Source organism: Canis lupus, chromosome 24, assembly GCF_011100685.1.
Source record: "Canis lupus familiaris isolate Mischka breed German Shepherd chromosome 24, alternate assembly UU_Cfam_GSD_1.0, whole genome shotgun sequence".
NCBI lineage: Eukaryota > Metazoa > Chordata > Mammalia > Carnivora > Canidae > Canis > Canis lupus.
Window position 1 is genome coordinate 34,404,593 of NC_049245.1, and position 121,523 is coordinate 34,526,115.

Genomic DNA, 121,523 nt, shown 5'->3' on the forward strand with positions numbered 1-121,523 from the left:
GTACATAGATCACGGAGTTATTAGAAAAACTCAATATGCTAACTTTTGTAAAAGACTTGGGCCAGTGCCTGGCACATAGAAAATCCCCAATAATTGTTAACTATTATTAGTAGCAGTAATATTCTCTACCTTGCTCTCCTAGACATGCGGCTTTCATTCAATGCCTCTTCCCTGTTGCTGTTGTACACGGCATTCTGCAAGGGCTCTCTTGGACATCAAAGAATGCTTAGTCCTTAGACTGCCCACTGTCAAAAAGACACTGATGCTCCAACAAAACAGTAATAATAGGTACCCTATACTGAACACTTACTATGTGCCAGATTCATAATATTCACTATCATCCACTGAGGTAGAGGGCACTATAGTTATAATGACTTTACTGAGTTGAAAATCAAGGTTCAGAGAGGTGAGGTGACCTACCCAAGGCCACACAGCAAGACATTAACAAAGCTGGAGGCTGGATAGATCCAGGTCTGGAATACAATTTTCACCAGCAGAAGTTGCACCCAAAACATAGGCCAGGTGGGAGCTTGAACCCAGCCCTTTTAGACTGAGCAGGAAAGTGGTAAACAGAGAAGTAAATAAGTAGTGGTTGGGAAGGAGGGACATTTGTCTGGAGCCTAAGGTGGTGTGGGGCCTACAGCCAGAGTTAATGCTCCGCACCTGCTCAGCCTACGTCCTGCCCCCTTTCCTCTAAGAACCATTCTTGAGCTAACATGCCTGCAAGCAGGGGCTGTTTGAGGCGGCTGGAAGGGCCCCCCAACAGTGCACCCACCCCGGGAGGCAGGGAGATGGCACAGATGGTCCTCACGCCCAGGGCTCAGGAGTGACTCAGCAGGGGCTAGGTGTCCTCCCCCCTCCCCCGCCAGCTGAGGGTGTGGGTGGAAGGCTGAAGATAAAGACCAGTTGGGTTTGGGGAGCTCTCCTCCCACCTGTATTCCTTGAATACCCTTGGGAAGCCACACTGCCTGCTGGAGTGTGGGTGGAGGATATAAGGAGTCTGGACACTTGGGTTCTCGTCCCACTTCCCTCCATGTGTCACCTTCTCACTCCCTTTGTCCACTCTGAGCCTATTTCTTTATCCATGAAAATAGGTGTTCAACCTCCCAAATGAGTAATGTCAGGAATGTCAGGCACACAGTAAGTGCTCTGTAAGTGCTGGGTCTCTCCTGACCTCACCACAACCCATCCCCCCCTAGGCTGACTGGCTCTGGAGTCCATGCTGGCAGCTTTAGTGTCAGATGTGGTAAGGACTTGAGAAAGTCACTTCTCCTCTCTGGGTCTTAGTCTCCCCATCATTAGGAGAATACCACCATGGGTGTAGCACTGGTTGGGAAAGTTTAATAATAACCAATCTTAGGGGACCTGGATGGCTCAGTGGTTGAGCACCTCCCTTCTACAGGTGGTGATCCTGGGATCCTGGGATGGAGTTCTGCATCAGGCTCCCTACAGGGAACCTGCTTCTCCCTCTGCCTATGTTTTTGCCTCTCTCTCTCTCTCTCTCTCTCTCCCTCTCTCTCTGTGTCTCTCATTAATAGATAAATAATCTTTAAAAAATAACCAATCTTAATTGAATATTTAGTTTGTGACATGCTTCACATGGGCTAAAGGCTTCCCATGGGTAATCCCATTTCTCAGGACACTCCAATGTGGTAGGCGCTGTCATTATCCCATATGACAGAAGAGGAAACTGAGGCTCAGAAAGACAGAAGTGATAGCTCCAAAATCAAGCCTACTAAATGGCACGACAGGGCTTGACACTGAGGAGTTTGACTCCAAAAGGGCCCAAGCTTCCATCCATCCATCTGCTGGCTCTGCACAGGGATCCCAAGGAAGACCGAGGTCCCCACCTGCTTCCGGGAGCTGAGGGCACCTCTCTTGCCTCTGGAGGAGAAGCGCTGGTGGCCAGCAAGGTGGCCCTGGGGCGCAGAGCCGGAGTGCCCTGGGTCCTCAGGAGACAGCGGCCCCACAAAGAGGACGCGCGCTATGAGCACGTAGAACACGGTGGCCAGGCCCAGGGGCAGCGCATAGAAGAGCGCGAAGTCCAGGAAATAGATGGGCAGGTAGAGGGAGCGCGACACGCGGTAGCCGCACTGCACCTGCACGCCGTCGGCGTACGCGGTCTCGCGTGTGTCCACCAGGAAGAGCCAGAGCACGCAGTAGGCGCCGGTGCCCAGCCACACGGATGCCGCGATGCGCTTGGCCCGCGCCACGGTGCACAGAGTTTGGGCGCGCAGCGGGTGGCAGATGGCGAGGTAGCGCTCCACCGTGAACGCGGTGATGGAGCCCGTGGACGCGTTGATGCCCACGTACTGCAGGTAGGTGATGCCCAGGCAGCCCGCGTGGCCGAAGACCCAAACCCGGGCGGACGCCGCCTCGGCCACGGTGGGGACTCCGGCCGCCAGGAGCACCAGCAGGTCCGCGGCGGCCAGGCTCACCAGGTAACAGTTGGTGGGTGTGACCATGTGGCGGCTCCGGAGCACCACCAGCACCACCATGGCGTTGCCCGCCACGCCCATGGCGCAGACGAAGGGCACGAGGGTCAAGGTCACCGCTTGTACAGCCAGCGGGGACCGCGGCATGGTGCCCAGGCCCGACGCGTTGGCGCGCTGGGGGTGCTCGGTGTGGTTCTCCATGCGCTCGGGGCCGCACTGCACGGCGAAGGCGAGCTGGGGCGAGCTGGGGCGATTACCCGGCCGGGCGGCCGCACCAGTGCCCTCGGGGGTCTGGAGACGCTCGCTCTCGCTCTCGGGGCGGGAGGTGGGGTGCCGGCCGCTGCCTCCTGCGGAACAGGTTTCTCCAGCTCCGGGCAGGGTCCCACTGTCCCCCGCAGAGCGCTGGGGACTCCCAGGAATCGGGACCAGGAGCCGGTTTCCAAGACGCCTCTGAAGCGCGCAATCTTCCCGGGGCCGCGGTTCCCCGCAGGGGCGCGTTGCGGGCTGCTGGCGGGGCGCTCCCGGAGCGCACTGGGCGCCCAGAGGCCGCCCCCGACAGACCTGCTGCTGGAGCCGGCGTCAGGTCTTACCTCCGCTCCGTAGGCTCGGGGCGCTCGGGACTCCGATCTGGGGTGTCCGCTGCAGGAGGCACGGGGCGTGGGGCCGGGTCTCCGCCTCGCTAGTCTCCTTGCTCCGCTTTCCGCGACCAGAGTTCGTTTCCTCGGCCGGAGTTCGCGTGGTCTCTCCTCTGATACCGCTTGGCTGATTCTGGTTGACCCGGTGCAGCGCGCGTTCTTTGCCACGGGCTCCTGGCACCGCACCCCGGGCCCTTGGGGTCGAGTGGGGGATGCAGGGTGCGGGGTGGGGGGAACGCATGCCAAGGGCGGCCGTGGTATGGGGCGCCCTGCTCGCAGGCCTCTTTCCCCAGTCTATGGGGGCGGCTCCGCGGGGCCGTGGGGGAGGAGTCGGCCCCTCGCAGGCTCCTGGACTCAATCCAGAAATCCTATCTTGTTTTACTGGCAGAAACCTCAGCCCTGCTGTTGGCGAGGCCCAGAGCTGCGGAGAAAGGGAGGGTATTTGCCCATCTAGACTTGGGTCGGTCCTGTCTCCTAAACTCGCACCTCCTTGTTACTTTTTCCCTTTCTCCTGCTAACCTTTCCCAGTTTTCCTTTCTTCCTCCTGCAGAAGATCTGGAAATTCTTGGCAGGTGTGCCCCGCCTCCAGAAGGATCTCTCCCATCTCAAAGACCCTGCCGTTCACAGGGCACAAGCCAGTTAGGCATCTTTAGCTTTGTGTTTGCCTCGGAGAAGGAGAAGACGCATCATGGTAGTTGAAGAAAGGAAAAAACTTTTTTCTCCACTTAGAGAAAGCTTCCTGAAGGTGGGACCCACTGAGCTTCATAAAAAGCATAAAGGCTGCTTTCCAGGGACTCCAACTCTGTACCTGCATAGAGTAGAAGCTGTACAATCGTTTGCTGCTTGCGGTCAGTTATGCTCTCTAAAAATTATTTCTTCATCTGTGAGATGGGATAATAATGATGGAACTCATCTCGGAGTGTCCTTGGAAGGCTTACACGAGGGACATAGGAAAAATCCATGCAAAGTGCTTAGCTATGCTCGGCCTTGGCAAGGGGTTAATGTTTATCCCTCCCTCCCCTCATGTATGACCCCAAACTCTGATAAATGGATAAGAAATGCATGATGAGGAACTTGGTAGGGTAGTATCTTGGGGGCACAGCCAGGGTTCAGGACATCCCCCGTTGTCAGCCTTTGTAATGAATGATGACAGCGTATATGAAGCACCTGCTATTGCCTGGTGATATTCTGAGTGCTTTACATGTATTTATTCATTCTGTGCTCACAACATCCAAAGGGGAAGTTATTTCCAGATCCCCCGCTTTACAGACAAAGAAACTGAGGTCTAGAGCAGTTAAATTTCTCGCTCAAAGATACATGGGTTAGTAAGGTGGGGAGGGGGACTACTAGCATTTTAGCTCAGTATTGTGTCCATGGAGTCCTCATTCGTATACCCCACACACACATACTATGCTACTTCTCTGCCCTATACTCTTCTCTGGGATCTTCAGCAATAACAATAGCAAAGCATCCTACTCAGAGCCAAACACCATGCTGTGTTCATTATCTTTATTTCCCCCAGCCCTGGCGAGGCAGGTACTGTCAGTCCCATTTTATAGGTGAGGAAACAGAGGTCCAGAGAGGAATGATTTCCAATGTCATGAGTCAGGGGCCAGGCAGGAAGCAGAACCCCAACACTCTCTGTGTCCCCACCCCAACCCCAGCCATCCCTTACTCAGCTCTTTCCAAGGTATCAAATGCCAGTTAAGCCCAGGGTTCCTCCTCCCCAGTCCAGAGGGTGGCAGTCCTCCCTGAGTGTGGTCCAGAGCAATCCTTTTAGCCATATTAAATGCAAGTGGCTCCTTGGGCTTCTTTCCCTCTAAGCTTGCCGGCTCAGCTCTCTCTCCTGCCTAATTGAGCTGTTCAGTTGCCAGCAGCAAAGGGCAGTACTTGGCAATGAGCTAAGTACATCTCAAGTGGCATTCTCTATTTTCCCAGGCCCTCACTCATCTCGTCTTCCTCATTTAGCAAAGACATCTTAGTAATGGCACTGGTTGCTAAAACCTCCACCCTGTTGTTAAAACCAAACATTTGGGAATTATTTATCTCTCCCTCACTGCTGACATCCAATACTTAAGGAAGTCCCTCAATTCTACCTCCAAAATATACATCAAATTAATGCACCTTTCACCACCATGTCCTGAACTAGCACTTTCCTCCATCCAGATCCTCTTGATAGGACAACTGTGATTGTTTCCCAGTGGGTCTTTAGCTATGTTCTTGCTCCTAACTCAACAGCTCATTCTTCATGCAGTACCAAGTAATCTCTTTTAAAAAAGTAAGCCACTCAATGGCATCCTTTTGCACTTAAAAGGAATCCAAACCCTTTCCACAAGGGCATTCCCTAGAATGCCCTGCATGATGTGGCCCCTCCCCACCTCTCCCTCTTACTCATGATGCCTCAGCCAGAGCCTCCATCTATCTGGCTTACACGGTGCGATGGTTGGATAGTGTCCCCCCAGAGTTCACATCTACCCCAAACCCCAGAAAGTGACCTTATTTGGAAATAGGGTCTTCGCATGTATAATTAATTAAGATGAGGTCATCCTGGATTAGAGTGGCCGAAAATTCAATGTCTGGTGTCTTCATAAGAGAAAGGAGAGGGAGATTCAGACAGAGGAGACATTCACGTGGAAAAAGCCATGCAAAGACAGAGGCAGAGGTTGGAATGCTACAGTTATAAGCCAATGAAGAAGTTGGGAGAGGCGAGGCCTTGAGCCTTCCCTTGAGCCTCAGAAGAGCATGGCCTTGCTGACACCTAGGCTGTAAACTTCCAGCCTCCAGAAACTGTGAGAGAATAAACTTGTGTAAAGCTATTGCACATGGCAAGCACCTGCCTGCTTTGGAGCCTTTGTACTTTGTACACAATTTCCTTATCTCAGTGCCCAGCCCAGGTGACCCCAATTGTGGGCATGTGATTCCTGAAACACTCGTTCTTGGATGCTTGTTTTGGGGATGCTTCTTCTCGGTACCAGACACTACAAGAAGTCCAAGCCACATAAGCAGCCACATAGAGGCACTTCGATCAACAGTCCAGATGCGATGTCCCAGCTCAGACATCACACAGGGGCAGTGAGGAAGCTCCCAGATTCCAGCCCCCAATCATTTGAATCACTCCCAGCTGGAATCCCAAGACATCACAGAGGAAGGCAAGCCATCTCCACTGTCCCATTCAACGTCCTAACACAATCCATGAGCATTAAGACATGGGTTGTTGCTTTATGTCACCAAGTTCAGGGTAGTCATTACATAACAATAGATAATAGCGGACTCATGTGAATCAGACTGTCAGCAATTGTCAGGAAGCAAAGTCTATCAAAGTGGGAAGCGAAACCCATTCAATAATTTAACCCATGTTCACCGATTTTGTTGTAGGGACTGATTTGGGTCGTCAGAATGAATAGCCAGGTCTGTGAATTAGGCAGAGGGAGCATGACGATTCCCATTTGACAGGTGAATAAACTGAGGTAGAGTGACAAAGAGAGCTGAAGTGATCTACGGTGCCCCATGGACAGCAAGGGATAAAGTAGGCGTGGGAACCATATCTGTGCAGTACTAAGCCCTCCGCCAGACCCTGTCCCATGGAAGGCATTTCAGCTAGGAGGCAGCTGTGAACACAGAAGACTTGGTGCCTCGCCTCCCAGCACTTACGGTCCAGTAAGGGCAGCGAACAAATAGATCATTATACGTGCCGTAAGAGTTTTGGAGGTGTTACAGCAGTGTGTATTGGAGAGCCGTACGTCGTCTGCGGTGAGGGCGGGGTAGAGAATTCAGGGGATGCCTCCCCAAGAAAGTGATATGTCAGCAGAGCTGCTGGAATGGTCATCCTGTTGGCTCATTATGAATTCCCAAACAATTGACTTAAGCTACCGGTTTTCTTTTTTGCCCAGTACCCACAAAAAATACATTTCAGATAGCACCCCTGGACACACACACAGGCCAAAACAAGGTCTACAAAATTATGCTTATGCTCACTAAGAGCGAATGTATGCTGGTTTTTTTTTCTCTATTCTATTGTTTTTTTTGTTTTTTGTTTTTAAAGAAATACTGGTTACAATCTGTTAATTTGGTTCCTGATCTACAGTGGTGGCTCACCGTTTGAAAAACATCTTGCCCAGCATTCACAATCCCAACCCCTTTACCCGTGATATGGCTGGAATAGGCAAGTGACTAATTCTAGTTAATGAGTCATGAATGGCTGTTGCCGGGGGGCTTCTGGGAAGGTTATATTCTTATATAACCAGTCCTAGAGGGAGAGGAAGAGAGGGAAAGAGACAGAGAGATCCTACATGCACATGACCCTGAATGAGTGCCTCCTGAAAGTTTGTGCTCTAGCTGCTTTCTTGCCTCATCTGCCCCGCGACCTAGGGTGGAAGAGGTGGGGAGCACAGATCCATGCCACTCTCAGGGAAGGGCTTCCAGGTGAAGTCTGCTCCCCACACCTCAGGTGAAGCTCCAGAGGGAGCAGGTTGGGTGACTTGGGCCCCAGGTGCCTGGGACCTGGTGCTGGATGCCCACCTCCATAGCTGCCTCCTGAGGTGTCATTCAGGGGTACACAGAAGCCCTCTGTAGCCAGATGGTAGCAATGCTGTCCCCAGGAGGACACTCTTTCCCTCTCCTGGTTCTCACTGCATGAGGAAGCCCCCCTGAGGACTGGCCATGGGTCCATGGGCATTCAGTTTCACAGACGGCTTCCACCCCCTTGACTTCCTTCAGATGGAGAGTGAAGAGACCAAGTCTCAGAGAGGTGATAAGAGGTGCCACCAAGCCACCCAGTCCTCAGTGAGAGAGCTGAGATTTGAATGCAGCTCTGGATGGCTCAAAGTAACATTGGCATGCTATAGAGATTATTCCCATTTCTCCTTCCCCTTCTTCCTGGAGTAGCATCTGGAGAATGCAAGTGTATAGACAGCGTCTTCTACAAGGTTCTTCCCAGCTGAAGTCAGAATGTCTCTTGCTCTTTGAAAGTCAAAGGCTTCACCTGGCTTCTCCTGCTTCACAGCAGCAGATTGTGTTTTCCAAGGGTATTCCAGGGATATGTCCCAAGTGATCTTTGGAAACATGACCTTAAAAGAGAAAGAAAGAAAGAAAGAAAGAAAGAAAGAAAGAAAGAAAGAAAGAAAGAAAGAAAGAAAGACAGACCTTGCCACTCCCAGTCAAGAGGTGGGCTCCCTTGAGTCTGGGTGGGTTCTGTGATTCTTTTGGTGGAAGTGATGCTGCCCAGTTCCAGGGACAGCCCCTAACTGTCCTGGCAGCTTCTGCTTCCCACCTCTCAGAATCCCAAGGTGCTGGTAAGATGGGCTGTTCTGTCCAGACCACATAATGAGCACTGTGGCCACAGACACTGAGTGGAGGGGCCAGTCAAGCCTTCAAACGACCCCAGCCCGTCCCTCTCCACCTGTACCAGTACAAGAGACTGCATGCAAGAACCACCCGGCTGAGCCCAGTCAACTCACAGAACTGTGTGAGATAGTAGTAAATCTTTGTTTCCAGGTCCCTAAATTTGGGGGCGGTTTCCTCCCCAGCAATAGATAATCAAGAACACCCACCCTACAAGGTGAGTGTAATAGAAGAGATTAGAACTCAGGGACTCTCGTCTTGCAATTTAGACATATTTTGTTTTGGAGCCAGCAAGTGCTAGAGTGGGGATTGGAACTCAGGACTTGAACTCCTTTCCAGGGTCATATTGGCATTTCCAGGTGGGCAGCAGGGAATGTGGCCTTTTCCATACTTGGAAGCTTCCTCTTCCGGCGCTCATCCCCCAGGCTGGGCCTGTGGCAGCCAGCAGAGGGCGTTCGATACCGCCAAGTTTCCAAGGCCTTTGACAGCCCTGACCCCGGGGTCAAGGGAAGTTAGCACTCCTCTTTCCCCATCTCTCTTCTTTGAAGTTGTGGAATCTTCCTTGGGTAGGAGAAAGGCCAACATTAATATTTATGACTCAGGGAAAATCCGATAATCCTCTCTGAACTTCAGGTTTCTCATCTGTAAAATGGCCATAATAATGATCCTTTTGCCTGCCTCAGAGAGCTCTTGGGATAGAAGGGGGGAGCAGCACCACCACACAGAGGTTCCAGCCATGTGTTTTTCAATCTCTAGACCAAAGAGTAAAAGGATCCCAAGGCCAAATGTGGGATTGTCAACAGGGTTGGAATTAATCTTCAGTTTTTTCTGTCCTTTTAGACCTGGCACCCAACAGGTAATCTGGTGATGGATTCCAGAAAAGAGCCACGGCCTCAGAGAAATGGTCTAACGACCTCTCCATCCTCTTTTCTGTCCCTCAAAAATATCAAATTTGTCCCTTCCTCAGTGCCTTTGCACTTGTAATTTCTCTGGCCTGGAATGTTCCTTCTCTTTCTCTTTGTATGCTTGGCTCCTGCTCATCCTTCAGGTCTCAAATCAAATCACATCTCCTCAGAGAGATCTCCAGTGACCACCCCATCTCTACATGAAATTATCTTGTTTATTCATTAACTCATTTTTAGAATGTCAGCTCCATGAGCAGCTCATATGTCCCTTTCACCACTGTACAGACCAGAGCCTAGCACAGGGCTTGGCATGTAGTACGTGCTCAATAAATACTGGTTGAGTACGTGAATGAAATGTTGAAAACCAAGTACGTGTAAAAATGGAGCTAGATGCTTCTTACCATGCTTCTCTCACATGGAAAGTTCTGTTATCCCCATTGAAAGGCAAAGAAAAATGAGGTTGAGGGAGGCTTAGTAATTTGTTTAGTGTCACACAGCTACAAAGTGGTGGAATCAGAATGGAAACCTAGATTTTTCTGACCTCCAGTTGTCTGTTCTTTCCAGTATATCTGGAGGAAGAAGATGCTGTCCCCCCACTTGTATCCCCTCCACACTAGGACTTCCCATACAGGTGGCTGGTGTCTCACTGTGAACACCTGTGACAGTTCCTGAAGGAGTTTCCCCTCAGCCCAAGAAGAAGGCAGGCTGGAGGCGCCGAGGCAAGGAGCAGCCCTCAGCCCGTGGGAGCTGACAGCAGAGGATAAATACCCAGACTTCCTCAGGGTGAGGGTGGAGGGGACTCTGAGGCACCTTCTTCACCAACTTCCAGAAGTTCCACAGCAACGATAATCTGTTTACTGATGCACCCGAATCAGCTTCTTTCCCTGTCTTCTCTAGCTTCTCCACATCCCTACTGGTGCTCCCTAGGATCACCTCCCAAGTAAATCATACTTAAAACCCTATCTCAGGCTTGGCTTCTTCCCAGCAGGATTGCTGTGTAACAAATTGCCACAAATGAAGTGGCTTAAAACTACACACATTTCTTATCTCACAGTTTTTGTGGAGCAGGAGTCTGGATATGGAGCCTCTGGGTCCTCTGCTTCAGTGTCTCTGAAGTTCAGGGCTGCAGTCAAGGTATGGGCCGTGGTTGTAGCCTCACCTGAAGACCCAAGGCTCTTCTCACTTAGAAGGCTGTTGTCAGAATTGAGGCCCTTGGGCTGAAGACCTCAGTTCCAAGCTGGCTATTGCCAGAGGGGACCTTCAGATCCTTCTCTGTGGGCCTCTCCAGCATGGCAGCTTGCTTTATCAAAGCATGCAAGCCGAGAAGATGGCAAGATAGTGAGCCCACTAGCAAGATGGATGTCGCAGTCTTGGGAAACCTGATCACAGAAATGATACCCCACCATTTGTACCATATTCTCTTAGCTGGAAGCAAGTTCAAGGGGAAGAATCACACAAGGGTATGAATTCCACAATGTGAGGTCATTGGGGGACCATCTTGGATGTCTGTCTGTCATACCAGCTAACATGCACCTAAAAAGCTACAACCTCATAGATAAGTTAATAAGTAAGTTTCCATGTAATTTAGAAAGTTCTACATCTAGTCAAGGAAGCTCTCTGATGTACACAAGGAGGGACAGCCAAGGATGTCCATTGCAGCGTTGTTTACAATAACAAAAGTTGGAAACTACCTAAACATCAACCAAAGGGAAATGCTAAACAACTCATGACATATCAATGCCATCCAATAATTAGAAAGAATGAGGTAGGGCGGAGACGTACTGCTGAGTGAAAAGACAGGCTGTAGAACTACACATATCACATCGTGCCATCGAGAACGACACACAATGGTATGCATTCCTATGTTCTATCTGCATATACCTACACGTGTAGAAAAATATCCGAATGGTACCCACCCAACTGGTAATGGCGGTTGTGCCTGTGGGGTAGGGAGGCAGAAATGTGTGTGGTGGTCAAAGGAGACGTCGTCACTCTTATTTGTTAAGGTCATAGGTTCTGAAAGCCAGACCACCTGGATTAAAGTTCTGACTCTGTAGCTTATTAGCTGTATGACTTTGGGCAAAACACTTAACCTCTCTGAACCTCAATTTATTCGCCTCTAAAAGGAGAAGAATAATACCACCATCTATTTAGTTTTAAGATGGTATACATAAAGCTTTTTACAGAGTTTTGGACATATCTAATGGTGTGCTAGAGCCAGCCCCCACCAGCTCCCGAGACCAATTGTGGGCATCTCAGTCCCACTCCCAGCACACCCCCAGTGCATCATAAGCACCCAACAAACACCAGCTATTATTATCTGTACTGCTCTAATTTTCATAAGGACAAGGATTCACGTGTTACTTGTGCAATTTAAAAAAACGTGTGGGTGAGTCACTGCCTATACAACCCACAAGGCAGCTTTGTGGGAAAGGAAGCTGGGATGGAACTGGGTTTCGGGTGAGGTCAAAGATGGCCCTCAGGGATGAGCACAAACACCTTCTAGGAGGGGGTGAAGTGCCTGGAGTGTGGCTCAGGTCTGAGCAGCTGGTGACTCACACTGCACTGGCTGTGTAAGTTGAAACACTTGACTGGGAATATATCTCTTCCTGCTTTGTATCTTTCCCTTTGGCCACTTATTTGGCCCAAAGCAAGCTGCTTCCAGTACCTAACCATTCCTTTCTGCAAGCCCCAAATCTTCAGGAAGGAGCAGAGAAAGGAGAGCGCACAATCCTACCTCCAGATACCTGGCCATTGAACTGATTTTTACTGAGTGTTTATTCTGTACCAGGCACTGCCTCAGGAACTGGAAATAGCAGGGAGGACCAGACACATAGTCTGGAGTTTACATTCTTGCGAGGATGATATGAAACACACGGCAGGTAACAAAGAGCTAAATCTATGAATACATACGCAAGCTAATATCAAATAAAGGATACTGATAAGGGTGTTTATAGAGGTGAGAAAACAATTTGATATGATAGATCAGGGGTCAGCAAACATTTTAGTTAAAGATCCAGAAGGTCAATATTTCAGATTTTTGTGGGCCACGCAGTCCCTGTCTCCACTACTCAAATCTGCCATGAGAACAGAAGCAGCCAGAAACAATACTTAAACTAATGGGTGTGGCAGTGTTCCAGTACAATCCTGTTCACAAAACCAGCCAGCAGGCCAGATTTGGCTCACAGATTGTAGCTTGTCCACTCCTGTGATGGAGTGAAACTGGCTGGGATGGGACAATATTAGGTGGAGTGGTCAGGGAAGGCTTCTCTGAGAAGGTGACGTTTGAGCTAATCCCCGAAGGATGCAAAGAAGCTTCTCCATGCCAAGACTTGAAGGAAGTGTGTTCCAGGATGTGGGAACAGCAAGCGCATTGCCCCGAGGTGCAAACCACCCTAGTGTGTCTGAGGAGTTTGAGCCCATGCAGCCGGGTAGAGTAAGAGAGGGAGAGGTTGGCTTGAGCAGGGCTTTGCGACCCAGGCCACATCATCAGTCAGGGTCCTGGCAGGAAAGAGATGATAGTCTTAAATGGGAAAGGAAAGAGAGTTTAATGAAGGGACAGAGGTGGGAACTTGGTAAAAGGAAGGATGGTGAGGCTCTCAGAGACCAGCACCTGTGGAAGCCGTACCCTTCCAGAACCCAGGGGCATCTACGCCACCATGAGGGGCCGCCCAGCCAGAGAGGAGCTGTGGCTGCCAGTGATGGAATCTGGCATCTGCCAAGTAGCCCAGAGGGCCGCAGGAACACCAAACCCAACATCTCTCTCCTCTCCTGCTTTGGATCACCTGCTAGCATCTCCCACTGGCCAAGCCCAATTAGAAGTCATCGGCCAGAGGGGCCAGGGTGATTCAATGCACGGAGGTACAAATTTCTGGAATAGAAAAGGGCAGAGAATGATCTAGAGGGAACAGAGAATACCAAGCCCACAGAGGAGAGAACTGGGGTTTTCCTAGAATTTTTTTTTTTAAGATTTTATTTATTTATTCATGAGAGACACAGAGAGAGAGGTAGAGACACAGGCAGAGGGAGAAGCAGGCACCTTGCAGGGAGCCCGATGAAAGGGGGTCCCAGGACCCTCTTACCAGGGTCCTTACCTCTTACCCAGGCTGGCAGGCCCAGGCGTTGGGAGCAGGAAGGAGTCCCCGGGGGCAGCCGCTGGCCTCCGTGCCTGTCGATCCCAGGACTCCAGGATCACGCCCTGGACCAAAGGGAGGCACTAAACCACTTAGCCACCCAGGGATCCCCCTTTTCCTAGAATTTCAATGAGGATGCAGTTGCCAGATAAAATATGGGTTACTCAGTCCCATTTGAATTTCAGATAAGCTACAAATACAGGTTTGGTATCAGTATGTTTAGGAATAAGAATGCCCCAAGAAGGTACTTATACTAAAGCCATATTTGTTATTTATCTGAAATTCAAATGGAACCGGGTGTCGTGTATTTATATTTGCTCAACCCTGGCAACCCCGGATGAAATCCCCAAAGGAATTTGAAACAAAAAGTGTTAACATACCTTAATTTAGGATTTAATAAATACCTTGTTTATAAAATCAAGAAAATTTTAGATCGCTAAATCTAAGGAGGATTCGGGGGACATATAAATAAGTTGTAGGAGCGTTTAGAGGCATTCGCCATGTGAAGTTTCCGTCTACCAGGGAAAGCAGTGGATACAGAGGAGAGCCTTGGTTGACCCCCCAACTGGCTGGGAGGAACCTCGAGCTGTCTCCACACTTTCTGGTCTTCACTGTGCCAAGGGTTTTACTGCTTCTTGAAGTCTTTTATGCCCAATATCGAATTCCTTCTCTCCCACATCCCCAGGTGGAAAGTAGGTCACATGGGTTATTATTATGCAGTCGTGGAAACTGAGGCTCAGAGAGGTGAAGCAATCTACCCAAGGTCACACAGCAGGGCAGCAGGAGGACCAAGGTCTGTGCGGCTCCCAGGCGCCTCCCCTCGGCCCTCGCACCCTCTGTTCTTCGCAGCATCCAGCACGCGTAGGCCTGGCTATCCGTGCTGGGTGGGTGCTGGCAGGCCTGGCAGGCCCGGGGGTCGGGAGCAGGAGGGGGGCCCCGGGGGCGGCCGCTGGCCTCCATGCCCGTCGTATCTGCGCTGGAGCCGGGCATGAAGGTGGCGGACCCTCCTGGCCTCCTGGGCCGAGAAGAAGGAAGCGGCGATGGTGTGCCGCAGGCGCCGGGCGTAGGTCTCCAGCAGGACCGTGGCACAAGCCGCCAGCTGCAGGGCCCCGGCCACCAGGGGGGCGGCGGTGCGGGGGCGCTGGGCGGGCAGCAGCGGGCAGCCCGGGGAGGTGAAGCGGAGCTCCCACTGCAAGGAGTTGTGAGTGGAGAGGAAGGGGCTCTCCGGAGGGGGCTGGTTGAAGAGGAAGGGGACGAAGCCCAGGACCGTGTACGTGGCCTTCAAAGAGGAATAAAAAGCGCATCAACAGACACCCAGCCATTCCTGGACACCCACCACTTGGCGGCGGCTTGCCCTCCTCTGCAAGATGGGCCCAGAAGTAACACAGCCTCCTGCCTGGGGACTGAGGAGCATCAGATGATGAGATCAGGAGTCTGAAGCAGGCTTTCTGACCAACAAAAAGCGCTGTACAAATGCTATCTTTATTACTAGGTTCTGAAGGGAATGCTTTAGAGAAAACAAATGGGTACTATGGGCATTTATTCTTTGCTAAGCCCTTCGTGAATACTTTAGATGTCTTTTCCAACAAATACTCATGATCCTATGAGGTTGAGTCCAGAATGAGCCTCTCTGAAGAGATGGGAAGCCTGAGGTCACATAATGAGGTTGCCAACCCAGGGGGTCAGTCCCAGCCAAGGCGGGTCCCAACATCCTAAGAATTAGGCTCTACATTTCCCTTGCGGTATGTTGGAGCAGGTGTAGGGAGGCAGTGAGGTCAGAGGTTAACCATTTGACTCTGGAGTCAGACTTTTTGAATTGGATCCTGGTTCTGCCCAGGGCTGACTTCTCTGCTGGGCTCAGTGCAGGGGGCTAACGGAGGTATTTTATTCTCATTCTCTCTCTCTCTTTTTTTTTTTTTTTTAAGATTTTATTGATTTATTTATGAGAGACACACAGAGAGAGAGAGAGGCAGAGACAAAGGCAGAGGGAGAAGCAGGCTCCATGCAGGGAGCCCGACGTGGGACTTGATCCGGAGACTCCAGGATCAGGCCCTGGGCCGAAGGTAGGCGCTAAATCGCTAAGCCACCCAGGGATCTCCTTATTCTCTTTTAACATCAGAATAATTCACCAGGTACTTATACAGATGACCACATGTTAAGACTCACAATAACCAAGCAGGGTGAGGAGGATTGATCCAGCTTGTACAAGTGAGGAAAATGAAGCTTGGACACCTTGCCACTCAGGAAAAGAGTAACTTGCAGGGGGGGGGGGGTCCAATTATTTTCAAGTCGTTGGGTATCTATATCCTCATCTGCCCCAGGAGTGAGGATTGAACCCACTGTTTTGGGCTGGGGTGGAAATCAAAGGAGTCTCTCTGCAAATGCCCCAGGGTCCCATAGCTTTTCTAAGGGCTGGGACCTGAAAGCTAATGAAATTCAATTGCAAATCAAGTGGTTAACACACCCCGCCTCTTCCTACCAGGAAGCCACTCCAGTCCCCTCTTCCCGTCACCGCACTTACATCGTACTTGACCGTGAGCGTGATGGGCACTGTGGGCAGCTTCTGGGCCCAGTCCACGGCGGCCTGAGCCAGGAGAAAGGCCACGTGGTCTGTGGCCACCGTCACAGCTGTGGCCATCAGGAGCAGGGTGAGCAGCCCCAGCCTCAGGAGACAACACAGCAGCTCCCCCGGGGACAGCTTCGGCCGGGCTGCCCAGAGCAGCCAGGCTGGTGGGGAGGCCACCAGGTGCATGGCCTGGGCCTCTTGCAGCTGCCAAAGCAGCTGCCGTGTGGCGTAGATATTGTCAAACTGCAGGTCAGTCAGGTAGCGATGGAGGTACCGGCCCGAGTCCACCAGGAGGCCCAGCGTAAAGAGCCCTGTGACCACCTGCTGGGCCCCGAGCACTGCCCCCTGGGCCAGGGACTCCAGGCCAGAGAAGTCCTCCAGCACCTGCTGAGTGGCCCTGAGCACGTGGAGCCGGAACGCAGAACCGTTGCCCGGGGCCTGCAGCGTCAAGGCCCGGCTGCCCGCTTGGCCGGTGGGGCCCAGGGCCCTGGACGCCGCGTGCAGCTGCTGAGTGGTGTTGAGCAGACTTTCCAGGGAGCCCTCTGTGACACATCTCAGCACCTGCCCGGCCGCGCCCACGTTGGCCAAGACGTTGGGCACCACGGCGGCACCCAGGGTGGCAGCACTCCAGGACAGGAGCAGGCGGCGGCCCTGCTCCGTGCCCAGGCTGGGGACGCTGAGTGCGAACAGACAGCGGGCGGGGGGCACCGAGCCCAGCACCAGGAAGACCAGGAGGCCACACACAGTGGCCACCGTGGCTGAGGGTCCCGGGGGATAAAGCAGCGAGGACACCAGCCAGTGGCGCGTCAGACCGGCAGCGGCGACAGCCAGGGAACCGCACAGGAGGAGCTGGGTCAGCAGCTGGCTGCAGCTGGTTGGGACAGGCTGAGAGAAGGCGACCCAGGCAGCTTGCAGTGGGCCAAGGGCCTTGGAGAGCCCTAGCTGCCAGAAACTCCACCTGCACCAAGGACACAGGGGAGGGGGGCACTCTCAGGAGGATGAGGGGTTGGATGTCAACCCAATGCCCCTGATCCTTGAAACCTTCCATTGCTGACAGGCTCCCCCCCTTTGGCCACAGTGTTGGGCAGTCTTCCCCTGTGGGCCAATTCCAGCAACTCACCCCAAACCCACAGGACCCCAGCTGACCCCTAGTCAGAGCTGCCCTAGGATTATCCTCACTGGACTTGTCGGGGAAGAGTCCAGATCCTGGGGATGTGAGGATGGATGCCTGGGCTGCCTGCGTCCATACTTCCAGTTTTGCCGGGACACCTCGCCCTGGGGAATGAAAGAGTCGTGGAGAGAGAAGCACAGATGAGAGAGAAGAAGAAAGAGACAAAAATGGGGAGAGAGAGAGAGATACAGTTTCACTTGAATTCACCATCTTGGTTAGCTTGGACCAACCAAGGACAACTCTTGGACATTCCTTCGGGGTCTCTTCTACTATTCAGTAGCTTTTCTACTCTGTTATCCTTGTATTTATGAAACAACCACTTTAGGCTCAGCACTGGAGAAACAGGGATGAATGGAACAGACAAGAGTCCCTGCCCTCCTAGAGCCTGTATTAAAGAATGATGGCAGAGGAATTAGTGAGAAGAGGTTGGGTTCTGGGTATGTTCTATTGGAGAAGCCAACACAACTGGCAGTCTGATTGGCTGTGGGAGTGAGAGGAAGAGGGAGGTTAGGGATGACAATGGGGTTTGGTGCCTGAGGAACTGAGAACACCCAGGTGTCGTCCAAGATGGGAAATAAGTGACCTGTAAAGTCATTGATTTACACATGATACTTAAAGCCATGTGGCAGGAGGAGACTCCTCAGGAGCATGTGTTGGCAGCTGGGGGGTCAAGAAAGAGGCTGAGGAACTAGGTGATGTGGTGCTGGGGAACCAAGCGAGTCAAGTGTTCCAAGAAGAGGGGAGTGACCACATATGTCAAGTGCTGCGGATCAGTCAGTAAGGCTGAGCACTGAGCAATGGCCTTTGGATTTAGCCACGTGGAGGTCCCTGGTGAGTGCCCAAAAGGGTAGTAGCTTGGTGGCATCTTGGGCCAAAACCTGACTAACTAGAGGGAGCCCAGAAGAGACCAGAAGAAGTAGGACGTGAGACACGAGCACGCCGAGGCCTGTTTGCAGGAAAGGTGTGCAGAAAGGTGCCAAAGCTGATGGTGGGAATGGGACCAAGATGTGAGAGACTCTAACAGGTTTGCAGATGGCCGAGCCAATCAAGAGGGGGGTGTGGATGAAGCGGAGGCCCTCTGGAGCGATCTTTTCTGCAGTGATGGTGGTGGGGACAGCCCTGGGTAAGGTTGACAGCACAAAGGCTGGGATGGGTGACAGGTAGAGGATGGGCGCCGATCTCTCAGTTCCTCTGACACACAACAGAGCAGTGGTTAAGGGCCTGGGTTCAAATCCCCACTTCACCATCCACCACCATCCGTGTGACTTTGGTTGAGTTTCTTTTCTCCTCCTTCTCCTCCTCCTCCTCCTCCTCCTCCTCCTCCTCCTCCTTCCTCCTCCTCCTCCTCTTCTTCTTCTTTCTTCTTCTTCTTCTTCTTCTTCTTCTTCTTCTTCCTCCTTCTTCTTCTTTTTAGATTATTTATTTGTGAGAGACACAGAGGGGGGGGGAAACATAGGCAGAGGGATAACCTGTTTGGATCCTGATGTGGGACTCGATCCTAGGACCCCAGGATCACACCCTGAGCCAAAGGCAGAGGCTCAATCACTGAGCCACCCAAGTGCCCTTGGTCCAAGGGCCTAGAATACTGTCTGGCATAGAGCCGGTGCTCCCTAAATATTTGTCGTATGATTGCTTCTATCTGCCCAGGGTGGCAGGAAAGCCAGGTCAGCGTTGATGGAAGGCACGCTGGAGGAGGCAGCAGGAGCTCGAAGAGGAAGGAGAGGGTGGAAGAGTCAACGAATCAGAGAAATGCTACACAAGCCGGCAGCACTAAGGACCCACTTGCAGTGCTCACCAGTGGAAGATGATGAATTATGGCCTTTCTGGCCCCTCCCGCCAGGGCATTTTAATTTAGGACTAAGCCTCCTCCTATTGTGTGATGAGTATTCAGAACGTGGTAACTGTTGAAAAAATAGCGAATAATGCAGATGGTATGGGAAGGGAAGCCAGCTCTAAGTCGTTCTGGAGGCCAAGGCCCGAGGGAGTGTTGGGAATGAGGAGGAAAGCACTTGCCATCTGTCCAGAGCCCCACCCCACCCCCCAGCCCAGCAGGACGGCAGGCCCTGGGCGTGCATTTTCTCATTTATTTCTTACAGCTCCCTGTAGACATTGTTACTATGCTCCTTGACAGATATGGAAACTGAGGCTCAAAGAGGTGGAGTTCACCCAAGGTCCCACAGCCAGGGAATGCCAGAGCTTGAGACCTAAGCTCATACCCATCGTGCCTGAGCACTGACTGTTTCCTCACCTGTAGTCCCAGTGTCCAGGGTCCCCAGACCTACCCGGTCCTGGCAAGGTACTCAGCTGTCTCCCAGAGGGCCCTCATGCTTCCTGAATAGCCGTGGGTCCAGATCAGGGCAGGCAAGGCTGAGGCGGTGGCAGCAGGTGGAGAGGAAGCGGGAGGAATTATATTCTCTAGAACTCAGAACTCGGGAACTCCTGTTGCTTCTGCTTTTTGGTTTTTAATTAAGCCCTCCTGGTCGCTTGGGCCCACCTCCCAGGGGGTTGGGCAAGCTTCCTCCTCCTCTTCCTGGAGGCAGGGGTGGGTGGAAGGTGTGGGAGGAAGGAGCCTATTCCCAGCAGTTATCTGTGATCCTTATAGCAGGAAGGTAAAACTGCTCCCATTTCACAGAGGAAGGAACTGAGGCTCATTAGTGGTAGTGCCAGGACTAGAAGTCGTCTGGGCTTCCCCTTGCTCGGAGAGGAGCCTGATTCCCAGCTCCGAGTGGGGGGAACCCGCTTTCCTGCTACTCTGGGAGACAACTGGACCTCTGCCGAGACTCTTTCAAGCATAGTGGCTCTGGTCTCCTCTCCAGCTGGCTTTCTGTCTTTAGCCTGATGCGGACCTGGCTTCTAATCACAGCTCTGTCCCTCCTTCTCTGTGTGACCTTGAGCAGATGAGCCCATCAGTTTCCTCCTCTTAAAAGAGAGGAAGGATGAAAAAAAATAAAATAAAAGAGGAAGGATGATAACAATTAACATTTATTGATCACGGGCTAAGTATCAGGCACTTCTCAAGAGTTCTATTTGAATTCCCTAAATCCTGGGGGCACCCCGGGGGGCTCAGTGGTTGAGCATCTGCCTTGGGCTCAGGCCATGATCCCAGGATCTTGGGATTAGGTCCTGTATTGGGCTCCCTGCAGGGAGCCTGCTTCTCCCTCTGCCTGTCTCTGTCTCGCTCTGTGTCTCTCATGAATAAATAAATAAAATCTTAAAAAAAAAAAAAAGAATTCCCGGGAAGCCTGCGTGGTTCAGCAGCTGGGTGGCTGTCTTAGGCTCAGGTAGTGATTCCGGGATCCGGGATTAAGTCCTGCATTGGGCTCCTGCGAAGAGTCTGCTTCTCCCTCTGCCTATGTCTCTGTCTCTGTCTCTCTCTGTCTCTCATGAATAAGTAAATAAATCTTTTAAAAAATTAAGAAATAAAAGAAAAAATGAATCCCCTGAATCCTTATTTCCAACAACCCTTTGTGGTAGGTATTGTTATTTCCATTCCTCAGTTCAGAAAACCGAGACCCAGAGAACTAAGTCCTTTAACCAAGCCACTCAGCTAGTAAGAGGTACAGCCATCATTTATAGCCAATGGTCCTGCTCCAGAGTCTACTGTCAGCCACTGTGCTCTACTGGTGTGGAGGGAAGTGTTCACAAGACTCCTGCTACCTTCAGATGCATCTAGCACTGAAAACAGTAGTCACTTAATAAGTGCGAGGTCCCTGCGTGCGCACTCAGGTGCAGTCATTGCCTGGCAGGTACACTTCTGGGCTGGTTGGAAAGCCAACCCCCATCTGGAAGCAGACACCTTGCCCCCCGCATGTCTGTGCTCTATCACTGCCAGTAGGCTGCCTCGTTGGGAAGCCTTCCTCTGTGCCCCCAGGTCTCCACCCTGTAGGATGTGCCAGTAAGGAAGGACACACCTAGGTGGTGTTCCAGACTCCCCATCCTTTTCCCTTGTAAGGACGTGTTGCTTGGGTCACTTGCTCAGGCCTGAAGGAGGGTATTCTATGGCCCAGTTAGAGGAAGTGACATTCTCATGGTCACACAATTGAATGGGACACCTGTGGCCCTTGGAGGGCCTGACCCCCTACCCAGATCACAAGCCCCTCCAGGAAACCAGGCCAGGTACCAAGTCTGCAGAGAACTGAGGACCCCATGTAGATGGGGAGCAGGAAACCCCAGCACCAGCAGGGGCAAGCCAGCCAAGGTAAGAAGCAAAGCAGACCAGATGGAAACAGTGTGAACTGCCGGGAGGGCATAGGCCCTTTCAGAAAGAACAGCTTCAACTCTGCTCCAGTTGAGGGGTGAAGTCCTTTGAAAAGAGGTCCAATATTATTAGATTTTCCAATTTTTCCAAAGATGCCAGTCATTCTCATTTTTATGTAAAAGTCTCCAAGTTTTTAAAGTCAGCATTAAAAAAAAAAAAAAAAAAAAAAAAGGACTATTGTTTAGGCCCATCTTAACAGGTCTGTGGGCCAAAGCCAGCATGAGGGCCGCCTACTAACAACCCCTGCAGGAAGCCTCAGAAGGGCTGGTGCAGGGAGCTGTCTTTGTCTAGCTGTCCCTCTGAACTGCAGGGGCTCTGGGCTGGGGATAGTAGATCTGTATTTGAACGCCAACTTTGTCACTTACTGTGCTGTGTGACCTTGGACAAGACACTGTCCTGAGAACTTGTACGGACTCTGCTCTCATGGGAATGCTAGTACCTACTTCTCAGGATTGTTTGATTCTATGGAGTAACGTATGTAGAGTTCCCAGTAAATAGATAAATGCTCCTGCCCTACTTTCTCCAACCTGGGCTGACAGCTCTGCCTAAGTGAGCCCCATGTCTCTCGGACCTGATTATACAGGCTTTTGTGATGCCCGCTGGGCCAGAATCCCTGGCCAGGGTCCCCAACGCATGGGGAACTTCAGGGCTTTGTGCCCGTCAGAGGGGAGTGCTCCTGGCAGACACCAGCATTTGCCCGGTTTCTGGACTGACACCAGGTAGCTATTGTTTAAGGACCATTTTGGTTATTTCCTGAAGGCCTCGGTGAATGTGTAAGACTTAGGGGTTTGGTGGCAGAGGGAAGGAAGGGGCAAAAGATATTTTTGACTTCTCTCAGCACATGTAGGCAGTCACTTCTGCCTACATAAAGCTGGCCTGGCTCCAAATCCCACAGCATCCGGAAGGGTCTTCTGAATCATCCAAAATAGAATCAGCGTTGTTGAGGGGAATTTCTGGGTGAAGGATTCAGAACCATAAGACAGAATAGGAAGAGGAAGTGGTAAGCCTTCAGATCTAGAATCAGCATCAGAGATCCATAGAACATTGGAGTCACTGCATTGTTGGGACACCTGTGGGCATGGAATATTGCCACCACCCACTCAGCCTGAGAATACGGACAGGTGGCTAAAATCTTACCTAATAGCCAATGCTATCCAATAGAAACAGAGTGTGAGCCGCGTGTATAATTAAACATTTTCTAGTAGCCGCATAAAAAAGTGAAATTTATTTTAATAACATTTTTATTCAACTTTTATTTTAATTTTTTAAAATTTTATTTATTTATTCACGAGAGCCAGAGAGAGCCAGAGACATAGGCAGAGGGAGAAGCAGGCTCCCTGTGGGGAACCTGATGTGGGCCTCAATCCCAGGACCCTGGGATTACAATCTGACCCGAAGGCAGACGTTCAACCACTGAGCCACTCGAGTGCCCCGCAAATCTAGGTTTTAAGGTGAGGTTTTCTGAATTTAAAAATATTAGCAGTCAGTTAATAATTTAAAACTCATGAAAGGCGGCCAAAAAAACCTGACTGTGGGCTGGATGCAGACCTGGGGACCACTAAATTATAAATTCTGATTTGGTCTAAACCTTCCCTGCCGTGTTTTCTCAGTTTGCCCCTCCAGACCAGTCTCCACTCTTCTCCTCCCCACCCTAAGCCCAGGGGTTAGACCTGGATGGGCTGCATCAAGGGACTCTCCTGCATTTTGGCTTCTGTGGGTGCAACAGTTAGTTAGCTTTCTGTGTCAACATGGCTGGGCCGCAGCATCCAGCTCTTTGGTCAAACATTATTCTGGATGTTCCTGTGAAGGTGTCTTTGGATGAGATGTACATTTAGATTAATGGAGTTTGAGTAAATCAGATTGCCGCCTCATAATGTGGTGGGCCTCATCCAATCAGGTGAAGGTCTGAATAGACCAAAAGACTGACTTCCCCTGAGCAAGAGGGAGCTCTGCTAACAGATTGCCTTTGGACTCTTTCCTGGGAATACATATATTCTCTATCCTGTTGGTTCTGTTTCTCTGGAGAACCCTGACCCATACAGTTGGGTTTGGTCGTGGGGAGTGCCAGCAGGCCTGCAGAGGGAAGGTGTAGAGAAATATCCAGGGCAGCGCCCCCCTTTCAGAGTCATCAAGTGTTGAATGTGTCCCAGGAATAGAGGTGCCAGCCCCACTTAGGCCTCTGTCCCTCAGAACTTTTGCTGGGAGGTTCACCCTCCCACTATTGAGGACTTTCACTTTCCCTCCTGGTTTTCCTCACCCTCTGCCCACACCTTGGAACTAGGTTCCAAGCTTCGTTACTAGGCTGTCCTCAAATTAGTTAGTCCCTGTGCTTACTATTTCCTTTGGAGACCGTGCCTATGACATCTTACCTCTCAGATCAAGAAACCAAAGTCCAAAACATAAAGGACCTGCTTAACGTCACACGGCATGGGAAGACCAGGAGTCCCAAGTGGCCACTGAACCCCCACTCAGTGGCTTTTATTCATCTTGGTTTTCATTTACCATCACTGGTTCCATTCCTGTCCACCTGCCTGTACTTTCTTGATATATGCGCCAGAATATGTATGTGTGTGTCCGAACCTTCCACCGACCTGTTGCTCATCACTTCTGTGTATTGTGGTGTTTTCCAGAGTGTGTTCCCGTGTTTCACTTAAATGCCACCCCCCCTGGAGGTCACCTAGGTGGCATCCAGCTCCTGGGTACCCCTGGCAACAGTGGCCTGAATATCTTCCTACATCGTCTCCATAGTGACTGTGGGACAATTTTGCTGGGATGTGAACCCAGAAGTTGGAAAAGTGGGCCACCGGGCATGCAGGTTATAAATTCCCCTAATTACTTCCATGCTGCTTGCCAGCCTGGCTGTAGAAGGTCGTAGTCTCCCCAGGAGTACAGGAGGGGGTCAGTTCTCTCCTGTTCCACCATCACTTATTGTCCTCTTGCCTCACTGCTGCTGGTCAGATCAGCGTGTTGTTGGTGGAACTTGCATTTAGCTGAGTTCCCCTTGAACCAGGCCAACTTTGGACTTGAGTTGACCAATAGAATGTGGCGGAGTTGAATTCCCAGACTCCCAAGGCCAGTCCTTAAGGGGCCACATAGCTTTTGCTTTTGCCTTCTGAGAAGCCCACTGTCAGGTTCAGAGGTCTGGCCTAGACTCCTCAGAGGCTTCACAGTCATCGTGTTCATTCAAGCTCCAGCTAAGCTCCCAGCTGCGTGGCCCTGGCCACATCACGTAGAGCAGAGATAAAACCATCCCTGCAGAGCTCGGTCTATATGCAGAAACATGGGATGCCTGGGTGGTTCAGTGGATAAAATGTCTGATTTCAGCTCAGGTCATGATCTCAAGGTCATGAGATGGAGATCCGTGTTGGGCTCTGCGCTGGATGTGGAGTCTGCTTCAGACTCTCTCTCTCCCTCTCCCTCTGCACCCCTCCCCCTCCAGCTCATAGTCTCTCTCTCAAAAAAAAAAAAAAAAAAAAAAAAAGGCAGAAACTAAAGCCAATAAGTTGCTAGCCTTTTGGGGTGGTTTGTTATGTAGCCACAGACTGAAATAGGTATTTTGCCTTGTGTTTGTTCTTTCAGACTTCTGGATGTTCCTCTTGTATTCCAGAGATGAGTCTCACGTATGTTTCCAATGATCCTGTGCCACCCCTGCCACCCACCTCTCTCCCATGCTGCCATAAGCACATGGCTGACTCCTCTGGGTCTCAGTCCAGTGCCACCTCCTCAGAAAAGTCCTCCCTGACCACCCTGGCTGAAGTCTCTGCTGAGTCAGTTTCATTGTCCAGTTTCATCTTCTTCTTAGCCCATATCCTGACCCAGAGTCATTTATTGATTAGTTTACCGGCTCACTGCCTGTCTCCTCAGCTAGAAGGTAAGTTCCACGTGGATGGAGACAGTGAATGGGCACATAACCAGGTTTTAAGTAAATGTTGTTGACTGAATAAGTGGAAGAAGGCATGAGCAAAGAAATTAATAGGACAGACCCCAGATCAGAGGGCAACATTACTTTCTCATAAATTCTGGTATAGATCCACTGGTCAAATATTTACCGAGCACCTGCTATGTATCAGAAACCATTCCAGGTACCAGAGTTAGGGCCCTCGACAAAATAAAGTTCGTGTTCTGGTAAGTTGGTATTCTAGAGGGAGACAAAGTTAATAAACAAGAAAATACATAATACAGTGGCCTGACTAAATACTAAGAAGAAAAATACAGGCAGCCCCGGTGGTGCAGCTGTTTAGTGCCATCTGCAGCCCAGGGCCTGATCCTGGAGACCCGGGATCGAGTCCCATGTCAGGCTCCTGCATGGAGCCTGCTTCTCCCTCCTCCAGTGTCTCTGCCTCTCTCTCTCTCTCTCTCTCTCTCTCTCTGTCTATCATAAATAAATAAATAAATCTTAAAAAAAAAAAAAAAGAAGAAGAAGAAAAATACAGCAGAGTGAGTAGATGGAGAGTGAGGAGGGCAAGATTTTACACCACATGGTCCGGGAAGCTTCTCTGGGGAGGTAACATCTGAGCAGAGACCTGAATAAAGTGAGGAAACAAGCACATATTTGGAAGTGAAGTATTCTTGCCAATGGGAACAGCATGTGCAAAGGCCCAGAGGCAGGACAGTATAGGCACGTGGCTAGAGCGGAGAGGAGAGAGCGGTAAGGAAGTGAAGTCGGGGAAGTCAATTCCATGGAATCTCTAGCTCAGGCATTCAGGGCTTTAAAGTTCTCTTATGTTCAGAAAGCAAATAAGCTGTAGGCCCAGTGTTGATTACCATTCTTTATTTTATAGTGTTTTCAATCAGAAGGATTTGAAATCACGATTCATCTGGTTACAAGTCCCTCAGGTTTCTCTGTGAATGGACTTCTTTGTCCCCTGTTTTCCAGAAGGACAACTCCCAACCCCCACGGGCTGTAACTGTGACTGAATACTAAGGTAGTCATATGGGAAGAGGTGGAGCCCAGCCTCCATCTCGGGGGACCTCTCCTGTCTCTTCCCTGCTGCTCCCAGGGAAGCATCCATGACTCACTTGTGCCGTACCGGGGACCAAGGATGAGTTCAGTCTCTGGGTGCCACCGTCCCAGCCCATGCTGCTCGGGGAACTTCATCCCTCAGAGATGTAGGAAGGGGGTGGGGCGACAGGAGGCTTCCGGACCTCCTGCTGGCACCTTTTCTGGTGCCAGGCTAATGGTGGGCCGTTCATTGCACTTCTGGGAGTGCCCGCTGGGCCTCATACTGTGCTGTTCACTGGGGCTGCCCAGATGCTTCTGCTGAAAACAGGGAGGGATCAAATCTTCTAGCACAGCCCCCTACCAGCCACTAGCTCAGGGGAAGTCTCAGTTGGCCCCCTCTGTAGAAGGTGGCTATGATATTTTCCCTGCCTGAGAAATTTTATCCTGGCCTTTTATGAGGCCCCAATTTATCTTCCGACTTTTTTTTCCCCTTATTCCTGAAAAATGGTGGCCTTTGCTAATTAAACATGCTTACCCCGTGGGGATGGGTAGGGAGGTAAAGACTGGCTTCTGGAACAGGTAGCAGCTGGCAGCCACAACGGCCCCTGTGGGCCACATGTAGGAGAGTCCTCCCTGTTGGGACCTTGGGTCACTTGTAAGACAGTGGGGCCGGGGCTTGGCCTGACCCCAGAATTATGGTCAAACTAAATCAGATTAAACAGGAAAATCTTAAAGGGCTCGGGTAGAGATGTTGGCTGGGGTTTCTAGAACTCCCCTGGTGTGCTCAGCACCCAGAAGAGCAGCAAGGAGGATTTGCACAGCCTCCATGTCCTCAGGAAGTCATCGATCCCTTCCCTGTTTCCAGGGATTGAAAATAACCCTGGCTGCTGGGTATCAGCAGGGGTAATATTCAAACAACGGGCACAGAATGGGCATCAACCAAGCAAAACCTACACTGGCTGTGAACAGCTGGAAAAACCATACTGGAACATTGCAGCCCCAAAAGCCTCTCTGAGGAAGGTGGTATCTAAGGGCACGATGATCTCTCCAGAGTGTAACCTCAAGTAGGCCATGGGGGATGTTAGCTGTGCCCAAAGGAATTGATAGCCCCCCCATTCCAACCGTTTAAGACAAATGCCATTCTGGATTAGCTTCCTATTGATGAAATTGGGTTCTCTTGCATCCTAGCCATAAAACAGCTCAGAGACAAAGGAGCTTGTTTCCCTGGCAGCAGATCTGGGAGATATCTGGGCCCTGACCTCCATGAAAGAGAAGGAGAGGATGTCCTAGATGATGAGCCTGTGGACCCAAGTGGACCACGGGAGGTCACCCTTGCTTCCTGCATACTGGATCACAGAAAAGAACTGCTTGATCGTCCCGTAGAGTCCTAGCAGCAGGTGATGGCAAAAGCCTTCTGGGAGGGCCCAGCCCAAAGAGAGTCCCGGGAGTGGGACTCAAAGGGTCCGAAAGGTGTTGTTGGCCAAGGCGGATGGCAGAGCTGTGATGTTGGCTGAGTGGATGTCGGCCCAGTCCGGGAAGGTGCCCAGCTGGAAGATGCTCTGTGCCCAAGTGTTCATGGCTAAGCTGAGCAGCAGGACGCCCATCAGGTTCATTGGGAGGCCTGTCCGCACCTGAAAGGGAGCCCAGACGAAGGGAGGGGTCAGCTCAGGGCCCATCCTACAGATGGGAAAACGCATGCCCAGAGTCAGGAAAGCATTCATTCAAGATCTCCGTGCCAGGACACGAATCCAGGCTGGCGGAGGCTCAAGACCCTTCCATCTTTACACTACCCTAGGCTGCCTCTCAAAGACCTGCAAATGCCTCTCTGCTCGCTCCCAACCCTGTCCACCAGGTGGTTTCTAGGTGCCAGGGTCTGTGCCATGGAGTTGTCATGGGGATGTGTCATTCAACCCATCCCTAGGACACCCTCGAAGGGTCATTATTACTTACTTCCACTTTACGGAAGATGAAAACGAGGCTCAGAGCAGTTGCTTACCCCCATCACACAGCTTGAACATAATCTGGTTTGATCAATAACACATGCACACTCACACTCACACACACGCTCATACACACACCTATCCACGCTACTTGTCTACTTAAGGTTATATGTATTTGTTGTGAAGAATTGGTCTCATGGAAATTTCAACCTTTTTAAGTAGCTAGAATAGGTCTGTCCGTTTGCTTCCTGCCCCCCCCCCCCCACCTCCGGCTAACCAATTGTGCCATTCAGTCCAACCTTGGGCTGAAAATCCCAGTTTTGCATCTGGGTTTCCCCATTGGTCTACTTTAGCATCGCAAACTGCACAGTGAGAAAAGTCACTCTCTTTTCAATCCCTTTTTTGGATCACTCACAGAGACAGTCTCCCTTAGGTGCTATCATGCCCTTAACACTTATCTCTCTTCCTTGCCGATTTCCCTCTGAACCTCTTGAACAGGGGTCCAGAACCTTCTCCAGGCCACCGTTATCAGGGCGAAGGTAATCATTTTGCCTTTTTTTTTTTGGTCTTTGCATTAATTTTTCGACTTACCTCCTATGGCGTACAATACCAGTTTTCCTTGTACAGATACGTCAGAAACTCATCTCTTTAAATACTCTTATTTAAGTACTTTTAAAATGTCAGTAGATGTAGGAAAATTGTTAAGTCCAAATGGCCACGGATGGCTCATGGAAAGGGCATCAGTCGTGGAAGGGAGCATGCCGTCCTGCCTCTGCTCTGGGGTGGGGATGGGGGTTCTCCAAGGCCTGGTAACTTTGGAGGATTGGAAGGGGACTGGCCAAAGCTTTGGGGTGGCTGGGAGGAGGGCTGGGCTCCCGGGGGCCTGGCTCCGAATGCCTGGTGAGTCCCACATTGGTCACTTCAGTTACCAATGTCATCGCTCTCAGGAGCGGGCCCGCAGGTGGGCACGCGGGCTCCGGACTGGCTGGCAGCGGGCGACTCTGAAACACCTGCCCCTGCTCCCCGCCCGCCCCCCTGCCCCGTGACCTCCAGCTTCCTCCTGTTCTCAGGACAGGCGTTATGTCTGCATCTCCGGCCTCTTGCTTCCTCCCTAAGCGGCCACCCTGCCCCACACCCACCACCAGCCCCCAACAATCCAATCCACCCCGCCTCTGCTGTTTTTCTGCTCTGCCCCATTTACTCATGTTCCCTACTTTGCCTCTGAATAAGCCCAAGATGTTCCCACTTCAAGGGGGAAGCATGAAGTTAATCATTCTCAGAGTTCTGTCCTCAGCCCCAAACACCTGACCACCCCTAAGATGAGCCAGATCCTAACATGTTCCAGGACATCGGCTTCGAATGAACCCCGGCTGACGCTGGCATCAGTCCCCCCACCTTCAGTGATTTATGCAAGAGCATCTAGTGTTCACCTGGCTCCTTTGAACGGACCCTGCCGTGGATTGCTAAAGGAACACGGACGTTCCCTTTTCCAATGTAAACCCCGCCTTCCCTTCCCAGTTTATCCTGGCCGGAGTCTCTGCACCTGGAGATTCTGGACCAGGAATTGGTTTAAGCACATCCTCCTCTGTGATGCCAGCTTAGGATTTGCATTCCCTGAGTGCCCCGGGCAGCCAGTGGAGGGGGAGTGGCAGCGAGGCAGGAGGAGGGAGGGAGAGGTGGGTTCAGCAGGGGATGGAGGGGAGAGAGAAGACACTGGTGGGTCTCCCCCCGCTGCAGCTGCCACCCTGGTTTCTGCCTCGCCCCCAGGGTGCAGCCTGCTGCCTGCCTCTCCTGAAGATTCCAGGCACGGAGCAGTTGGCTGACCCAGTAAGAAAAAGAAAGCAGTGCCCGGTGAGAGGAGGAAGTCCCTGTTCCCTGAGGCAGACTCTGGAAAGTCATCACTAAGGCAGTGTTTCCTGAAATTGTCTGAGCATAAGAATCGTCCCAGAGTATTTACTAAAACTAAAATGGATATTCCTGGTCCCATTCCAATTCTCTCTCTCTTTTAAGATTTTTTAAAATTTATTTATTCATGAGGGACACAGAGAGAGGTAGAGATATAGGCAGATGGATAAGCAGACTCCCTATGGGGAGCCTGACGTGGGACTTGATCCCAGGACCCCAGGATCATGACCTGAGCCAAAGGCAGACAGTCAACCACGAAGCCACCCAGGTGCCCCTCCAATTGATTTAGTTAGAAACTGGGTGGGGGGGTGGTGAAGCAGGAGCAGGGGTCCTGCCCAGATGTCTGGCCCAGCACCTGCTGTCCACCCCACCCACGGCCTCTGCTAGGACGTGCCCCCACTCACCATGTCTTTTACCAGCAAGTGTCCAGAGGCGAAGGCAATGGAGTTGGGGGGCGTCGAGACCGGGAGCATGAAGGCATAGGAGCAGCCGACTGTGCCAGGAACCATTAAGTAGAGTGGGTGCACTCTCAGGCGGATGGCCTGGTCCGGACGCCACGACAGGGAAACAGAGAGAGGCCACAGTGACAGATGGAGGTGGTTGCAGGCCACAACAACAGACAGAGACAGAAAGAGACGCGATGACAGAGACGTGTAGACAGAGATTGGCAGAGGGGCGGAGAACAACCGCAGCCGACCAGAAGACAGGTTTAGAGGCACAGAGAGACATGCAGATCCACAGGCGAAAGCAGAGACAGACAAGAAGAGAACCAAAATCAAGGGACACACAGAGAAGACATTCCCAAGGTTAGTGACATTCCCCAGGGCCACATTGCATGTTCACCTGCAAGGATGGGCTGGGGAGATTCATCTAGGACACACCTTCTCCAGCCTGCGAGAGCATCTTCATACCTGGAGGACTTGCTAAAACACAGCCTGCCGGCCCCGCTTCACCCAGGGTTCTGACCCAGCAGGTCTGGGGCGGCCCCGAGAGCCCGCCTTCCTAACAAGCTCCCAGCTGATGCTGGTGCAGAGAGCCACGGCCCCGAAAACCAAGTCACCTTCCTGGTCCTTCCCTCACCAAACGGTCCCCACAGCCCGTCCCTGGGCACCTTTCGTTGGGGCCTCACTAGATTTTGGAGACACAGAGAGCTCGAGGTAGCATCTCTTAATAAACATTTCCGAATTTTTAAGACTGCGTGAATCAAACGTGTCTGTGTGTTGGCCTTGGGTTCGTCACCTCTCCCAAATAACGGCTTCATCTACAATTCATGTTGGCCTCCACTCTACTAGTGTGTTTAAGATAGGATATTTTTGGCTCCTCTAGGGAATTTTTATGACCTAAAGCATATACATCTTCTCAGAAAGTGCTAAATTCACCCCCTTACATCTAAAACGTTTTAGTGTTGGTGATAAGCAACATTTAGAACCCTGTGTCATTCCCTAGTGTCCTCTCCAGTAAGAGTTGCCTCAACAGACCCGGCTGGGTCCACACTTCCCCTACCCCGTCACCCCTCAGGGACCCCATCTTGCTCAATCGTCGGCTCCCTCAGATCCCCGGAGAAGGGTGTGATTAAGTCATATCATAGTTGGCAAGGTTTGGGGACCCCCCACCCCAGACTACTGGTGGGGATGTAAAATGGTGTGCCCACTTTGGAGGACTATTTTCCTACATGGAGCAAAATTATAAATGCACGTGCTCTTCAGTTCTGGGATCTCAGCTGGGCATGTATGTAGATGGAATCAAAGGTGCACAGCCACGGAAAGGTGCAGGCAGCGTTGCTGGATCACAGCAAAGGCTGGACGCAGCCTACGTGTCCCTCGTAGAGATCTTAAATAGACCCACTGCTATCCACTCATAACAATATCCTCTAGTCCCTGGAAAAGGGTAAATTCATCTCTGTGTGCTAACACAGTGTGATCTCCATTACAAATTCATGCAAAAATAAGCCAGCTAAAACCCAAACCAAAGTGGCTCAGATAAGTGTGCCCGCCATATCACCGTTGGCATACAAAGCACGTAGTTGCAACACTGGCTTAATGTGACCAATTCTGGATTCTACTGAGATGATCATGTGGCTTGGTCTTCTTTAATCTATTTAAATATAGGACAATGCTGATCGGTCCCAGTGTTGATCTGTTTTGAAATTCCTCCTACAACCTCTATTTGAGCGTGATATATTCGTGATCCTGGATTTATTTTGCTATTTGCATCTTTGTTTACCTGTGAGATTGAGTTGTGACTTTTTCTCCCCTCCCTTTGCTGTCCTTCTTTGCTTTTGGTTTCTGGGTTCTGCTAACCTTATTCCTGGATTGAATGGCTTTCTCCATCTTTCTCTGAAATCGTGTGAGTGAGGTGGGAGCTAGCTGTTATTTGAAGGTTTGCTAGTTCTCACCTCACCGACCCTCTGAGGACTGGCTGGTGATTTTTAGGGTGGTGGTTCTCAACTGCGGATGATTTTGTCCCCCTCCCTGCCCAGGGAATATTTGGCAATGTCTGCAGACATTTTTGAATTAGGGTAGTGCTACTGGCATCTAGTGGATATTGGCCAGGGATGCTGATGACTGTCCTGCAATGTACAGGACAGCCCCTCCACACAACAGACAATTGTCCCAAAATGCCAACAGTGCTGAGAAACTCTTCTTTAGAGGGAACTTAGAACTTTGCCCACCATTATAATTTCTTCTGTGGCTATTTGTCTACTCAAATTTTCTACTTTGTCTTAATCTGCATTTGAAAATTTATATTTTCCTAGAAAAGTCTCCAAAGGAAGGAAATTTGGTACACTTTGAAAATGTTTACTCTGCATTCTTTCATAAAGAAAAAAAAAATAGTATTTTTTTTTTTTTTTAAATTGGGGTCTGACACTTTCACGCCTTTCAGAAGAGGGCAAAGGCACCTGTAGCCCCTGGTGCTCCTTGGGGTAAGGGAGAGATTTCTGAAGTACCCTTCACCTCCTGCCCCAGGACTCTCACCAGCTCTGCCAGGACAGGCAGGAAGATGATGATAGTGGCTGTGTTGCTGGCAAACTCGGTGAAGAAGGCGATGACAACAGTGATGAGCAGCACAGCCAGCACGGGTGGCACGTTCTCCAGGGGGTGCAGTTGGCCACCGATCCAGGCGGACAGCCCCGACTCCTACGGGGGTGAGGGGGGCATCTGGTCATACCCCCCACCCAGCGCCAGCCATGCTCCACAAGGGCTGGGGCTAGGAAGGAGGTTAGGATGGATCACATGATGACAGCAGTGACAACTATGCTTCTTCACAGACAGGGAGACTGGGGTTCAGAGAGGGTAAGTGACAGGTCCAAGGCCACACATTTGAGCTGACTGGCATCAGCTTCTCTGCTTGTTGAACTACAGTCTACTCCAACTCTGTAGGCCCAGGACCCAAACCCCTGGATCCCCAGATAATCCATTTGCTCTAAGAGCACCCCTAAGCTCCAACTTGACTGGGAGAGGGTAACTGGACCCTCTGTGGATCATGATTAATTGTAAAATATTAACACAATTTTGTATACAAAATATTCATTGTTAATCTTATCATTACATAATAATATATACAAGATATACTATATATCATCTGTAAAACAAATATCAAGGAGCACCTGGGTGGCTCAGTGGTGGAGCGTCTGCTTTCGGCTCAGGGCATGATCCCAGAGTCCTGGGATCGAGTCCCACATCGGGGTCCCTGCAGGGAGCCTGCTTCTCCCTCTCCCTATGTCTCTGCCTCTCTCTCTCTGTGTGTCTCTCATGAACAAATGAATAAAATCTTTAAAAAACAAAACAAAACAACATGTATCAGATATACATTAAATACAACACTATCAACATGATTATCAATAATAAAGATATTTGTGAGTAATGCTAAGGTTGATTATTACAATGATAACACAATATTGTATTATAAGAATCATCATTGCTGAGGCTTTACAGGTTGCTTGGCACTTGCATGAATTACCTCCTCAAGCTCTCTCAGCCTTCCCTATGTTACAGAGGAAGACACTGAGCCTGGCAAAGTTTTCTGACTTGCCTGCAATCCCCAAAAGTAATAACTTGAGATGTATTTCACACTCAGGGCCACATGCTTCCTTTTCTTCTTCTTTTTTTAAGATTGTATTTATTTATTTGAGAGAGGATGAGCAAGCATGGGCAGGGGAGAGGCAGAGGGAGAAGCAGACTCCCTGCTGAGTGCAGAGCCTGCTGTGGGGCTCCAGCCCAGGACTCCGGGATCGGGATCGTGACCTGAACTGAAGACAGACGCTTAACTGACTGAGCCACCCAGGCGCTGCCCCGGTGCCATGTACTTCTGTAAGCAAACACAGTCCTGCAAAGTTCCCTGTCACTTGGGCACCGTCCTCTGGACACAGCAGTTTGCCCCCCTTAATGTAGGGCAATGCCCAGAGGTGCTGACAGCCCTCCAGGACAGAGAAAGGACAGGTTAGATGGTCCCCTCTCTGGCTCCAGACTCCACCCCCACATCAGTGGTGAATTATCTCTCTGCTCTCTCTACTGACTTCTCCAGGAGTTACTCTACCGAGGAGTATTTAAATAATCACCTGTATCCTTATTATCTTATTTAATCCCCGTAAGAACTCTGTGAGGTTATATAATTACCTCCATTTTGTGGCTGAAGAAACTGAGGCACAAACTAGTGATGATTCACCTAAGTGAAAAGTGAAATGACTTGCCCTAGGATTGCAATCTTGAATTTAGAATCCGGCTCTTACTTCATTAGGCTGCCTCTCCAAAAAGATGATAATACTGATCACCACCACCATCATCATCACCATCATCGCCACCACCATCACCACCATCATCAACACCACCATCATCACCTCCATCCTCATTGAGGTGACTCTCCAGCAGGAAATGAGGGATGGGAAGGATATAAGTGTTTCTACTTGCTACAGCATTTGCTCCCTTCTCACTTACTCTCAAGTTCCTATAACCCCAATGTATTTGTAGGTAAGTTTATTTTGTTGGAGATTAAATGAGATACACATGAAGGTGCCAGAAGAAGACCAACTTTTTAATTCATGAGATAATAAAACTATAATAATAATGAAAGTAAGGGGGTTGAAGGTGGTCCTGGTTTTAGCACCTGGTATGTATCAGCTCTGTGCTGGGCACTTTCCACACCTCATGTCATCAACCCTCAAAACAGCCAATCTCATGGGTCATGGCCAACAAATATTTATAGAGCATGTTATGTACCAGGACTCTTCTAGATGCCAGAATAGCAGTGAGTAAGACAAATATGACCCTTGCCCTTGTGGATCTTACATTCCAGTAAGAGAGACATCAATAAGCAAACAAATGAGCAGGATAATCTGGGGGAATGAAACAGGAAGGAAATAGTAGGGTGGCTATAGGGAAAGTGGCTGCAGGGTAGGTTGCTTTAGATCTGCCAGGAAGGGCCCCTGAGTCCCCGTGGGACTGACCAGAAGGGCCAGGACTCAAGATCTTGGGGAAGAGCATTAGGCAGAAAGAAAGCAGATGCCAAGGCCCAGGGGTGCAAATAAGTCTAGTGTGGCTGACATTAAGAGGCCAGTGGGATTGGAAGGGAGCCAACAAGGAGAGAGAGGTAAGAGCTAACACCAGGGAAGCAGGCAGGGGCCAGGCCATGCTGGGCCCTGTGTGTAGACCAAGGAAGACTTCAGACTAGAGTCTAAATATATGGGGCATCAGGGGCAGTTTTACAGCAAGAGAAAGTGTACCGAGGACACTAAGCAGGTTTAAGTGAGTTGCCCAAGCTCGGAGCAAGCACTGGGATCTCCTTCCAGCCCTTCCGAGTCCACGCAGCCAGGCTCACCCTGGACCCCATCCAAGGACCTGGCCTGGTGAGGGCACTGGGCAGGGGCCAGGAAGCAGGATGTGCCATGAGTGCTCTGGTCCCTCCTGGGGCCGGCTGTGCTGGCCTGGGCAGGGGACGGTACCAGCAGGGGTGGGGGAAGGGGGCAGCTGAGACACAAAGCCCTTGTTGAACAAAACCCCAGTGGCTGCCCAGGGCTGGGCCAGAAGCCAACCTGGCCTCCCAGCGTGCTCAGTGGTCCTGCAGCCCAGCCCCCACTGAGAGTTCCCACCACATCCTGAACTCTCCGAGAAGCCTCTGGGGTACTGGACCATCTCCTTAAAGGTAAAGGGGTAACCCCCTGTCTCAGGGTCAGGCCAGGTTCATACCATCCCGATAAATGGCACCACTGCCCCCGAGTTGCTCAGGCAAGCACCTCCGTGTCACCCCTGAATCTGATTCCCCCTCTTCCCTCACATTCAGTTGTAATAACCAACCCTGTCGGCTATATTCTAAGTTCTCCAGATGCATCGGCTCGTTTAATCATTGTAACCAGTCTATGACACGGCACCATTATTATTCCCATTTTACAGATGAGGAAACCGAACCGCACAGCTAAGAGGAACAAGACCCATAACTCCTGCTCAGGCAGTCTGGCTCAACAGCCTCTGCTTTGCATTGCATGGCCTCTTCAGGACCTGGGTAACAGGGCACTTCCTTTGGGAAGCCTTCCCTGATACATCCCTCCGTAGGAGGCAGTAGTTGGAAAAGTCAGACAGGAGCCCAAATCCCACCAGGCTCTGCTACCTATGAGCTGTGTTACCTAGGATCAGTCAACCTTTCTGGACCTCGGGATTCCTAAAATGGAAATGAAGAAGAGTACTTTTGCTCAGCCATCCTTTTGCTTCTTTTGAAGTCTATACTATTGTGTCTGTATGTGTTATTTGTTGGGGGAAAATGAGTAAAACAAAAATATACGTCATAAAAAGGAGTCGTTGTGTAGAGAACTTGAATGTGCCACCTTGATCACCTTCAGGGAAGGCCTTGTGGCTGCCCCGGCATAACGGTTGAGCAGACCCCGGAGGCTGGCTTGCCCCAGCTCAGGGAGCACAAGCAGCAGCCAGCCTTCACTGTCAGCCCCTGAGGGCCTGTCTCAGACCTGAGAGTCATCTGCCCAAGGTCACACTCGCTCCTGGCACAGCTCACATACACACACTGATGCAGGGATGCCAGGGTAGGGCCTGGCCATCTCACATCTCAGACCAATCGGGACATCTCTGAAGGGCCAGCTCGGCTCCGTGCTCCCTGTGGGGTTGGTGGAGGTGTCATGGGCTCTGCTTATGGTCATGCTTCCCCTACCCTCATCCTCTCCTGCTTCCCCTCCCTCCAGAGAGGGGAGCCTCGGGCACAGTTGAACCCCTTCTCCCTTATCTCTGCATCTCTGAGCCTGCTCCCCAGAAGTGGGACCCCAAAAGCCACGGGATGAGGATTTAGAGAGAATGCACACAGAGTTCTCTGTGCTTCCTATTTGCTGTGTATCACACCAGCTATTGTGTTCTCTAATTACTTCCAAAACCCCCAAAGGGTAGGAACTTTGATCCAATTCATAGATGATATAACTGGCGCCCAGAAGGGTTTAGAAACTTGCCCCAAGTGCCCCAGCAAGGAGTGGTGGACCAGGGATTTGAATCCTGATACTCGATTCTCAAGCCTGAGCTTCTTACTAGTATACACTTTATGGATGTCTTTTACCATATCGCTGTTGGGAACTGAAAATTAAAATTGAATTAAAGAAAGTTATCTGAGAAGCAGTTTCAGTTTTCCTTCACCTTAATTTCAGATTGACCCTCAATTGGTTGTGTTCTTAAATGCCTTGGCTTGCAAGGAGAGATTTAGGGTGGGGTGGGGCCCAGCATCGTGTGCTGGAGGTTCAGATCCCAGCTCCAACAATCTCCTGGCTGCACAGAGGTATGCACGCTATTTAGCCTCGGGTTACCTCCGTTCCCTCATCTTTGAAGTGGGGGCAGCAATCACATCTACTTCAGCGCTGTTTATGAAGACTAACCGAGTCCCTATTTGCAAAGCGCTTCACGCAAGGCGTGCACTTGGGAAGTTCTTGAAAATGAACCATTAAGGGGCACCTGGGTGGCCCAGTCTGTTAAGCATCTGCCTTCGGCTCAGGTCATGATCCCGGGGTCCTGGGATTGAGCCCCACATCGGGCTTCCTGCTCAGCGGGGAGTCTGCTTCTCCTTCTGCCCCTCCCCCCACTCATGTTTTCTCTCTCGCTCTACAGTCTCTCTCAAATAAATAAATACAATCTTTTAAAAAGGAAAGGAAAGGAAAGGAAAGGAAAGGAAAGGAAAGGAGAGGAGAGGAAAGGAAAGGAGAGGAGAGGAGGAGGAAGGACTTAGAGGAATGATAGGAGCGGACACCTAGGGAACTGCTTGACCTGTCATTCTGTCCCTTCCCTTCCCGTCACACGTCCCTCCCTTACCCTTCCCCCCCCTCCCCTCCCCTCCTCCCTCCCCCCCCCCCTCCTCCCCTCCCTCCCCCTCCCTCCCCCCCCCCTCCCCCTCCCCCCCCTCCCCTCCCGAAAAGAAAAGAAAAGAAAAGAAAAGAAAAGAAAAGAAAAGAAAAGAAAAAGAGCTGTTAGGAGGCTGGACTCTGAAAGCTGACTGGCTGGAGTTTGGAACCCCAGCTCCTGAGCAGAGTTCTATTATGTGACCTCAAGAGAGTTGCTTAACTTCTCTATGCCTCGGTTTCCCCACCCATAAAATGGAAATACAAATATTACCCAGCCCCTAGGGTCAGCCTGAGAGTTTGAAGAGATAACCCGGAGGCCGCACCTCCTCTGAGCAAGGCCGGCTGACTCCGCACCTGCACAGCAATGGGAGCCAGTGTTTCCTGAGAGTCTGTGCTCCCCTCCCCTCGCTCTAGCCACAGCCCTGCCTCTGAGCCCACAGAGCCCTCTAGAACAACATTCATAATAACACTAGCCAATTAACATTAGGAATCTCTAACACTTACATCATAGTGGTTAAGAGCATGGGCCGCGGCACCAAACTCGCTGGATTCTAATCCTGAATCCACAGCACTGACCTTGGGCAACTCACTTTACTTCTCTGTGCCTCAGTTTCTCAATCTATAGAATGGGGATTGTAATGGCACCTCTTCCATAGCTGGTTGGGAAGTTTAAGTGGGTTCATGTGTGTAAAGCGTGAGGCATGGTGCCCGGCCCAGGGGGAGCACCATGTGGTGGGATTCCTCTGTGCTCAACGGAACCCCTGGAGCCAGGCTAGTAGGAGCCAGGATAGTAGGATGGATAGAAGCCCCGAGCTCATCTTGAGCTCCTTGAGAGTCGGGATCAGGCCTCACTCCTCTTTTTTTCTCCGCAGCACCAGGCCCTGGGTATGGGGCAGTGACACAGGAGCCAGGATTATCCCGATCTGGCAAAGGAGGAATGTGCCGGTGTAGCCTGTGCGCTCTGACCCGGAGCAGCTGGGCCAGGGCCCTGCGCCCACCCCCAGGCCTGCAGCCCGCTCGCTGCTCTTACCTCACAGCCTTTGGCCATGGCAAAGCCCCCGCCCAGGAGGAGGATGACGTTCCAGGGCACGGTGTCCTGGGCCTTTTTCCACGTCAGCAAGGGCTCTGTCTCTGCGTTGGAAGCTGAGTGGAGAAAAGACGCTTAGCCTGAAGACGGGACATGGGTCCCCTGTGACACACACTAGGGACACTCAGCCTGTGGAAGGGTCACCGGGGGATCCCTGGGTGGCTCAGCGGTTTAGTGCCACCTTCGGCCCAGGGCGTGATCCTGGAGTCCCGGGATCGAGTCCCACGTCAGGCTCCCTGCGTGGAGCCTGCTTCTCCCTCTGCCTGTGTCTCTGCCTCTCAATCTGTGTCTCTCATCTCTCATGAATAAATAAATAAAATCTTAAAAAAAAAAAAAAAGGAAGGGTCACTGGCCCCCGCAGCCCCATCTTTGCGGGGACACTTGATAGGAGGGAGTCTCCAGGAAGCCACAATCTGGCTCCAGTTTTTGATTTTGGAGCTTTAAGGGAAAAAGCCCCACGAGCATCATGAGGGGCCTCTGTTCTCTGCAGAACGAAAATAATTGTCATGGTTCCCACAGCGTGAGAACCTCCTAGAACCTGGACCCCCACATGTCCGTACAGGACCTCCTTTCAATTTCCCAAAACCCCTTTTGGGGCAGTGCTGCCTTCATCCTCATTTACAAGAGAAAAGGCTCTCTTTGTCACTGACCATGTGCAGAGAGGAAAAAAGTGGAAGGAAATTGGGGGAAAAGAGAAGCTAAGAGTATCTTTGGTTTATGGAATTCTGGGAGGATTTTTATTTCCTCAAAAGCAGCAGTGTCTGCATGCAGTGGTTAGAATGGGGACCAGCAAACTTCTGTAAAGGGTTAGGGAGCAGATACTTCAGGCTTTGCAAGCCTCTGCTGAACCAGGCTGCCACCAGAGCAGCCACAGGCAAGATACAGGTGAGCGGGGCAGCGGCGTTTCCAGGAAACCCTACTTAAAAAGGGGTGTGTGTTTGGCCACTCCCGTGTCGGGAGTCTAGGCCTTGAGACAGACCCTCCGGGGTGTTGGCTCACTGCACGCCCTTGAACGTGACCTTGCCTGCCTGAGCCTCCATTTCCTTGGCTGACACATGGCACAGAAACAGTCCCTGGAGGGCCCTTGTGAACACTGACGAGGCAATGACGGAGCAGCTGGTCTAGAGGGACGGTCCTGTCTAGTTCACATCTGAATCCCTGCGTCACTGCCTGGCACCTGGTGTGCACTTGGAAACGCTTGTCTGCTAATGTGATGTGATATGCATAGCCCAGTGTCCGGTGCAGAGAGAACACTCTTGAAATGGAACTGTCCCTGCAGGCAGCCACCAGGGAGGTGGGGAGGACAGGTCTGGCCCATGGTGGCAGTTCCCTACTTCTTAGGACAATTCCTTAAATTTTTTTTTTTTTTAAGATTTTATTTATTTATTCATGAGAGACACACAGAGAGAGGCAGAGACACAGGCAGAGGGAGAAGCAGGCTCCCTGCAGGGAGCCCGACGCGGGACTCGATCCCAGGTCTCCAGGATCAGGTCCTGGGCCAAAGGCAGTGCTAAACCGCTGAGCCACCTGGGCTGCCCGACAATTCCTGGTCACATAACTGTTGATGTTTTGTTTCTCCAGCTTTTTCCAAATTTCGAATTCTAAAATCAAAGCTGGAGATGTTGGGTGGCTCGGTCTGCTGCCTTTAGGCAATGAAGTATTATTTCATTAAAGAGGCAGACAAGGCCTGAAAAAGCAAAGGGACTTGCCCCACCTAGGAGGTAAGGGTCAGAGAGGGTGGGAGAGGCCCTGTCATCACGCAGATTGAATGAGGGACATGGAAAGCACTCGTGAGGCCACCTGTCCCACGAGAGGCACTCCACCTTCGCTCTGATTGTTTTCACTATGTTCCCATCCAACCATGCCCTTGCTGCTGTTTCTTAAAAGCACAGCCTCTAACTATGTGAATCTCACACTTCCAGCCCCACTGTATTCGAGTGAGCTGTCTGGAGCAGTGGCCGAAGGCACAGGCTCTGAAGCTGAACTAGATTTGAACCCCAGCTCTGCCCTTTGGCTGTGTGATTTGAGCTGCTGACTCTCTGAGCCTCAGTGTCCCCATCTGCAAAAGGGAGCAATCATGCCTCCTTGAAGACCCACTGGGGAGAAGAAACGGGTCCATGTGAGCAAAGGATTCAGCTCTGGGTGTGGCCCAGAGCAAGTCCTTGGTCATTCATTTCACAAATATATATTGAGGACCTACCACGTATTAAGCACTCCTCTAGGCACTTGGGGATTCAGAAGTGGCCAAGACAGAGAAAATCCCTCCCCTTAGAGAACTTACATTTCCAGGAAGGGAGGCAGATGAGAAACCAATAAATATCTCATGTCAGGAAATTTAATGTGTTATGAAGGAAAGAAAATAGGGTCGCGGGGTGGAGAGTGACAAGGGAGGGATGCTCTTCTGGGCAGTGCAGTCAGGGATGGAAGGCTTCTCTGGGGAAGTGTCATTTGGCCACGGTCTAAGCAAAGTGATGGGAGTGAGCCATGCAATATCTGGGGAAAGACTTGGAGGACAGAGAGGAAATGGAAGTCACCAGTGTCATCATCATCATCCACGGGCACAGTGCCCAGCACATAGTAGGCACTGCGTCGATACTTGCTGAGTGACCACAAAGGGACAGAAATGCAAGTGTAACTCCAACCCAGGCAAGGATGGAAGACAGTGGGTATAGTAAGAAAATCAAGGTTGTCCTGGACGCCTGGGTTCTACCCCCTGTCTCTGTTTAGCTAGCTGTGTGACCTTGATCGAGTCACTTTCCATGGAAACCGGCCACTCCCAGGCTCCATGTGAGTCCTGAGGGCTGAGCGCTAGAGCGCATCATTTCAAGGCTGTGCGAGCCCACTGGTGGCCAAAGCACAGGCGGTGTTCGTGGAGGGCCCCCTCTCTCCTTCCACTGGAGGCAACACCTGAAACTCCAGCCCGAAGAACCTTCTGCCGAAGTGGCATGCTGTGCCCCACAGACGGGCCAGACCCAACTCCTGGATGGGCTTTAACGCTCCTGTTCTGGGTCCACACCGTGTTTTCAATTCGAGTTAGTTGCCAATGTTTAAAATCAGGGAGATTGCATAAAGTGTTTTGCTTGTCTTGATAAATCAGGAAACCTGGCAAGATTAGTCCTGCTGTCCCGCATGGTGACACTCGGTGGAAACTGAGTCACAGCCGCCCTTTTATTTAAAGGGCATTGTCTTGCCAGTTCTCCACGGACCCCACAGCACCCTGACCCTGAAGTGAAGGGTCTTGCCACACACGAGCAGCCTTTGCTGCTCTTTTCCTCATATTGACGCTCTTCTCTGTTTCAAAAACTCTAAAGGAAAGCTGGGTGGGGGCGAGGCAGTGCAGGTGGTGGGTGTCATGAAGCACATCTTCCTGCCCCCAGTCGCTGCACCCAAAGCCATTACCTCCCTGTGGGCATCTGAGTTTGCAAGCTTTGTTCTATCAAACCACTAAAGCAAGAGGTGAAGAGTGTCCAAGGGACATGTTCGTCCTCTAAGTGGGAAGACAAGGCCCAGACAACCAAGGAACTTACTCAGGGCCACCCAGCAACTTAGTACCAGGGCTGGGCACCAGACGTCCTCGTCACAGGCCCTCACCGCAGCCTCGGCTGAGGAGGAGCTCTGAGCCTTCTGAGCCCACCCACAGGTGACAGAGCCGCGGATGGGACCTGACCAGGGCAGCCAGTCCACATGAGGGCTACGAGGCGGCCTGGTGGGAGAGCTGGCCAAATAAAAACAAGGCCGACCAAGCAGATTCTTACTCTCAGAGGTATGCATGGCAAGTGGAGCGACAGCAGGTGCACAGAAGTGAAGCTAAAAGTGAAAGGACATTAAAAAAAATAAAAGTGAAAGGACAGAGAGAAAGGGAGGCCTTGTGCTACGGGGGAGGGGGGGATGAGCAAGTGGATGCCAGGAGAACGTGGGCATCGTGACAGACGAGACATGGGAAGGGAACCCAGGTTCTAAAAAAAGCAGGAACTATACAGAAGCAGAAGCTATAAAGAGACCCAGAAGCAGTAGAAACCGGGGAGAGGCCAGGACGTGGTCTTCGGGGAGCATGATGAAGCCAGCTGGGAGGAAGACGGAGGAGCAGAGACGAAGCCTGCCCGGTTGCCCAATCTTTACCCACAGCCCGAGGCTCCCTGGACCCAGTGTTCCCTCGGCTGCAATAACTATTTCCGGGGCCCTGCGAAATCATCTACCTACTGATCCCCACGCCCAGACCTCCTCCTCCTCCTCCTCTGAAGCTGGAGCTAACCTGCCCTAGACTCTAGATGATGAACCTATTTCTGACTCTGGGTGCAGAGCTCATCCCACTGCCCCAGATGGAGCAGCCACTGTCACAGGTGGTAGGTGACAGCACCTTGTCTGGCAGACACACCTGCTGGGGACTCAGTGGGGGCACAGGCTGGCCATCTGAAGGCCAGCTTGCAGAGGTTTTGGTTTGGGGGGCTCAGTGGTCCTTTTAAACTGACCTGGAACGCTGCTAGGCTGTTGTGCCTCAGTCCCCACCACTTCCTATATCTAGCTTGAGATTTGTACGTCTGGTCCCTTAGGCGACGGAGTCAGAGTCCCAACTCCTGCCTTGGGCCCTGGTGTGGTGTGGGTTTTCTGTAAAAGAGTCAGAAAGTAAGTATTTTTTTGTATGGGTTTTGTGAGCCAAGAGGCAAAATCGAGGCTTTTGTGTAGATTCTTATGTCACTGAAGAAAATAAATGTCCACAAATTTCTTACTGAAGAAATAAACTTTATTTGTGGACACTGAAATCTGAATTTCGTGTAATGTTCATGTCATGAAATATTTTTCTTCTGATTCTTTTCAACTATTAAAAAATGTAAAAGCTAGTCTTTCCTCACAGGCTGTACAAAGCAGCCATCTGGATTGGCCAACTGTAGCTAACTCCTACCCTGGCCTGTCACCTCTGGCAGCCCCAAGCGCCCAGACTAGCTAACGCCTTGGACAGAGAAGAGGGAAGAAGTGGGACCACATAGTTAGTACAGTGGGGTTCAGGTCCCCGGCAGGGGCCCCGCCTCGAGGTCACTGATTACCATGTTCAGTCACAGTTCTCGCTGAGCCCACTGAGACCCCAGCCTTGACACCTTACCTTTTAAGTCAAACCACCACTTGAAAGAGGGCCTTTGGGATGGGAAGAAGAACAAGATGGTGACAATGGCCACTCCGGTGACAGCATCAGAAAGAAACCTACAATGACAAGGCCCCAAAGCATGTGACCCTCGGGCATCTCAGCAGGCTGCCAGTTTGGCAGATTTGCAAATGAGGATTTGTGGGAAGGGGGCATTGTTGGGGGCCACTCAGCACTGATACAACAGCCCCCTGGGATGCTGGAGCCCTCTCTCTATCCAGACTCTCTGAGGTGCTTTGAGGCTGCCTGTGACAAACAAAGGCTCATCCTCCTAGGAAGAGAGACTTGACCAAAGAGGGAAGAATCTAGGCATCTCCAAATATGGGATCTATGGAACTCCTGCCAATCACCATAACCAGGGCTTCTCTAAGAGCTTGTACGGATTTGCTCAGCTTCTGATTGCATCCCTCCTGGGATGGGCAGCCTAGTCCACAGATGCAGCCCCTTCACACCAGCAGAATGAAGATGGAAGCAGGCTCACGGCCCCACAAAATCTAATTACTGCCTTTGAAGGATCCACTGCGCATCTTATGGAGACATTAAGCTCACAGAAGTCCCAGAAACATCCCTCTGGGGCAGGCAGCTTTGATCTCAGATGAGAAATCTGAGGCTTAGCTCGCAGAAGCAACTTGCTCAAGGCCACACCATGGTCCATGCAGGAGACCGGCATTGAACCCAGATTTGTCTGGCTCCAGGCCCAATGAAGCATAGAGCCCCATGTCAACAAAAGCCCTTTCAGCCCACACATTTGAGAAGAGTATTCCAATGACCAAGAAACTGGAAAAGATAGTCAACATCACTGTATCAGAGAAATAGAAGCCCACTGCTAATGGAGCATCACTCGTCTGCTAACAACAGGCAAAAGTTGAAAGGGTAACGATAATACCTAATGGACAGGTTGGAAAACATACACTGGTGGTGTGAAAATAAACTGATTTAACCTGCTGGAGGGCAGCTGGCAACATATTTCAATATTTTACATGTGAATACCCCTTGATCCAGGTGTTATACTTCTAGGAATTGATCCTCAGGAGAACTGGCCTCCGATATACAGATTAGGTGCAGGGATATTCATTATGGATAAAAGGGGAAAATAATGGAAGATTTTTAGTACAGACATGTGTAAATAAATTGTGTATGATAATGTATATGTAACAGTGTATCTATAATGAAATACCCTGCATCTGTTTTTTTTAAAGATAGATCAATCTTTACGCATTGACATAAAAGTACAACCAAGATATTTTGTAAATAAAAAGACAGTTTTATTTGCAGTATTAGACACGATCCAAAAGGAATTGTTTAAATAGATTAAGATACTCTCATTCTATAGAATACTATGGAGGGTTTATTTATTTTTATTTATTTTGTTTTTTGTTTTTTATTTTTTTATTTTTATTTTTTTACTATGGAGGGTTTAAAAAGAGTGAAGTAGGTCAGAAATAGCAAGTTGCTTGTGATGATGTATTTGTACTTGCTAGTTTTTTGTAACATGTGTACACATGTCTGTGTGTGTATATCCTATATGTTAGACACCAAACTCTTAATTTGATAATCTCTTCATTTACTAACTTTTACTTTTTCAATTCAGCATTGTTTGAATTTTTTATAAGGAGTGTGCATAACATATAGTTGAACAAAAAAGAAAAAGGCAGATCACAAATAAATTGTCTACAGTAATCACATTTCTTTAAAAAAATCTTCTGTTTAGATAGGTTTCTTTTTAACTAGTTTGCATGTATTTTTACAATTAGCTTTATTGAAATATATTTAACATGTAATAAAATGCACCCATTTAAAGGACATAGCTTAAATTTTGGCTAATGTATACTGTCCTGTAACCAACCACCAATGGGATTAAGATATAGAACAGTTCCTGGATAGGCATTTTTAACTCAGAATTGGAGACTGAGTTTCTAGGTGATTTTTGCTTTCTTTGTATTGTTGGAATGTTTACAACACCTACTTTTCATTTGAAAAAAAATACAGTATCTACATTTTGGAAAATAAGACAATAGTAGTAAGAGCCACTTCTCTTGGCTCTGTGAAATGACATTGCTTCTTCCTCATAATAACTCACATGAGATCAGAACCTTATTCACCCATTTACCTGGGGTTGTTTGAGGCTCCAAGAGTCCCCTGTGTAGAACTGCTCTATCCAATAGGGCAGCCAGTGGCCACATGTGGCTAGTAGACACTTGAATTCTGGCATGACCAAACTTAGATGTGTTACCTTATAAAAACACACACCAGACTTTGAAGATTTAGTATGAACAAAAATAAAATATCTTGATAATTCTTTATATAGATTCCATGTTGAAATAATATATTGGGTTAAATGAAATATATTACTAAAATTAAGCTCATTGTTTCTTTTGACTTTTTAAATGTGGCCACTAAAACTGGGAAATTATGTATGTGGCTGACATTATATTTCTATCAGATGGTGCTGATGGAAATCATCAGATCTCACTGAAACCAGAGGACATATGTCCTATCTAATTCTGTTCTGACACACCAGAATCTGATGTGGTGGCTCACTCACTCATCTAAAAATGCTTCCCAATCTTAGCCTTTGCTCATTTGTTGCACGGGGTTTTCTACTTACCTCACTGCCTGCTTCTTCCAGGTCTCTCCTCTACCCAGCCCCTAAATGTTGGGGGTCCTCAGAGTCTTCTACACTCTCCCTTTACTCTTCCCTAGCTGATCCCATTAGTTCCTATGGATTTAAATTTCAAATTTATGGGATGACTCCTGGATTTATACCTGCAACTCAATACCTCCTTTGAGCTCCGGGCTTGTGGTTCCAGCTGCCGGTTGCAGTATTTGAAAGACATATTTGACTTGACAAGTCTAACCCAAGTCCAAAATCAAATTGTTGATAAGCTGCCCACTGTCTCCTAAAGAAGGTTCTTCTCCAACTAACCACCATCCATGCAGGTGCTCCTTCCCTCACGTCCCCAAATCCTATTGGGCAGCAAGAGCTATCATTTCTAACTTCCAAACAGATCTTGATGGTTGCCTGTCCAGTGCTACCATTTTTATCATGCTGGCAAGACCCAGTGAGCATCTTCTGTAAAGGGGCGCACAGTAAGGCACGCACAGTAAAGGGGCACACTCTTGACTTTGCAGGCCATGTGGTCTTTGTCCTGACTCCACTTTAATGTTGCAATATGAAAGCAGCTGTGAGCAATACCTAAATGAGCCGGTGTGGCTGAGTTCCAATGAAACTTTATTCATAGACACTTACCTTTGACTTTCATATAATTTCTATGCATCGTGAATATTTGTCTTTTGATTTTTACCCATTTAAAAATGGAAAAGCCATCCGAATACAAGTGGTGGGCCAGAGTTGGCCCATGAGCCTTAGTTTGCCAGCCCTGTCCTAGATGACAGAGGGTCATCTAGATGGTGTTAAAGCTCTTACCTCTTTTCCCCTATCCATCCCCTAGCAAGTAGAGCTAATCCTTTATTGAGTTCATTCCTTGTGCCATTCTAATCACTTGACATGAGCTACCTCATTGATCCTTGGAACAATCCAATAAGAATTGTACTTTGATAATTCCACTTTACAGATAAGAAAACAGAGGCACAGAGCCTCCCTCACAGAAAAGTTTCTCCCCCAAAAAAAGAAAAGTTTTCCTCATCCAAGAAGACTCTCCAGGACCTGGCTCTTGCCTGCCCTTTCTGTGATGTCTTGCTGATTTTCCTCCCTTCCCACTGAGCCTTGGTCACATGGGGCTTCCTTCAGTTCCTCAAATTAAGTTCCTGCCCTCTGGCTCTCAGTAGACATTCCCAACATGCCTCCAGTGCTTATTTCTACTGGGAACTTTGCTTCCTCCCAGAACTAGCCACAGTCAATGCCCACGCCTCATTCCTTTATAATATAGTCCTCTTGCTCTTTCTTTCTTTGTGCTCATTGCAATCTGCAGGGGTTTGCTGTTGAACTATTTGCTTTTGTCTGCATCCCCAGCATCTAGCACAATATGTAGCACACAACAGGTGCTCCATAAATGCTGACTGATTGAACAAACTCATGAGTCAATGAATGAATGATGTGCTCAGGGTACCACCATTTACAAGCTGCAGAGCTGGCATTTGAACTTAGTTTTGCCTGACTCCAAAGGCAAAGCTCCTGACACATGAGAACCCAAAATGTTTTATCATCAGAACCTAAATTTTTTAGAGGGTAAAAGTTTATAGTCACAGGGGACCAAGGATATACGCCTAGCCCAGCCCTTTCCCCTCACCCCCAGCTACACTGTCTCTCCAGCTCTTGGTGGCCCATCCCAGAATCTTCCCTGTTGGGGCTCCACCCTCAAGTTCCCCAAGTCTCACCCAGGGGTGAAGAAACTGGCCCAGCCAGGGATGAACTTCGGATCCCGGGAGAAGAGGAGGATGGCGAACATGCAGAAAAGGGTGAACACAGCCTGTTCGGCAAACCTGTGGCACAGATAAGGCAGGCGCTATGCTGATGGCAGGCTTTGGGCGGACCACCGCGTGGGGAGGTCTGAGGCAGGTGCCTGCTGGCTGTGACCTGGCCCCTGGCCCTGCCTCTGAGAAGCTGCGAGAAGTAATCTACTCCTCAGAGTGAGGGGAAGGGTATCCTGGGGTGTAAGGGGATTCCTGCAAGGGGCTCCCACACTCCCCCAAGCTCCTACCTGAGCATCAGTCACCACCTTCCCCCCAGGTTATTTATATCATTCCCACCAGGAATTTCCCAAGGTCCTAAGGAGAATCACTAGAGAGAAAGGAAAAGCAAAGTAGAGGCAGAGTCAGAAAAAAAGGAAATAGAAACAGAGGGAGGCGAAAGAGAGAGGAACAGTCATACATGCAGGGGAAGATGGATGTGCAGAGGAAGATGGATGTGCAGAGGGCAGACACAGACAATCTTCAAAAGTCGGAGTAAACATCTACCCAAAGTGGCCATTCCACAGACTGGGGAGCAGGGCCCAGAGAAGGTTAGTGCTTTGCCCGAGGCTACACAGCAGTTCGTGGCAGGGCCAGCTCCTGGGCGCAGACTTCCTAACTCCTAGGTATTCTCACTGAATGGAAAATGTGCTCTGAGAAAGGTCCCAGGAGGTTGTGTTGGGGATCCTGCGTGCCAGGAGGGAAACAGCGCCCAAACTGGACAGGTGGCAGGTCCCCACCCCAGGTACACCCTGAGGGGCTTCCTGGGCCAGGACAAGAGGCTGACTGGCTAAGCCACCCTCTTACCCTCCATCTTCAGGCTGCCAGGCCATCGTCTTGATTCCCCTGGAACTCAGCCCCCAGGGATCCAGAGGTCGGGGTGGGAGGTGGCTCTCCTGAAAGTCTATGCTGGGCTCCCCCCCACTACCAGGAACCCCGGTACCACGCACTTGATGGGCCCCAGGTTCTGGAATTCCTCCCGAATCACAGCTCGAGCCCTGTCTTCTGCAACACTTTTGATCTCAGATTTCTTCTTCCTCCAGCCCCTGAAATGGAGTAGGGAGGTTAGGAGCAGCCACTGCAAATGTGAATAACCCCTCGACTCCCCACCACTCCCTGGCCAAGCCTCATTTTCTCTGTTCTGGAGATGAACAGCCTGCTGCTGAGTGGCCTTCCTCCCTGTGTCTTCCCTTTCTAAAGTCTGTTCTCCCCACTGATAGCCTCATTGGCCTTGTAAAAATGTGGATCTGCTCATAGGACTCCCAGGCTTACAGTTCTTCAGGGAGTCAAAAGGACACGTGAATAAAACCAACGGAACAAAGTCAGAAGTCCAGAAATAGGCTGGGGATTTAGTCTATGGTCAAGTTGGTATCTCAGACTGGTGTGGAAAAGATGGTCAGTGGTGGTGACATACAGATCAATGGGATGGAATTGGGAGTCCACATATAAACCCATACTTCCATGCTCAACTGGGTTTTGGTAAGAGTACCAAGACCATTCAACCAGGCAAGAAAAGTCTTTTCACATATGATGCTAGGGCAACTGGATAGCTACGTGCAAAAGGATGAACGTGGACCCCTACCTCAAGCCATATAAAAAAGTTTTAAACTCAAAATGGATAAGACCTAAATATAAGGGCTCGATGTATAAAAATTTTTTTTCTTTTTCTTTTTTTATATAAAATTCTTAGAAGAAGATATGGGGCTAAATTTTTCTGGTTCTGGATTAGGCAACATTTCTTGATATAATAATGCTAAAAGCTCAAGCAACCAAAGTAGATAAATTGGACTTTGTCAAATTTTAAAACTTTTGTGTGACAATAAATAGCACTGGAAAACTGGGTGGCCACCTGAAACAAAGAAATGAAGTTGGATCCAAACCTCACATTGCACCCTAAGGATAAACTCTAAACAGGGCAGCCCTGGTGGCTCAGTGGGTTTGGCACCACCTCCAGCACAGGGCGTGATCCCGGAGACCCGGGATCGAGTCCCACGTCAGGCTCCCTACATGAAGCCTGCTTCTCCCTCTGCCTGTGTCTCTGCCTCTCTCTCTCTCTGTGTCTCTATGAATAAATAAATAAAATGTGTTTTTTTTTTTTAAAGGATAAACTCTAAACAGGTAAAAGATTTCAGTGTAAAAATCAAAAAGCAAGCAAAAAACTAGATTAAAACATGAGATTATTTTTTTACAACTCCTGTAATGGGAAAATCTGGTACTGAAAATTCAGAAGTCACAATGAGAAAGATTGAGAAATTCAGCCATAAAAATTTTCTAGGGACACCTGGGTGCTTCAGTTGGTTGGGTGTCTGCCTTCTGTTCAGGTCATGATCTCAGGGTTCTGGAATTGAGCCTTGCATCAGGCTCCCTGCTCAGCAGGGAGTCTGCTTCTCTTTCTCCTTCTGCCTCTTTCCTGGCTTGTGCATTCTTGCTCTCTCTCACACTCACTCTCTCTCTCTCTCTCAAATAAACAAAATCTTTAAAAAAAGTTTTTTTTTCTTTTTTTGAGAGATTTTAGTATTCATTAGAGACACAGAGATAGAGGCAGAGACATAGGCAGAGGGAGAAGCAGATCCTTGTAGGGAGTCGGATGTGGGACTAGATCCCCAGACCCCAGGATCATGCCCTGAGCCAAAGGGAGATACTCAACCGCTGAGGCACTCAGATGTCCCTTAAAATTTTTTTTTTCTAAGAAATTCTTCATGGAAAAAGCACCATAAGCAAAGTAAAAAACAAATCAGGAAAAAATATTTGCAACTTATGTTGCAGAATAAACACTAATATTTCAATATATAAAGAGTGCTAGAAATCAAGAAGATCAGGACCAATAATCCATTTGAAAAAATATACAGAGGATATAAACACACAGTTTAATAAGCCACAAGAAAGAAAATACCAGTGGCCCTAATGAAGATTGGAAAACTTTTCATGTTGCCCTCCAATATGAAAAGTTACTCAAAAAAAAAAAAAAAAAGAAAAGAAAAGAAAAGTTACTCAAGTGACTCTTAATAAAATGAATGCAAATTGTTTTTCTCTTATCAGATTGGCAAAAATCCACTGCTGCATGGAAGCAGATACTCTCATCCATCATAAACAGGAGAACAAATTCATATTTGTACAAATTCGTAGGAGAACCATCCATCATAAATAGGAGAACAAATTCTCCAAATTCTATGGATAATGACTTGATAATATCTATTAAAAGGAAGATGTGTTTATAATGAGACTCCAAAGTCTCACCTATGGAAATTTACTTTAGAAAAATACGCGCTAATATACAAAATCGTATCTGTATTGGGAGACTAGTCACCAGAAAATATACTACATCTGCTTCTATTTATTTACAGAAACTCTGGAGGATTACCCAAGAAACCAATAAAAGTAGCTGCCTGTTTTGGGGGAAGTATTGGGTGAATGGGTAAATGAAGACATGGTTGGGAAGAAGAATTCTCACTGCCTATCTCTATGCATCGTTTTGATTTTTGAACCATGTGTATGTGTTGCTTATCCAAATTAAAACAACAACAACAAATGAATGTATTTTTAAAAAATCCTCACTATGGCTCTTTTGTATGAAGATCAAACCTCCACAAGCCTCTCAATGATCCAGCCCAGGGTTTCTCCACCTTGGAACTAATTAATATATTGGGGCGGGATCTTTCTTTGTTGTGGGGTGGGATGATTCCTTGCTGCAGGAGGCTGACTTGTGTTTTGTAGATCCTGTAGAATTGCAGAATGTCTACTCACTAGACGCCAGTAGTACTTCCTTAGCAGTGACAACCAAAATGTTGGTAGATACTGCCGAATATCCCTTGGTGAAGGAGTTTGGGGTGGGGGTTTGGGGTTCATTTCCAGGTGAAAACTTCTGCCTTGTTCCCTGACCTCATCTCCCACAGGTCTCCCTCACCCCCTCAACTCAGTCACTTTAACCTTTCAGTTCCAAAACATCCCTCACTACCTGCAGCCTCAGGGCCTTTGCACTCACTGTTCTGTCTCCTTGGAATGTTCTTCCTCATGCCCACATATCCTTTCCTTCCTTTACCGAATTAGGTCTATTCATTCTTCATGTCCCTTCCCCAAAGAAGCTCTCCTGACCTCCCAGTGAGGAGAGAGTCCTCCAGGGCATATCTTCACATCTCACTGTCTTTTCCTTCACGGCACTTCCAACTGGCATTCCTGCTACACTTGGCTGTTCCCTGTCTGTCTTCCCCACGTTGAGTGCAAGCTCCCCAAGGGCAGGGATGTTTCTGCCTCGCCCACTGCTACATGCTCGACACCCGGAACAGTGGTAGGCACACAGGAGGTGCTCAGTAGATATTTGCTGAGTGAAGATGGTGTCATGACATTGGCCTGAAACTTCTCTGTCACCCAGAAACACGTCTGCCACTGAACTTCCCTCTACCTGCGTTTCGTCCATCCTCTCGTGGCTGAGTTCTGCAGATGCCTGCTAGATTGAAACAGGTAGACTGGACAAACAGGCTCTATTTCTGGCTCGCTCCTGGACACTTTGTACATCCTCCCTCATTCAGACTTGACTTTAGCTGAAGCTAACTTTTAGCCCCAATCTAAAGTGAAGACATTAAACCTCGGGGGGGGGGGGTTACCAAATTGCTCGAGGTCACACGGAAGCGTGATTTGAATTCTGATCCATCTGAGTCCAAGGTCAGAACTTGCTTCTCTGAACTAACTTGGGTCTTGAATCCCGAGTTTCTGCTCTGAGGATTTCTGGAAGGCATCTGAGTCAAAGAACACCGTGATCAGAGCCTTCCTATTCTCAAACATCTTCACATCCCTTTGATCTAGAGTAGCATCTACTGGTTCCATTTAACAGATGGACAAATGAAGGCCCAGAGAGATGAGGGGATGGAGTCGGAGAATGACTCCACGACATACCTGCTACCCTCAGCCCTGAACTGTGTAGTTCCTACATTAGGATGCCCCAAACTCCAGGCATCCGTAGCCTGCCTTCACAAATGTTCCCATAACCACATACCACCTGGGCTCACATTTGCTTAATATTTTCCTCTAAATAGATTCATCATTTTAGATTCTTCATTTTAATGAACGAAATGTATGTAACCAGAAAACTTTCTATCGCTCCCATAAATGGAAAACAAGAATCATTTGTCATAAAAAAAAAGTAATCGTAAAAATAAATACATGATAGCAAAGCGATTATTACACTCTGCCTAGACACCATTGCTGGCTTAGGTCTCTAGAACTGACGCTTGCTCTTTGTTTGAAAAGCTGATTTGGAAATGTTAGAGAGGTATTACAGTTTCCCCACCACCCAACTGAGACTCGTTCCATTCTATGAGAGTTGATAAAGGATTCTTTTTCTCACAATACGAGCTGATGTTATTTAATACCTTGTCCTCACGCCACCCCAAATTATCTCCTGTACCAGGGCCCCATAAAATGGGAGAGAGTGCTCCTCTCTCTCCTCCCATAAGAGTGTTTATCATACTTAAAGGACAGGGCTGTCTGTAATTACCAATGATGGGTGGTCTGGGTGTAGCAGGCAGGTCACATCATCCACAATCCTCACATCCCTGGGAGGTGAGGTCTACTATAGTCACCACATAAGAAAAGAACATGAGGGTGCCTGGGTGGCTTAGTGGTTGAGCACCTGCCTTTGGCTCAGGCGTGATCCCTGGGTCCTGGGATCAAGTGCCACATCAGACTCCCTGCAAGGAGCCTGCTTCTCCCTCTGCCTATGTCTCTGCCTCTCTCATGAATAAATAAATAAATAAAATCTTAAAAAAAAATAAGGGAACATTAAATTGCAGTGACGATCCTCCATTTCCATAGGAGGAAACTCGACTTGAGAAGACCACTCTCTACCCAACGAGAAGGAACCTGGAACTCCAGCTGGGCTCAGCGCTTGAAGTAAGCTTGAAGGGTACCTCAAGGTCATTCCTCCATACAGGAAGGAGATCCACAGCCAGCCCACCAACAGGAACAGCACCATGAGGGGGAAGGCGAAAATGAACCAGGAGCCGAAATTCACCACATCGCACTGTGGGAAGAAACTGGGGAAAGGGGAGCGATGAGAGCCAGCCCAGGCCAGCCAGGCCGATGTATAGCACATACATACAGGTGGCTATTTCCGAGCTAGAACACCGAAGTTTATATATAGAAACTAGAATATGCTTAATATTAACAGTGGATTGAAGGTATTTCAATTTTTTTCCTGACATTTTCTGAGTGTTCTGTAACGTACCTATATAATCAGAGTAAAGTAACAAAATGTATTTGGGGAGCAAAGGCCAAGGGGGTTGCCCAGGGTAGCTCTTTTCCCACCTCCCCACGCTCCTGGCTAGAGAATCAGAACCCCCTGTTACTTGGCATTCATTTTAAATCCCCCCCCTTCTAGACCAGAAGGTCCAAGCTTATGCAATTAAATGTTGCATGTGATTCACATGTGATTTGCATGTGATTTGTTCAAAATCCTTCACATTTGATATTTTTACTTATACCTCCAGCATTTTTTCCTTAATTTCTTTTCAAGCTGGAACAAAGTTCTGCTCACATCAGGGTGGGCAGGCAACCTGAAAACCCTCTGGCAGCAACTGCTCCCCTGCTCTGTCCATTCCTTCCTATGTCCCAACTCGGTATCTGCCCCCGGAGGCCCCAGAGCCCACATCTTTCCTGCCCAACCCTGGGGATGTGCTCCAGCTTTGTCCTCTAGGCCGAATGGCCCTTTGCTGGCACTTCTCACTGAGGACACTAAAAAGCCAACCCAGATTGTCTCCACGTCTCAAGCAGGAGGCCCATCTTGGCTTCCGGTTTTTCAATCCTTAAGCAAAAAACACAAAGCACAGCCAGACCTTGCTCAAAGATGAAAAGACACCAAAGGTGTGCTGTGGGCTTAAGTCAATCGGGGCAATAGTGATGCCTGGCCCCCATCCACACCTCCTGAATCAGAATCTCTGCAACTGAGGCCCAGGCATATTTTTTTCACCCTCCAGGCTAACTCTAATATGTACCCCTGGCTGAGAATCACTGGCTTCTATCATCAAGTCTGAAAATCAAAAAGATTTTAGAACGTGAGAATATGGTGGAAAATTAAGGTTTTAAAATTGGCTCAGGAGGTACCACATGGGTGTACTTAGAATTTCTCATGAAAATCACTTGATTAAAAGTGATAACGAACCTGCTTTCAGGAAGTCCAGCCTTCCCTCATCATCCTAGGAAGTCCTTGATTCTTTGGTTGATTACCGGGATAAAGAAGTTGGCCAGAGCCTGGGGCCATGTTGCATATTAAATACTTCTGTTGTGTTTGTTTGCCAAATGCTTACGTTTATATTCATGTGGATTAAGTGAACACATGATGCATCTCCACTGCAGGGGAATCTTAGAATCCCCACTTCTCAAAATCCTGGAATCTGAAAATCTTAGGAACAGAATCTTTTTTTTTTTTAAATAAATTTATTTTTTATTGGTGTTCAATTTGCCAACATATAGAATAACACCCAGTGCTCATCCCATCAAGTGCCCCCCTCAGTGCCCATCACCCAGTCAGTCACACACCCCCCCCCCCCCCCCGCCCACCTCCCCTTCCACCACCCCTAGTTCATTTCCCAGAGTTAGGAGTCTCTCATGTTCTGTTAGGAACAGAATCTTGAAATACTGGAATTGTTTACATCTGCAAATGAAGAGGCTTGGGATAATAGAGTTGACGACTCATGCCATCTGAGAATCCTTCTCTTTTATTCTCCTGCCCTGACAGCCAGCCATCCAGCTACTATTTGAACCACTTCAGTGCTGGGGAAACATAGCTCCTGGCCTGTGCACCTGGTTGCGAAGCTTCTTCTGGGACCTTACAGCCACATCATGTCGTTTCTTTGCTGCCAGCTTTCCACTGACGCCCCAATCTCACTGTCAGGAAAAGCTGGGGTCCTAACAACTTACCTTATCTCCTCCCACAATTCCCTTTGCCTCTTGAACCCCAGCCTCATCGGTTTTGTGTGGCTCACCTTTGAACAGGCTAGTCCCTGTCTGGAATGCTCTTCCCTCCTATGCTCACATAGCTCCTAGGTCTCAGATGTCACCCTGTTAGAGAGGTGGCACATCCCTGACCAGTCTATATAAAACAGCACCCACTCCTGTCCCTTCCACACCCTCATCCCCACTTTATTTTATTTCATAGCTTATCGCACCGACATATTATATATCCATTTCCCATTTCCTTTATTGCTTGTCTCTCCCACCCAAATGGAACTTCCCCAGGGCCAGGACTTTGCTGAGTCTGTCCACTGCTGGGTCCCCAGAAGTCTGGCCAATAGAAGGCATTCAGTACGGATTTCCCCAATGTTGAGATGGAGAGGGAGAGAGGCGGGAGGAGCAAGAACTCGAGTGCCAGCCAGGGCACACTTGCCTTTACCTTTTGAGCTGGCCAAGTAGGATGAGGTTGGGGGCCGTGCCTGTGAGGGTCGCAGTGCCCCCAATGCTGGCCGAGTAGGGGATGGAGATGAGGAAGCCCTTCCAGATGTTCCTGCGGTATTCCTCCTCCTTCTTGCAGTCTGCCAGAAGGTCCAATGGAGCCTCAGCTTCGGGACAGTCTTTGCTTTAAACAAACCCAAAGAGAAGCCATTCAGAACACAATCAGAATTCCTGGCCTCCTGGGGAAACAAACCAGTCGGGTTGGGAAAAGGAAGTGGTCTTCCTTGAAGGCAGGTCAGCAGGGCATCAAAAGCCTCTAAAGATGTGCAAACTTTCAGCTCAGGTAGTCTAAGAATTTATCCTAAAGAAGTAACTGGGCAGGTGCCTCAGGTGTGGGTATAAGAGACTATCCAGAAATAGTCTAGAATAGTATTCACTTAATTGTTTTAATCTATCTTTGAGAGTGAGATGTGGGGTATATTTTTATTTTTGCTTAAAAGTATTCTTTTAAATTGTGCAATTATAAAATTTTTGTAAGTGGCACTAACTATATACTAGAACAACCTACATCTCCATCCAGAAGGGATTGGCTCAATAAAAATGATCGTCTTTCGGAATGGGATGTCAGCATAGTTATTAAAAAACAAGATCTAGGTGGATGTTTATTAAGATGAAAGATGTCTATTATGTAAAGGGGAAAAGGGTCAGTAACTGCACCACTTAATTTTTTTATTTTTAAAATTTTCACATATTGGGGCGCCTGGGTGGCTCAGTCGGTTAAATATCTGTCTTTTGCTCAGGTCATGATCCCAGGGTCCTAGATTGAGCCCTGCATTGGGCTCTCCGTTCAGTGGGGAGTCTGCTTCTCCCTCTGCCCCTTCCACCACTTGTTCTCTCTCCCTCTCGCTTTTTCTCAAATAAATAAATAAATAAATAAATAAATAAATCTTTTAAAAATTCACATTTTTTGAATATATGAGTATTAAGAAAAATTCAGAATAGAGTTTTTTGGTACCTTTCTAGGGGGTGGAAATAGTGGATCCCCCCCCCCCTTTTTTTTCTTTCTTTGTATTTTCTGGTGCAGTGAAAAGAGTATGGGGAAAGAAGGAAATTAAAAATTGTTAATTATATAATTAAAAGATATTAATGTTGCTGTAAATTTATTGAGGTGAAAAGATGTACATTCCATTAAGTGAGACAGCAGGTTTGAGAAGACCAGATACAACATGATGAATGTTTTTATTTTAAAAATGCACTTAGGTACATAGAGAGGTATCGAGAAATAGTCTAGAATAGTATTCACTTAACTGTTTTTAATCAGTCTTTGAGAGTGAGATGTAGGGTACATTTTTCTTTTTGCTTAAAAGTATTCTTCTAAATTGTGCAATTATAAAATTTTTGTAAGTGAATGAAATCAAGAATTGTTCCTGTACAACAAATCATTTTTTAAAAAGAATTAAAGATACTTCAAATATTTTCTGGCTGTAATTACTACATGAGAGGCCCCTTATCAGGAAGGCAATTGGGATATGATTTGGGGTCTAAAAGGATGACAAGGACTGGAGACTAATATTACAGCCCGACTTCTCAGGGTGAAGATTCTGGCAGGAACTGTGGGCTCCCCCAGACCTGGGCACCCAACCAGACTGAGCCTCATGGTGAGAATGAGAGAGCAGAAGGGACCCTAGGGCTCCTCTAGTGCAAGTCTCTCTTTGTTCAGTTGGGGAAACTGAGGCCCAGAGAGAGGACTTTTATTCCAATGAATATAGAGTCTCCATCCAATGGATAAGGTTTTCATTCAGTGGACATGGAGTTCTAGAGAATGAGAAGTGGGCCTTTTCCAATAGACTCAGCACAAGCTCTGTGTGGGCAGATGGTCCAAAGAGATTCCTAGGTTGAGTGGTAGGGAGTGGCTGGGCCAATCACAGAAACCATATCTCAAAGCTGGACTCAAAGACCCCAGGTATAGTGCCAGGAAGGAGCAGAGACCATGGAATAAGACCATCAGACATAAGACCATGTCCCTCCTCTGCTAAAAGCCTCCACTGGCTCCCCTGTCATTGAAAATCAAGGCTACATCATTGGACAATGAGGTCCCTCACTCTCTGTCCCTCTACCAACACCCCTCGGCCCAGAAGCAATATCTCTGACCCTGATTCCTACCATCCACTCACCCAACTCCAGCCATACTGGTTTCCTGGCTGCTTTGGACTCTCAAGACCTTTGCATCTGCTGTCCCCTGTGCTGAGAACACTCTTCCCACAGATCATCCCCTAGCCCCTCACCTCCTACAGGTGTTTGCTTAAGCGGAACCTTCTTAGAGAGGCCTTTCCTGAATACTCATTTTAACACTGCCTTTTCACACCCCACAGGCACCCTCCCTAGCTTTCTTTCTTGCTTTGTTCTCCTGCAAAGCTCTCAGGACCATCTGACATACTGTGACTTTTACTTATGTGTTTGTTTCTTGTTGCTGGGACGTAAACTCCACAAGGGCTGGATTTTTGTCTGTTGCTGCATCCCTGGCAGTTCCTGGCTCATGGTAAGGTATCTATATTTGCTGAGTGAATAAAACAGACCTGACTGATGTCCAGCGATGCCTTGAGCAAGTGACTTTACTTCCTGCTGTTTCATCAATGACCCAAGATAATGATGCCCTGAATAACAAGCATTGCCATCCATGCATGTAAGGGCCAGCATGATCGATGCTTGATCAACATTGTCTCATTTAATCTCAAAATAACTCTCTAAGGTGGGTTCCACTATCATGTCCAGTGGGTGAAACTAACAGAGGCTCAGAGAGGTTAAGTGTCCTGTCCAAATCACACAGCCGATAAGCAGCAGAGCCAGGTTCAAAGTCAGGTCTGCAGGGCTCCCGACCTCAAGATCTTAACCACGTTGCCAAATGCAAAGGACACCAGCCACTATGTGTGCCATCAATGTGAAGATGCTTCCTAAGTCACGCAAATGTGAAGGACTGTGATTGTCTCTTAGGACACTTTTGTCTTGAGAGCCTCTTGATGCCTGTCTGCATCCCTCTCCTCCTTGACTGTCAGGCAGTCTTTGTGCTCCTACTCCTCTGGACCCTCCTTTCAGATGCTCCACCTCATCAGAAGGACTTAATGTGCTATCCTGCCCTTTCTATCCATATCTGCATTTTGTAAGGACGTTGGGTGTGTCCATGCCTCAGCCAAAGGGATGGATGGTAGAAACCTGGGCATTAGGTCATTTGGAGAAAAATCTGGGGATGGGGGGAGGATTGCTTGTAGCATTAAATTCTTGTTCATCATCTCCTTGAACCAAGCACTGGCTCCTCCATCAATTGTACCAGGAACTCACTCTTCTGTGCTGGCAAGAAACTGCATCTCCGTGGGCACGGGGTGTAGGCCATTCCTCCGCACAGCAGCTAGGGAAAGAGCATGATGTCTTTAGTAACGTAATGAATGGATAGGAGTGCTCCTATTCTCCTGAAGCGAACGGGAAGGGCTTCTCAGGTTTCTCTCCTATACTATTAGTTGATTTTTTTTTTAAAGGCACTCAAAATTCCATCCTCTTGTCTCATGAATCTCTATTTGGAGATGGCCTAGGCCAGTGGGCAGGGATTAAGTGGCAAGTCCTCTGGACTAAACTCACCTGAGCTGCAATTGCCAAAGGGATATTTGGGAAAGATTAGCTATAAATAATAGATCAACAATGGGCTGGGTGACCCCGCTGTCATTCATTCATTCATTCATTCAGTATTTGTTGAGCACCTACTATGTGCTATTGGCTATGAGTTTGCAGTACACAGTGAATAATATAGAACAAGTTCCCTGCTCCCATGAAGGCTATATTCTAGAAGGGGAGACAGGCAATAAGTGAATAAAGGATAGACATCTCAGGTAGTGATGGAGGAGAGGAAAGTGGGTGATGTGATGGAGAGTGATCGCAGAGTGGGGAGGGGAGCAGGTGGGCTCAGTCAGGTCAACTGAGAAGACACCATGAGCTGATAGCAGCTGATCTGAGACCTCAAGGTCTCAAGAAGAAGCCAGTCTGTGAGCTGTAGGAAGAGCTGTAGGATGAGGGTTTTGGCAACAGGAGCAGCAAGTGCAAAGGCCCCGGGGTGAGAGTATATCTGGTGTGTTGAGTAGAAGGGAGAGCCATGGGGCTAGAGGGGTATGAGGAAAGAGCAGATGGCAGGAGGTAGGGTGAGATGAGGGAAGGGGGAGAGATGAGGAGGCCAAGAGGTAGGCTCAGTCATGCAGAGGTCTTGGGGCTCATAGTAAGGACTTTGGCTTCTACTCCAAATCAGATGTGAGCAGAGCCAGGGGAGTGTTTGAACAGAGGAGAATAGAGTCAGGACAGAATCTGACTTCCTTTTAAAAATATCCCTTGCCTGATAGGTCAGTTTCCCCAAAAGCCATCAATAGCATTTTGGAGACAAGAAAGATTGAGAGGACTAAAATTTTTTTGCAGCTGAAACCATCAGAGCAAAAAATCCGATCCCTGAGCATTGAGAGTGTGACTCATAGCTGAACACATGGGTTCTGGGTTCAAATCATGAATCCATCACTTACTATGTAACCTTACATCAGTGGTTCCCCGCTGGGGCCAATTCTGCCTCCAAGAGACACTGGGTGATGTCTGGAGTCATTTTGGGTTGTCATAACTGGAAGGTGGGGTGGAGGTGGGAGTCTGTTACTGGCATTCAGTGGGAAGAGGTCAGGAATGTTGCTAAACATCCTACTATGCACAAGTCAGCCCCCACAGCAAAGAACCATCCCACCCAAAATGTCATAGTGCTGGAGTTGAGCAAACTGGGTTTAGATAAATCCCTTAATCTCACTGTACCTCAGTTCTTTAATCCATAAAATAGAAGTGATAATTCTCCTAGGGTTGTCAAGAGGATTAAAGAGTTGATCCATTTGCTATAGGCTGAATACTTGCATCCCCACCCACCCAATATTCATATGTTGAAACCTAATCCCCAATGTAACAGTGTTGTGAGGTGTGGACTTTGGGAGGTGATTATGTCAGAAGTGAAGACCCCTCATGAATGGGATTCATCCCCTTATAAAAGATGCCCCACAGTGTAGCCTTACCCCTTCCACTATGTGTAGACACAGTGAGAAGATGGCCACTCATGAAATGAGAAACAGTCCCTCACCAGACAACAAATTTGCTGGCACCTGGATCTTGGACTTCCCAGCCTCCAGAACTATGAAAAATAAATGTCCAATCTATGGCATTTTTGTTACAGCAGACTGGACTAAGACACCCTTTAAAGCAGGGGCTGACTCTGGAAAACTGTGTGGAGGTTCCTCAAAGAGTTAAAAATAGACCTGCCCTATGACCCAGCAATTGCACTGCTGGGGATTTACCCCAAAGATACAGATGCAGTGAAACGCCGGGACACCTGCACCCCGATGTTTCTAGCAGCAATGTCCACAATAGCCAAACTGTGGAAGGAGCCTCGGTGTCCATCGAAAGATGAATGGATAAAGAAGACGTGGTTTATGTATACAATGGAATATTCCTCAGCCATTAGAAACGACAAATACCCACTATTTGCTTCGACGTGGATGGAAATGGAGGGTATTATGCTGAGCGAAATAAGTCAATCAGAGAAGGACCAACATTATATGGTCTCATTCATTTGGGGAATATAAAAAATAGTGAAAGGGAATAAAGGGGAAAGGAGAAAAAATAAGTGGGAAATATCAGAAAAGGAGACAGAACATGAGAGACTCCTAACTCTGGGAAACGAACAAGGGGTGGTAGAAGGGGAGGTGGGCGGGGGGGTGGGGGTGACTGGGTGACGGGCACTGAGGGGGGCACTTGATGAGATGAGCACTGGGTGTTATTCTGTATGTTGGTAAATTGAACACCAATAAAAAATAAATTTATATATATATATAAAAAAAGCAGGGGGTGGCAAATTTCTCCTGTAAAAGACCAGATAGTAAATATCCTAATCTTTGGGGGTCATATGGTCTCTGTCATATTCAACTCTGCCGTGAAAGCTGCCATAGACCATACATAAATGAATACATGTGGCTACACCTTTATTTTTGGACACTGCAATTTGAATTTCATATAATTTTCACATGTCACAAAATCTTCTTTTGACTTACTCAACCATTTAAAAATATAAAAACTATGCTTAGCTCACAGGTCGCACAAACAACAGGCAGCAGGCTAGATTCGGTGGGCCAAAGTTTGCCAGATGACAACTGAACAAATTTAACAGGAATCTGAACACTAGCAAGGATTTAGTGGATGTGGGTTACTCTAGAAAGAAGAAAGCAGTCCTTGACGTCCGGAAGTGGTCTGACCCAGATATACGCTGTGTTGTCCTCGTGTTGGACCTAAATAATCTTAGACATCCCCAACATCGGCCAGAGTTGCTCTCTGACACTGACAAAGGGAGACAGAGCAAAGGCATTTCATAATCTTGCCTTAGCCCAGAGCCACTGGACACCCACAAAATGCCAAACATCCCCCTTTTCTTGCCAATTGAATGGCCGTTACTTCTCCACTCATAGAATCACCTGTGATTTCTGACATCGTCAATCTTGAGCAAGGTTCCTTAGACCCCCACAAATGTCTCAGCCAAAGTCCAAAGCCCATGAGAGGTCCTTTCTAGCATCTCTGACTGAGTGATCCTGGCTGCTGGGGGCATGTGCCCTCTCTCACGGCCCACCTGTTCAACGGCAGGTGTGTGCTTTGGACGGAGGGTCTGGACTCCAGGCTCAGCTCTTTCCTGTCACAGCAGGTGGCTTGAGGAGGCCGTCCCCTCCCCTCTCCACTCTGGGCTTCTCCTTCCCTGTCGGTTGGTACCCAGAGGGAGCAGGAGCCATGGTGGCCCATTGCCATCTTACTGAGGCTGGTCCTGCTGACCACCTGCAGAGAGGTCTGAAGGCTAACGGCGGATCAGCTCACCCGGGGTCAGGGGGACTAGGGCCCCAGGCCTCTCATCATGGGAACAAATGTCCACATCCAATGCATGAGGCCAGAGGCCAGGGCAGTGAAGCAGGAAGTGAGAGCAGCTATTAATGAGACACCGGGGCTGGTGGGCAAAGTCGCTCTCCAGGGAAGGCCAAACAGGAAGAACCTGGACCCAATCACCCCCAGTCCCAACTCACCTCCAGCCTCCTCTGCACCCTTCCCACTCAGGTTGGGACCACAGCCGTCACACAGCATCAGACCTCAGTAGAGCTTGCCGGCATCTCAGGCATTAAACCCAAGGTGGCTCTGGGCATCCTTGGATGAATGGGAGAATATTCTAGAAGTGTCCCTCCTGGCCTCACCCTAGGAATTCTGGCTTAGTGGCTTGAGAGTGGAGCTTGGGCCTTGGTATTTTTGAAAAGCTCTGCAATTGATGGTTTTTTTCAGCCAGGGTTGAAAACCCTCGCGTCACGTGATAGGTGGGCAGCTGCAGCCTCCAGAGGCTGCCCCTGCAAGAGGGGCCAGTTTGCCACAGACTGTCCCCACCTGGCCCCTGTCACTCATCCATGGGGTCTGGTTGCCACCAGCACCCGAGCTGGAGAGCCCCAACATGAGGCTGTCCGCACTATGGCCCGGGCAGAGGAGAGCTGTGCGTGCACAACAGCAAACCGCAGTCATCAGTAGCATACACCATCCGGAAGGAGGAGTTTTGCGTCTTTATACGAGTAAGACGGAAAGATTTTATGCCAGGAATCATTTTTCTAATAATTATGATGATAGTAAACCCAATGAAGATAAAGTTGAGAAAAACAGGAAAACCGAGACACTGAATGTTCTTAACCATTTACCCAGGATCTGCCCCTCGGCTCCCTGTGACCGCAGTGACCCAAGTGATCACGCAGAAGAAATGGGCCAGTGGGGCAAAGTCTCCAAGACGGCTGGCTGGTTAGGAGCTGGGAGCTTACGGGAGGTCTTGCTGAGATAATACGAGTCCCTGAGGGGCACTGAGGACTTTCACGCTTGTAATCTGGCAGTTGCCTCCCGACAGCCTGGGAGAGCTAGGCTGGGGTTACTACCTTCTTCTTTACATCTGGGGAAACTGAGGCCCAGAGAGGGGGCTACAGTCTGGATCAAGATGACCCAGTGGGTCAGCGGCAGAGTCAGGCTTATTCCCAGGACTACTGATCCTGCACCTCTTGAATCTCCCTCCACCTCCCAGGGCTCCTACCTGGCTCTCAGCAGGTCTGACCTGGCCCTGCTAACTCTAGTCCAGCCTCCCCGGGGTGAATGACATGTTCTTGAAGTTCAGGACACTCAGGAAATAGTTCTTGTATCTAATTAGGGTAAAGAGCACCCAGGGAAGGTCAAAGCACCCCCCCAAAGGTAGGGAAGGTTGACATCCATGAACTCATTCAGAACTTAGAACAACCTGGACAGGAAGTAGTGAGACCTCATTTTATTATTATTTTTTAAGATTTATTTATTTGAGAGAGAGAAAGAGAGAGAATGTGTGGCCAGGTTCACAGGAGCCAGGGGAGAGGGGTGGCGGGCAGAGGGAGAGAAACTCAAGCAGACTCCCCGCTGAGTGCAGAGCCGAACAACTTGGGGCTAGATCTCACACCCATGAGATCATGACCTGAACTGAAACCAAGAGTCAGAGGCTCAATCAACTGAGTCATCCAGGTGCCCTCCACCCTCCACACCCCCACCCCACCATTTTATATCGGAAGATGCTGAGCTTTAGAACAGCATTCCTAACCCATTCATTCATTTATTCATTAGTTTCACACATTTATTGAACACCTACTATGTGCCAAACAGTGTTCTGGGTGAACAAGACTCCACCAGTGGAGGTTGTTCATGGCAATGAGAAGACTTGACACAAGTCCCCATGGAGCTCAGAGTCCACGGAGGAGACAGGTTATATACAAATAAATCCCTCTTGACCAGGCCTTGAAGGAAACATAAAGGTGCTCCAAGGTATAGGATCTTATCACCAGCTCCTCCCTAATCCCAGAAAGCTTACAATGGCTTTTATACAACTGCCACATATTAACTACATTCCTGTGTGTCAGGCTCTCCTGTCTCATGGAAGCTTCACAGCAATATGTACGAAGTGGGGAGTGTTGTTCTCATTTCACAGATGAGGAAAGCGTCTCAGAAAGAGACCGCCCTTTGCCAAACTGCTTCTGGCCTCGTGAGTGAAGAGTGAAGCAGGAGGGCAATGCTTAATCCAGCCTAAAAGATGGCTTTGGGAATGATGCTGTCTTGAAAGGTGGCAAGTTGGCCTTCTTTGGGCAGAGAAAAGGACGGAGATGGTGATGGAGTTTAGATTCAAAAATCAGACGGACCCCCTGGCTGAGGGACACTGGGCAAGTACTCCACCCATTTGAGCACCAGTTTCCTCCTCTGTAACATGGGCATGATGACAGGGCCACCCCTGCAGGGCTGTGGTAGGGGGTCTAATGAGAATGCACGTAGGGTGCTGGAGAAGCCACCACCTCCATGACCCCTCAGTCCCTCAGGCAGGATGGGGAGCCAAGCTGGGAAGAGAAACTGAATGGAAACATCAGGGCTGCCCTCCAAGATTGAGGATGCACCCCTCTCCCTCCCCGGGTCTTGTCCAGCAAGTTTTGCCCTGCCCCAGGCTCTGTCCCGTTCTGACGTGATGCTTACAAGCACAGGTTCTAGATCCAGGCAGAGATCAGCAACTAACTCCACTGCCTTGGGGAAATAATTTTGCCTCCCCAAGTCTCAGTGTCCTCATCTGTAAAATGGGGATCATTTACCTACTTCCTAGCACATTTCATTATGAAGATGAAATGAGCCAATGGGTATGAAAAATATAGCACACGTCTGGCGTATGAAGGGTCTTCAGGGACTGAGAGCTCACGCTGTCATCACTGTTGTTGCTGTGGGTGTCCCTCGTGGACCTAGAGCCCCCAGGAGCCTCCCCAGCCCTGGCCTGGCCCACTGACAGTCTCTACCCCCCTCCACGGGTCTTCACGTCCTGCCGTCACGACAGAGCACACATACTGTGTGAAAGGGCACATCTCTTTGCCCTGGAATTAGCCTTGTTTTAGGTCTTAGGGCTGATCATTAATCAGTCTGTGCTCTCTGATCCCACTGCTTGCGAAAGCAGGTGTCTGCCCCAGCTTCCCAGGCTCTCTTAACCTCCTGACATCTTGCAGCATTTGGGAGAAGACTCTGGATTTCAATTTGCACCCAACACTGTGTGTGACCCTAGGCAAGTCCTTTCCTCTTCCTGGGTCTCAGATTTTCCATCTTTATAATGAGGGACATGGCTTTCAAACCTTTTTTTCTTTTTTGGCCCCTAGACTTTTTGAAAATAAAGAACAGAGCAAAACAAAACAAAACAAAAACAACTCTTGAAAATGAGGCAGAATGGCAGAGATTAAATCACCTTGGATTCAAAATCCCATAGCCATGGAGCCACCCAGGTATTTTGAATGCCTCTCTCCCCTGCTCATGCTTGTGCGCTCTCTCTGCCTCTCTCTCTCTTTTTACTTTATTTATTCATGAGAGACACACACACACAGAGAGAGGCAGAGACACAGGCAGAGGGAGAAGCAGGCTCCATGCAGGGAGCCCTATGTGGGACTCGATCCCAGGACCCCAGGATCACGCCCTGAGCCAAAGGCAGATGCTCAACCACTGAGCCCCCCAGGAGGCATTCTCTCTCTCTGTCTCAAGTAAATAAATAAAATCTTAAAAAAAAAAAAAAAAGAAAAAAGAAAAAAGAAAACACACAAAAAAACAAAATACCGGAGCCACTATTTTGAAACTGTGACCTTGGAGGCTACTTTATCCTCCTTTTTTTTTTTTTTAATTTCTTCCCCAGTTTCCAATCTTCTAAATGAGGTCTATGCAGGCTTCACCTCCTGTAGACATAAAGCGCTGCGAAGAGCCCCAAGGCTCAGTAAACATCTGTAATTGTTTCCCTGGAAGCCCAGGGTTTAAACTAGGTAAAGTGGAGAAGCTGGGGTAGAAATGGGAGAAGGACCAAAGTCTTCACCACCTGTCACCACTCAGGGTGATGATGACACAGTTCTCTGGAAGCCTTGAGACTTGGGGGGAAACAGTCTGAAAACGAAGGAAGCAAATTCTGGCCTATGGGCTGAATCTGGCCCACAGCCTACTGACTCAGAATGGTTTTTACATTTTTAAATGGCTGGAGAAAGCCAGTAGAAGCAAATACTTCATGATGTAAAAAAAAAAAAAAATTAAGATTTTATTTATTTATTCATGAGAGACACACAGAGAGAGGCAGAGACACAGGCAGGGGGAGAAGCAGGCTCCCTGTGGGGAGCCCGATGTGGGACTCGATCCTGGGACCCCAGGACCATGACCTGAGCTGAAGGCGGATGCTCAACCACTGAGCCACCCAGGTGCCCCTCATGATGTAAAAATTACATAACATTTTAATTTCAGCACCCATAAATAAACTTTCATGGGCACCCAGCCATGCCCACTTATTTCGATCTTGCCTGGGGCTGCCTTTTCTCTGCAAGGGCACAGTTGGAGCAGTGGTGATGGTGTGGCCAGCAAAACCTAAAATATTTTACAGTCTGGTCACTTACAGAAAAAGTTTTCTGACCCCTGGTATAGAACATCTCTTCCCTTCCATGTGGAAGGCTTTGACCTTCAGAGGCTCTGTTACTTTACCAACAATGTGATTAATTCTGTTCATATCACTTTACCTCTCTGAACCTCACCAGTCAAGTACTTATAATGATCATTTCTAACTTGCAGGGCTGATGTGAAAATAAGACAAGCAAGACCCCTTACTGCCTGATAGGCAAATACCCATACCGCAGTGAATGAGATGAACTTAGATGGTACATGGATCAATATTTAGATTTTTAACATATATATTAATTCTAACACGCATTCAAAAAAAAAAAAAAAAACCCCATAACTAGCACTCAAAGCCCACGGTTTCATGAATCATGCTTGTTGTGTTATTTGGGATAAATGATCCAGAGTTCCTGGGCTGATCTGCCATCTATCCTACAACCTGTGCCTGGTCCTCACATCATATGCATGTTCCAGGCAGCAGGAGTAAAGGGCAGGAAAGGCGGGACCCAGGAGCTGCATGGACCGTTCCCACTCAATACTGGGGATAAACTAGAAATTTCTGCCCACGTTTGAATCAATTTAAAGCTTCCTTTTAAAATACATTTATGTAAATAGGGGTGTCTGGGTGGCTGAAGTTGGTTAAGCGTCCAACTCTTGGTTTCAGTTCAGGTCGTGATCTCAGGGTTGTGAGATCGAGCCCTGCCCAGGCTCCACGTTGAACATAGAGCCTGCTTGGGATTCTCTCTCTCCCTCTGCCCCTCCCCATGCCTGCACACTGGTGCTCTCTCTCTCAAACATACATATATAAATAATATACATTTATGTAAATAAAAAGAAAGACTTTTTTAAAGCAGACCATGTGGCAGCCACTGCCACCATGAGGGAAAGACCAAGGGAATCACAGAGATGCCAGTGAAAAGTTCTGATATCTTCGTGCCTCTGAATCAATCCTGAAATTGCCTTTCTCTGACTTCTTGATGTGTGAGGAAAACGAACCCTTATCTTTCAAGCCACCTGCAGACAGACCTTCTTCTGCCTGCATTCCCACCAACACAGCTGGTTCCACGGGTAAGAGGGCACACTCTGGAGCCAGACTGCCCGGGTGCAAAGTTGAGCTCAGTTATTGATGTGCTGTGTGACTTGGGGAAGTGACTTCCCCTCTCTGAGCCCTTGCTCAGTCCTAAGAATGCAGCAGCTACTTATATTTTGTTTTGTTTAGAACAGTTTCTGAGGTTTAAGTGAAAAATCCTTCAGTAGGTGGCATGTTCTCACTCTTTGTTGTAGGATGCCCCTTTTTGGTTCTTTCTTTCTTTCTTTCTTTCTTTCTGTCTGTCTGTCTTTCTTTCTTTCTTTCCTTTTCTTTCTTTCTTCCATCTCTTGGATTCCCATTTCCCACTCCCAACCTTCCCAGAGCAACCATGCAGATGGGTTTAACCATAGCTTTTCATTTGCTGGTGTTCTTGCAAAATGGTCACTTGTGTGAATTTTTAATTTACATAATGGTATTGTCTTCTAGATCTCACCCTGGTTTCTTTTTCCAATCATGACTATGTTTTGTGAGATCCATTTCTATAACTACGTTCCTCTGATTCTTTGCTCCTACAGCTGCATGGTGCTCAATGGAACACACTTGACCTTTCCCCTCTACTGGTGGTCATGCTCATGTGGCTACTTAACTCATCACACCACAGAGAATGCTGCAGTGAACACTGTCACACCTGTCTCCTCGTGGACCTCTGTCAGAACTCCTTTGGCATTTGTATCCAGGAGCCAAACTGCTAGGTGACAGGGTATCTGCACTTTTTTTAAGGGTATGTGCACATTTAATTCGATTGAATATCTGCAGAATTCCCTTAAGAAAGGCTGACCTAGTACACACGTTCTCTGGAAGAACACAAGGGTTCCCATGGCCCCATTCTTGCCAACACGGGGCATTATCCAGCTTTCGTATCTTTGCTGATCTCACTGAAGTAAATCACATTGCATTTCAATTTGCATTTCTCTAGGTATTAATGGTTTTGAGCAACTCTTCAAATGCTCTAAAGCCAGGTTTAAGTATTGTATCTACTTCATAGATTTTTTAAAAGATTTTATTTATTTATTCATGAGAGACACACAGAGAGAAAGACACAGAGACACAGGCAGAGGGAGAATCAGGCTCCATGCAGGGAGCCTGACATGGGACTCAATCCTGGGCCTCCAGGATCATACCCCAGGCTGAAGGCAGCACTAAACTGCTGAGCAACCCGGGCTGCCCTAGATAGATGGTTTTGAGAAGTAGAAGAGATACTGTAGGCAAAGCGTTGACCTCATTACTCAGTACACAGTAAGCACTCAATAAATGAAAATCTTTTAAAAACCAAGGTATCAAGTTTTGACTTAGCTAATTCTCAGTTTTTATTATTATTTAAACACTTGGCACATAGTAGATGCTCAATAAGTGCATTCGCTTCACCCTCCTCTGCACCCTTTGGATGTCCTGCTCCAACTCCTCCACGTTGGTGGGGCCGCCCCAGTCCCTTTCCACAGCCTCACCTGTGTTCTCGTCACTCTGCCAGCTGAGGTCTTTCTGAGCCTCCTTCTGGCTGAAGAGACTTTTCAGGATGGCACTGGCGATGGGCAGCATCATGGCGGTGGAGGCAGTATTGCTCAGCCACATGGACAGGAAGGAGGTGGTCACCATCATCCCCAGGATGAGCCTGGGAACAGAGGGCATTAAAGGCACACCCAGAACGGGGGCCCAAGAGATTCTCTGGTTCTATTTTGCCGACCCTGAGGAATCCAGCCCACTCGTTTTACAGATGGAAAGTTAAGGACCAGAGAAGACAAGCCAGTGACCAAGTAGGGACCAGATTCACTTACCAGCCTTATTTCAGGTCTAAGGAAACTGATTCCACACATTTAAGTGAGCTGGCCACAAGCACCCAAGGTAAAAGTATCCAAAGACACGCCAACCCTGAAATTTTCTCTCCCTTGACCCCCCAGTCCTTGATGGCTTCCATTACAGAATAAAGTTGCCTTGGTTTGGCACCAAGACAGTCCACCATATCCCTCCAAACCATCTTCCCAGCCTCTTCTCCCACTTCCCCTCCCACTCCTACCAGGCACCTTCTTAGACTCCCCTGATCTCACCAACACACCCCAATAGGCCCCAATCTCTTGCCTGCCTGCCATTGCTTGGCCCCTCCTAGCAGCAAGAATCCAAATTCCATGATCTTTTTCCTTTACATTGAATTGTTAACCTACCTGGAATTTATCTAAATGGATAAGATGAAGTAAGATCTAAGTAGATTATCTTTTTCAAAGAATAAGCCAATTATTCCAACCCTCACCATTTACTGAATAATCCTTTCCTTTCCCATGAATTTAGATTTCTTCCAGAATATGTATCCAGCATTTAAAAATCTATTTCTGGACTAATGTCATGCTGTTTTCATTGTTCTAACTTTATCATATGTTTGAATAACAGCCCCGCCCAGTCTTCAAGGTCAAACATAACCTGCTCCATGAAGTAGTCTACCGCTTACCTCTCCTGTGTGTTCCCACACCACATGCGCCCCTAAGGTTGGAATTCCGCTTTGCATTGGAATCAGTTCTATGGATAGTGTCTCTCCCACAGGACTCACAGTCCCTCCATGAGGAAACACAGCTACAGAACCTAGCAAAGGGCTTGACGTAGAGCAGATACTAGACACTTAGGAGTTATCTAGAACCTTCTTCTCCCTAATCACTACTATCATCGATTTTATCAACCCAAGAACTCTCAAAGCTATTTATCCTGTTCATCTCCACTCCCACCGTTCAAGTCCAGGCTGTCACCATTGCTTGTCTGGACACCCAGAACAGTCTCCTAACCAGGCTGTATTGGGTGTGTCACTCCTAATCTGCTCTCCACCTAGCAGCCTAGAGGAATTTTTTTTTTTTAATGCAAATCTGGTCATGTCATTCCCCAACTTAGAACCTTTAAAATGCACAGATTCATAACCAGCAAGGATGTGGATGTGATTCAGGATGGAAATGAGGAGAAAAATGCATCTTTATTTTACTTAACCTCTAAGGGAAATTAAGCATTTCCTTTGGTGATAAACAAAGGCAACAAAGTTCAATAGTATTAGAAGTGCCTGGGACTAAAAAAATAAAAAATAAAAAAAAAATAAAAAAAAAGAAGTGCCTGGGACTCCATTGCAATTAAGATCACAGATATTTTCAGATCATTTTATAATAGATGCAAATATCTTAGAATTTCACTGACACTCAAAACAGTCTTAAAACTGTGGCTGTTATTAGGCACTGAATCTAGTCACTGGATCTTACCATTTACTGTAAAGGAGTACAAATGGTACTATATCACAAATTTATCTGTTTTTAAAATTTTATTTGGATAACTGCATTTTGTTGTGGCTGTTGTTTTAAATCCTGTGTGTTATGTGCTTTATACATTTAAAAACATTATTCTAGTAACGGATCCTTAGGTTGCAACAAATTGTAAAGGAAAAAAAAAAACACCAAAGGAACAGTGAAACCCGATTTTAAAGGCCATTTAATCTTCTTAGAATAAAAGTTCAAATCCTAGCCAGGAAGCGGAGGCCCTGCAGGAATGGCCCCTGCCTCCCTATCTCTCCGGGCCATCTTGCCTCCTACTCCCCACCTGCTTGGGCTATTAAACAGCAAAATGGGATGATAATGGCCAGGATTTATTGCACTTTACAGGTCTAAGTTATTATACTTTCATTTTAGAGGCAAAGAGAGAGAAGTTAAGTCGTTTCCCAGAGCAGGAAAGGTGGGTTTCAGACCCAGCAGTCTGGGAGTCACACTGCTAAGATGGATCTCTCTAAAGCAACTAGACACTAATCCCTGGGGACAAGGCCTGTGATAAGTATTTCAATTGGCTCCCCAGGTGATTCTTATGCGCTTTTGAGAACAGCCTAAAAGCCTGGCACTGGTCTGGCACACAGAAAGGGCTCACAAAATATCCAGGGAATGAATGAGTAAATGGAAGGTGGGATATGATGAGCTTGTTGGCCTGGGTGACCAGACCAGGAAGAGTGAGTTTGGGCTCCAAGAGATGCGGTCCCTCTGCCTCCCCACCTTTGGACTGGACCCATTACCTGGTCTTACCTGGCTGGCTGGACCCCAGCGAGCATTAGGATCTTGAGGGCGATTCTCCGGTGCAGGTTCCACTCCTCAATGGCACTGGCCATGATCAGCCCACTGAGGAAGAGGAAGTTGGTGTCCAGGAAGTACTGGGGGCAGACTTTGTTGGAGGGCAGGATGCCCAAGAAGGGGAAGAGGATGATGGGCAGCAGGGCTGTCACCGAGAGGGGCAGGGCTTCCGTGCACCAGTACACCGCCATGAGCAGGATGACAAACAGGCAGCGGCCTTCCTGTGGGGAGGGTGGGGGTGAGATGCAGCTCAGAAGGGTCAGTGGAGCCCTGAGTGATAGGGGGAGAAGAGATCCTGGGGTAGCACCCTGTGTTCCACAGGGAAGCTATGGAGAGGATGAGCACCCAAAGTTTTGACCTTGAGCAGTTAGCATCACCTATCTAAGCCTCATTTTGCACAACTATACAATGGGAAGGCAATATCTGTAGATTTTATAAGACTGTTTGAGGATTAAATGAAATATTCCATTGGGTTAGAAGTAGACCCCAAGACGAGCATGAGTGTGAAAATAGTTTACTTGAGGGAGGATCCCAGAAAGTTCTGGAAGGACGACAACAGAGAAGTGAAACAGAAGGAAGCCAATACAGACAGTGTATTAATGAGAAGAACACCCCTGTGGCCAGTTGGGGCTCAATCCTGATGGGGGCCCCTGAGAGAGAGTGTAGATCATGCTTCAGGGTTGTCCTTCCGGGAGACAAGGGAGGTGGCTTTTTACCTGCCAACTCCTGGCCATCACTGGTTGAAGGCTGCTCCTGAGAGCATTAATTCCCCCAAAATTCTTGCCTGCCCTGCATAGAGTGAGAGAACACACCAGTACAGAGCATCTCAGGTTCAGTAGGAGGCCACTGGCACGTGCAGAATGGTGAGTGCCAATGGAGACGTGGAGAGAGCACCAGTAGCAGTTACCACATCCATGCACAGCACTTACACAATGCCCAACACAGAGCTCACACTCTGTTAACAGTAATAATAATAAGCAATATTTGTGGGGCTCTAAAGTACTGGGAACTGTTTAATCCTCACAAAATCCCAGAGGAGTAAGTACCCCCATTTTATGTAGCAGAAAGCTAAGATGCAAGGAGGTCACTAGCAAGACAATGATTGTGCAGAACATGTCAATCTGCATCCAGAGCCATCGCTCTTAATCAAGTACCCCCCAACTGTTATTAGCTCAATACTAGAACCTATGACAATTTGAAGGGCAACATTGAAGATTCAGAACAAAATAGCTCAGTGGTTGCCAGGGCTTGGGCAGGAGGTGCATGTATTGGGGAAGGGGGGCTGCAAAGGAGTTCAAAGAAACATTTTAGGGTGATGGAAATGTTCTAGAAACAAGAGTGTTGCAATGACAATGCCTTCACTTCTGAAACATCAGCGTCTCATAAGATCCATCGTCAATAGTGTCTTATTGTTATTCACATGGTCACTATTTGAATAAAATTTCTTACTGTCCTGACCTTGCTTTCTTATGGTCTTTCAAGGCAATGACCTTGCATGTTCCAGGAAACACAGACTATTTCTTGAATTTGATGCTGTCTGATACCATTTTATGCTTCTTACTTCTTACTCACAGTAGGTTTGGTTGACTTTATTCAGTGTCCACAAGAAATTGAACTGAATTTCATCCTAACAGAACATGGCATCGGCTACATGCAGACACTAGGACTAGTTAATCCATTTACCAGATGGGCAAGGGCAGGATCCGAGGGACTGACGGCTTTGGCAGCAATCCAAGCAAAGATTACCAGTGCCTAGGGTCTGGGAGAGTGGTAGAGGTAGTGAGAAGTGGTCAAATTCAGGGTGTATTTCCAAAATACAGGCTTCCAAAAGCCTGACAGCTTTGCTGAGGATCTGCTGGGTTGTGTAAGGGAGAGAGGGCAACCAGGAGGAATTCTAGTTGTTGGCCTCAGCAGGGGGAAGAAGGATGTAGTCACTTACAAAGCAGGGAAGACTGTGGGATACATCCATACCCATTTGCATACCTTGAGAAAATGCATCCTGTTTTCTCAAGAACCTGGCTGGAGTTGAGACCAGGAAAATGAGTGAGACATAGAGACTCCCTTGAGCCAGCAAATCTGACCATGCCAATTATAGAACGATTCTCGGTGGCTAGTTGTTCTCAAACTTGAGTGATCCTCGCAGACTCAGTCTACCAAGTCTCCCTCAAGCAGAGGTTTGCTGCTAAGTGTTTAACAGCTGGCTCTCTGAAAAGCTCTGTATGTGTGTATATGTGTGTGTGTGTAGAAATTTTTGATTACTATTCAGCGTGGTTAGGAAGTCACTCATGTCATTGACCCATGAATTCAGTTCTACTACGAATGTCAGTTTATCTTTTTATTTATGCTAGTGATTAAGACAAGAAGGAAACAATGAAGTATGTCAGAAATTCACTTGTTCACCAATGATGGGAGTGACTTCTGTACTGAATCAAATGATAGTTTTCAAATACTGGCAGATACTTCTTCATTTTGGGGGGTGTGTGCATAATGTGTCCACTGTTGACGCAACATATTTTAAGTTTAATCTGCACTAGTAACATTTTCCATCACTTTCTTAAATCTAGACAAGCAAAGGGCTCCTGGGTGGCTCAGTTGGTTAAGTGTCTGACTCTTGATTTTTGCTCAGGTCATGATCTCAGGGTTGTGAGATTGAGCCCCACATTGGGCTGGCGGTGGGCATGGAGGCTGCTTAAAATTCTCTCTCTCCCTCTGCTCTCCCTTGCCCCCCCCCCTCAAAAAAATAAATAAATAAAAGTCTAGACAAGCAACAATAAACTAAGCCCTATTTGCAGTGTTTGCCAACTTCTATGGTATAAATACCTCCACGTGGTTGATTTCAAGCTATCAAGTGAGCACTGAATGAGATAGGCAGAATCACACCACTACATAGTACTTCCTCCATCCATACTGAGATAAATAACGCAGATACAGATACTCTCAAGATCTTAGATACTAGTAAAATAATCAGGAAATGGTGAGGTTTGAGTATCTATTACCTTTGTGTTAATATATTGAATCACAAGTTTGTATGATTTCATTTTAAATATCTATGTTCACGACTGGCTAGCAAAATTTATGAAAACTTGACAATCAGATCTGAGAGCTAGGACACATGCTCCAGGACACTGTTGCAGGCTTTCAAGCAGAACATCTGTGCAAATCGCTACCAAGAAATCTGAGTCACGTTCTGTTGCAAACTGGACATTCTTCAACCCATGCTTGGTATCATGTTCCATAATGCAACTATTTTTTTAAAAATAAACTACTATTTTCTGTCAAGTCTTACTGCTGGCTCAGGAAGACATGCCACAGCTATCTTATTTTTTATATACCACCTGACAGACCGACAGGTATCCTGGCTTAGAAGACATATGTCTACCTTAGCTCAGGCTTCTATAACCAAATCCCATGGGCTTAGTGGCTGAAACAACAGACATTTACTTCTTATGGTCCTGGAAGCTGGAAAATCTAAGATCAAGGTGTTAGCACATTTGGGTTCTGGTGACAGCTCTCTTCCAGGCTTATAGATCCCATCTCCTTATTATGTCCTCACCTGGTCCTTACTTGGTGTGTGCACACAGAAAGCTCTCTTTCTCCAAAGGCTATAATCCCATTACGGGGTCCCATTCTCATAAACTGATCTAATCTTATAGTTTCAAAAGGACAATATAGGGGTTATATGAATGACTTTCTACCATTAACTTTGATAACCTAGAAGAAATAGAAAAACTTTTCAAAAAATATAACTTATTCAACTATTAGAAAAAGAAAAAGCCAAATGTTTCAGTATCTATTTTTTTTTTTTTTTTTTTTTTATTTATTTATGATAGGCACACAGTGAGAGAGAGAGAGGCAGAGACACAGGCAGAGGGAGAAGCAGGCTCCATGCACCGGGAGCCTGACGTGGGATTTGATCCTGGGTCTCCAGGATCGCGCCCTGGGCCAAAGGCAGGCGCTAAACCGCTGCGCCACCCAGGGATCCCCAGTATCTATTAAAGGGGCAAAATCAAGCATCAAAAACCTTCCTAAAAAAAAAAAAAAAAAAAAAAAAAAAAAAAACCTTCAAAAAAAGGCCTGCTGGCTTCAGTGGTAATTCTACCAAACATTTAAGGAATAAAAAAATACACATCTGGGCAGCCCCAGTGGCGCAGCGGTTTAACGCCACCTGCGGCCTAGGGTGTGATCCTGGAGACCCTGGATCGAGTCCCACATCAGGCTCCCTGCATAGAGCGTGCTTCTTCCTCTGCCTGTGTCTCTGCCTCTCTCTCCTCTGTGTCTTTAATGAATAAATAAATAAAATCTTAAAAAAAAAATACACATCTTACATAAGCTCTTCCAAAGAATAGAGAAACGAGATACAATTCATTTTATGAGGTCAGGGTAACCCTGCTACTCTCTTACCCTGACGAGGGCATTGAAAAGAGTAATGCTTGAGCATGATGGGACTTGCAAAGCCATCTGGGAAACCAGTTTCCTTGTCTCTCCTGCCTCTCATCACCATGCAAAAGAATTATGGAGACGATGACAACCAAAAACACCAACATTTTCATGTATTAACTCATTCAATGATGGGTACTAATACTATCCTCTACTTCATCCACATTATAGGGGAAGATCGTCCCCTACTAAAAACACTTTAGAGCAACTGCAGGAGAGAAAAATAAATGTGACTTTTCAAAAACTTGCTTTAGAGCGATAATTCACATACAATCAAGTATATCCATTGCTAAGTAACCAGTTTGAGGTTTAACAAGTGTACATACCCACAACCCATCCCAATCAAGATAGAGAATGTTTTTGTTACCCTACAAAGTTTCCTTTTGCCCTTTCTCGGTCAATCCTCATGCCCCTTTGAAAACACTGCTGATTTTTTTTTTTTTTTTAAGATTTATTTATTCACAAGAGACACAGAGAGACAGAGAGGCAGAGACACAGGCAAAAGGAGAAGCAGGCTCCATGCAGGGAGCCCAACGTGGGACTCAATCCCGGGTCTCCAGGATTAGGCCCTGGGCCGAAGGCGGCACTAAACCACTGGGCCACCCAGTCTGCCCTGTAATTTCCATCACTGGAAGCTGGAAGCTGGTATTGCCTGTCCCTGGACTTAAATGGAATCGCACAGGATGTACTTTTGTACTTTTTGCTCGGTACAAAGTCTACGAGATTCATCCACGTGGTTGTGGGTATCAGCGGTCCATTCTTTGTTACTGTTGGGTAGTATTCCACTGTGTGACTATACCACCGTTGGTTTGTACCTCCTTCTGCTGATGGACATTTGGATTGTTTCCAGTTTGGAGCAATATGAGTAAAGCTGCTGTGGACATACAAATGCATCTGCTTTGGGGGTGACATCCTATGCATCCTTTTGTTCAGGGTACATGTATGACACATTATGTAATGGGGGCAGGAGTGAGGGGTTACTGATAAATTCTGGCTCTAAGGGGTTGCCTTTCAAAGGCTCCGAGTCCCAGGCCTGTTTTCTCCCCCTTCCTCTTCTTCCCTCCCGCTCTCTCTCTGTTTCACTCTCTCTTATCTCTACTCACTCCCACTCCCACTCCTCCCTCCCTTGGTGCTCTCACCAAGATGTCAACACCAGTCCTTTGCGGAGGAACAGATAACAGCACATGTCGGCTGGGGAGGTGACCCAAGGAGAGTGGCAGGAATTGGGAAGTTGATCCTTGGCCAGAATGGGGGCTTTGCCAGTAAGTGGGTCAAGAGTGTGTTTCATTACCTCGCAGGTTAGTTAGGGCTTGGAGCAGGGCCGAGGTGACCCCAAATAACTTCCCTGCCCTAGCTGGGCTTCCTGTGGGCAAATGGATTCAGAATTGCCAGTTGGATGCCAGACATCTGGTGGGGAATTAATACATACCCCTGCTCCCCACACCCCCCGCCCCCATCCCTGTCAGGCTTGGAGGACAGCACTGACTCTGAGAGCAAAAATCTCCCAGGAGTCTTGGGGGCAAGGCCTGGAGAGTGGGCGCCCATACACACTGAGTGGTGGGCTCTCAGAGATCGGGCAGGCCGAACCAGTTCCCACCTCCAGGTCTTTGCAGCTGCTGTCGTCCCCTCTGCCGGGGCCCCTCCACCCCCATCTCTGTCCAGCTGGCTCCTGCTGGTTGTCTGGCCCTCATCTCAAAGGTCACCTCTTCAGGGAGCCCCTCTCTGGCCACACTATCGATTGTGGTCAGCTTTCCATTGTCTGGCCTTGTTCTTGTCAAGCACTTCCCAATCACTGAAGTACTTCTCTTTTGTTGCCTTATTCCCCCCTTTCATCCACCAGACCATGAGCTCCATACAAACACGACCCTTGTCTTTATTTGTTCACCTCTGTCTCCGGGGCCTCAATGGATATTGGCGGGATGAATGAATACATGATCTAAATCAGGCAGCACAAACACAAGGGCAGGGGACAGCTTAAGGAGTGAAGTGGGTTGGCAGAAGAAAAAAAAAATCCCATCGTTTTCTTGAGTCTGATTTGCACCTCTGGCAGTGCCGCTGTTTTAGTAGCAGGGAGACGGCTCTCACTTGACAGTAAATCACAGCTGGCACTAGGCCTCAGCGTCAGGAGTGCAATAGGGAGGAGTGGGGACTGTGGCAAATGGGGGTGGGTATAGGTTCCTCGAAGAATAACCACTGCTGCCCAGCTTCTGGTTGTTGTCATGAGAACAGGAACCCCATGATGCCAGATCTCCTGATTCTTCAAAAAAAGCTAGAAACCATGCTTTTATGTGAAATCTCAGAGTTTTAAAAAGATTTGCTTCTTAAGAGGAAAGTACAGGCAAAAAAAACAAAAACAAAAACAAAACCCACATCTGCAAGCAGTATCAAACCCATGGTCACCGCGTTTTGATCTCCGGTCTAAATGGTTTTAATTGGTATAACATTCCAGTAAAGTGCTCACACACACACAATTCCGAATCTAATGTCAAGTTGTTCACAGAACAAGAGGGATTATGGGAGGCTATATTAAAAAATCTCTGCTCCACTTTAAAATTCCTATCTTATATGCATAGAAACTCAGGTCTGGTGAGGAGCAGTGATCTCTTGAGGACCATGCAGAGCACCAGAGCAGAGGTCACCGCACCCAGGCCTGGTTACCACTTAAATGGTGGGCCAGGGAGTGGGGTCCAGGCAGATCCACGATTTTACTCCAGCCCACAGCACCTCTGTGCCCGCTCTGCCTCTTCACCTCCACCACCCCCTCCTCCCCTTTCATGAACTCAGACCAGCCACTTGGACGCATGGAAGTTCGGCCTGCAAACAGAGACTTCTTTGATCCCTCAAAGGCAGATTACGGTAGAAGCATCGAGTCACATGATCCCAGGGCCTTGTTCCTTTGAATTTTAACTTCTGGAGTTGAGGTTGGGGCAGGTGTCTGATCCTGCAGAAATTCATTTTCTGGGTCATCTCCAAGTCAGCAATTTGCCCCTTTGCCGCTTTGCTCTGCCCAGAGGCTCCGCTTCAGGAGATGGAATCTTGCTGAGGTGGCCCAGGATAGATGGAATCATGGCTTCTAGTGAAATAGCTCTTGGCGACCCGGCCCCTCCCCTGTGCCTTTAGAAGCTGGCACCGCTCGGCTGAATCCTCCAGGAGTGGATGAGCCTGAAGCAGGCCGCAGCCTGGGGAGACAGGTGCCGGCAGCTCTTGCCGATCCTGATTATCAAGGTTGACACAGCAGCCAGATTTTGGATGAACCTGATGTGGAGGGGGTTGGGGGATGCTGAAATGGAAGGGAAAAGAATGCCAAGGAAATCTCCAGAGCTGGGCCGTCCACACACAGAGCTTCTGCCCACACCTGGCTATAGATGTTTGAATTCATTAAAATTGAATGAAATTTGGGATTCCAGTTTCTTGGTCCCGGGAGCCACAGTAGCTCAGTAGCTCAGTAGCTACTTGAGACTAGCATCCACCACTCTGAATAGAGCAGATAAGAACATTTCCATCATCAGAAAATTCTGGTGGACAGAGTTGCTCATTTGGCCTGAGGCCCAGGAAGTCTGGGTGTGGTGGTTCTGCTACAGAATCCGAAGGCCACTGAACCCCCTAAGCGTGAGTTCCTTCACTTGCAGACCGAGAAGAATATGGTACATCCCAGGGGACCCCATTAGACTGAGTGTGCGCGAGAGCACTTGCAATATGTACTTGACCGGCAGGCTGCTGGTCTTAGGAGTGAGATTACGAATACACTTCTATTTCTTCATTATATGCCTTACTTTCCAAATTTCAACCACAAATACGGTATTTTCTTAGAGAAGACTTTCTCTGAATACACCAGTAATATATCTGTAAAACTCTGGGGTTGCACTTTCTTTCTCCGAGGATTACTAGATATTTCATTGTTAGTGGAAATTTGAGGCCAGCCTGATTTCTTCCTCCGTATAGCTCACCTGAAGTTTTTGCCTTGATATCCATAAGATTTTTTATTTAAACCCGCCAGTCCATTAATGCACCATGAAATAAATAAATAAACTATATATATCAGTGTTGATGAGACTCTAGAAGTTTTTTTTTCTGGGACACAGAAAATCCGCATATGTTTTACTTTCGTCTTAGGGAAGTTTTCCGCTATTAAAGATTCTAATACAGATGGTCCCCAACTTTCGACGGTTCAACTTCTGTTTTTTCTGCGTGAGGATGGCATGCAAAGCAACACACACACGGCAGAAACCATACTTTGAATTTTGATCTTTTCTCTGGCCAGCAATAATCAGTGATGCCCTCTCATGCTCTTAACAGATGCTGGGCAGCAGCCACGGGCACGCAATCCCAAAGGGCAACCACCTATGCACCTGCCACCATCATGCACCCATGCAACCATTCTGCTTTCCATTTCAACACTCGGCATTACATGACTCTGCCCAACTATAGGCTAACGTAGTGTTCCAAGCACTGTTTAGGGCAGAAGAGGCTGGGCTGGGCTGTTCGGTAGTTTAGGTGTAGCAAATGCATTGGTGACCTACGATATTTCCAACTTACAATCAGTTTGTCGGGATGTAACCCTGCTGGAAGTGGAAGAAGAGCTGCACTGTTTTCTGTTCTATTTCTTTATTTCGAGCAATGCCAATTATGCATTAGTTGGATTTCCTTTGTATACCACACTGGTCATTTCCTCTCCTCCTTTCTTACTTTTTTTTTTCCCACTTCATCTTGCTCTATCTTCTTCAGCCTGCATATCATGTCCCTGAGTATGTTTTTATTTTATATTTTGTATTTTTTTTCTGACTATGTGTTTAACCTGTCTCCATCTTGCTGTTTCTAATATGGCTTTTATAAAAGAGCAGCTGTATTTTTCTCTTCCTCTCCTTCCAGAACCCTGCTTTCTTCACGTCCTTCTATTTTTCACTGCCTCTCCTTTGACCCTTTTATTTCACGTCTTGAGATTTATATGAGGAAGGCCATGATTTCTTTAATTTTTTTTCTTATTTCACAGAGAAGTGTCTGTTCCACAGTTTCTCCTCCTTGATAATGCAGCTCTTCCAGTATTCATTCTTTACTTTGTATTTGATATTCTCTGTTATCTTATTTCTCATACTGCCTTCCTGCAGGTCCCATGCTGGCTCCTCATCACAGAACAGGGCAGGGGGCCATTCTTCTCAGGTGAGTTCTTTGTGAAAGGTGAGTGTGAGGAGAGGGGCTGGAGGGAAAGCTGAGGCAGCAGGGGTCTATGCATTGGCAGCGCTGATCTTCCCAGAACCCTGTCTTACCAGCACTGCCTGAAATATGTCTCCATTCTAAGCAAGAATATCATAGTTCTTTGGTGTCTCTTTGAGCTTTACATCACTTAAAAAAAAAAAGATTTTATTTATTCATGAGACACACAGAGATAGAGGCAGAGACATAGGCAGAGGAGAAGCAGGCTCTATCCCAGGACCCCGGGATCAGGACCTGAGCCAAAGGCAGACCCTCAACCACTGAGCCACCAGGCGTCCTGAGCTTTACAACTCTTTGACTAAGAAAGTGAGAACCACTGAAGCCACACAGTGGGGCGCTATCGATCCTTTCTCTTCCGCCTGCCACCTGAACATCCCGCTTTGTGCCCAGGATCTTCAAGCCTCCTCATCCAGTTCATCTGAACTCTGTATTGTCACATGTGTCTTGGGGACACTGCCTTCCCCACTGTGCATGGCTCAGGCTTTGCCAGCATTCATAAAGGGCTCAGAAGGTTTGAAAAATACTTCAGAAGTCTGGACGCTGCCCAGGAACTGCTGAGGCTCGAGTCACTCCCGGCCTCCTGCAATGTGGCCCAAACCCCACCGCCAGCGTCCGCCTGTCTTCACACCCTGGGGATGGCACTGCGATCTGGCGTCTTTCCTCAGGATGGCGGGTTCCTCTCTCTCTGCTGCTCTGTTGCTGCTTTCAGACTGCTTCAAAAAGGTGAATGGAACAGAAAAGTCTGGATCCCAGCAACTTGAACCAAAAGTGCCTTCCACCTAGGGCTTTGGTCATCAGAAAGGGTTGTCCTGCCTTTTTGCTTATTTATATTTATACGCGCAGGAGAAGTAGCACAGGCTCTGGAATCAGGCAAGCCTGAGTTAGAACTGCAGTACTTCCATACTCTGGCTGTGTGATCCGGGTATTCAACTGGCCTCAGCCTCAGTTTCCTTATCTGCTGTAGGCACGTAATAATAGCACCTTCTTTGGAGAGTGATTTCTATTTACACCTGGAGAGAATAAGATAACCACTGACCCAGTGAAAGTTATGCGAAAGCACTCAATAAATATGAGCTGTTATGTTTTCTTTGTTCTTAGTAATCATGGAGTCATGGTGTTACTACATTCTTAATAACACAAATTTAATTCCTTGCAATTAGGCTTCGGAAATGCTGTTCTTAATTCTTAAAAAAAAAAAAAAATCTTAAAATATCAGAGAATGGGCCTGAGATCATTTAATTCAGTGGTTCTCAACAGGGAGTAATTTTGTCCCCTGGAGGACATTTGTCTGGGGACATTTAGGGTTGTCATGATGGGGAGGGTGCTTCTGGTGTCTAGTGGGTAGAGGCTTGGATGCTGCTAAACACCGGCCAATGCATAGCACAGCCCCCCAAGAGAGGATTATTTGTTTTTGTTTTCAGTACTGTCAATGTCATTAGTGTCAGGGTTGACACGCCCTGGTCTACACTTCCCCCAGTACAATGATCATCCAGAGAAGGAGAGTGTCTTGCCTGAGGTCACACAGCGAGTACAAGGGAAGGACTTACCTTACCTTGTTTCATTGAAAGACTGCTGCCTTGAGCTTTACCAGGCAGGGCATTTGGGAGCAGGGCTGGAAGGGGTGAGGCAAGTGCCCCATCTGACAGCAAGCCCAGCTTAAACGTTGCTCCCTGGGTGCCTCACCAGGCTTACGCTGGTCCCTGCCCTGGGTGGGAGCAAGAACGGGGGCCACAGGGTTGGTCAGGACAGTCCCTGACCCTGACCTCGTCATGCCAAGCTAGCCTCGGCATTTCTTACAGGAAGCCTTATAATCCCCCCACCAAGGAAATCTCAGCTTCTTGGGTTTAGCCAATCCATTACTACAGGGATTAAAGTCTGCAGACAAAATACGAAGAGATGAAGTGGGGGAGAAAGAAAAAAATGCCATGTCAGGTGGTTAATTTTTGAGCTGGGGAATGATTTTCCAGGCAGACACAAGGCCATTTTTTTCCATTGCCCCCAAGCTTGCCCTCCCGCTTGCCCCGGCAAATGTTCTCTGAGGCCAGGGCAGGAGCGGTGCAGAAACCACCCCCCCGCCACCACCATCCCTCCTGTGCCCCATCTCCCTACTGAACTGCGGCAGGCGTTTTTGTCAGGACACTGAGCCATGGCCAGGCTCCCAGCGGGCACCAGAGGTGGCTCCCTGCCAGGCAGAGAGCGGCTTGGCCAGCCCATCAGGGAGTAGGACTGAGGCCAGCAGCCCCCGGTGGTGCCCTCCAGCTAAAGGCCCACTAAAGGCCCATTCCCTAGGGGGGCGCAGGGCGGACTGTGGGAAGCCCCAAACTCTAGAAAGGCAGAAGCGATGCCTTAAACCGCTCAGTATTCTCTCATGACCCCCAGCTCAGTGCCTGTGCAGTGAACAGAACCCTTGCAGCCACTGGGGGCTAGAAGCTTCGTAGCTCAGACACTAGCTACTGGTGTGAGTGACCTCAAGCAGGCCACCTCCCCACTCAGAGCCTCAGTGTGCACACAGATAACATGAGAGCGATGGCATCACAGTCACCAGGGTGGTCCGGCACCTGGAGGATGACCAGCCCCCAAGAGGCAGGAACGGTTGGGATCAGCAGAAGCAGCAGCACACAGGGAGTTAGGACACAGTGGTGGAAATCTGGGCCTGGCCCCAAAAAGCAGAGGACCCTAGGAGTCATGCTCTTGGCATCCCGAGCCAGAGTGCCTGGGTTCACATCCTGCCTTGACTGCCTCCTGGAGTAGGTGACATAGCTCTATGCCTCAGTCCCCTCATCTGTAAAATGGGGATGATGATAATGATAAGAATTTCAACTCCCGGAGTTATTGTTACAGGGATTGAGTAAGTTAATGTAGATAATGTGCTGGGAGCCACACCTGGCACCAAGTCAACGCTTCACAAAACGTGAACCACTGCTGACAAGCTCTGTTTCCCTGAGCTCATTTCTTGCCCCTGTTGCTTTTCTGTTACTTTCCTACCCTTGGAAACTAGAAATTTCCTCCCAAGGATCTGCGAGGTACTTCAGGTCTGCCAAGTAAGGATGAAGGCAGTGATTCTGGGTGACACACAGACATGGATCCCAAAGGGAAGAGAGTTTGGAGCACACACACACCACTGGCCCCCCAGGGAAAGGGAAAGGGCCTGGTCAAGCAAAACAAGAGAGAACCCAAGAAACAGAGTTGCATCTAGGCCTGTGGCCTCCACTTGCAAAGGGGGAGTTAACCAAAGCAGGCGAGGCCCAGGGGTGCAAGGCTGCCAGGAATCGCATAGTTCTGGGGGTGAAGCCTGGTCTAGCACTCAACCAGCTGCAAGCTCTGGACAGAAAGGTGTCCCTTCTGGGCCTCTGGGTCCTCATCAGTACATCAGGAGGCATGTTACGCCATCCTCAGAAAACTGGGAGAGAGATCAAAGGGAGTGTGGCCGTGGCCCTTCTGTGAAAGCCCCACAGACTGGGGGCACGTCCCCTCTCTCCTCTCTTCTCCCTTCCACTCCCCACCCAGTCTCTCCAGCGACTCTCGCTCATTGGCTCAGAGAGATACCACAGCTGTGGCATGGAGCACTGTTACCGGGCCAGGGAGGTTCCCAGGGATTCCCTTGTTCAATCCTACACACAGCCCCATGAGGCAGCTACAACTGCCATCCCCAGCCTGCCGTGGCTCAGAGAGCTTGGGTGACTGGCCCAAGGTCACACTGCCTCAGTATGAGCCCTAGATGAGGACTATAAAGCTACCATCTACTGAGGGCTTCTCCTGGCAGCTGCCGAGCATGCCCTTGCCATGCATTAACTCACTTGCTCAGCACACGAGCCCGTTTAGAAATGAGAAAATAGGCACCGAGAGGTACCCCCACTTTTTGATTCATGGGTGCGCTTCTAGGCAGAGATGGAGTGGGACTCCCTCCATGTGGTCTGAGCCCAGGGCCCTGGACCAGGCCCAGCAAGGAAAATAGCAGTGACAGTAACAGCCAGCGCTTACTCTGCGCGGGTGCTGGGCTGAGCTCCTTTACATGTATTGTGACTTTTGTTCCATACACATTCTGGTATTAAAGAAAACGAAAGGACACTCAACAGAAAAGTACTTTATAAGCCCTGTCTCATCCTCTCTGGGTCTGTTCAGCCTTGAGGATACACAGAGCTGAGGTTAGTGTGCCCATTTTCCAGGAGGAGACTGAGGCTTAGAAGGTTAAGCCGGAAACAAGCCCAGGGTGATCCAGAAGGAAACAGTGGCGGCAGCCCAGAAGTCTGGTCTGGTTTCCCACCAGGGCTCTCCTCTCCTGTGCCTGAAAACAGCCGAGGAAGCAGTTAAGACCCACCTGTGTCCATCTGGGCCCAAAACTCAAGGGGGGAAAGAGGAAAAAGTGTGTGGGGGGGGACTCGCCTCGGGAGACCTCCGAGGCCAGCCCCCTCACCCTCCTACCATTCCTCTGGACTGGATTGGTTAGACCCCTGGACTCATTAGCAGATGTTCTAACAAGTTCAAGTTCTTGAAGACATTCATTAAAAGTGTTCCTGGGGCAGCTCACACATCACGGCTGTCCAAGCTTCACTAATCATTTATTAGTGGGGGGGGGGGGAGCCCCATGGGACTCGGGAGGCCCCAGCCCGGGCTCAGCCCAAGGGGGATAGAGCACATTGTTCTGAAAAAAGAAAGCCACCCACAGTGTGACCTTGGGCAGTTCCTTCCCCTCTCTGGGCCTCAGTGTCCCCATCTGTCCAGAGGGCCCTTCAGTTCCCAACGTGGGGTAGGGGTACACTTAAAGCCCCCCTCAGGGCTTCCCTACCCGCCCTGCTTCTCAAGAGCCCCTCCCCACGTCTTTGGAGGCCTGTACTAACAGGAGCCCTTTCTCTGGCCAAAAGTGAAATCTGGCTTGAAGGCAAGAGGAGGATGTGACTCTAAATCCCAGCTATGCCCTGGTACTTAGTGTCTCCATGTTCAGGGGGCCAAGGGCCTGTCTCCTGGGAAGGGTTGTCTTGAGGCCCAGGAAGATCATTTGATGAACACCTGTCATGCTCTTACCTCAGTGCCTTGCACCTCCGTCCCTTGCTCTTCCTTTATATGTGCTCAGCTTTGTTCAAATATCTCCATCAGTATTTGTTCAAATATTCCCTCCTCAATGAAACCTTCCTGACTCTACAATTGCACTACCTCCATTGTCAACTCCCCGCTCCCCTTCCCTGATTTTATTCTTATCACCATCTGCCATACCATAGATCTTATTTTTCTGGTTTCTTTTTTTCAATGTCTCCCTCCCTAGAATGTCAGTTCCATAAGTACAAAGACTTGCAACTATATGGTTCACTGCCATGTTCCTCTGGAATAGTAGGTGCTCAATTAATAGTTTTTGACCGAATGTATTAATCACTTGGGGACGGTGCCTGGCATACAGGAAATAGTCATTTTATTCCACATTCCTTCTGGACATATTTATTAAGCACCTACTGTGCGCCAGGTGTTTGTTGGAAGGTACATTGGTGAATGAACAAGGTAGATGGGATCCCTGCTTGTAATTTACTATTTGCAGAGCACTTTACTGTTTTCTTTAAAATATATATTTTATTTGTCTGAGAGAGAGAGTGCAGAGAGAGAGAGAGAGAATGAGTAAGGGTGAAAGGGAGAGGGAGAAGCACATTCCTCACTGAGCAGGGAACCCAATGAGGGGCTCCATCCCAGGACCCTGAGATCACAACCTGAGCCAAAGGCAGCCACCTAACCAACTAAGCCACCCAGGGGCCCTGAGGCACTTTACTGTTAACAAAATCTTAGCTTTCCTGGATCCTCACGATGGCCACATGAGGTAGGCAGGCCCATTAGACAGATGAGGAAACTGAGTCTGGCACATGCTTTGGTCACTCGTGGAGCAAGTTCTTGGCCACACCAGCGGGCAACCCGGGTCAGCTGAGGCCATATCCTGTGCGCCCACTACTTTGCACTAGGAGTCTGTCCTGCTCCTAACACTTTCAATTCTCTACTATTTCCCATCATTCCACTCATACTCTGGTCAGGCAGGCCCTGCTCCAGGCATCCTGGGAGCCCCAGTGGCACACATGGGGAGTTGGAGGAAGCTGGCCCCTGCTGCAGAGGCCTGACCTATGGAGTTTCCAAGCCCCTTTTGACAACGACCCTCTGTTGCCCACAATCCCTCCCTTCTCAGGCTTCTGGGGTTCCAGACTTCAGACTAAGAAAAAGAGGTTTCTCTCTGATAAGCTCTATCTCATTGAATCTCTGCAGCCCCTAGGAAAAGCTTATTCTGTTTTATAAGGGAGGAAACAGAGGCTCAGAAGACCCAAGAACCCACACAGTGAGTGCGGGGAGGAGGCCAAGAGGACCCAGGAGTAAGCCTCATACTCTGTAAAGCACTTCCAGAGCCTGGATCCCCAAGCTCATTTGTAATGCAAATATTACTACCACTAGTAGTAAAATAACACTAATAGCAACTATTGACCTAGTACCTCTTATGGGCCAGGCACAGCCCCAAGTATTCAAGGTATATGAGCCAACACCCTTACGAGGTAGGTCCTATCAGTCCTCATTTTACAGAGGGGGAACTGAGGCACAGAGAGGCTAAGTCGCTTGCCCACGGTCATACAGCCAGGAAGAGAGGGAGCAAGAGGACTCCCGGAAGTTTGGTGTCATGTCAGTGTTCACACTTTCACGACACTGCCCCTCTCCCCCAGAAAGTGGTTCTGGGAAGGACACGCCAGCCCAGGGATTCCAGGCAGACCCCTCTCCTAAAGGAAAAAAGCCAAGGTCTGGAGGAATCTAGGTCCCCAGAAGAAAAAAGGTGGGGAGCAGGAAATGGAAACAGGCCCCCTAGGTGGGCGTCAGGTTAGCAGAGGTGAGAAGTGCCTTCAGAACAGGTCTCAAGCCCCTGGTCCCCCAGCAAGAGGAGGGAGATGACCCTCGAGCAGGGTGCAGCCCCAGGCCTCTGCCGGGCTCCCTGGCCTGGACACCCCATGTTCTCGGCCCAGATGTCAGCGCCCCTCAGATACACTTGCCAGCCAAGTGCCAACACGTCTAGGTTTGGGGTTCAGCTGTAAAACGCCCTGCTCAGCACCCACACACACACACACACCCCTCACCGAGGTTTTGCTAAGTTCCAGGCCTTTCAAAGAGAAGGGGCCGCAGAGGCGGCGGGGAGAGCAGTGTGTCAGGAGAGGAAGGTGCAAGTGCGAAAGTATGGGGACAAGCAGCTGTGAGTGGCAGAGAACAAGGGCCTCTCTTGTTTCTCCCAACGGACCAGTGTGTCGCCCGCTGAGAGCCCTGGGGCAGAGGGGACGAGGGGTCAGCTCCACCCAGCACAGCCAGGAGCAGGCTGGGCGGCAGGGGTATTTCCAAATCCTCCCCACCAGTGAGGCCTCTGCAGCCAGGCTGTGGCCCACAGGCAAGCACAGACCCCCAGGCCTGCTTCCTTTTTCTTTTTTTTTTTTAATTTTATTTTATTTATGTATTTGAGAGAGAAAGAGAGAGAGAGAGAGCAAGTCAGGAGAGAGGCAGAGGGAGAAGCAGCGGGGAGCCCCATGCAGGACTCGATCCCAAGTCCCTGGGATCATGACCTGAGCCGAAGGCAGCCGCTCAACCACTGAGCCACCCAGGCACCCTCGGCCTGAGTACTGGACAGAAAATGGGATTTGACTGTGCCTGCCTCACAGGCTGGCTGGGGGATCAAAACAATGAACACACAGAAGGCGAGCTTCTGGAGCACCACACCACGGAAGTTCGGGGCCTGAGGTCGCTGTAGCAGGGGCGTCCCGTGCTGTGGGATGTTTAGCCCCATGCCTGGCCTCTACCCACTCAATGCCAGTCACACCTCCATCATGTCGTGACAACCAGTAATGTCTCCAGACTCTGCCAATTGTCTCCTGTGGAGCAAAATGCTTGAGACTCACTGATTTAAAGCAGTTCCCAGAACCTGGAACGTAGTAGGTGGTTTGCCCATGAAATCAGGTCAAATTTGTTGAGACCTTTACAAACATTATTGGTTATGACACTATCAGGTTATAGGTGAGGCACAGAGAGGTTAAGTAACTGGCCTAAGGTTACACAGCATATTAAAAAGCCAGGATTTGAACCCAAGCAGCCAAATCCAAGCTCCCATCCATCATGTATGACCACCCCATGTTAGTTCCTGTCTTCAGAGAGCATCCTGAGACTTCCAAACTCCTACTCGGGCCAGGATGACATCTCTGTCTTCTGGAAAACTCTTCCTGAGGTCCCTGACAGCAGGCGGCACAATCACTTCCTTTCCCCTTTGCCTCCACCCAACCAGGCAAGAGTGTGGGCCTTCAACAAGGTAGGCCAAGGGTCAAATGCCAGCCCCACTACTCATTCAGTGACTGTGAGGTGCTGGGCAAGTGGCCTCACTTCTCAGCCTTGACCTTTCCATCTGTAAAATGTGTCCATCATCCCTGCATCACAGGTCGTGGCTAAGAGCACAGATTCCAGAGCTAGAATGCCAGGGTCTGCAGCTTCCAAGCCTTGGGAGTGTAGACAAGTGGCTAAATCATTCTGTGCCTCAGTTCTCCCATCTGTGAATGTGGGCAAGAGCAGCACTTGCCCCACAGAGCCGTGGTGAGCATAATGAGCTAGCAAGCATATGCTGAGTGCTTTGAATTGGGCCTGGCACTTAATAAGTACTGGAGAGGTGCTGGCTACGACTCTTAGGAGCCTCCTGGGGCACGGATCAGGCATGTGGCCCAGGCCATCAACAAGCTTGAATTCACTTCCTGCAGCCTCCCAGGGACCCCAGCACATTCCTGTAACAGAGCTTATACGGTTGAAATCAAATCCCCATCTTGGCCCAGACTGCTGATAAGGACCTACGCAGGAGAGTAGAGCAAAGGGACAGGCGGGCCAAGAGAGCCCCCGGGCTGGCCAGCAGGGGCCTGTGGTCCCCTCAGCCCTCTTCCCACTTCTTTATCAGCTGGGGATCACTGTTCCGTTCTGTGTGTTGGTGCTTCCCTCTACCCAACAACACAGGCTCATCCCCATTGGTTACCTCTCGCCCTGTAGGTTTCAGGGACAAGGAGCAGAGCCAAGAGCCTGGTACCCCCATAATGCAGATAAATAGCAACAGCCAGGCTCCTTTCCTGAGCACCTACTCTGTGTCAGATGTTTTGAAGTCTTCCCAGCAAGTAGGCTTTGATATGCCCACTTTGCAGATGAGAAAATTGAGGCTCAGAGGAGGGAAGTAACCTGGCAGGAGGTGCTTTGAACTGTGTCCTGGTGTGTCTCTCCCCTGATGCATCTCAGCGGGAAAGAACAGCTCAGGAACACGGGTGTGACTTGTTCCAGGCCCCAGTCAGGTCTGGCTCTGCTAAGGTGTTGATTCTGTGTCTTCAAGGTCGGGCAAGGGTGAGGGGGGGGAGGGGAAAGGGAGGGAGGGCAGAAAGTCCTGCTCATCAGTCCAGAGGGCACTGTCCTGTTGCGTCTGGTCGGGAAACGATCTTGCTCCCTGCTGCATCCCCAGGAATCACATCGGCCTGTTTACACACCTGGCAGGAGCTCCAGGAAAGTGGAAAGTTGGCCGGGCCTCAGAGGAGCAGCTCCGAGGCCAAGGGGGCCATGTGGGCAAAGGGTCAGACCCTGCCGGAGAGCGTGCAGGGGCAGGGATGAGGGTTCTGGGACCACCTGGCTGGGAGCAGCTGGGAAGGTCCCTCAGGCCCTCTCTGGGCCTCGGTCTTTCCAACTTTAGAAAGGAGAGCCAGAATGCTGCCTCTAGCTCAGGTCTTCCACAAATGCCACAGTCTGGAGTTTCTGAAAATTCATGTCTTCTGAAATCAAGGCCACCTGGGTTCAAATCCAAGTTAAATCATTCACTGGTCTCCTGAGTACCTACTACATGTCTGGTGCTGTCCCAGGCACGGGGGATGCTGTGGGGAACAAAACAAGCTGTGCCCTTCCATTGCCCACTGCCTACTTTTGAAGGCAGACAGTGAGCAAATAATGACCATAATTCAGACTGTGATGAATTCCACGAAGGAAATAAAACAGGAGGATGTAGAGAGTGACCGGTGGGGTAAGGAGGACAAGTATTCTTGAGGAGGGGTAATCCGGGAGGACTCCTCAGAAGAGGTGCTTGTTAGGGCTAAGACTTGAATGACCAGAAAGATCCAACTGTGGCAGATCAGCAGCAAGAGCAACCCAGGCAGAGAAAACAGCAAGTGCAAAGGCCCCGAGGCAGGAACAAGCTTGGTGGGTTTGAAGAACCAAAAGAAGGCCTACGAGGCTAGATCAGTAGCCTCGTGCGAGAAGAGAAGACTATGGAAGACCGAATCAAGTGTGTGTTCTAGTTTCTGAATTTGACGCTCTGATATCTTGGGACCTTGATAACTCTGAAAGGTCAGCCCCTCCCAGGGCTAGCTAGTTCCTCGTGATAGTAAATAACTCAGGTGTTTTTCAGATGCAAACCTGCCCAATCCAAAGCCCACACCCGCAACCACCTCTCTTATTTGGCTCTCTCTGTCTCCAGGCCATGATCCACCCACCGGCCTTAATCACTGAGGGTCAGGTACCAGACACCTAGGGGACAGCCTGCGCCCCAGAGCCCATTGAAGTGATTTGCACCAGCCAATCCTCAGCTGCTTACCCTGACTTGCCCATTCCTTAAATGCATAATAAACTGACAGATAGTGATAAGGTAAGGCAGGGAAGAGAATGGAGGATTTTTTGTTGTTGTTGTTGGTCAGGGAAAGCCTTTGAGGAGGGTCATCTTTGAGCGGAGATGAAGTGAGAAAGCAAGCCTTGCAGACATCTGGGGAAAGAGCAGTTCAAACAGAGGCAACTTGCAAGTGCAAAGGCCCTGGGGGTGAGGACAATTTTGAGATATGTAAGAAAGAGGCAAGGTTAATGTGGTAGCAGAGGGAGCAAAGAGGCCAGAGCTCCTGGTAAGTGATCAACGAATATTTGCTGTTTATATTCTCTGATGAGGGCCAACTGTGATCTGAACAGAAGTAAGGGAGCTTGACCTGGATTCCCCTCACCCCTCACCTAGAAGTTAGGCTCAGAGATTAAATATTGCTAGTTAACACATGATAGCCAGAAGCCTAAGATGGGGATCAGTGGACAAAGACAGGGCGGAAGGTGCTCCCCCTCCACCCTGCCACTCCTTCACTGTGACGCCTCAGGCAACCCACTTGCTTCTCTGGACCGCAGTTACCTCTTGGTGGCAGTTGAGCTAGTATGAGCCCCAAATTCTGAACCGCAGTGACAGGGGCTGTAATAGCAGCAGCTGACATTTACCGAGAGCTTACTACAAGCCAGCACTCAAGCATGAACGCATTTCAGTAGGATTAGACCCAATCTCCATACGAATAAACTTGAGGCTCAGGACTGACCATGTCAACTAGCTCATTCCACCAAACACCACAAGCGTCTCTCCTTCCCCCACAGTCAGCATCAAAGATCTCTCCATGGGGGAGGGGGGGCATGTACAGGATAGACCTCAAAAGAAACAAAATGTATGAGCATCTGAGATGGAGTGTTTGCAAATAAACCTATCTTTGATCACAAAACCCCTGCAAGGAAAGGACTATGAAGAAATCCTCTTATCAGACCGGGGACTGCGTCAGAGTCAGAGAGTCAGAGAGCTTCGTGAAGGTTTTCTGCAGATTCTTTACTCCTCGGATTCTTTGCTCCTTCTCATTTCTTCCAAAGCCAAGTCTCAGTTTGGTACTAAACTTGTCTTCAACGCCTCTCCTGAGCGTTTGCCTCCCTGGGCAACACAGAAAGGATAGGTCTCAGGCCCTCAGCTTCAAGCGGGCAGCGCGTGTAGCCACAATCGACCAACACTGGATATTTGCTGCATTTCTTCTATTGGTCATTCGTGATCCTGGTTCCCATACGTGGTCTTGATATTAAATTTTCCTTTTAAGTCACTGGATTTAAGTTTTTTGAAAAGGAGGGGTGAAGGGACGCCTGAGTGGCTCAGTGGTTGAGCGTCTACCTTCGGCTCAGGGTGTGATGCTTGGGGTCCTGAGATCAAGTCCCACATCAGGCTCTCCCCGTAGGGGAGCCTGCTTCTCCCTCTGCCCATGTCTCTCTCTCTCTCTCTTTCTGTGTCTCTCATGAATAAATTTTAAAAAATCTTTAAAAAAGAAAAAAGGAAAGGAGAGGCAGGTAGTAAGGCAGCAATAATGTAAAAAATGGGGGGTAGGCATGATAGGAATATAATTAAGTAAGTAATACTGAGCAGGGGAAGGGGACCTGGCAAAAATGTTGTGGGCAATGATTTGGATGATGGAAACAAAATCGGATCCTAGTCCATTTTGGGGGTTCCCTGTCTGAGCTCTCTGGGTTCAGTGAGATAATACAAGTTTAAAGCACTAGGAAGGTACTGGATCCACAGGGCTGGATCTATGGGGTTTTTCTGGGAAGTCCCTGTTAAGGAAAGACTCAAGGTCTCTAAGAACCCTGGCCATGCTGTCTTCATTTCAAAACCCAGGACCAAGAGAAGTGAACAAAGTAATGTTGAGGAACTGTGTGACTTCAGGAACATTACCTAACTTCTCTGTGCTTTGCTCTCCTTATCTGTAAAAATGGGGATCATCCTTATTCTCTCTTCTTAAGGCTGACGTGAAGAGTAAATAAACAAAATTTGAAAGGTATATAAAACAGTATAGGATAAATGGGGAAAATTTTTATACAGTTATTATTATAAACTCACACTACATTCAGCACAGCACAGGACAATTTCCATATGTTCTCTTAATTAAGGCTCATAAAGCCCTTGGGGGAACGTGTGAGTCCTCGCTTCGCAAATGAGGGAACAGAGGCTCAGAAATGCAGAGCTGCCCATCTGAGTTTCAGAGCCAAGACCCAAATGCAGGCCTTCTCAGTGCTATGGCCCATGCTCTATCCATCCTTTGACTTCTCTGGGTCTCTGTTGCCCAGGTACGGCTCAGGAGAGGTGAAACAAACCTTGAGCACTGAACTTAAAAGCAGGAAGTTATGGCACAGGTACTATATATGATTTCACGGGACCCAAAAAATAACCAGGGAGCGAGGTGATCTTGTGGCCATGTTATCAAGTAAAGAAACTTGAGCCCAAGGTCACAGAGCAAGTATGTGGAATGAGAATCCAGTTCTGATTCTAAAGAGTCAAGACTGGGAATGAAATGACCATTTTCCTCATCATCCACTTAAATCCCACCCACCTAAGAATTAGGCAAATGCAAAAAAGTGGGCCTCTGACCTTACAGGTATACTACCATCCTCTAAAAAGATCCACCACCCCAGAACAAGTTGGCTGCTAGCAGCACATTAGGAAAGGAGGCTTTCCTTTTTTTCCTCAGGTAGATCCAGCACTGCACCAGGCAAAATGCACCTGCACCAGGATACACAGTTGGGCAGGTGGAGTGCAGGAAGGTCCAGTCTCTTTTTGCCAACTCAAGGTCCTTTGTGCAGTGCACAGCCTGTGCAACACCCTGTAGCAGTCCTGCCTAGAATATCTCCCCAGTACTTCTTCGAAGCATCCTTAGAGTCACATGTGAGTACCCATTGCAAGAACTCATCTTGGCCACATTGTTAGTCTGGCTACATCTGCATTCTGTGGGTATGGGTGCAAGATGGGAACGGCGGCAAGATTCCCCTGCAAACACATGGATGGAGCTAGTGCTCACTTGCAAGCTGCTTTAACAGTCTCACCTATCCCCACTAGCTGCCCAAGGCCAGTTCCCAAACTTCCATCTCCCAGGGTGGCCATTCTTGGAAAATGTTGAGGTGATCCTTCCAGCAGCATCCGACTTCCTATGTTTCCAGCACTCTTGTAGCAAGAGCTGGAACCTCCAGTGGCACTGGAAATTGCAATCACTGCATTCCAGAAGTACACCCCACTCCTTTTCATCCCTGTTCTGTTCCAAGCCAGGAGGACATAATGTAAGAATTGTTCCCCGCCCCCATCCCTCCACTTCCATCTGCTCATCAGATTAACTCTGACCTCCCCACAGACTGGCTCACCAGTCTCCAGGGGACAGGTGCACAAGGGCCAACGCTGTCAACCACACAGACTCCTAGGACATCAGAGCAGCAGTGGTTTGGAGGCATCATCAAGCTGGACAACCAGGACCCAAGATAGGGCAAATGGCAAATGCCCAGGCTTCTCCACTGTTTTTCCTGATCTGACACCTGCAAAGTTTTTGGGAACCCATACGTACAATATCACATGCATGGGTGGTTCTAGAATTTCTGTATGAGAGAGGCTTAGAAGTGACATTGGGGGTTTTTCTAGAATTTCTGTATGAGAGAGGCTTAGAAGTGACATTGGGGGTGGGAGTTGACACTATGGATGCTTGCCTTGAAACTACATTTGCACAGCAAACATAAAGTTTTTGTTAGCCCCCCAGCCCTTGTTTGGTGAGGTTATCACAGGGTTGAAATTGGATAAGATTACCACCGAAATTGTCCGGAGCCTGTGTTTGCATAGCACACCCACTCTTTGCTTTAAACGTATGTCCCCGATCAATAAAAACAGCAATGTTCTCTGTTCAATGTTCTCTAAAGATGCCGTGACTCACATTGTACATCAGATTGAGAAACATCAGTGATTATGAGCCAAGAATGAAATAATGATAATTACATACATATTATGTGGGGTGAGGCTTTGAGGATACTGAGAAGAGATTTTTGAGGGAGGCTAAGATCCCCCAAGAAGCCAGACCTGTCTCCTGGGAGCAAGCCCTCACTGATCAGCCACTTAAAGAGGGCCACACGCAGGATTCTCCCGCCCCCAGCATCTGTAGGGAACCAGGAGAGGTTCTTATTCAATGATAACGGAGGAAAGAGTATCAAGTGCAATGGTTAGAAGCACACTCCCTGCCTTCTGGCTCTGTCCAGGGTATGTGATCTTGGGCAAGTCACCTAATCTTGCTAACGTCCATTTCCTCACCTGGTCAGTCGGGATGCTCAGAGAGCAGCTGTCTCCCCAGCTCTGTGCACGTTACCTAGGACGATGCCTGAGAAGCTCTTCACGTGGCGCCTGGCACATAGTAAGAGTGAAGCGTCCCACAAATCCTGACTCATCAGCCCCACCACCATCGCAGAAGGCTACTGGCATGTTACTGGGGCACTTGGGGTTCAAGTGGAACCCCACTCGAACTTGTATCATCTCACCCAACCCAGTGAAGTGGATTCACTGTGAAGCTAATGACGCTTAAGATTCAGAGCTTCAACGTGGATGGAACTGGAGGGTATTATGCTGAGTGAAGTAAGTCAATCGGAGAAGGACAAACATTATATGTTCTCATTCATTTGGGGAATATAAATAATAGTGAAAGGGAACATAAGGGAAGGGAGAAAAAATGCGTGGGAAATATCAGAAAGGGAGACAGAACGTAAAGACTGCTAACTCTGGGAAACGAACTAGGGGTGGTAGAAGGGGAGGAGGGCGGGGGGTGGGAGTGAATGGGTGACGGGCACTGGGGGTTATTCTGTATGTTAGTAAATTGAACACCAATAAAAAATAAATTAAAAAAAAAAAAGATTCAGAGCCCCTCCCAAGCCCTCCGTGTACTTTTTCTTACAAAGCACCCTTCCAGTACTATATGCTTCAGGCCCCGTAACACTTGGCTCTGCCCCTGGGTTCAGAGATCTTGCTAGAGGCCAGAGCAGAGAGAAGCCTGCAGAAGCCCCTGCTGGGGAGAAGGATGCTGCGTGCTCTCTTTTCTTCCCTGGGGCTCCACCTGGGACCTCACAGGCCCACCCATCCTTCCACCGGTGATGCTCTACAAAGTGAGGCAACTTCCTCACCCGGCCCTTCACATCAATTCTCAGAAGCCAGCGCCATGACGGCCCCACTTTGCAGACAAGGAAAGCGAGACCCAAAGAAGAAAGGAAGTTGGTCCAAGGTCCTGAGGTCAGCAGCTGCCCCGGAATGGGATGGTTTTTAAAAAGTGACCTCATCTTATTCCGGCATTTGTCGTTTCTCTCTTCAATGTCAAAGAAGTCCAAGAGCCTGGATCATTCCACACCAGAAAGCTTGTTTGTACATTAGACCTGGATCTCTTTGGCACCAGCTGGTATCACCTTCTTATTCCCTGTGCCCAAGGTGGGCTCCCTCCTCCATGCAGCCCTCTCTGAACACCTCGCCCAGCTCCCCTGGTCTCTGCTTATGGTGCTGGGTAATGTACCACTAAATTCCACCCTCTACCTGCTTTTCTTTTTTATGAACATTTAATAACGCATTGAGAGGTAGTGAAGCAACCGCCTGGTGGTAGAAGCCTTGTCCGTGCCCTCCCATAATGCCCCAGATGGGCCAGGCACCGTTGAGGGACCCGATCCGGGCAGGGTGAGGCCATCTTCTCCCAGGCCCCACTGCTGTTGACTTACATCGTGACATTCCTGACCTCAATCTGCAGCCTTTGGTGGAGGGATTTACTTTCTCTGAGAGTGCAGAAAGTGCTCAAGTTCTGGGTTCCGGCAAGCCAGGGGCTGGATCCCCACTCAGGCACGTGCTGTGTGATTCTGGGCAAGTCACTTCATCTCTCTGAGCCTCATTTTTTCTTCTCTGGAAAATTGAGCTAAATAACCCTCCCCCCCTGCAGGGCACGGAAAGGCTGAAACAAAACGATGCCCCGCAAGGCAAAGCTTCACTGCCAGGCTCCCCGTGAGGGTTCCTCAAACCCTGGCTCTTCCCATCAGGAAAGGGGCCTGGAGTAAAGCCAGCCCGCGTGCCTGTCGTGGGCACTTGCTGGGCACCAGTTCTAAGAGATTTACATAGATTGCCTCGTCTGCACAACCCTATGGGTCGACGGTCTCATTTCCTCCCTTTTCACATGGGAGTTAAATGACGTTCAGAGAGGTTCAGGGACTTGCCCCGGACCCTACAGCGTGGCACTCCTTCAGGGGACCGTGGTGACTGTCGGGTGAAACGTTGAACACCGCGCGCTCAGCGCATCCTCAGAGCTCATCAGAGGAGAGACTCACTCCCGGGCCAGTGAGGACATCCCGGCGGCTGCGTGGGACGCGGCTCCAGGCGCAGCGGGGAAAGGGTTAGAGGGGCAGGGTACAGGGGGGAGGGCCGGGGGCGCCCGGGAGGAGGAGGCGTTACCTTGGGCGGGAGGGCGAAGACCACCGGCAGCAGCGCGAGCGGCGCCAACAGCAGCACGAGCAGCCGCCGCGCGCTCCACACCTTCTTGGCCACTGTCGCCAGCGCTGCCATCGCGCGATCGCCGGACTGCCCGCGCCTGGGCCCCGGCGCCGGCTTAAAGCCTGGGGGAGGGTCCGGGGAGGGCCCGGGGAGGGGACTGCGCTCGGGACCCGCCCCCTCCCTGCCCCTCCCGGAGGAAGAGGGTGGGGCCTGCGCCCCTGGGACTCGGGCGGGGGGCAGGGGACGGTGGGGGGGGCGTGGACTGTCGGGATAGTTAGGGAACTTTAGTCACGGGAACAAGGAATGGACTCCAGCCCTCAAGGCAGCGTGGCCTCGTGTTTAACCTGCGGACACCTGCGGAACCTTCCCTGGCCCCCCTTGCCCGCCCGTGGAAGGGGCGGTAAAGACGATGCGAGGATCAAAGCACTTGTTAGCATCGGGTTCCAGTCCTGACTCTGCACGGTCTAGCTGCGTGGCCTTGAGCGATGGCCCTGGAGCCTCAGTTTATTCATCCGCAAAGTGGGGCTGATGATAATGGCCTCTACCAGACCAGAGGTCTGTTGGGCAGTTTAAATGGGATGATGCACGGCGCCTGGCACCGAGCGAGCCCTCACTGGGAATCTCCACGGCTGTTCGTTTTGTTCTTACTTCCTCCCTGGGGTCGGTTGAGTCACCTGTAGGTAGGAGCCTGGAGGCATCTTTTCCTTCCTCCTGGATAAATGCCCAGGAAGGAGCACAGCTGCTGAGTGATGTGGTAATTGCGTCCTTAGTTTTCAAAGAAACTGCCAAACTTTCTCCAGAGTGTTTGCACCACTTTCCATTTCCATCCGCAGCGAGTCAATGATCTAGTTTGTCCATGTCTTTGTCAGCATTTGGTGTTGTCCCTATTTTTGATTTTAGCCATTCTGATAGAGGTGTGGCAACATCTCACTGTGGCTTTAATATTTAATTTCCTAGTGACTGAGGATATTAAACATTTTTTCATGTGGCTTCTTTGCCATCTGCATATCCTCTTCCGAGAATCATCTTTTCCTGCTGTTTGCTTGCCAGTTGGACTGTTTGTTTTAAGCTACTGAGTTTTGAGAGTAATTTATATATTCTTACATATGTGGTTTGCAAATATTCCTCCCCCCACCCCCAGTTTGTCTTTTCATCTCTTCAACAAAGCATTTCACAGAGCAAACATGGTAAGGGGGTGGCAGGAGATGAAGATCCTTACTAGGCCAGGAAGGACGAAAGTCCCAGCCCCCTCCTCCACTTCCTCTGACACAGCCCTGGGAAGGAAGCTGGGACACACTGTGACAGCCTGGTGAGGTTGGAAGTCAAGGCTCCTCAGGCAGCCTATGTTGGTGGGGGTGAGGTCACAGTTTTTTCCGTGGTGTTCAGCTGGAGTAAAGTCGGATTGTCTGATAGAGGTCTGGCTAGGCTGATCTTTCCCGGTGCTTTGGCTATAGAGTGCAGGTTCTTGTCGGGGCTTTCTGGGAGCTTCTGTGGGCATTTCTGGGTAGCCTGCTTCTTCCAAGTCTAAGATAGAGGAGGCAAAAATAAAACCCAATAGACTTTATCACCGGATTGTTCCTTGGGTCCCAAGGTACTGCCTTTATCTCTCTACTTTGCAGAGTCTTCTTGTTTTATGTGTATTGTACAGGGTTTTTCAGTTGTATTCAGCAGCAAGTAAAGAAAATTATGTCTACTCTGTCTTCTCAGAAGTGGAGGCTCCTCTGTTCTTTTTTATTATTTCCCATGTGGGTCACACTGCCATGATTCCCATAAACCCCTAGGGCAAGTTATTTCCCAATGGACCCTTTGCAGGCTGTGATGAAACTTTCTCCAGTGTTCCTTTCAAATTGGGCACCTGACCTTGAGCCAGCCCAATCACCGGCTTCATCAAAGGTTCCAGCCAGGTTAGTGGCAGACGACCTCGGATGGAGGGTGAGGCCCTGCAGGGAGCACTTTGGACATTCGAAGCCTGGGTGTGGGAGGATAGTTCTCCAAACCAGAGAAACTATTCCTGGAGATTTGGGCCAGCTGACATCATAGAAACTGTGGCCCATTCCCCAAAGCCTGAGTGGAGGTAGTTGGGACCAGGATATATTGCACCCAGGGTCCCTGGACTGGCTTCCTTGTTCTGGAAGGAGCTAAGAGATAAAGAGGACAGTATTTAGTATTACGGCAGAGGTTTCAGTCTAGTGGCTCAAATGGAATAATAATAAATAGCAAGCACATATACTGCACTCACTATGTGCCAGGCACTGTTTTCAGAACTTTACATGTTTTAACTCATTTAATCTGTACCATAATCTGTGTGCATTACCCTTCTGAATCTGTCACCCTGCATTAGACAAAGCTACATTCAACTTCTGGCTGTCCCACTTGACTTCTTATGTAACCCTAGACAAAGGCTTTAACCCCAGTGGGCCTGTTTCCTTATCTGAAATGGAAACAAGAGTATGTGGCTCACAGGGATGTTGGAAGAATTAATAAGCAAGGCTGTAACATGGTACTTACACAGAGTAAGCATTCAACAATTGACAACAATTATGATCATTCTGCTTGTGGCAGATTTTATTTTCCCAGGATGGCACCAACATCTATCTTCCATCCTCCATGGGCTTCCCATATGCTCCTCTTAAAACATGATTGACACTCTTCCCACTGAGAGCTGGAGGTCCATGTTCCCACCTGTTGAAAGTGGGTGGAGGCTTGTGCCGCGCCAACCAATAGAACACGGCAGAACTGATGCTATGGGATCTCCAAGGCTGAGCCATAAGGAGGGTACAGCTTCTGCTTGGTTCGCTCAGTCCTGGGATTCCTGTCCTTGAAACCCAGCTACCATATCTGAATGTCAGACTAAACTAGGCACAAAAGCCACAGAGAGAAAGCAAGGCTCTAAACGAGCAGCCAGCAACAACTAACTGGCATATGAGCAAACGAGCCTACAGATAATTTCAGCTCCTAGCCTTCAAGTCTTTCAGCTAATGTCCCAGACATGGTGGAACAGAAACCAGACACCCCCACGCTGCCCTCTCCAAATTTCTGAGCCACATGATCCATGAGCATAACAAATAGTTGTTTCATGTCATTGAGTTTTGGAGCAATTTGTTACATAGCAATAGGTAACTATTAGTATCGGTATTACTTTTCTCACCCAGAGTGAGCAAGTGGGGGCAGAGTAACAGAAGAAGGGATCAAACTCACAGAGGAAGTTGGTGGCAGAGATCACCCAGAACTTGCAGAGGCTGAATCCTCTAAGAAGAGCTTCTTACAGGAAGCAGAATCCACACAACATGAGGCCCCTCGTTGGATGACTTGGACTTTAGCACCCTACAGGAGAAAAGGTGGCTCCCAGGCTGGATCCACTCACTCCTTTTCTTTGTTTTCCCCCCTTTACACTGAGAAAGAAGTAGAATGTGGGAGGGAGTTCTTAAAGAATTTCCACAGTTGATGGATGGTTTGACTACCATTTATTTTCATTCCCTGCTAGGCTTGTCAGTTAGACAGATGAGGAAACTGAGGCTCAGAGAGATTAAGACATTTGCCCAAGGTCACACAGCTAGGGCATGATAGAGCTGAAATTCCTGTGATACACACCACCACTCCCCTACCACATTTTTAGAATTATTATTTTTTAGAAGATTTTATTTATTTATTATAGAGAGGAGTATGTGAGCAGGGGGAGGAGAGGGGGAGAGGACCCCTCACGCAGACTCCTTGCTGAGTGTGGAGCCCAATGTGGGATCAATCTCATGACCCTGAGATCATGACCTGGTCGAAACAAAGAGTCAGATGCTTAACTGACTGAGCCACCCAGGCGCCCCTCCCCCCATTTAATAGGAGCGCGCATACATATTGATTATAGTCACCAGCCCAGGTTTTAAGGGCTTGCTGTGGGTCAAGCACTGTGCTGAGCACTTACATGAATGACCATGCCATGCCTGATGACCTGCCTTCTCCTTGATCGCTGAATGCCTCCCTCTTTGCAACCTTCCTCCTACTCCTTGAACATGCAGAGTACTTGGCATGACAGCTCCCTCTGCCTGGATGTCCCCCTGCGCCCCCTCCCACCATCCCATCTCAATGGTTGCTTCCTTCTCTCAAGTCTCAACTCAAATGTTACCTCTTCAGAGCACCCCCCCCCCCCCCATCTACTGGAACATAACCTTCCTCAACTCCTCAACTTCGCGTCATACACTCTATAAAATCCCCGGAGTTCTTTCCTTCACTATGTGAGTCATCGTTTGAAGTATTCTCCGCTAGATTAAACTCCATGAGAACAAAGAGTCCAAATTACTCCCTGCCACATTCCCAGCACCTGGGACAGTACCTGGAACGTAGCAGAGGTCCAGTAAGTCCTGAAAAATTGAAAATGCCTTAAGTCATTGTACTTTATTATTATGAACATCAACCAAAAGCATGACTCTCATTCATTCACAAGTGTTAACTGAGCATCTACTATATACTGGGTATCATTCTTGGTGCTGGGGCTATAGCAGTGGACAAACAAGATTAAAATCTCTGGTCTCATGGAGCTTTCATTTTATTAGCTCTTTAATAAGATGAATGAATGAAATGTGTCACATCTCCCATAGTGCTCACTGCTCTGGAGAAAAATAAAGCTGGGAGAGGGGAGTGCTCGGGGAGTATTAGTACCAGCTTTCCACTCCCCCTCCACAGAAGGGGAGGACTCAGTGCCCCCCTCCTGCCCCCCTCACTAAGTCACGCACCGCTGTCAGCATTTTTCAGTGGGTCATTTTGGTCAGGCCTCTATAGCTCCAAGAGCAATATTGGCTTTGAATCCAGTCCCAGCAGGTGGGCCTCAGGCTGGGGTTGGGATTAGTTACCCCTTTTAGCTCTCTGGCTGGGTTTGAGGGGAGGGAGCAAGAGGTTCAGCCGTGCAGGGCTTTTCCTCTCTATGGGGGAGGGGGTAGGCCCAGAGTACCCCCCCCCCGTCCCCCTCCCCCACCCCCTCCCCAGCCAGTGGGCTCATCTAACTCTGGGTTCTGGGCCATCCCCTAACCTTCTGTGTCCCGGGCAGGAGAGGAAGGTTTACAAATACGAGAAGGCCTTTGATCTTGATCGGCACCAAACCCCCAGGGTTCTGAATGTTTTTTGTTCCAAGCTGCAGGCCAGGACCATCCTCTGTTTTGCCTCCAGCAGGGAAGACTGTGGGTAGGTGGTGTGTGCGTGTGTGTGCATGTGTGTGTGCGTGTGCATGCGTGTGTGTGTTTGGGGTAGTGGGAGGAAGCCTCATGTGGCTTCATGATTTTCTTTTCCACAAGCAGGCTGCACTGGCATGAGGGAATTCAGCTCAGCAAATTTTACAGAGCACCTACTACCTTCTAGGCACTATTGTAGAAACCGTAGCTGGAGTAGGGGACAAACCAGGCCCCTGCCCACAGGGTAAACATGAAGCAATCAAGCAGATGAATGTGAAAGACAGCAACAGGTGCTCAGGAATGGGATGAAAGTCAGGCTGGGGGGGAAGCCTGGGTGGCTCTGCGGTTTAGCGCCACCTTCGGCCCAGAGCGTGATCCCGGAATCCCGGGATGGAGTCCCATGTCAGCTCCCTGCGTGGAGCCTGCTTCTCCCTCTGCCTGTGTCTCTGCCTCTCTCTCTCTCTCTGCGTTTCTCATGAGTAAATAAATAAAATTTAAAAAAAATAAGTAAAAGAAAGGCTAGGGAGGGCTGGGAGGGGGTGTCACTTTTATATAGGGTGCTCACTGGAGACCTCTCAAAGTGGCATTTGGCAGAGACCTACAGGAAGTGAGGGAGGCAGCCACATCAAGATCCATAAGGAACAGTGTTGCAGGCAAAGGGAACAGCAAGTACAAAGTCCCTGAAATAGCAGCAGGACTGTCTGTTGGAAGAACGGGGTGACCAAGTAGAGGCAGAGGAACAGAAGGGGCCAAACACACAGAGGAAGCTGCTGGCAGAGATCGGCCAGGTCTTCCAGAGGCTGAATCTCAGTCCAGGGGTCTCACCTTCCAGCCTGCGAAGGGAAGGGGCTGGAGTCTGCCTATAATGCTTCTTCACTTTGATCTCAGTAGACAGGCCTGTGCTGCCCAATATGCCAAGCTGACCCAGGAAGGCAGCAAGATGCCAATGAAGAAGTATGACTTTAGGGGACGGGTATCTGTGTTTTGGTTAGGAATTATTTTGGCTTCAAGTGATAGGAAACCTGGCTAAAGCACTTTCAGCTTCAAAGATGCTTACTTATACAAGTCATAAGTCAGGGAAAAGAGGTCTGAGGTGTGACATCACTAAGGATGGACTCACATTTCTGCCCATTCTTTATTCCCTTGTCTTCCTCTCACTGATGCTTTACCCAAAGGGCAGCCTCTGGTCCCTAGACGGCTGCTGAACCTCCAGTTATCACCACTGCACTTAAAGGGAGGAATTGCTGATTGGGGGTGTGTTGGAATCAGGGCATAAAGAGAATTCTCACACCTTTCCTAACTTCTCTGCCCCAGAAGCAACTTCTGCAGATTTGCTTTGTGTCTTATTGGCCAGAAAAAAATTACATGCCCATCTGTATATCAGGGACCAGGCCGACATTCCCTGAGATGAAGCCATTTTCACCTACTAAATACCTGAACAAATAGAGGCTCTGTCCAAAAGGAATCAAGAGGGTGACTTTTGGTTGGCAAATGACAGTGCCTGGCATAAGCTCTATCATTTATAAGCTGATGACTGGGCAAGTCACTTAGCATCTCTGAGACTTGGCTTCCTCATCCTTAAAATGGGTACAGTAAATAACTGCTGTTTCTGCCTTCTTAGCATCTACCTGCTGTCCTTCTCAGGAACACTTGGATTTTCTTTAGGGCAGTGGTTCTCAGAACAGCATCACTTGGGAACTTGTTAAAATGCAAATTCTCAGCTCAGGCCCAGAACTTTGGATTCGGAAACACTGGAGTTGGGGCCAGCAGTGTGGGGAAGTGTACCTGTGTATCTTTGGCTTCTAAGTGGAGCAAATGATGCTTTATTATAATTGCCTATTTGTTGTTTGTAAAAATTGTATTAATAGGTCATATGATAATAACAGTTGCTAGTCGTTACAATGTGCCAGACACTGTGGTAGCACTCTACATGCATTATTTCACTGATGCTTGTGCTGGGCATCAACCTGCAGCCCAGGTCCCCAAGACAAGCCTGCTTGCCCTAAATGTAGGAAGTATGGTCAGGAGACAGCCACCAGCTGTCAGCCCTTCAAGGATGGTGTCTCTGCAGAGAATGGCCTCACCCATGTTCATGTCCTTCCAGGGGTGGCCCACCAGTGACTGTGTGATGGGGGATTATGAGGGCCTGTTCATCTCAGCCCAACTTGGGACATCACTGCAGGGCCACTGTAGCCAAAACCTCCCCATGGGGTCAGCTGAGGCCATTGCTGGGTCTGTTTTCTGATCGTACTTCTCCCCCTGCCCTCTCTTGCCCTCTCCTGCCCTTCTCTTCCCTTTTTCCTTCCCTTCTGTGAGGGATGACCCTCAAAGGCACACTTTAGTAAACATCCCACCTTCACTGCAGCTCACAGTCTGCTTCCTGGGATTCTGACCCATGACAACGCTCACGGCAGCTCCACGAGGTAGGCACCATCATCAATCCATCTTACAGATGGGGACACTGAGGCTCCAAGAGGTGCGATGAGTGGGTCCCACGTCACACAGCTGGTAAGCAAGGAGACATGAGATGAGAAGCCATCAAGTTTCTGATTAGAGTAGCAGCATAGATTGGCTTTACAAGGGTGCCTCTGGTTGTTGAACAGGGGAGAGTATGGAAGGCAGGTCAGAAGCAGGGGGAGCAATGGGGACACCGTGGATTGCAGCAGTGTCGAAAGGGGGGGAAGGGGCTCCAGGGTGGAGCTGGGCTCCGTCATCCCTGTAGCTTCTTCAGGGTCCAGCACAGAGCCAGACACAGCCAAGGTGCTCAACAAATACCCAGTGAATGAATGAGTGAAGAGGTGAGGGAGTGAATGACAAAATTAAATCAGGAGAGAACTAGACAGCCCCACGCAGCCCGAGTGATTAGCACAGGGCCTGCCAGAGAGGGATGCTCAGCTGAGGTGCTGAGTGGATAAATGAACCAAGTTCCAAGTAGGGAGAGAGATGGAAAGGAGGGAAGGAGAGGAAGAAGGAGGGGCAGAGGAGGGAGGGGACGAGAGAAGTGGGGGAGGAGGAAGACGGAATGGGAGGGAAGCTTCTTCACACTGACAAGGACAGTAACTGGCGACCTCTGCTGGCAAACAGAGCCACTCCTCTGGGCCCCAGAAAGGGTGGTTGGGTCGTTTGGAGTGGCAGCACTGTGAATTCAGGGCACTAGAGGAAAGTCCCAGTGCCCTGTCAGCTGGGTTCTCACGGCCAGGGGTTCTAGCGGCCAGTGGCAGCAGGGTCAGGACCAGGATGAGGCAAGGGAGGCTCTCCTGCAGGCACACGTTTAAGGGAGCACCTAAAAACTCAATAAATCAAGACAAGTATCTTAATGTGGTATTTTAAAAAATCAACTTGGCTGACTATGGCCCACAAGTTGGCTGCCTGGCTTTGTAAATAAGTTGTTATCGGAACCAGGACCCATCCCAGCAGAGATGAGACACAGGTCCCCTCAACGGTGCAGGGGTTGCCAGATCCTCGTGGCAAGCACATGCCGTGAGTGTGGTCAGTTTACCAAACAAGAATGTGCCTGCTGGACAGGGCACTCACTGTGCCCAGTTTGGGTAACTCTACTCCGTGGTCCATAGGCCAGCCACAAGAGCTCTTCTAAATGTTCTAGAAAGATGTGGGCATTGTGTCCTTGGCAGTGTTGGACATATCACAATGTCACATCATATTTTCCTGGCTATGCCACTCACTATCTGTGTGACCTCAGCCAAGCAAGGCTCCATTCCCCTGTGCTTCAATTGCCTCCTCTGTCAAATAGGTTAATGCATGCAAAGAACTTAGTAACTGCTCAATGGTGAACTGCTAGGCTTAAAAATGTAGGATTGAATCCCAGCTCTGTCATTTATGTGACCCTAAGGACATGATATTTTGCATTGCTGAGCATATTTCCCCATCTGTAAAATGAGGTTTTTATAACTCCTGCCTGGGAAGGTTCCCATTGGAATTCACACGGAGCTGCTAGTGCCACTGGCTCACAGCTGCAAAGTACCAGCTGTCCCCACGAGGACTTTGAGGAAACTGGAATTGCGGTGGGTTGCTCAGCCCTTTGTGAGATAATGAACCAGGGGTGGAATTCACGGCTCGTCTAGGAATGCTTTAATCCATTACTTCCCGTCATGGGCTACAGGCTGAGCATACAAAGGGACAGTTCTCCTCCTGGGAACATTTGGGGTTTCTCCAGTATTGCCCTCTCCCTCAATGCTTACAAAGATCATTTTAACTTCTCCACTGCCACTGGCCACAGTGCCACACACACCAACAGGGCCAAGCGGTTCACAGCACATGCGCCAAGTCCTCCGCTCCAAGGCCACCACCATCACTGACCTGGCTAGTGGAGCAGCCTTCCCCCTGGTTTCTCGCGTCTCTGATTGCCCTCTCTGAGCCCCTTTTCTACCAATGTAAATGTCTCCCTGTTTAAAAGACTGAGATGCAGTGAGAACAAAACCCAGGCTGGTTACAAGACCCTGTGTGATCTGGTCCTTCCCTCTTCCCCCATATCATTCCCTGCTCCTCCTCCACTCTGCTCCCTGCAAACCCGCCACCCTGGCCTCACTGCCCAAGGATGCTCCGCCTTTGCCAACTTTGTCCCTGTGCCTGGACCATGCTCCCCGCTTCCCACTTCTGCACACAGCATTTCCAGTGTCAGTTTGTTTCCTTGTAAGAGTAAGGACAGCCTCGTGTCTCCTCTGTAACTCCAGTGCCTGGGCACACAGCGAGCACCAGGTATTTGCTAACTTACTGCCTGCATGTGCATGTGAACCACTCACTCTCCCCACAAGGCAGATACCAGCCTTATTAGCCTTATAGTACATGTGAGGAAATGAGCCCTCTCAGTCATGCTGAAAATAGTCATTGAAAAAATTATTGCCAGCTCCTAGGGCCCCTGAAGTTTTTTGAAAATGTTATAGAATGCCAATACATACTATAATAATATAAAGATAAAATTATAACTATATAAATACTAAGTATAATATGACAATATATATAAAATAATATTACAAATAATAATATAATCATAACCAGCATCTCATTTCTTAAAGAATCATGAAGAGCATGTGGGCTTGGGAATCATGTAGAAGTATCCCTTGCTACCTGTGACATCTTGGGCAAGGTCACCCCTCTTGGAGCCCATTTCTCCATCCACAAACTGGGGAGAAAACCTTAGAGTTGTTTTAAATACGGTATAAACACTCCTGGCACAGTATCCAACAAGCAGTAAACAGGCAACGATATTAACACTCCTCTCTACTGGTCATCACTACCCAGGAAGGGAAGTTTTTGTTCATCCCTGGGCATCTGCCACAGGCAGAGTTGACTATGGTGAAGGAGACACAGCCCCAGACTCCCAGGAATGCTCACTCCCCATGCACACCCCAGGATCCAATATGATACCAGCTACATATAAGGCACTCAAAATATTTATTTGCTAACCGGAGCTGGCAAGGAGGAAAGGTACTTTATTATACCTCCCCACAGCCACACACCTCTAGGGGAGAAACTGAGGACGGGCAGGGATTTAAGTGTAAGTTAATTTGTGGCATCTTGCACCTTAGCTCAGTTTTCCTGCCCCTTCCCTCAAATCAGGCTTTATCAAATTCTAGTCCTTTCGAGGCCACTTCACCTCTTTTGTTCTATATACTTACTACCTGTGACCAAAATGGACTCATCTACATAAACTAAAAGGAACTTTCTATCAGTCAACTTTTTGACAGAGCAAGAAAAACAAAAACAATTCTCTATAAAATTATGTACATTTCAGCTGCCTGGCTGCTATGAGCCTGCTTTTTTTTTTTTTTTTTTTTTTTTACAAGACTAATTGGAGTAAAGCAGCATTTTTCCTTTCTTGACTATGACCCTCAAAAAGAAGTATACTTTATATCAAAACCCGGTATATACCCTTGTCTACATACACCTTTGAAACAAGTTTTCTAAAACAGTACTTACATGTCATGCACTCTGATTTCCTAGTCTATGATACTACTTCAGTTTTAAAATGCTGGTGATATCCCATATATTGGTTTCCAAAGGACTAGGCCATGCACACAACAAAAAAATGCTGGATTAGCAGGCTGATAGAGACATCCGTCACCAACTGAGACTTTGTCTTTGTCTCACCCAAAGGACTGAAAGGCAAATAACATCCTCATTATGTGGTTCAATGTTCTGCAATGCCATGTCCACGTACCCAACGTATATATGGCACAGCGGGAGAAAGCCTGTCCTAGATTTCTTTTAGATACACAATTCTGCTTAGAATGTGTTGAGAACTGTGGACAATAATGATACTTAACAAGCATGATCACAGACAGCACTTAAAATGTCTCAACACCTTTATTTAGGTCTAATCTCGTATTTGGAGCACTCCTTCACGTTCCTTTTGACATAAATGGCCTAAATGCCTGTACGCATCAAACAGACCCTTCTACCCAACCATGGACCTCTTTCTTCCTCTTAGGCGAACTTCATCTAATTTTTTTAACACTGGCCTGGACTTTTTGGAGAAGGTGGAGTAGCTTTTCAGGAAGGCTTCAAACACAGTCTCAGTTTTGGGGTGGGTACTGAGGAAGGCTTTCTCTAGCACGTAGAGGTCAACTCCCTTATCTTCTGGAAGTGCTGAAATGAAACTCAGCCCAAAGTCTATGAGCACAATGTTCAGCTGTTCCACGGGGGGTTTCAGGAGCATGTTCGAGGTGGTGAGATCACCATGAATGAGGTCTTCATCGTGCATTCGAGCCAAAACCTGCCCAACTGTCTTGGCTAGGCTGAGGAGACTTTGAGGAGTTTTTTCAGTCTCCATGGTAGACTGAATATAATCTCGAACAGTCACTGAGCCTTCGATTTCTTCCATGTATAAGCAGTTGGATGCATAGTCTACAAAAAAGACAACTGGAGCAGATATCCCTGCAATCAAGATATAAATGGTTATTGGATTCAATTCTTTCCTAATGTTAAGTTTGATTTTCAAAGACTGAGCCAGACTTTTACAGTGCACATCTGCTTCTTCTAGGAAAAGAGATTTAGGAATGCTGCAGAACAGTACAACTTAACTCATCTGGAAGTTTCTTTCCCTGTTCATGCCCTGCAGGACTGTGCCTTAAGCTACCCCACAGCTAGGTTTAGGAGTGCCAAAGCGCCCTCCTCCTTTCCACTCTTTATGACTGGATTTCATGTGTCATACTTCTTCCCTAAACAACAACAGCAAAGAGCCAGAAGGGTAAGCATAGTCAGAGTAGGTTCTTGTATCCTCAGAAGGATTCAGATGGGCCAAACAATGTGTTGCCTGAAATATTCACCTTTACAGTCAGAAAGGGTGGATTCAAATCCTGGCTCCCTTCCTTATTAGTTGTTTGACCTAAAAGTCAAATCAATTCTCCAAGCCTCTGCTTCTGTTTATAGAATATGAATCATTCAAGAATTCATTGCATTCAAAGACTGAATGACAATCAGGCCCAGCACGCTTTTCTACATACTGGAGCCATCTCAGTTGAGGATACAGCAGGAAACAAAGCAGCTATGATCCCTACTTAATGGAAATTACGTCCTAGAGAGAGTGAAAATAGAGAACAGGAGCACACAAATAACCCCATTAAATCCATGCAAGGGCAGATGTCTGCTTGCTGGCTACAAAATTTCTCCAGCTCTCCCATCACCTAACAATGTCCTGGTGTAAAGCAAGTGCCTAAAGAATATTAATAGGGCAGCCTGGGTGGCTCAGCGGTTTAGTGCCTGCCTTCAGCCCAGGGTGTGATCCTGGAGTTCCGGGATCCAGTCCCACATTGGGCTTCCTGCATGGAGCCTGCTTCTCCCTCTGCCTGTGTCTCAGCCTCTCTCTCTGTGTGTCTCTCATGAATAAATAAATAAAATCTTTTAAAATATTATTTTTAAAAAAGAATATCAATAAAAGAAAGAAAGGACATGTAAATGTCAAAGGCCAGTGTTTGAGTCAGAGTAATGGGCTGAGAGCCTGGCTGGGTCACTAACTGTGCAACCTTGAACAAGTTACCTGAGCCTCAGTTTCTCATCTGAGGACAAGGCATACCCTGGTGGTGTACAATGGTGTTTTATTGATTTATTTTAAAATATTTTATTTACTTATTCGTGAGAGAGACAGAGGCAGAGGCAGAGACACAGGTGGAGGGAGAAGCACCTTGGCTCAGTTTAGCCGGGATCCCGAAGCCAGGACTCGATCCCAGGACCCTGGGATCGTGACCTGAGCCAAAGGCAAATAAATGCTCAACCACTGAGCCACCCGGGCGTCCCTTAACGAAAAAGCAAGAAAGGATTCAATGAAATCTAAAATGGACTGAGTGCTGTGGACCAGCCATACATTCCAACGTACTGTGAATTCCCTTCACAGGGGAGGACGCCTAAGCCGTTTGTTGCAAGCTTTGCATAGGAAGCGGTGGGGGGCGGGGGGAGGGGGTGTCGGTATTTGAACCCAGAGAGCCTGGCTCCACGGCAAGCATTTGTAATTCCACCTGCTCCTTAATTAAAAGGAAGGAAATGAAGAGAGAATGCACGGGCACGGAGACGGTAGAAATGGGGAAACTGAGGCCCGGGGCGCTCGGCGTCGCGTGGAGTACCAGCGGTAGAGCAACGGCTCCAGGACACATGCTCGCGGCCGCTAGAACCAGCTGCTAAGAAACGCGGCTCCCGGAGAAGGGATGAAACGGAGAGCGAGAGCGGAGGGCAGAAGTTCAGGCAGGAGGTGCACGGCGGGGGGGGGGAGACCTCTCTCTCACGGAGACCCCCGCCCCGCCCCCGGCCGCCCCGCCCCGCGCCCGGCCCGCCCGCCTCACCTGCGCGGCGGCAGCGGAGCAGCGCCCGGGCCTCCTGCACCGTCCGCCGCCGGCCGAGCCGCGCCTCCAGCGCCGGGTGCCGGTAGCCCTTGGGGAAGCGGTGCTTCACCACCGCCGCGCGGCCCTGGAAGCGGCCGCGGAACACGCGCGCCTCGGCGCCCTGCTTCACCAGTTCCAGGCCGCTCAAGAAGCGGCCGTTCCGCTCCCGGGCCGCGGCCAGCGCCTCGGCCTCCCGCGGCGTCTCCTCGCTCTCGGCGCCGGCAGCGGCGTCGGGGGCCGCCATGACTGCGCCTCGGCGCCGCCTCTCGGAGCCCGTCGGCCTCTCTCCGGAAACTGCCGGCGATGTTCGGCTCGCCCCGTGAGTCTTCGGGCCTCTTCGGCCACTCCGAGGCCGACGCTTCCGCCTGTGGCAGTGGCCCCGCCTCCCACATCTTCGGCTATCTCCGTGCGCCCTCGGCAACCCTCGGCAACTCTCGGCCGTCCTGGGCTCTCTCCTGAAGTGCCGGGTTTCTTGGTCGGCCTTGGTGCCCACGCCTCCCAGTTCTTGGGCCCTTTGCGGAAATCGTTTATTGATTGTATCCCCTCTTCACTCTTTTTTTTTTTTTTAAGATTTTATTTATTCATTCATAGAGACAGAGAGAGAGAGAGGCAGAGACACAGGCAGAAGGAGAAGCAGGCTCCATGCAGGGAGCCCAACGTGGGACTCGATCCTGGGTCTCCAGGGTCACCCCCCGGGCTGCAGGCGGCGCTAAACCATTGTGCCACCGGGGGCTGCCTTCTTTCTTTCTTTCTTTCTATTCTTTCTGTCTTTCTTTCTTCGTTTTCTTTCTTTATTTACTTTTTCTTCTTTCTTTGTTTCTTTCTTCTTTCTTTCTTTCTTTCTTCTTTTGTCTTGTTTCTTTTTTCTTTTAGTTCTTCTTTTTGGTCTTCCTTCTTCTTTCTTTCTTTTTCTTCTTTCTTTACTTTTCTTTCTTCTTCTTTCTTACTTTCCTTCTTCTTCTTTCCTGCTTCTTTATTTCTTTCTTTCCTTCCTTCTTTCTTTCTTTCCTTTCTTTTCTTTCTTTCTTTCCTTTTTTCTTCTTTCTTTCTTTTTTTAAGAATTTATTTATTTATTCATGAGAGACACAGAGAGCGAGAAAGGAGAGACACAGGGAGAGGGAGAAGCAGGCTCCACGCGGGGAGCCCAACGCGGGACTCGATTCCGGATCCCCAGGACCACGCCCCGGGCCCAAGGCGGTGCTAAACCGCTGCCTGTCCCCTCTTTATTCTTAAAAGCGTGCTAGTTTGGATGATAAATTATATGGTCACCCTATGGGTCGTAGAGTGGTGGCAGGGGATGGGTGGTGGTACAATTTCAAATAAGGTAATTAAGAAGGCTTCTTTGAACAGGTAATGTTTGAGCCCTGTGAATGGATGCCTGCGAGATGGCATTCTGGGCATAGGGGAATGGCAAGTGCAAAGGCCCTGGGGGAGAAGTATGCTTTGCATGTTTGGGGAAGAGCAAGTTTTTTAACCTCTCTGTGCTTTAGTTTCTCATCTATGTATAAGATTATAAATAATATCCATCATGGAGGCTTTGTGAGGATTAAATGAGTAACTAGAAATAAAACCCATAGTACCATGCCAGGCACATGATAAGCATATCATCTATGGAGGTGAAAGCTAATATTATTTATGGAGGGCTTAATACAATAGCTATTATAAAAAGACTCCCAGCATCCAACCACTATTCAGGGGGATGGGCCTCCCCATAGTGTGATATCAGAGCCACATTGCATTGTAGATGACCCCCGTTACCCCATGTCTTAGCTGCCAGTGCTCGGTCACAGGAGCAAAGGGTTAGTGTGGCTTGCTGCAAGAGCCCTGACTTGTACCACCTGGGGATGGCTGTGTGTTTTAGTGATTGTATTAGTTAGGGTACAGGATAAGCTGCTATAACAAAGTGACCCAAAAATAGTGGCTTATTATGAGAGATCTTTCTTTCTTATGTAGGGGCATAGCTCTGGCATCCTCAACTGAGTCTATTCCAGTTGTACCCCTACTCCAGTTGGCAAGAAGAGGAATTAGAGTGAGGATAGGCAGCTAAGAATTTGATCCAAAGTTCCACACATCGCTTCCACTCACATCCTCTTGGCCAGAACTGAGTCACATGGCCCCTGAAGCTAAAAAGGAAGCTGGAAAAAACCTATTCTCTAGGCAGGGCAGCCATGAACTCAGCTAAAACTTTGGGAGAGTATTACTAAAAGGAAGTAGGGGAGGAATTATAACAGGAGAAAATCAGTAGGCTGCCACAGTTTTGGTATTTTAAGCTGCAAGGAGCAGAGATTTGTCAACTAAATAGCTTACTTAGGATAAACAATACGTTCATTTATTATCCAACAGAATAAAATTTTAAGAAGTCATGGGTCCCAGGTATCCTTCAGTTACTTCATGATTTTAAGAACCCATGGTCTTTCCATTTTTCTACCTTCATGTCTGTATTCATACCCTTTACCAGCCTTAGCTTTGGTCCTTACACTTGTCATCTTATGGTCACAAGACGGCCACCAAAATTCCACACATGATATGAAGTTACAAAAACATCTGGCTAAAGAAGAGAGGTGCTACATCCTATGCACCACTCTTTGGGAGAAAACCCTTTGCTAGAAGTCCCTCCTCTCCCACCAGCCTTCCTCTATGGGACATTGGCCACAATAGGGCCACGCATCTTTGCTTTAGCTCCTGAGGAAGATGGAAAAGTGAGAATCTGGCATTTTTGGCCTGTGCAGATGGAGACCTGCTCTAGAAGCAAGGAGGAAGGGAGCTAGGCATAGCCACTGGGGAGGCAGCCACAAATGCCTGGTACACTGTGTGATGCAGCCACAAGCACCATTTCTTTGAGATTCAGATTCATCATCCTCAGAATGAGGATAATTAGTTTGACTGTGACAATTGCTTATTAAGATTAAATAAGATGTTGCTCGTGAGGGTTGCCTGGGGGATGGCAGACACCGTTTGCTCATTTTCCTTCCCCCATCATTGGGACCCTGTTTGAAATACCAAAGAAAGACCCTTTCGTCCAAGGGTTGCTATGACACCAAGCCTCAGCTCTGCAGTCCCTGCATTCCATTCATACACAGGGCAAGCCACCTTTTCAGGCATCAGACCCTTTGTGTTGGCACAATGTGGTTTCCAGCACCTTTCATCAGCCCAGACTACTCAAAGCTCACCCAGAACCAATTCTATTTACGAAGCCCAGTTTCCCAAGTTTGTGGCTTCATTATCATCATTGTTAGTGGCCACATAGCCATCTCCATGGTAACCAAATCTGTCTGAACCCCTCCTTTGGAAAATCCACTGTGCAAACATATTTACAAGTCCCAGTTGCTATGGTCAGACTGGTTCTGGCTTCTATGGTAGGAAAACCTAGTTTAAAACCTTTCAATGCCTCTGCATTATACTTAAGATTAAAGACCCACGAGGTCCTGCGTGGGACCCTTCCGTCCCTCTTCAAATCTCGTCTTTGCCAAGCTCCCATTTGCTGTCTGATACCCAAACACATTTGCCTTCTATCAGTCTCTCAATTCTTGCAGCCTCTCTCTTGTGAGAGGGCCTTTGCACCTGCTGTTTCCCATGCCAGAAGTGCTCTTCCCTCCCTTTGTTGCCTAGACCCATCCAGATACCTTTCCATGCTCAGCTCAAATGTCACTTCCTCAAATGTCCTTCCTCACTTCTTAGGGGAGAGAAAACCCAACTTTGATCAGTTCTGACATCCCTTTTTGGCATCGTCACAGACTTTCCTTTTTTGTTTGTTTTTGTGGCGATTTAAGTCATGGCAAGATTTAATTTCTCACTGGTTGTTGCTTGGAGGCCACCCTCAGCTCTTGCCACTTGGGCCTCTCCATCACGCAGCTGACAAGCTGGCAGGTGACTCCATCAGAGAGGGTGAGTGAGAGATCTGGAGAGGACGAGCAAGGTGGAAATCACCGTCTTTTATAATCTAATCTCTGAGATGACATCCATCACTTTTGCTGTATTAGAAATGAGTTAGTTGGTCCTGCCCACCTTCAAGGGATACCATTTTTGAAGATGCTTACCAAAAGGACCAATTAAATCATTTCCTTTCTCTTTTGGGGCCAACAAATGAAGAAGGATTCCGTATTATCTAGGAGAGACAGCGATCCTACACACATCGTCATGACTTTAATATGAGCCACAGAGATCTAGGGACGTCATGCTCTTTCTATCATACAACTTCTATAGGTGATCACATAGGAATGGAGTGGTCCAGACCTTGCTTATGAGGTCCTCGTGTCATCAATCTATCATAACCACTAACTCAGGAGACTGAGGAGTGAGCACTGCCACAGCCAACCATTACATCCCTGTGGGACATGGACAGATCAGAAGCATAGCTCTTGGATGGGTCTGCCAACACTGCTGCCGAACAAACAGATTAACTCACTGCAAGAGAAGCCAATAACTCAAGAGACAAGGAATTGGAAAAGAGAAAGGAAGAAATTTGTTTGGGGTGTGGGCAGCCGAGGGAGGTGGTAGGCTCAAACGTTAACAACTACCCTCTCCCTCCCCAAGATAAACACCTAGGGTAAGACCTAGGTAAGGAGAGGTTCAAGGGGGTACCACAAGAGACCTAGCAGAGAGCGTGTGATCATGAGTGGGGGTTGGTATGTGCTCAGCACGTGATCACGGGCAGAGAAGGGGATGTGGTCTTTTAGGCATTCCTTTGCTCTCAGGGCTTTTCTGGCCTGTTCCAATCATTGCAAAACATCTTCGTCAGTGCAGAAAGGGCAATAGGAAATAAGAACAATGGGTTTCAGAGCATGAGTTAAGGGGTCTTGTCTATGTCTGGCTTTAACCGTTGGGGTCTGTAGTTGAGCAAGAGGACTTGCTGACATCCAAGTGACAATTCTAGAGGAGGAATTGTCATTGTCATGTGACAACAGTCATCAGGCCATTCTTGGGCTCTTCTCTATCCCAGAAAGGCAGTAGAGTGTGATGGCCAAGAGCCTGATTTCCCCAGGAGTGGGCTTGACTTCCTGCTCAGCTCTATACTATTGTGTGTCCTTGAGCACTACCTGTCTTACTTATTTATTATGCAAGCCACTTATTTTATCTCCCTTTGTCTCAGTTTCCTCATTTATATAACGGGAGTAAATTGTCATAAAGTTACTATCTCATCGAACAGTTGTGAGGGCCAGTAGTGAGCTAATGCACCCAAAGTACTTAAAGTGTATAATTATCATTCAGTAGTTTATTGTTCCTATTATTATTGCTGCATTAACAGTGTGCTTTGGAACTTTTTACCTTAAAAACATCCATTTATTACCCTCGTGGAATTTGTGGGTCAAGAATCCAGACTGGAAACAGAAGGGATGGCTTGTCTCTGCTCCACTGTGTCGGGAGCCTCAGCTGGAAAGATGTGACAGCTAGGAGTTGGAATCATTTGAAGGAGTGTTCTGGAAACAGTACTGGCCGACGTGTCCACACGTGGCCTGTGTGCCTTGGGCTTCTCCACAGCATGGCAGCATTGGGGTAGTTGGACTCTTTAGGGCTTGAGATGCCAGTGTCTCAGTGACCCAGCCTCAGGAGTCTGCAGGGCCACTCTGTGCCACCTACTGGTTGAAGCAGTCACAAGCCCATTTAGATTTCAGGGGAGGGAACAAATAATTTTGGAGCTCTGTTTTCAGGCTGCCCTAGTTATTGTTGCTGTCAGAACTGTACAAGGGTCCCCTGGCTCAGAAGGTCCTTCTTCTTTGCCCAGAGGGCCATGTGTGTCTGTGACACACGATCCCCGCGGGGTGAGACCGTGGTGACCGATGCCCCTGAATGAGTGCGTCTGTGTGAACACGCCATGAGAGACTGGACAAGCCTGTGGCCATGCGCTGACCTCATACGTGCATTTTTGCCTGAGAGGGAGATTTGTGGGGGTGTCCGCAGCCCGGTTCCTTTCTAGAGCTCATATATGGAATGGCCCACCTATATCCACATGGATGCCTAATGAGACCCTAGCCGTCACACAGCCAGAACAGAGCTCTGCCCCAAGCCACTCCCATCCCAGTGGGCAAGTCCTATCTGAGTTTATCTGCCATCAGCCTACTTTCCTCTGTCCCAACTGCTATGCCTTGAGTCCAGATCAACCTCCCTCTCACCTCCTGACAGCCTCCTCCACTTGGGTCACCCCGTTTCTGCCCATGTTCCCTATAACCTACTAAAACTCTCTGATTATTTCTTGTGTCCTTGGGAATAAGATCCACATTCCCTACGCTTGCCTCCCAAGGACTTAAATGATCTGGCCCTTGCTGACCCCTCCCTCGGACTCCATCACCCTCCACTGTCCCCACCAAGCCCTGGGCTCCAGACACCACGACTTCACGTCGGCTCTTCTTTATATTCCACGACCTCCTTCCACCACTTCCCGGCCTTGCCTCTGCTTTCTTTCCCCTGGAACCTCAGGTCTCGGCTCAGATATCCCTCTAGAGAGCAGCCTTCCCTGCTGCTTCCCTGCGGCCACCTGCACCTGTACGCCCCAGTGTCCTGGTTTACTTCTCCGCTTGGCCTTTACCACTGCAGAGGGGTCTCCCGCTCCTGCAGG

The 121,523-nt window shown here is 48.8% G+C and overlaps 4 protein-coding genes across 5 annotated transcripts in view; all 4 read right to left on the bottom strand.

Moving 5' to 3' along the window:
• The window catches only part of LOC485909 (thyrotropin-releasing hormone receptor-like), a 5,001-nt gene extending 1,690 nt beyond the window's left edge, over positions 1 to 3,311 (bottom strand). The window contains exons 1-2 of the mRNA XM_038572996.1: positions 3,026 to 3,311; positions 1,851 to 2,953 (exon numbers count right to left, since the gene is read on the bottom strand). Of these exons, the coding sequence (XP_038428924.1) occupies positions 1,851 to 2,953; positions 3,026 to 3,311 (1,389 nt within the window). The remainder of the gene's footprint in view (positions 1 to 1,850; positions 2,954 to 3,025) is intronic.
• A 10,044-nt stretch (positions 3,312 to 13,355) lies between these two features.
• Positions 13,356 to 19,625, bottom strand: OCSTAMP (osteoclast stimulatory transmembrane protein). Its single transcript, XM_038571383.1, is given in 5 exon segments — positions 13,356 to 14,370; positions 14,372 to 14,727; positions 15,970 to 16,972; positions 17,194 to 17,289; positions 19,468 to 19,625. Coding segments are annotated over 5 exon segments (1,776 nt in total). The 5' UTR covers positions 19,512 to 19,625; the 3' UTR covers positions 13,356 to 14,093.
• Positions 19,626 to 26,197: 6,572 nt separating this feature from the next.
• Positions 26,198 to 101,085, bottom strand: SLC13A3 (solute carrier family 13 member 3). Of its 2 annotated transcripts, none has more exons than XM_038572506.1 (13): positions 100,945 to 101,085; positions 74,205 to 74,470; positions 71,622 to 71,785; positions 60,900 to 60,966; positions 57,565 to 57,747; positions 55,085 to 55,210; positions 50,132 to 50,227; positions 49,110 to 49,214; positions 44,733 to 44,830; positions 39,578 to 39,690; positions 33,206 to 33,367; positions 30,635 to 30,772; positions 26,198 to 28,016 (listed from the first exon to the last, which is right to left on the bottom strand). In XM_038572506.1, the coding sequence occupies exons 1-13, from the start codon at positions 101,053 to 101,055 to the stop codon at positions 27,840 to 27,842; spliced, it is 1,806 nt and encodes a 601-aa protein (XP_038428434.1). In that variant the 5' UTR covers positions 101,056 to 101,085; the 3' UTR covers positions 26,198 to 27,839. The 2 variants fall into 2 exon arrangements, with proteins under 2 accessions (XP_038428434.1, XP_038428435.1); XM_038572507.1 differs by lacking the exon at positions 100,945 to 101,085 and adding an exon at positions 100,224 to 100,370 and having other exon boundaries at positions 27,840 to 28,016.
• Positions 101,086 to 112,444: 11,359 nt separating this feature from the next.
• Positions 112,445 to 115,229, bottom strand: TP53RK (TP53 regulating kinase). Its single transcript, XM_038571384.1, has 2 exons — positions 114,932 to 115,229; positions 112,445 to 113,033 (listed from the first exon to the last, which is right to left on the bottom strand). Exons 1-2 carry the CDS (start codon positions 115,212 to 115,214, stop codon positions 112,555 to 112,557), a joined length of 762 nt encoding a protein of 253 aa, XP_038427312.1. The 5' UTR covers positions 115,215 to 115,229; the 3' UTR covers positions 112,445 to 112,554.
• Between the last annotated feature and the right edge of the window lie 6,294 nt (positions 115,230 to 121,523).

Coding starts and splice junctions, on each gene's coding strand:
- SLC13A3 (XM_038572506.1), bottom strand. CDS start 101,055: ATGGCAGCGCTGGCGACAGTGGCCAAGAAGGTGTGGAGCGCGCGGCGG. Junction 74,471..100,944: donor TCTTCGCCCTCCCGCCCAAG/GTAACGCCTCCT, acceptor CCCTCCCCACAG/GAAGGCCGCTGCCTGTTTGT. Junction 30,773..33,205: donor TGCCTGTCCTGGCAGAGCTG/GTGAGAGTCCTG, acceptor CGTCCGGACCAG/GCCATCCGCCTGAGAGTGCA.
- TP53RK (XM_038571384.1), bottom strand. CDS start 115,214: ATGGCGGCCCCCGACGCCGCTGCCGGCGCCGAGAGCGAGGAGACGCCG. Junction 113,034..114,931: donor GCTCCGCTGCCGCCGCGCAG/GTGAGGCGGGCG, acceptor TCTTGATTGCAG/GGATATCTGCTCCAGTTGTC.